This window comes from Camelus dromedarius, chromosome X (genome assembly GCF_036321535.1).
Source record: "Camelus dromedarius isolate mCamDro1 chromosome X, mCamDro1.pat, whole genome shotgun sequence".
Lineage (NCBI taxonomy): Eukaryota > Metazoa > Chordata > Mammalia > Artiodactyla > Camelidae > Camelus > Camelus dromedarius.
The window spans coordinates 57,812,416-57,956,594 of record NC_087472.1 but is presented as its reverse complement, the minus strand read 5'-3'; the positions used below and the strand labels follow the sequence as shown (position 1 = coordinate 57,956,594).

Below are 144,179 nucleotides of genomic sequence, written 5' to 3'. Positions count from 1 at the left end.
TACCTTCTTACCCTGCAAGAGTGATGTCAGAAAAAGCCAACTACAACAGAAAGTTTTAAATAATTTCCATAGTCTTTTAATATAATATGAAAATGTCCAGGTTTCAACTGAAAATCATTCCTCAAACCAAGAAACAGGAAGATCTCAAAGTTAATTTTAAAAAAGGATAATCAATAGATGCCAATATTTAGATGACAGAAATGTTAGAATTATCTGATAATTTTAAAGTAGCCATGATAAAAATGATAAACAGATCTGAAACATGTGAAACAATAGAAGTCTCAACAAAGAAATTTAAGACAACAGAAGGAAAAAATGGAAAATTCTACAAGTCAAAAAAAAAAATCCCACTAATTGAAATAAAGTGCTCAGTGAATGGACTCAACAGCACAATAGAGGAGCCAGAGAAAAGAATCAGTGAAGTAGAATATAGAACAATAGAAATTATCCAATCTGAACACCAGAGAGAAAACATACTGAAAAAAATGGAAAGAGCCTCAGGGACATGGGACTATGGAAAAAGACCTAACATTTGTGTCATCAGAGTCCCAAAAGGAGAGGAGAAAGATGGTGAGGCTGAACACTCAAAGAAATTATGGCTGAAAATCTTAAATTTGGTAGAGACATAAACCTACAGATTCAAGAATCAGAACAGACCCAAACAGGAAAACCCCAAAGCTATCCACACAAAGACACATGCTAAACAATCTTCTGAAAACTAAAAACAAAGAAAAAAATCTTGAAAGCAGCCAAATAAAAACCTTCTTACCTATGGTGGAAAAATCATTTGAGTGACAGTGGATTTCTCATCTGAAACTATGGAGATGAGAAGGAAATGACACACTATTTTGCAGGTGCTGAAGGAACTGTCAACCCAGAATCCTATACCCACTGAAAATATCCTTTTGGGATAAAGGAGAAATCAAGACTTTCTCAGATGAAGGAAAACTAAGGTAATTTGTCAATGGCAGATCTACTCTGAAGAATGTCTAAGAGAAATTCTCTAAACAGAAGGGAAACAATAAGGACGCTTGGAACATCAGAAAGGTAGAAAGAACCTGGAAAGCAAAAATATGAGTAAATACAATAAGGTTCTTTTCTCCTTCTGATTTTTCTAAATTATGTTTGATTGTTGAAACAAAATAGTACTACCTGATATTTTTCTAAATGTGTGTAGAGGAAGTATTTAGGCAAATATAAACAGGGCACAAGAAAAGGGACATTAAGGAAGGTATGATTTCTATACCTTACTCGAACTGGTAAAATGATGACAGCAGGAGACTGTGATAAGCTATGCATATGTAACATAATACTGAGAGCAACCACAAATAAAGTTATACAGATAAATGCACTTTAAAAGGCTATAAATACAAATGGAATTCTAAAAACTTTTCAGGGTACACACACGAAGGCAGGAAAAAGAAAACAGAAGGAAAATGAAAGAGACAAACAAAACAAAAAATAAAATAGCATACTTATATGCTAAGATAACAATAATTACAGAAAATATAAATGGTCTAAGTATACCAATTAAAAGACAGATAGGTAGAGTGGATTTAAAAACATTACTCAACTATATGCTAAAAGAAACTCACTTAAAATATGAATATACAGTCAAGTTGAAAGGAAAAGAATGGGAATGCTATATGTAATATATATAGCAAATATTAATCAAGGGGCTCCAAAGTGGCTATATTATCAGATGAAGTAGATTTCAGAGCAAAAAAACTTATCAAAGATAGGAACATTATATAATGATAAAAATCCATCAAAAAGATATAACAATCCTGAATGTTATGAACCCCATAACAGAGATGTAAATATGTGAAGTAAAAACTGGTAGAACTTGAACAAATACCTTACACATGTCCCCCTGCACTTCCACATGGCTGCTGGGCAGGACCAGTGGGACAGGGCTCAATATTAGAAGAAAGGCTGCAGTATTTAGTAGGGGAATTTGCCACCTAGAGCCTGTCTGGTCCATGCATGGGTGGGCCATGAGTGGTCTTACAGGCATAAAGGCTTTGAACCTCTCTTCAAGGGAAAAAAAGAGACTCCATATACCATTCTGGAGTACAAAAGATTTTTAGAGCAGTGAAAATACATATGACATTATAATGATGGATATCTATGTTCTTAGATTTTTTCCAAACTAAGGTGAACTGTGGACTTTGGTGATTATGATGTGTCAATGTATGTTCATCCTTAGTTAAAAAAAGTACCACTCTGGTAAATAAAAATAATGACCATGCATGTGCGTGGAGAGAGGGTATATGGGAAATTTCTATATCTTTCTGTCAATTTTGTTGTAAACCTAAAACTCTTAAAAAAATCTTAAAAACAAGAAAACTCAGTGTTAGGGTAGACATTTTTGGCAAAACTTTGGTTTCAGTTATATACATATATATGTGTGTATTTGTTGGATTGTGATGTAAAATGTATTTTTTAGGTCAAAAAAGTTCACAAGCCACTGTAAAGTTAAAATTATCCTCAAAAAAAAAAAAAAACTAATAGAATTAAAAGTAGAAATGTAAAAATCCACAATTTTGCTTGAGGATTTGAAACCTCCTCTCTAAACAACTGATAAATAACTAGACAGAAAATCAGTACAAATATACAAGAACTCAAAATACTATAAACCAAGATGATCTAATTGATATTTATAGAACAATCCACTCAAAAAGAACAGAATACACATTTATTGCAAGTGCCCATGGAATATATATCAAAATAGACCAGATCATGGGCCATAAGACAAACTTCAATAAATTTAAATAACTGAAATCATGCATGCCATGTTCTAAGAGCACAGTGGAATCAAACTGAAAATCAGTAACAGAAAATAAGAGGAAAATCTCCAAACACTTGAAAACTAGAAAACACAATTCTAAATAATCCATGGATCAAAGATGAAGTCTCAAGGGAAGTAAAAAATACATAGAACTGAATGAAAATGAAAACACAACATATCAAAGTTTGTAGAACACACCTAAGGTAATATCCAGAGGGAAATTTATAGCACTAAATGCATGGATTCATAAAGATGAAAAGTCTCAAATCAATAATCTAAGCTCTTCACGAGCCTAGGAAAAGGAGATCAAAATAAAACTGAAAACAAGCCAAAGAAGGAAATAATGAAGAGTTGAAACCAATGAAATTGAAAATAGGAAAACAATGAAGAAAATAAATGAAACAAAGAGCTGGTTCTTTGAACAGTTTAATAAAATTGGCAAACCTCTAGAAAGACCGACAAAGAAAAATAGAAGACACAAAATACCAGTGTCAGGAATAAAAGGGGATATCACTACATATACTCCAGACATCAAAAGGACAATAAAGGATTACTATGAACAACTCTACAGACATTAATTTGACGATTAACACAAAATGGATCAATTTCTTGAACAACCCAAACTATCATAACTCACACAATATGAAATAGATCATTTAAATAGCCTTATATTTATTAAGGAAATTGAATTCATAATTTAAAAACTCCTGAAAAAAGACATTTCCAGCCTAGATGTTTTTATGGGGGAATTCTACCAAATATTTGAAGAAGAATTAACACCAATTCTATAAAATCTTCCAGGAAAAAAAAAAAACATGTCTCAATTCATTTTATGAAACTAGTGTTACCCTGATACAAAAACCAGACAAAGACAGTACAAAAAAAGGACAGAACACTATCCCTCATGAATATCCTTAACAAAATATTAGCTAATAGAATTCAGTAATGTATAAAAAGAATTATACAGCACAACTAAATGGGGTTTATTCCAGGGATGTAAGGCAGGTTCAATATTTGAAAATCAATCAATGCAACCTACCACATTAAAAGACATAAGAAAAACCACAAGATCCTATCAATGGATAAAGAAAAGGCATTTGACAAAATTTACCTCATATATATAATAAAACTCCCAGAAAAATAGGAATAGAAAGCAACTCCCTCAATTGGATAAAGATTATGTATAAAAACCCTGAAGCTAACACTTTATTTAATGGAGAAATACTGAATATGTGCCCTTAAGATTGGGAGCATGGCAAGAATGTGTGCTCTCACCACTCTTATTGAACATAGTTTGGGAAGTTCTAGCCAGTATAATAAAGCAAGAAAAGGAAACAAAAGGCATTCAGATCAGAAAGAAAGAAATAAAACTTTGCCTATATGCAGATTACATGATTATAAATGCAGAAATCCCAAAGAATATACCCCAAAAGTCTAGAATTAAAAGTGAGTTCACCTAGCAACAATTTCTCTGGGATTCTAAATACATCATGAGGAGAAATACCAGGTCTTATTAACAGGAATGATCCTTCCAGAATTCCCCAGTAACTACCCAAAAGACAATATGCCCCCAAATCTTTGAGTTTATTTCTAATGCTTTTACTGTTACCAACCATACTTAATCTGTCACTAAATCTTTTTGACTATTCTTCTGTTGCATAACAGTCATTATTTTGACTCTGTTTCTACAAGCATCACCCAAACTAAATGTTTATCACCCTTACCTTACCATGGTGGTTTCCTGGCTAGCTTTCCAGTCTCTCATCTCTTCTGCTTTATTTGTCTTCTTAGAAACACAATTTTCAGCAATTCAACACCCCTTTCAAAACATTTCAATGCCTATTTACTAATTACGGTGAATCTTCTCAAAATGGCATTTAATAAAGCCCTCAGTCAACAAGTCTTAGCTAATTTATAAGGTATCAGTTCTTACAATTTCCCATTATAGTTGCCCACACATCAATCAATTTCCATTCTTCTTTTCACTTTGGACTTTTCTTATTAAATATAGTACAAACAGAAAACTACATATATAAACATACAGCTAAATCAACTATAAGATCAACTATAAGATGAACATCAGGGGACAGAATTATGTCAGCCACTGAAGAACCCATGTACCCCACTTCAATCACAGCATGCTTCAACCCCTTCCATTCCCCCACCCCAACCAAGAGAAACCACTATCTTGACTTTTATGGCAAACATATTTTTTTACTTTAATTTACTGTTTTATCACTGAAGTGTGCATACCTAAATGCAATAGTTGAAATTTACCCTTTTTTAATCTATAGGTTCCCACATTGTCTCTTTTTTCCTTAGAATTTGTTGAATTCATTGTGCTGTTGTATAGTTTCCCAAGGACTGGGTTTTGCTGATTACATTCCCAAATGTTGTTTGACTTTTTTTTTGTCTTTTGTATTTCCTGTACATCAGTAGTTGGGTGTAGACAGCTTCATCAGATTCAGGTTTGATTTTTTTGACAAGATTATTTCATAGGTGGTGGTGTATTCATAATACATGTATCATTTTCTTTCTCTTTGTGTTGTTATCAGCCACTAATACTCAGTGTCAAAATCTACTAAAAACATAATAAGTCATTGCAAAATGGTCATACTCCCAAAAATGGGTTCACCAAGTTTGTAAGATAAAAAATAAACAAAAATCTGTTGAATTTATATATAGTAACAATGGACATGTGGATACCAAAATTAAAAATACAGTGCCACTTACAATCACTCAAAAATGATACGATAAAGTATAAATCTAACAAAATACGTACAGTAATTGTATGTTGAAAACTACACAATGCTCATGAAAGAATTCAAAATCTAAATAAATGGAAATACAGACTGATACTGTGTTCATGAATTGGGAGACTCAGTATAATTTCAATTCTCTGAAAATTGATATACAGGTTTAATTCGATTCCTATCAAAGTCTCAGCAAGGTTTTCTGCAGTCATAAACAATTCTAAAATTTGTATAGTAAGCTAAAAGATCTAGAATAGATAAAACAATTTTGAGAAAGAAAAATAAAGTGGGAAGGAACATTCTACCCAATTTTAATACTTATTACCTAGCTACAATGATCAAGACTGTGTGATATTGGTGAAAAGATAGACACATAGATTAATGGAACAGAACAGAGAACTAAAAAATAGACCCACACTAATATTTCCAACTAAGTTTTGACAAAGTCGCAAAAGCAATTCAATGGAGGAAAGTAGGCCTTCCAACAAATGGTGCTGGAGCAGTTACACATCCATAGGCAAAAAATGAACCTCAACTTAAGTCTCAATTATGTAAAATGTAAAACTATAAAACTTAAAAAAAAAATAAAAGAAAATCTTTGGGACTTAGGCAAAGAGCTCTAAGACTTAACACCAAAAGCACAATCCAAAAAGGAAATGTTGATAAATTAAACATCAAAATTAAAAACATTTGCCCTGTGTAAAATCTTATGAAGAGTACGAAAATACAAGCTACAGAATGGTAGAAGATATTTACAAACCATATACCCAACAAAGTACTAGAATAGAATTTAGACTACATAAAGAACTCTCAAAACTCAAAAGTGAAAAATGAACAAAATCCAAACAATCCAAATAGAAAATGGGCAAGAGACCTGAAAAGACATTTCACTGAACAGCCTATACAGATGGCAAATAAGCACATGAAAATAAGTTCAAAATCATTAGCCATCAGAGAAGTGCATATTAAAAAAAAATGAGATAACACTATACCCCTGTCAGAATGGCTGAAAAAAAAAGAATGACAACATCAAATACTGGTAAGGATACAGAGAAATCATTCACACATTGCTGGTGGAAATATAAATGGGATGGTGAACTGTTTGGCAGTTTCTGAAAACAAAACAAAAAAAGAATTAAACATTCAACTACCATATCACTCAGCAAATGCACTCCTGGGCATTTATCTTAGAAAACCAAAGATTTATGTTCACACAAACCCCTGTACATGAATGTTTATAGCAATTCTATTAGTTTTAACACATTTATAGGTTCATGTAAAGATCACCATAACTATTTTTATCACTCCCCAAATCTCCTTCATGCTATCCTTTTAGAGTCACATTCTACCTCCTACTACAATCCCTGGAAACACTGATTGGTTATCCACCACTATAGTTTTGGTTTTTTTTTTTCCAAGAATGTCATATAAATGAAATAATGCAGTATGTAACTGTGAAGAGTAGATTTAAATTTTAATGAAGTATATATTTAATCAGTTTGTTCTTTTATGGGTTCTATTTTGGTGTGTTATTTAAGAAATCTTTGCCAAATACCAGGTCGCACAGTTTTTTCCCCTATTTCTTCTAGAAATTTTATAGGTTTAGATTAACATTTTGGTCTAGGTCCATTTTGTGTTGATTTTTATATATGTAGTATAAGCTATTATTGAAATTTATTTTCTGCATACGGATATCCAATTGATCCAGCAATATTTATTGAAAGGACTCTCCTTTCTCCAATGAGGTTGCCTTTGCAACCTTGTTACATGTTGGTTGTCCGTATATGTGTGTGTCTATTTCTGGACTCTCTATTCTATTCCATTCATCTGTTTGTCTACCTTTACACCAATATCTCATGGTCTTGATTAATGTAGTTTTATAATAAATCTTTAAATCTGTTAGTGTTTTGTACTGCAATTTTGTTCTTTTTCAAGTTTGTTTTGGTCATTCTAGGTCCTTTTTATTTTTATATGAATTTTGGAATCAGCCTTTCAATATACACAAAAAATCTTGCTGGGATTTTGATTGCTAGTTCATTGAATCTGTAGATCATTTTGAAAAAGAGCTGACATCTAACATTATTGATTTCTCTAAACTGTGAACATAGTATATCTCTCAACTTATTTAGGTCTTCCTTAATTTGTTTCAGCAATGTTTTATAGTTTTCAATGTACAGGTATTTCATGTCTTTTGTCAGATTTTTCTCCAGTTATTCAAAATTTTTGATGCTATGTTAAGTGGCATTGATTTTTAAATTTTTAATTTCTAATTGTATGTTGTTACCATATAGAAAAACAATTTATTATTGTATCTTGTAAGCTTACTAAAATTACATTAGTTCTACTAGTTTTTTTCTAGATTTCATCAGATTTTCTACATAGATCACCATATAACTTATTTTTTTAACTTTTTTTATTGATTTGTAATCATTTTACCATGTTGTGTCATATTCCAGTGTTCAGCACAATTTTCAGTTATACATGAACATATATATATTCATTGTCACATTTTTTTTCTCTGTGAGCTACCATAAGATCTTGTGTATATTTCCCTGTGCTATACAGTATAATCTTGTTTATCTATTCTACAATTTTGAAATCCCGTCTATCCCTTCCCACCCTCCACCCCCTTGGCAACCACAAGTTTGTATTCTATGTCTATGAGTCTATTTCTGTTTTGTATTTATGCTTTGTTTTTTTTTTGTTGTTGTTTTTGTTTTTGTTTTTGTTTTTTAGATTCCACATATGAGCGATCTCATATGGTATTTTTCTTTCTCTTTCTGGCTTACTTCACTTAGAATGACATTCTCCAGGAGCATCCATGTTGCTGCAAATGGCGTTATGTTGTCGGTTTTTATGGCTGAGTAGTATTCCATTGTATAAATATACCACTTCTTCTTTATCCAGTCACCTGTTGATGGACATTTAGGCTCTTTCCATGTTTTGGCTATTTTAAATAGTGCTGCTATGAACATTGGGGTGCAGGTGTCTTTTTGAAGTAGGGTTCCTTCTGGATATAAGCCCAGGAGTGGGATTCCTGGGTCATATGGTAAGTCTATTCCTAGTCTTTTGAGGAATCTCCACACTGTTTTCCATAGTGGCTGCACCAAACTGCATTCCCACCAGCACAGTAGGAGGGTTCCCCTTTCTCCACATATAACTGATGAATAAATGATGTTTTACTTCTTCCTCTCCAATCTGGGAGCCTTTTTTTCCTTTTCCTTGCCTGATTGTACTGGCTAAAACATCCAGTACCATACTGAATAAAAATGGTGAAAGCAGACATTCTTGCTTTATTTCTGATCTTAGGGGAAACATATTCAGTCTTTGACCATTAAATATGTTTGCTGCAGGTTTTTTATAGATGCCTTTTATCAGGTTGAGGAAAGTACCTTCAATTCTTACTTTGTTGAGTATTTTTATCTGGAATGGATGTTGGCCTTCTCAAATGATTTTTCTGTGTCTATTGAGATGGCCATATAGCTTTTCACTTTTAATCTGTTAACATGGTGACTTTCTATAATTGGGTTCCCAATGTTAAACCAACCTTGCATTCCTGGGATTTTCCCCAATTGATCATAATGTGTTATCCTTGTTATATGTTGTTGAATTTGATTTGCTAAAATTTCTTTTTAAAAAAATTCTGTCATTAAGTTCATGAAGGATATTGGTTTGTAGTTTTATTTAATGTCTTTGTTTTTGGTGTTTTTGTAAATCTGCCATCATAGAATGAATTGGGGAATATTTCCTCATTTTAATATTTGTTTGTTTAAAGATTTTAGTTTCCAGGGAAGATGCAGGTTTACAGGAAAATTGAGTGGAAGGTAGAGATGCCCTTCTCCTTCCCTCTCCTGCAGTTTCCCTTATTATTATCATCTTGCATTAGTGTAGTATATATGTTATAAGTAAATTAGCCAATATTGATAAATTATTATTAGTTAAGATCCATAGCTTATATAGGGGTTCAATATTACTTCATTCAAATTTTCCTTGACATTTGTTTAGGGTTGGTATTATTATTTTCTTAAACTATTGGTAGAATTCTCCAGTGAAGCCATCTAGGCCTGGAATTTACTTTGTGAGAAGGTTATTAACAAGTTCAATTTTTAAAATTAGATCTAAAGCCATTCAGTTTATCTATTTCTTCCTGGTTGGCTGTAATAGGCAGAATTCTAAGATAGTCCCTAAGATTTTTCTCCTTGGTATACATGCTTTGTATAATACCCTTCTCTTGAGTGTGGATTAGACTTGTGAATATGATGTGACAGCCACCATCTTGATTAGATTACATTATATGCCAGAGGTGATGGGACAGTCACTCTTGTGACAATATTGTGTCTTGGCAGACTGGAGAGAGATATTCTGCTGGTTTTGAAGAAATAAGGTGCCATGCTGTGCAAGAGCAATGTGACTGGAATGTAAAGTTAGCCTCTAGTTGCTGAGAGTGACCTACAGCCAAGAGCCAGCAAGAAGATGGGAATCTCAGTCCTACAACTGCAAAGAAATAAATTTTACCAACAACTAGTGAGCTTGGAGGAGGACCCCAAGCTCCAGGTGAGAGCAGAGTGAAATAATGAGCTTTGATTCTGTCTTTTGAGGAATTTGTTGGTTTCTTCTAAATTGTTGAATTTATTGTCATAAAATTGTTCACACTATTCCCTTTTAATCCTTTTAATACTTTAAAAATCTTTAGTGGGATCATCACTTTCATTCCTCTTTTTTCTTAAGCTATCACTTTTTTTTTAAATTGAAGTATAGTCAGTTACAATGTGTCAATTTCTGGTGTATAGCATAATGTCCCAGTCATGCATATATATACATATATTCATTTTCATATTCTCTTTCATTAAAGGTTATTACAAGATATTGAATATAGTTCCCTGTGCTATACAGAAGAAATTTGTTTTTTCTTAATTTTATTTTATTGAGTTATAGTCAGTTTACAATGTTGTGTCAATTTCCAGTGTAGAACACAATTTTTCAGTTGTACATGAACATACATATATTCATTGTCAAATACTTTTCACCGTGAGCTACCACAAGATCTGGTATAAATTTCTCTGTGCCATACAGTATAATCTTGTTTATCTATTCTATATATACCTGTCAGTATCTACAAATTTCAAACCCCCAGTCTGTCCCTTCCCACCCCCCTCCCCTCTGGCAACCACAAGTTTGTATTCTTTGTCTATGAGTCTGTTTCTGTTTTGTATTTATGTTCATTTGTCTCCTTTCTTTCTTTCTTTCTTTCTTTCTTTCTTTCTTTCTTTCTTTCTTTCTTTCTTTCTTTCTTTCTTTCTTTCTTTCTTTCTTTCTTTCTTTCGATTCCACATATGAGTGATCTCATATGGTATTTTTCTTTCTCTTTCTGGCTTACTTCACTTAGAATGATGATCTCCAGGTCCATCCATGTTGCTGCAAATGGCATTATTTTATTCCTTTTTTTATTGCTGAGTAGCATTCCATTGTATAAATATACCACAGCTTCTATATCCAGTCATCAGTTGATGGACATTTAGGTTGCTTCCATGTCTTGGCTATTGTAAATTGTGCTGCTATGAACATTGGGGTACATGTATCTTTTTGAATAAGGTTCCCTCTGGATATATGCCTAGGAATGGGATTGCTGGATCATATGGTAAGTCTATTTTTAGTCTTTTGAGGCATCTCCATACTGTTTCCCCTCATTCCTGATATTAGTAATTTGTGTCTTTTCTCATTTATCCTGTTCAAATTTTATCAATTATATTCATGTTCTCAAATAAAACCCTGCTTTTGTTTTCACTGATTTTCTCCATTGTTTTACTGTTTTCTGTTTCACTGATGCTCACTCAATTATTATTTCCTTTCTTTCACTTACTTTGGGTTTAATTTCCTCTTTCTTTCTATTTTCTTAAAGTGGAAACAAGTTATTGAATTAAGACCTTTCTTATTTTCTAATATAGACCTTTAGTGCTGTAAAATTTCCCCCAAGAAATACTGCTTTATGTCATCCCACAAATTTTGATATGTTGTATTTTTATTTTTATTCAGTATTAAATGCATTCTAATTTCCCTTTTGACTTCTTCTTTGATCATTGGGTTATTTGGAAATGTGTTATTTAGTTGCCAGATATTTGGAGATTTTACTAGAATCCTTTGTTATTTATTTCTAGTTTAATTCCATTGAGGTCAGAGGATATACTTTGTATGACTTGAATCTTTTTAAATTTATTGAGACTTGTTTTACTCATTCTGATACTTGCATAGTGATATTTCATTATAGGCTTAATTTGTATTTCACTGGTGGCTAGTAATGTTGAATATATTTTGTGTGCTTATTTGCTATCTATATATCTTCTTTGATTAAATGTCTCTTTTCCATTTTCTAATTGTGTTGTTTGCTTTTTTACTGCTGAGTGTTCTTTATGTAGTCTAGATATAGTCCTTTGTTGGATTTGTGGTTTGCAAATATTTTCTCCCAATCTGTAGCTTATCTCTTCATCATCTCAACAGAATCTTGCACAGAGCAAAAGTCTTACATTTGGATGAAGTACAATTTACTGACTTTTTTTCTTTTATAAATCATGTTTTTTATGTAAGTCTGTGAAGTTTTTTCCAGCTTTATTGAGATAGAATTGACACATTATGTTGTATGAGTTTAATGTGTACAATGTGATGATTTGATACACATATATTGTGAAATGATTACCACAGTGGGGTTAGTTAACACCTCCATTACCTCACATAATTGCTGTATTTTTTGTGGTGACAACATTTAAGATTTCTCTTAGCAACTTTCAAGTTGTTAAGAACATCCATAACAATATGAAAATGTCTAGTTTTTAATAAAAAATCACTCATCATACAGTGTCTTCATTAAATGGTGCTAGAAAAACTGTAGATCCATATGCAGAAGAATGAAATTGGACCCTTGCATAATAACAAAAATTAACTCAAGAACCTTTTAGTTTTTTTTTTTTTTTTTTTGGATGTGTACCCAAAAGTGGGATTGCTGGATCATGGATAATTCTATTTTTTTCCTATGGCAGCTACACCATTTTACTTTCCCACCAACAATGCATGAGGGTTACAATTTCTCCCCTTCCAAAACTTGTTATTTTTGTTTCTGGATAGTAATAATCCTAATGAGTGTGAGGTTGCATCTCATTGTGGTTTTGATTTGCATTTCCCTAATCACTAGTGATGCTAAGCAACTTTTCATGTACATATTGGCCATTTGTATGTTTTCTTTGGAAAAAAATATCTGTTCAGTTCATATACTATGTATTCAATTTGATGAGTTTGGACATATGCACACACCCATGAAACCATCACCATAATCAAGTAATACATATATTCATCATCTCCAAACATTTTCTTGTGCCTCTTCATTTTGTTTTGTTTGTGGTAAGAACATTTAACATGAGACTTACCCTCTTAAATTTTTAAATTCACAATACAGTATTTTTAATTATACACACTATGTTGTACAGCAGATTTCTAGAAGTTAGCCATCTTGCATAACTGAAACTTTATACTCATTTAACAACAACTCTATTTACTGTTCCTTCAGCCCCTAGAAACCACCATTTTATTCTCTGCTTCTATGAGTTTGACTATTTTATATATCTCATATTAGTGGAATCATGCCATATTTATATTTCTGTCTGGCTTATTTTACTTAGCGTAATGTCCTCCAGAGTCATCCATGTTATTGCAAATGGCAGGATTTCCTTCTTTTTAAAAGCTGAATATTCCATTTTGTGTGTGTGTGTGTGTGTGTGTGTGTGTGTGTGATGTTTCTTTATGCATTCACTTGATTATGGACATTTGGATTGTTTTCTCAAATGTTTTCTTCATTTCTATTACAGTGTTTTTTATTCCAAGCATTTCTTCTGATTCTTTCTTAGATTTTTCATCTCTTTGCTTATATTACCCATCTGTTCTTTCATGCTGTCTACGTTATCCATTAGCACCCTTAGCATATTTTATTTTAAATTCCTGGTCTGATAAATCCAACATCCTTGCCATGTCAGAGTCTGATTCTGATGCTTTCTCCATCTGAGTTCTCTTCAAAATTGTTTTTTATTTTTACTATGCCTTATAATTTGTTGTTCAAAACCAGACATGATGTACTGGGTAAAAGAAACTGGTGTAAATTGGCTTTTATTGATGTGGTGGTAAGGTGTGGGAGAGAAACATTCTGCAGGTCTATGATTAGGTCTCAGTCTTTTAGTGAGCTTGTGCTCCTGGGTTGTGACTTTTACAGTGCTTCTCAGTTTTTTCTTCTCCTTATGTGGATCAGAAAGGTAAGAGTGTGCTGGAATTGGGGTTTTCCCTTCCCCCAGGTTGGGTAGGCTCTGATAAAATCCCAGTAGTTTACTCTGATAAAATAGTTTAGTAGGCAGGGCCTCATTGTGAAGAACAGAATGCTCTGTGCATATTTCAAAATGGCTCCTTTTCTTATTCTTTGGTCACAAGGTTATTTTGCTCTTATCTTTGTTGTAGGAACCTAGTAGGGCCCCTAGAGGTAAAAGATCACAAAAGTATTGGGGCACTTCTGTGACTTAGATCCCTGGAGCTTTTAATTCTCAAACTTGTCCACACTGAGCCTCCAGCAATTTATCAGTTACAGTTTAAGTTTTCCTACCCCAGTATTGGATCCCATGGATGTTTCTGCTTTGGGTTTCTGTTCTGGGAAATGTAATTCTCTGTATCTGCCTGTCTGTCTTTCCAATTTGAGGTACATCAGTTTGTCCTGCATCCTCAATTCTCTGATGGATCTATGAAGAGTTGTTGATTTTTAACTTTTTCAGTTTTTTAGTTGTTTTTAGGATGGAGTGACAATTTCAAAGCTCCTTATATGCTGTACTGGAAAGTGGAAGTCTTTCCTTCATTTTAGAAGGTTAGTTTTGCTGGATATAGAATTCTTGCTTGATTCCCCCCCCCCCCAGTACTTTAAATATGTTATCTCACTGCCTTACGACCTCCATGGTTTCTGGTGAGAAATTGGCTGTTAATCTTATTGTGCATCACTTGGACATGTTCAGTCACTTCTCTCTTGCTGCATTTTTTTTTTTTTTTTGCTTTGGTCACCTTGAATATGATGTATCTCAGTGTGGATCTCTGTAAGTTTATACTACTTGGAGTTGGTTGAACTTCTTAGATGTATAGATTGATGTCTTTCCTTAAACTTGAGAAGTTTATGGTCATTATGTTTTCAAATATTCTTTCTGTCCTCTTTTTCTCTCCTCTCCTTCTGGGAATCCCATTATCTGCATATTAGTACTTCTGATGTTATCCCACAAATCTCTTAGGTTCTACTCATTTTTCTTCATTCTCTTTCTACTCCCAAGACTAGATAATCTCAACTGATCTATCATCACACTCACTGATTCTTTCTTCTGCCTGCTTAAATCTACTGTTGAACCCCTCTACTGAATTTTTCATCTCAATGATTGTACTTTTAGCTCTGGAATTTCTATTTGCTTCCTTTTTTTTTTTTATCATTTCTCTCTCTTTATTGATATTCCCTATTTGTTTAGATACCACTCTCCTGATTTCCTTTAATTGTTTGTTCATGGTTTCCTTTATTTTTTTAAAGCATACTCAAACCATACATGTAAAGTCTTTGTGTAGTAAGTCCAATGCCTGAACTTCTTCATGGACAATTTCTACTCATTTATTTTTATTTCCTGTGAATGGGCCATATTTTCCTGTTTCTTTGTATGCCTCTAATCTTTTTTATTGAAACTGAACATTTTGAATATTATAATGTGACAACTCTGGGAACCAGATTCTCCCTCCTCTTAGGATTTGTTTCTGCTGCCTATTGTGGATTGCTGTTTGCTTGTATAGTGACTTTTCTAAACTATCTTTATGAAGTCTATATTCTTCATTGTGTCCACTGAAGTCTGTGTTCTCTTAGCTTAATGGTCAGCTGGTGTTTTGACAGAGTTACCCTATATGCCTGGAGTCAAGAAATGCAAAAAAAATAAAGGAAGAAGAAGAAGAAGAAGAAGAAGAAGAAGAAGAAGAAGAAGAAGAAGAAGAAGAAGAAGGAGGAGGAGGAGGAGGAGGAGGAGGAGGAGGAGGAGGAGGAGGAGGAGGAGGAGGAGGAGGAGGAGGAGGAGGAGGAGGAGGAGGAGGAGGAGGAGGAGGAGGAGGAGGAGGAGGAGGAGGAGGAGGAGGAGGAGGAGGAGGAGGAGGAGGAGGAGGAAGGAGGAGAAGAGGAAGAAGAACAAATAAGGAAAAAAAAATACTCTCCCAGTCTCTGCCTATTAGTCCTGTGTTGAGGCACTCCTTCAATGTTTAGCTGGATCATTTACAACTCTGCCTTAGCTTCCACCTCTTACATGTATTGAGCTTGAAGACTAGCCAGAGAGGAAAGCTTAAGGTCTTTTCAGGACTTTTCAAGAATGTGCCCTTCCCTGGTTATGCACATAGATTTTTGGTTCCCCAGTATACATAAAAGTTTCTAATAGTCCCTATTCCCACACATTATCTCCTGCCCAGCCTATTCCTTTCCAGGCTTCTAGATCTGTCTATTGCTTGTCTCAATTGTTGTCCCTTGCCTCAGGCTGTTGTGGCCAATACCTTTGTCTTTAAATGCTTTTGGCAATAACTTCCCTGGAAGCCACCTGACCCCTGTGGACACTTTGAGTCAAGTAAAACAAAGAGAAACATTTGTGCCAGTTCTTGAAGGAGTCTCCAGGCAGGTTGAGACCCATAATACAGTTCTCTAAGAGTAAGGTCCCATGTTGCTCCCTTTTGCACTAGCTACTTGCACCAGTTGTGCCAGCTACTGTCCTCACAGCTGCTGCTGATCTGGGGTGTGGGGTATGGTATGTGAATGATTTAAAACACCAAAGCACTCTCTTACCACAAAGCAACATCTTCTTTCTTCACCAAATCTTGGTGTTATAAGTCCCCTTGTACTTTTTTTTTTTTAACTAGATTCCAGAGTTTTTCTAAAGCCAATTCTAACAGTTTTTCTAGCTCAGTAGTTGCTTTTTGGGAAAGTTGTATACCTGGAGTTCCCTAATCCATAATTTTCAGTGGCTGATCTACCCTAATTTAAAAAACACTATGTTCTGCTTGCCAGAATAAACAGTCATGAGTGCTACATGCAGTCAAGGGCTGAAGTGGCTTCAGAATTTCCAAATAGGCAGTTTTTAAGGATGGCAGAGGGGACTGGTTAGAGGAGGAGACTAGAGAATTTTTCTTTAAGCCATATTTGAAAAGCACATAGCATAAATTTGAGAAAACACCAGTTGTTAATATCATGGATGTGTGAGAACTGATGGAAATTATGGGATAAAATGTTAAATCCTTCCCAGGCCTCTCTTTGTGTTTGAAAAGTATCAAGTGGTTCTTTGATTGGGGAGCTGCTTCTAAGATTACATGTCAGGATGGGAAGATGGGCCTGATCAACCACCAATTGTCCCTTCTTGAGATGCACTTGAAAGTCAAGGAACTGGTCAGAATTTTGTGTTAGGCCCAGGGTTTGCTGAGTCTTTCCTATCATTCTGCTTTTGGGTTGAAGAAGGTATATAGCCTGGTCAGGTGTGATGGCCAGCGCTATAAAGACTTCTCAGGTTCATCCCCACTCTACCCGCCTCCCCCTAGTGCAATGTCTCTGAGGCTTATTGAGAACCACTGTGCTCTAGAACTATCTGCTCTGAATGGATGCCAATCCAGGCCAAGAGGAACTCTATTTATACACATTGATGCCTATCCTATGGCCACCAGGTGGCAGCTGGACTGTGGAGACTATTACCAGAACCACCAATATCCTCTCCCAAGACTAATTTTGAATGGCAGCTTCCAAATTTCTTCCCATAACTTTGCCCTGGAGCCTGAAGTGCACTGCAGGAAAGTGGGCAGCTTTTCAAATCATGTGACTCAGACAGAGTCATTAAATTACCCCTCAGGCCAGGATAACATCCAAGTCTGGGTGTTGTGATTTAGAATCTAAAGTCTTAGAATGTCAGCACAGGGGGACCCTTGGGGATTACCTAGGCCAGGATTTTGGGATTTGTTTTTGTTTTTTCTTTCTTCAAATTAAAGATGCAACTCTTGGTTAAAGGACAGTGATGATGGTTGACAATGGAAGGCCCTGGGCTCAACCTTGGCCTGAAGAGAGGCCTCAGAATTGTAGGGCAGTGTGGTCCAACTTTCAGTCCTACCCAGAGCACCTATAAAATGTTTACTATATCTATCAGCCAATGTGATAATATTTATTTAATATGTTTCTTTAAATTGATTTAATTTTTTCCAAATAAATTCAGCCTCATCCTATGCAATGTCATAGATTTAATGTTCTAGGCATATTTTTTCTAATTCATATTAAAATACACCCATGGCTATTGAAATTTAAGACTTGTTTCTGGTAGCACCTAAAATTGTCTCATGTCCTTGTATTGCACTTTGAGAAATGACAATTTATGGCACCAAAGAGCACAGTTGGGAAAGTAGCTATCCTAGTTCATTCTACTGTCAGGTAAAAACACTAAAACACCTTTCCTTTTACAGAGAAGGCAGGAAGGGTAGATGGATGTAAAGTGGGGAGATCAAGAACAGGACAGAACCTATAAATATGAGCTGGAGCCCACGAGTTTGGGCAGGAACCCATGAAGATGGGCAAGTATTGTGTTAGTTCTCCTTACCTCCAACCTTGATATATTGAGTGTTTGGCAGGAAAAGTTGGTGCTCTTGGTCATGAAGCTTAACACTCACCCAGTCTAGGAGTGAAAGGAGCAGAAGCATATCTGAAGGAAGATAGAGCAGCTTCCCCGCATCAATGAGATGAATCAGCGGATGAGTGAAAAGGCCTGTGAACTACAAAAGCACAGGCCTCAACCTCTAACAGTTGAAAAGCCTCAACTGCTGCTGCTTTTCTTCTACCCACCAAAACTCATGCAAAATGTCTCTTGTGGCCCAAACTAAGCAAAAACAGACAGGAAGGGAAATTCTGTGACAAGTAGTTCAGCCTAGCCATGCTGACACATGTCAGAGCCATCACATTTTCTCAACTGATGAAATTCTGGTATGGAATATAAATTTATCTATTGATTTTGAACAAAATGTAGCCAAAATTTAGAAGACTTGCATGGAGAAAAAAATTAAATAACAGGTCATGTAGGTTGATTAAGAAAAAAAAGGGACTTACCTAAGGTCACTCAGTGACAGTGACAGAACTGGGACTTAAACCCAAGTCTACTCACTCCCAGTCTTTTGTTCCTTTCACTGTACTATATTCCAAGGGCATTAGAAAGCCCCTCCATTATCCAGACTCTTCCATAGGAAAGAGGGAAAGAAGGAAGGAAAGGAGGGAGAAGAAATACACTATTTGCGTACTGAATTGGGACTGGTACAGAAACTGTGATTCAGAAGGGCCAAGGCAAGAGCTGGGTACAATGATTTCCCATGTTCCTCTGGGTCAAGTATTTGTGGGGTTCCATCTTCCAAAGCCTGGTCTCATTTGCTTATATGTGCAACATGATATTATAGAGCACTTATCATGAGCCTGAGGACAAAAAAAGAGCTTACATTCCAGCAGGTGAAACATTGCAGTAAACAGCTGATTAGTGCTGGGATGGGGAGCACAGGGTGCTGCATGAGCACAGAGAAAGGCTTGATGGGAGTGGGGAGAGGGAGGAGAGTGGGCACAAGCCCTGTCCTACACAAGTTCAGCAGCTCTAGTCCAAAGGTTTGATTTTCTCTTCTCTCAACCATGAGGACTGATAGCTGTTAAATACCTTTCAAAGTCTGGAGTTGGTAACCCACTGCCAGACAAAGGCCATGCCATAGAGTCTTTTGCTTTTTTTTTTTTCACCACTGACATTTGTTATCCATGTCCTTTCTTTTCCCCTACTCTTTTCATATCATTTGCAAAGACAGAACCCATCCTCTAAATGGGAATGAACAAATTGAATGTGGCCAGAAACTCAATTCTAAAACTACTGAGTGCTGGGCTATGGCTCCTTTCAATCTTTTCCCCTACCCAGACTTGTTCATGGGGCATTTCAAAAAGGACATATTGGAAATGGGTCTATAACTGATTAGTATTGTCTGATTCTGGTAGCTCTATTTGGCTTACTCTAGTTTGATGAGAAGCTGGAGGTCCACTCTCACCCCCTGCACACATGTGGTACTTCCCCAGAAATCTGGACATAGGGATTTTGTTGCTGATTGGCTAGCAAGGCCCTGAGGACTATTTTTACCATCATTTCTGCTCCCCCCAAATACCCCTCAAAGTCTCCAGACCCCTAAAACTAAATCTTCTAATAGGAAGAGGACCTGAAATACTGTTTCTTTCACAAGTACTCCCTGGATTAGACTCCTCACAGCCAGGAAAATTATCACACTGAGGAAGTTCTACTGATGTGGGTACCAGGCTTGGCCACCCTGCTAAAACTGGGGTGCCTGGGGCAATGAATAGGGAGAGGGACAGACCAGCTATAGCACCAGCCTCATCTTCAAGTGTCTCTCCCCACTTCTCTCTTCAGGATCCTTTTCCCTGTTTGTAGTTTTCTCCCTGGTTCCTTTTCACTCCATTCACATCCCCAGAGACTTCAAGTACCCCAGCCCTCACCAATCTGATAAATTCATTTGTGGTGGGAAAATTTCTGGATGAAGATAAGAAAACCTGGGTTCAAGTCTTGGCTTTTTCACTTACTAGTTCTGTAACTTGGAACAAAATGATTTCACCTCTCTGAGTATCAATTTCCCCTTCACAAAACGTGCATGATAATCCTTGAGCTGTATACCTCAGAAAATTGCTGTACAGATCAAAGGAGATACTGGACATAAAGTTACTTTGTGAAGAGCCAATCACAATGCACATGTGAAAGATTGAGTTAGTCACCTCTCTTTAGGGACTCCTATTTTGAAAGCATAAGTTGAAGGAAGTAGCCACTAATACAGCATTTTAAACATCAGGGCAGAATGGGTTAGAGGCTAGAGGTTCAAGATACTTTGCTGACTATATCATTCATTTGACAACCAATTATTAAATATCTACTATGTGTTAGGTACTCTTCTAGATACTAAAGATAAAAATCCCTGACCCCGTGGAGCTGACATTCAAGGAACATGGCAGGGACCTAAGAAAAATAGCCCCTCACCCTCTGGCCTAGGAAACTGTATCCAAGGTCTAGTTCTGAGCCTCAGGGCTATGGAAAAGCTTTCAGTGACTTGATTTAATCCTTTCTGTATAAAATCTATTTTAGCATTAATTCAACATTATCAATCATTTGCTGAAGCCCTGTGTAGATCCAGAGTAATGTATGTCATATATTCAACAGCATGCATTTAATTCAACAAATGTTTATTGAGTGCCTACTATGTGCTTGTCATCCTGTAAGTGTGGGGATAGTGAATGGAGGAGGGTGTACAGAATTAAACAAGGTGGAGTTTCTGTCCTTGAAAAGCTCCTAGCCTAGTAAGAGAGGTAATTACAAAGAGGTAGGCCCATAACACAAATCTGGAGTTGTTCTAACAAATAGTTTAACCCAGTAATGGGTGAAAATAGATGCCCCAAAAAGTGAAATACTATAATTGAGCGCAAATTGCTATGACAATTCTGAGGAAACATTTATAAGGCCTAGAATATGGGGAAAGCTTCATTAAAAAGGTAACATTTGAGCTGGATCTTGAAGGTAGAATATATTTTTGTAAGTAAAAATGGGAGCAAATCACCCACCAGAATGGTCACAAGTAAAAAGATGACAACTCCAATAGGAAAAATAAATATTTGATAAACATATTAAAAGGTACTCAACCTTTTCATCAGGGAAATGAAATAAAAAGCACAATGTCATTTACATCAGAATAAATAAAATGAAAAAGATAAACAATATCAAGTGTTGTTAAGGATGTGGAGCAACTACTAGTGAGAGTACATATTAAAATAATCACTCCAAAAAACTGTTTGGCAGCATCTACTAAAATGTAAAGCTCTGCATGCCTTATGACCTAATAGTTGCAGTTCCTAAATATACAACTAATAGAAATGCATACATATGTGCAACAAAGGACATGTTGCACAAACAAAGAACACAACATGGATAATTCTCATAAACATAATATTGAGAGAAAGAAGCCAGACACGAAAGAGTAAACAAAGTATGATTCCATTTATGTAAAGTATAAAAAAATAGGCAAAATTAATCTATGGTATTACACAGGATAGTGGTTACTGCTGCAGCAGAAGGAGAGATTGTAACTCTAAGTAGGCACATAAGGGGCTTCTGGAATGCTGGTAATGATATGGTTGCTAGGATATGGGGGCTGGTTAAATGGAAGTGTTCCATTTGTGAAAATTCAATGAGATTCCACACTCACTTTTCTAGATAAAAGAGCTAACAATAAAATGACAAGAAACCAAAGCAATCCAGTGGGGGAAATGGAAGTCTTTTCAAATGGTATAAGAATAATAAGATATCTATATGAAAAAAAAAGAACCTCAACTCTTACCTTACACCACACACAAAAATTAATTTGAGATGGATCATAAGTCTAAATGTAATATCTGAAATCATAAAGCTTTTAGAGGAAAACATAGAAGAATATGACTTGGAGGATAGGCAAAGATACCTTAAACAAATCACAGAAAGCAATATCCAAACAAGAAAAAAAAGACTAGATTAGGCTTTATTAAAATTTAAAATGTCTGCTCATCATAAAACATTGTCAAGAAAATCAATAGGCAAATCACAGACTGGGAGAAAAATTTGCAAAATATACATCTAACAAAGAACTGGTATCCAGTATATATAAAGAATTCCTACATCTCAATAATTAAAAAAAACAATTTAAAAATGCACAAAATATTTAAACAGACACTTCACAAAAGAAGATGTATGGGTGTTCAATAAAGACATGAAAAAAAAATACTCAACATCATTAGTCATCAGGAAACTGCAAGTTTAAAACCACTACACATCCACTAGAATGAGTAAAATAATTTTTAATGAAAATACCAAATATTGGTGAGGATATGGAATAACTCTTACATACTCTTACTGCTGGAAGCAGTATAAAATAGAATAACTTCTTCTGACACAGTTCTGGCAGTATTTTATATAGTTAAACACATACCTTACCCTATGACCTGACAGTTCCACTTCTAGGTATCCACTCAAAAGAAATGAAAGTATCTCCATGAAAAGACTTGTATACAAATGTTCATAGCAGCTTTATTCATAATAACCCCAAACTGGAGACAACCAAGATGCCCATCAACTGGTGAATACAATACAAATGCAACACCAGTACAATGGAATACTATCCAGCACAATATAACTGAATCTCAAAAGCATTATGCTGTGAAAGATGCCATGCTCAGAAGGCTACAAACTGTATTATTCTGTTTATATGAAGCTCTAGAAAAGGCACAACTAATCCTTGGTTCTCTCAAGGATGAGGTGAAGGTGAGTTTGACTGGGAAGGGGCATGAGGGAAGCTTCTGGGGTGATGGAAATGTATATCTCGATAGGGGTTTGGGTTACAGAGGTGCATGCATTTGTTAAAACTCAGCAAATGTTTCCTTAAGATGTATGTATTTCACTATATGTGAATTTTACCTCAAAAGAAAAAAACTGCAAGAAAATTGAACTCTAATTAATAATATACATGCAGAAGTATTGGGGGAAAGATGTGTACTGATGTCTTCAATTTACTCTGAATTACATTAAAAAATAACATGGATTGATAGATCAACAGAAAGTTAAATAGATGGACATATATGTGATATAGTCAATATAGTAAAATGTTAATGCTAGAATCCAGTGGTGAGTATACAGTTGTTTATGGTAAAATTATTTCAATTTTGGCAGAAGGAAGTTGAGAAAAAGGAGATAAGGGCATGTGGGGGAAAGGAAAGAGCTCTGTGTTGTTTGGGTTTAAATGTCATTGTGGGAAGTGGCCCAGGAACTATTTGAGGAGTTGAACAGAGCCCAGATACTAAGGAGCCCAATGTGGCAGCTCAGAGGTTTAGACTTTACCCTTTAGGCAGTGAGGAATCACCACAGATTTTTAAGCAGGTGGATGACATAATAGAAGATAGTGTGGTATGGAGAAATTTTCTGTGATTAGGAGCTAAGTGAGAAGGATTCTGGTCCCAGTCACAGCATGACCTTGGGCAAGTGCATTAATATCGGACAGGTCTCAGAACATTTCAACAAAATATACTTCTCCTTTTTTGTCCCCTCCCCCATCCAAAAGAGGCCCTGGGAAAACTGAGTTTAATCAGGCACAGAAGGAACTCTGTAAATATGTACTGAAGGAGAAAAATAAACTGCCTCTTCTTTGTCCTTCTTCTCCACCCAACTCCCTTGCCCCTGCCCCTTGTACCCTTGCCCCTGCTCCATTTGAATGATTTTTTCCTGCCCTTTAACTGGCTTTCTTTATCTGCAGGGTCAGCAAGTTGGACTTGAAACTTGGCCCCTGGGCCAGAGCATACAAGTCACTCTCCTCTAACTCAACTGCTGATACCTGATTCTGGCCCTAAGGCCCACCACTATTCATCCTTCTTTTTCTTTTCTTTCTTTCTTTTTGGTGGGGGGTAGGTAATTAGGTTTATTTATTTATTCTTAGAGGAGGTACTAGGGATTGAACTCAGGAGGACCTCGTGCATGCTAAGCATGTACTCTACCCCTTGAGCTATATCCTCCCTGCATCCTTCTTTCTCTTACTCTAGAAACTTCCTGTGTAAGGGCCTTGGGATTCCTAATGGCCTTGGGTCTGTGGCTATCTTGGAGTCTGAGAGGTCACCCCTAAAGAGGTGGACCAGGAAATGTCTGAGAATGCAGACAACCATGTATACTCCCAGCCTTCCCTCTGCTAACCTGAACCCTACCCCATCCCACCCCCAGGTCTCCCTCATCTGGCTCTTCTATGCTCTCTTCAGCAGTTGGTGCCTTTACCACTGACCTGGTGCTAGGGGAGTTAGCTTTCTGGATGTATATGACTTCTGTTTTTATCTAGACTGAATTCTTAGGAAGCCAAATGGGAGGGGAACAGTCAAAAGATATTGCAAGGCCAGAGCACTTCCTAAATTGAACAGAACAAAACAAACCAGAAACCTACCAAGTGCAATACCCCAAAGCCTTTACTGAAATAAGCCTCTCCACATGATGAGGAACTCCCAGATCTCATCATGTCTCTGACACTTCACTTTTCCCCTGAAGTTTCTCACTGATTGTTCTCCTGTAATGGTCTGACCCAAGCATGGCACAGAATTTTCTGCCCCATAGAACAGATGAGCCTAAGCTGAAATGTTCAACAAGACACTAGTTAAGGGAAGAACATAACAAAAGGGAAATAAACAACAACAGCACCACAGAGCTACATAATCTGCTTTCAAACATATGGCCTGCTCTTAAAGCTAACAAGTCCTGATTGTATAATAGTTGCTCAATAAATATTTGTGAATGAATGTCTATCCACAGTGGAAGTCAGACACTGTTCCTGTCCCCAAGGAGCTTAAAGTCTAGTGAAAAGACATGTAAAATGGGTCATTTTAATATAATTTCATAAGTGCTGTGACAGAGTATTGTTGTTAAAATCACAGACTCTGGAGCCAGACTGCCACAGTATGAATCATAGGTCCTTGAGCAAATGATTTAATCTTTCCCTGTGTTAGTTGTAAAATGATGCCCCTACTTTATATGTATGTGAGTCATATTGCTGTCCACAAGGATTTGAGGTAATTAAAAGGAAACGCTTAGTTAAATTAGATATCACCTTAAGTCTTTTTCCCTCTTTAGGTGTCCGTGTTCCCATCTGTGTAATGAGGAGATTGGATTTTGTGGAAGGTTCCTTCCAGCTCTGACATTCTATGTCCTAGATTTTGAAATTGAACCAATGCCAAAGAACATACTAGGTTGTTTTCTTCTTTTCCGGATGAAAGCAATCTGCAAACCATCTTGTAGTTAACATTTATCGATCACTCCTACTACATGCCAGGTTCTATGCTAGGTACTTTCCATATTTTATTTTTCATCTTCACAACAAATCTGAAAGATAAGCCTCACCTCTATTGTTTATGGGCTTTGTTACATGAAGCAGTTAAATAAATTTATTTATTTATTTATTTATAGAATCTTCTTTGTATCAAGCATTGTGTTAAATACTAAGGATACAAAAATAAAAAAAGCTGACCCTAGGCTCAAGGAGGTCATAGAGAAAGAACTGAGATATAACAAGAGCAAGGCCCATTCTTACACTGCATTGCAACCATACACCTGAGACACCTCTCTTCCAGCCCTACCATGGTTTCACTTCTCATGATAGGAAACTTCTTAGCCAGGGTTTCACACAATGTTTAGTACAGAGTAGGCTATCAATAAATATCTCTCGAGTAAATGGGAAAAATAATTAATTAAAGGCTTAAAAAAACCCATTCCATTTCTCCCTTGGATATAAACAAGAAACCAATCTGTTTCACCCTTTCTCTCACTTCAAGCTTTGCTGTTCTATACTAGCCCCCAGAGGGTTAAGTCCTATCCCGTTCTTTTCTTTAATGCTCCTGCTGCTTCTGTCATCTTTTCTCTTGTATGCTTGCTCTAATAATAGATCAAAAATTGAGCAGAATTGCTTCCTTGGCATTCAGGAAGCAGGCTCCATGTATATGGTCAATTGATTTGTTTTTAATGCACCTATTATTATGAATAGCCTGCTGGCTCAAACTAAAGTCAGGCTATATCAAATATCTTTTCCCTTCCATGCCTCCACTTTGGCTATCAGGAGGTGTCAACAGTCAAATTCCTTTCCCAGTAATCTGGGTTCCCATTAGCACTCTTTCCTGATTATGGACAATAAAACATAAGTCTTCTCTGCCTTTGGACTTCTTCTCTGTCACCACTACTTCTTTTGCCACCACTAGCATCCTGGCTCCTTTTCACAATCAATCCCACTGGCTCTTGGATCCAAGGTGATGCTGTGTCATCAGAAAGCCTCAGTTGCCCTCATAGAGATGAATAAAGAAAAGAGAGTGAAAGAGGGAAAGATTATGTACTCACCCTCTTGAGAAAGTTCTCAATACATCACCCATTGTGAAGTAGTTAGAATGATTTAGGCACAGAGCAGGGGGATAATGAGAATGGTCTATTGAGTTCCACTCTAGCCTGAAAATTCCATTGAAAAATAGGAGAGGCCCAAAGTAAGGAAGTACCTTTGGCCTAAAATAGAGAATATCAGGGATAGAAGGACTTTCAGGGGTCATCTGGTCTAGTGAATCCCAAGCACTAACCTGCAGACCCATGGTAGTTTGCGACATTTTCACCAGTCTGCTGACACATGAGAAAAATTGTTGCCAACTGACCCCTCTTGAGAAAGACTTTCCTTTCTACATTTTCTATATTTCCATGTTAAAACGTCGTTTCATTAATGATATGACAGTGATGATACATCTCACATGGCAACATTAAAAATTGACATCCTTATGTTGGTTCCCAAAGTTTGGGGAGAAATTTTAGAGAAATTGTACTAGCCTTTGAGATCCAAATTTTTGGTTATTATTGTTTTGGTCTAGTGGTTTCAAAACCTGGCAGTGCATCAGTAGTACTGGGAGCTTTGTTAAAACTATGTATTCCTGCCCCCAACCCAGACCCAGATATTCTAAATCAGCAAGTGTGGAATGAAGCCCAGGAGTCAGTACTTTTACAAAAGTCTCTAGGTGATTCTGATGTGTAACCAGGTTAGGGAACCACTGCTCTGCTTCTTAATCAGTATGAGTAATAAAGGGCCTAAGTAATTGGAATGATTCCATTGTGGGCTTATTTCTGTTAGGGACAGAAAGAAGGCACATTCTTTCACTTGCAGTGTAAACCAGAGACCTCCACTGGGGTTTTCTAAGGTCCACAGTCAGATTAGTAAAATAATTTAAAGGGCTTACAGGGGCCACACGTCACTTGTTGGGAGCATGAGCCAAACTGAATGAGTCTATACATAGTAGGCACTCTCTAAAGATTTGTTACTATTGATGATGTTTGTTGTACACGTTTGATTTAGAAATTTGTAGAGAAAAACTTCATTCATCTCAAGACTTTAGCCCTACTTCTACAACCTCATTCTCAACCTTGTCTCATCCTTTGCATCCTTCTCTTCCCTTTTCCTCAATCTCAGAACAGCTTCACTCAGTCTAGTGGAGTCAAATTCAATAAATGGTAGTTATCATTATTAATATTTTCCACTAGACTGTAAACTCCATGAAGACAAGGACCATTGTTTGTTTCCAGTGCCTGACATAGTGACTGGCACAAAATAGTTGCTCAGTAACAATCTATGAAATGAATGACTGAATGGTATGACAAAGGCAAGAGGCATGCCTCCCCAGTTCAGAATAATCCGCTATTTGCTTTGCTGAACACACCTGGGAGGCTTAGGAAAGGTATAGAATCTCAACTGAAGGATAGTGAGGAGAATGGGTGGTGAGGGATAAGAAACTAACAGGTGTCCATATGTCATGGAATGGTGAATAATCCAGTGTGTTTGGATCCTGGATGGATGGGAGAAAGGAAGGGGAGAAAATGTCAAAGAGTGGTGCTGGACAGGTTGAATATGAGTGCCTCAGAAACAGGTACCAGGTCTTTTTGTGTCCTTGGTATTTAGTACAGAGCCAGGCACATAGAGGCTCTCAGTAAATCTTTGTTGAATAAATGAGGGTGGTCCCAAACCATAAAGAACCTTTTATGCCTAGCTGAAGAATTTAAACTTAAGTGTCAAATGGAAAATCCCTGAAAGTTTTTAAAGCAGAGAAGTGTCATGATTAAAATTGTATGTTAGAGCTGTAATTGACAGAATTGTTTGAAAGCAGAAGGGTCAGAAAGTCACAGGCACCTTCAGACCTGATTTGGCTCCTAATTTCCAATCTTACACTAACACTATTACCATCCTCGCCTTCACACAAGCAAGAAATGTCAGCATCATTTTTGCTCCCCCCCCCTCACTACCAAATCTGTTTTGTCATCTCTACCACAACAATGGTTCACAGAGCCACCCCTTTGTCTTCATCCCGTCACTGCCCTGTTTTGGATCATAAACTTTTTTTTTTAACCTCGTTCATTGCTTGGCTTCCTTATCTCTAATCTTTCCAAGCCACAGTATCTTTCTACACTGTCACCAGTTGTTTTTTTCCTAAAATGCAGATCTAATATTAGTTATCTACTCAAAAGTCTTCAATGGCTCTCTTGTATATCCAAAATAAACCTATACTTCCCAGTATAGCATTTAATAACTCTGCGAAGGAGGTATTAACTACATTTTGCAGATCAAGAAATTGAAGCTCAGAAAGGGAAAACAACTTGCTTAGGCTCACACAGGTATGCAATGGTAGAACCACGATTAGAATCCAGGTGTCCTGATACCAGTGCTCTAGCCATTATAAAGTACCTTTTAAAGAGGGGATAAATGATAGGTACTGTACATGTTTCTAGAATGGTGGTTACATAATCCTGTCTTCTAAATGGGCACATACTTTGAAGCTCACAAAAATGAGTCAGGATCCCTGTTCTACATCCTGATGTCTTTGCAGACTTAAAAAACTGACTTAACCTCTCAGAGCTTCTGTTTCCTCACTTATAAGACAGGGACAAATCTCCCCAATCTTAAAAACTGTTATGAAGATTATGAGTTCATGTATGTAAAGGGTTAGCATAGTGCTAGGTTCACAAGAGATTCTCAGAGAGTGTCATCACTCCAGTGATCTAAAACACCATTCAAATGAGGAAACTAGAATTTAGGCAGTAGGAGTCTGAGATGGGCTGCAAGGCTCCAGGGTCTATACCTAGTTCTGGGGTTGGAAATAATCCTTTTCAGAGTCTTAATCAGGTTCCCTGCAAATGGAAGCCAAGGCTAATGCTCCCCTAGGACAACAGTTGGTCCTGTGTATGGTGAGACTGCTGACTAAAAAGCAAATCTTAAGCCCCAGTGCCCATAATGTCCATGATTTGTCACTCCTCATGACTGAAGCATTGTGGATTCTTATTAAAATGCAAACGTTTCCTAGGAGAGGCAGCATACATATTAACTTTTTGGCCTGATTAGTTTTCTTTCTACGAGTAGAGTCCTTCCATGCCTCTTCGTTTTGTCTCTCTTAGGTAGGGACATCCAACCCCCACTCCCAGCTGTTAAAATCCTTCTCAACATTCAAGATCCATCTAAGCCACTACATCCCCCAGAAGCCTACTGTATTAGCTCAGCCAGATCTTGCCTTTCCTTCTCCTGTCCCTCTCCCCGGAGCACCTAGCCCCAGCCACCTGTGGGGAAGCTCAGGGAGCGGGAGGCTTTGCTGTATGAAGACCTGCCTTGAATTCCAGCTTGTACTTGACTTGTCCCATGGCCTTAGGCTAATAAACACCTTGACTGCATTGAGCCTCAGGCTTCCTGCTTGCAAAAAGTAAGTGAATAATAAATGCTCACCTCCAGGCAATAAGCGACATGCTCTATTCCTCAAGCAGTACCTGCTTTGCTGACTGGCATAGCCCCCTGATTTGTGAATTTGGCCGATTCCTCTCACTGCATGGCAAGCTACTTGGGACAACTTTATCCTCCCGCCCAGCTCAGCCGACCCTCAGGTACTTAATGACTATGTTCCTAGGCATCTGGCGCAGCCCCCAGATGCATTTTCAACTGCCATGCAGTCTTTCCACCCAGCAAGAAGGTTAATGAGATGCTGGGTAGAAAGGGCTTGGCACTTGCCCGCCCGCTGGTGGGGAGCAAAGTAGCTTGGTAACCACACCACGAACTCATGATTAGTGCATTAGACGCGCGGGCCCTTAGGGGAGGCAGAGCTTCCCGGGATCGCGGGCCGGCCCCGAGAACTGAGGCTGGGAACAGCCGTGCACTCCGGCTGAGAGCCCGGCCGCCTGCAGGGCAGATCACCCCTCCCGCCTCTCGGGACCCGCGGAATCTTTAGCGAGCAAACTCTCCCTCGCCCTCGCAGGGCTAGGGCCTTAGTCTGGGACATTCAGCGGGACTCCGGTGTCTCTAAGCCGGAGGTGGGCGGAAGAGGGAGGTGGGTGCTGGGAAGACATCCCTCTGCTAGCGTCTCGGGCGAGTTCCCAGCGCCCGAAAAGTTGTGGCAGAGGCCCTAGAGACCAGCCTAGCCAGGATGTTGGGGGCCGGGTGGCCCTTGCCCAAACTGGCGGCTCGACCTGGCCCTGACTCCTAGTCCCCCAATGCGGGACAGAGAGCCGGGAGGAGCCTGAGCTGAGTTCCAGCTCCCGCCCCGCCTGGGCCCGGCCCCCTCCGGTGCCACTGCACCTCCCTCCCTTCCTGGCCCGGCCCCCGGCCCAGACCCGGCCCTCTACGGCTCCTCTAGGCTCCAGGTCGGCGCAAACAAAGCCCTGATTGACTGCCCGGAGGGGCGGGCCTCTCTGCCGAGCCGCCTCCTCCCATCCGTGCCCCGCCAGGGATTTGCCGGGAAGGGCGGGGGCGGAGGGGGAGAGACTGGGGAGGGGGGCTGTTGCGCAGGACTGTAGGGGACTGAGCCCCCGGGCTCGAGAGAGTGTCTACCCTCTGTCCGAAGCCTGAGCTGTCCCCTCCAAGTCTCCCTCAAGCCCAAGGTGGGGGAGGGGGGCATGGGGACTACCGAGGGCAGGGTGGGGTCTCTCATGGGCCATCTCTCGTCCTGAGGTCCCTGGGGTCACCCCGGTTCCAGGCTGCTTGTGAGGAAGGAGATAGTGGGAGCAAGGGACAGCCGGGGTCTGCCCCGTGGATTCTAGGTTGATCAATGCCCGTTTGGAGCCTGCGGGGAGGAGAGGGCAGGGGAGTAGGATAGTTTGTGCTCTCATTTTTTACATTTTAACTCTTACTCTACTGGGCATCTGGGCAAGGAGGACAGGATTCAGTAGTTTGGAAAGGGAGTTGAGGGAGGCAGCGGCAGCTAGAGTATGAGGAGGAGGAAGGGCTGGGGAGAAGAGCGAGGCTGTAGCGGCTGCCTGTTGAGGGAGGAAGAGGTGGGGGGGAGACGAGGAGGGGGAGGAGAGAGATGACATGGGGAGAGGAGGAGGGGGGTTGGACGGGAGAGGAGGAGGAGAGGGCTCGAGGGACCGTCTGTCGCGGGACAGGCTGGCCAGCTGGGGCGCGGAGCCGGGAGGAGGAGGCAGCGGCAGCAGCAGCAGCAGCAGCAGCAGCAGCAGCAGCAGCAGCAGCAGCAGCAGCAGCAGCAGCAGCAGAAACAAGTACCAGCCACACAGCGGCTCCTCCGGCCCGAGCAGCCACAGTCCCCCGGCCGCGATGGCGCTGCAAAGCCCGGCGAGCGAGGAAGCTAAGGGGCCCTGGCGGGAGGCAGAGCAGGAACAGCAGGAGCGGGTGGGTAACCCCGAGCCGGAGCCGGAGCCCGAGCCGGAGCCGGTACCAGTGCCCCAACCCGAGCCCCAGCCAGAGCCCCAACCAGAGCCCCAGCCTCTACCGGACCCTGCACCGCTGCCGGAGCTGGAGTTTGAGCCGGAGCCGGTGCATGAACCCGAGTCCACGCCCACGGTGGAGACCCGCGGCACCGCGCGCGGCTTCCAGCCCCCCGAAGGTGGCTTCGGCTGGATGGTGGTCTTCGCTGCCACCTGGTGCAACGGCTCCATCTTCGGCATCCAGAACTCCTTCGGGATTCTCTACTCCATGCTGCTGCAGGAGGAAAGAGAGAAAAATCGCCAAGTGGAGTTCCAAGCAGGTGAGCGGCCCTTCGCGCTCCACCTGGTATTCTAGGCAAGGGTGTGTGCTCCCGCCGCCGCCGACCCCATACCTCCCGGTCCGAGGCGCCCTTCTAGCGCGCCGCTCGGACTCCTCCCTCTTGCCCCTTGCCGGTGGCCCTGCTAGGGCGCGAGTTGTCGGGCTCCGGGCAGCCTTAGCTGTGAAGAAGAGGTGCAAGGTATCCCAGGGATGGGACCTGGGACATTCGTTGATCACGCGCAAGGAATAAACTTTCTTGCTCTGGGACTTATTCAGATGCACCTTTCGGGTTTACTTAAAGTACTCTTAGCGTGTGTACTGGGAGAAAATATTTGCAGAATGTTTTTTGGTGGTAGGGTAAGCAACGGAGAGAGGAGAGAGTTGGGAGGTTGGGAGGACTTTGAGAGAAACACTGTACTGCGGATCTCCGCAGCAACCCCTGTTCCTGTACAGGGAGCGGAGGGGTTTTCTGTCAAAGACACTTTAGGAATCTTGGTGACTGCGCGAAGAGTCAAACACATGGCAGGCGTGTGTGTCTGTATACAGGAGAGAGAGGAAGGGAGGGAGATAGTGCAAGTGGGGGTGTGAGCGCATCTCTTTGCCCGCCGTGGTTACAGCCCAACCGGGTCCGGCAGTCCTCTGCCACTCTGAGGGAGCGAGCGGATCTCCGTGCCCTCTGAGCTGAACCCCAAAGCAGGCAGGGAGGCAATCTCTCCGGTCTCCTGCCAGAGAGGCGTGAGGCGGTTGAAAGGCTGGGCCCTGCGGCTCATTTCGCGCCGCCCCCGACCTCAGCCTTGCGCTCCTTGGCGCCCTGAGCCTCTCCGCTATCCGCGGGGTGCCTCGTTCGTCCTCAGCCGGAATGCCGGCCTCCACCCCTCCCACCTTTGTGTGGTGCTGACTTGGTCTTCTTCCCCAAGACAAGCAGGGCTAGGGGCATAGCTCTCGCTCTTCAGGCCGGCGGCCGCGGGACCGCAGGCTTGTGCGCTCCTCCTGTTGAAGCCTGCCCGTGGGCTCGGAGAAGTCAGAGTAGCCATCCCGCTTTCTCAGCAAGCCACCAGCGAAGACCCTCAGCAGTTCCGATGAGGAGTCTCAGGAGCCCTGGGGCTTGGGATGCCCTCTTCCTCAAGGTTCACTCCCTCTTGTGGCTTTTCAGGACAGCTCCACTCGCGACCCGCCGCCAAGTTCGCAGCTCAGAATTCGTGGCTTTTTTTTTTTTTTAACACAGCTCAGAATAAGTGTTGCCCTGGGGCTGAAGTGCTCCCTCCTCTCGTTACCCCCAAACACGTACTTCTGCTGCTCTCTGAGGAGGTCAGGGGATTATTTAGTGAATAGAAATCTTGAATTCTGGAGGAGTCCACCTGTAGATTCCCTGGGCCCTTGGAGAGCCTCTCCTACTGCTCTCAACCAAGGACTCATTTTTTTTTTAAGTTTGCAACTTCACTGGGCTGTCCTTAAAGAGGTTTGGGGGCTCATGGTGCCTCTGACCTTGTGACCCATTGGCGCCGCAGTGTGCCTGCCCCACTTGAAAGTTCGAGTGTGTGTCAATGGCTGTCCAAGTCAGTCTCAGGACTGCCTAGGCAACATTGACGCCTGAGTGGAGGGGGTCCCTGACTGTGTGGAACAACTTCTGGGTGGAAGGTCACTGCCGCATTCACCCCTGGGACTGCATTTTCCCTGCTTTGATGCAGTTAAGGGGCTCTTGGGAAGGCAGCCAGGGTAAGGCCTCTGGCTGTTGCCTAGGTTACCTTGGAGAGCACCTGCTGAGCATTGCCCTGTGGTTAAAGGCAGGCTGTTGGCCTCCGGGATCAGTGGCAAAGTCTGGGTGAAACTTCATGGGAGGTAGTGGGGGATGGGCTGAAGCTAGGCCTTGGCATTCATGTGATGTGAGCAGGCCTAGAGCCGGGGCCTTAGGAGTGTGTCATAAAACTTGGAAAACCCACTATTTTTACCAGGAAGAGGTTCACTGCTGGGGAACAAACTTCAAAGCAGGTGATCATAGGGGACTCAGGGGGAGGGCTGGCTGGGACTTTCCGGTCAAGACCTCACAGCACAGCTGGGAAAGGGGGTGGCAGTGAGCTGTGCAGAGGTGTGGCTGGTGTGTACTCTGACACAGACTAGGTCCATTGAGGGGCTGGGGTTACTGGTTTAAATTAGGGTGAGTATAGGTCAGGAAAGGACAGAAAGGAATTTGTTATGTCCCCAGGGTCTCAGAGTACTTTGGCTTGGGTCCCTCCTGTGTGAGTCTTGAATTCATGAAAGTTATTTTTGATACAGGAGGCTCTCAAGAACACCTCCATTGTTATTTTTTTTTTAAAAAAGTCAGGAATACCCCACCACATTCCTGAGTTCCTAGAAAATCTCATCCTCACCACTACCTTTCTTGAGCCCCTCAGCTTTCCCAAGCAACCATTCAGATCCTGAGATTCCAAATGTGTCTCTGCCGCCACATATGTTTTGCAGTTTACAAGAAATTTCCCAGCCACCTGTACCACAGTGCTGATATCTCAAAGGGATAGAAGGAGCCAGCAGAAGCTGCACTCTTTGTTGGCCGGGATTTGCCCAATAGCCGTTCTGGGGAACACAGAATATACACTCCCACAGTCAAGGAGCATTGTTCATTTCTATTAATGTCCAAAATACCTTTCATCTCTAAAAAAATCTATGAATTTAATATTTGGAGGCTCCCTACAACCCAAATTCTCTTTGGCTAGGCCTAATATCTTTACAGCCCTAAAGCTGTGCTGATTGGCTTAATGAGTCTACAGTTCTGCAGATGATTGGGATTATTGTGAGGGAGCCACAGAGAAAGGTTGTTTTGATGTTTGGGGGCTAACTCCACATCCCAGGGGTCCCTGGGCATGGGAAAAGGCCACGAGGAGTGGAAGGGAAGTAGAATTCATGCCTTCTAAAGCATGCAATGTATAGTCTTTGTGGACTCTGTGATGTATACAGTTCTGTGGTGGCAGTATATCTTGTCACTTCTCTTCACCCACTTTGAAAAGGAAGCCAAATTTCCCTGAGTCTGAGGCCTGGGAGGACTGGCAGGCAAAAGATTCCTGAGGTGGAGGCAAATGACCAAAGTCTGATTTAGGGAAAAGGGGAAAAGGTCAAGAGAGAAATGAGACTATACATTTTGCAGAGCTTGTGGGAAGTTTGGGAGTCTCCCAACCTAGACCAAGCTGCAGACAGGACAGGAGCAAGCAGGCAATTTAGTGGAAAGTATATCATGTCTTCCTGGGATGAGAGAGGAGCCTTTTGTAGGAAAGAAAGAGCACTGTGGCATTGGTTGCAGGCCTTAGATCATTACTGGAACCCTAAATGAGTGGGAGCTGGGGCAGGGTTAGGGTTGGGGGTCCAGGGGACAAGGCAGAACAAGTCAAAGCTGTTAACACTGGCTCCAAGCTTAGGTCTTTTTGAACATGCTCCAGAGTAAACTCATTACCCTGAACTTTCCACCTTGACTGCCAGTCTAACACTGAACCATAAAATATGATGGGAGGCATCTCTTACTGGGAAGTTTATGAGCATGGCCCTTGTAGGCTCCCAGGTGGAGGGAGCAGGGATAGGTCTTCCACCACCCAGGGAAAGGGGTAATGGTCAGGAAGGTTCATTACTGGGTACCAGATAGTTAGGGCTCATGGGCCACTCTGATGGAGACAATATTCTAGGCATGGGATGAATGATACAATCTGCTTTTGGGCAAAGAGTCCCAAGAATAGGTGAGGCCTAGGGCAGTTTGAGCTATCTCTTACCCTTTTTAGGGGCTTTCATTGCTTGGTTCAGTGTCTCATTGGGCTGACCACTAAATTGCTGACTTTGGCAGCCAGGTATCTTTTGAGCAAATCTGCCAATGTCTTGCCTTTGGCTGAAGGTTTTTGCCTACTGTCCAGAGAAGCTAGATCAGATTGGCTCAAAGCCTGCTATGGAGTTTTGGGCCACAGGGCCATTGGCCAGGTATCTTTCAAGTCACTCCTCTGACTTCTCTCCAACCAAACCGGGTCCCAAACTGAGACCTTGACTCATACTGGAGGGGATGTTGAGGAGAGGTTGCGGTATTTGGAAGCCAACCAATGGGATCCTTATTTGAATTGGAGTAGCTGATTGAGGTTGGATCCCTGCTCACTGTTCAGAGGTCTCAAATCCTCATTCTAAGTCTAAATCTAGACCCCAAAGGGCTGGTGATCTCAGTAATACCAGTTAGGCAGTGACTAGGAACTAGACAGCTTGTGCCCCTGATTTGCTCTGTGACTTTAAGCAGGCACTTTACATCTCTGTACCTCAGTTTATCTGTCTGTAAAATGAAAGGATTTGACTAGATGAACTTATATTTTTAATTTTTTTATTGACATATAGTTGATTTACAATGCTGTGGTAGATTCTGATGTACAGCAAAGTGATTCAGTTATCTATCTGTCTATCTATCTATCTATCTATCTATCTATCTATCTATCTATCTATTCTTTTTCATAATGGTTTATTAAAGGGTATTGAATGTAGTTCCCTGTGCTATACAGTAGGACCTTATTGTTTATTTTATACATAGTAGTTTATATCTGCTGATCCCAAACTCTTAATTCATCCCTGACCCTCTTTTCCCCTTTGGTAACCATAAGTTTGTTTTCTATATCTGTGAGTCTGTTTCTGTTTTGTAACTAAGTTCATTTGTATCATCTTTTAAATTCCACATGTAAGTGATATCATGATATTTGTCTTTCTCTTTCTGACTTACTTCACTTAGTATGATGATCTCTAGGTCCATCCCTATTGCTGCAATGACAATACTTCATCCTTTTTCATGGCTGAGTAATATACCATTATATATAATATATTTTATACACAGACACACACATGCACACACACACACACACACATCTTCTTCATCCATCCATTCATCTGTCAATGGACATTTAGTTTGCTTCCATGTCTTGGCTATTATAATAGTGCTGCTATGAACATTGGGGTGCATGTATATTTTTGAATTAGAGTTTTCTTCAGACATATGCCCAGGAATGGGATTGCTAGACCATATGATAAGTCTATTTTTAGTTTTTTAAGGAACCTCCATACTCTCCTCCATAGTGGCTGCACCAATTTACATTCCCATCAACAGTGTAGGAGCACTGCTGGTGGGAATGCAGTTTGGTACAGCCACTATGGAAAACAGTGTGGAGATTCCTCAAAAGACTAGGATTAGACTTACCATATGACCCAGGAATCCCACTCCTGGGCTTATATCCAGAAGGAACCCTACTTCAAAAAGACACCTGCACCCCAATGTTCATAGCAGCACTATTTAAAATAGCCAAAACATGGAAAGAGCCTAAATGTCCATCAACAGGTGACTGGATAAAGAAGAAGTGGTATATTTATACAATGGAATACTACTCAGCCATAAAAACCAACAACATAACGCCATTTGCAGCAACATGGATGCTCCTGGAGAATGTCATTCTAAGCGAAGTAAGCCAGAAAGAGAAAGAAAAATACCATATGAGATCACTCATATGTGGAATCTAAAAAACAAAGAAACAAACAAACGAAAACAAAGCATAAATACAGGACAGAAATAGACTCATAGACAGAGAATACAGACTTGTGGTTGCCAGGGGGGCGGAGGGTGGGAAGGGATAGACTGGGATTTCAAAATTGTAGAATAGATAAACAAGAGTATACTGTATAGCACAGGGAAATTTACACAAAACGTTATGGTAACTAACGGAGAAAAAAACGTGACAATGAGTGTGTATATGTCCATGTATGACTGAAAAATTGTGCTGAACACTGGAATTTGACACAACATTATAAAATGATTATAAATCAATAAAAAATGTTAAAAAAAAAACAGTGTAGGAGGGTTCACTTTTCTCCACATCCTCTCTAGCATTTATTATTTGTAGACTTTTTAATGATGGCTATTCTGACTGGTGTGAGGTGCTGCCTCATTGTAGTTTTGATTTGCATCTCTCTAATAATTAGCAAAGTTGAGCTAGATGAACTTCTTAGTGCTGCCATTCTACTTTCTAGAATTATGTGATATATTATCCTTTACTATTCACCTGGCATAAATTTTGACTCATTCAGACAAATGGGAATGTATTAATCTGCCTGAATGAGGGTGCAGATGGGTTGGGAGGATATTGACAAAGCAATGAAAAGCCACATAGACGTCATTTTCCTATGTTGCGTGTACTAAAAGACTATAGGGCTACTTATACGTATCAATGTGGTTGAAAAGGCTCAGTTTTTTTTTTTAACCCAGTATGTAAAGGCAACTCCAGATGTACAACTGCTTCTCCCAAAATGTCTCACTCAGCACAGAACTGGGCTTCCAAGAGAATTCCTTCGACTTGGCCTGTTGCAAGCTAGCAGAGTGGTACCGTATGCTGCTATTTCCCAGCATTTGAGACTGTTCCTGAAAAGCATTAAACTGCAAGCATTCCCTTAAGCCTTAGTTTGGAGCCCTTTCCTGAAACGTAATTTTCCACAGCTCATTCTCATTTCTCAGAAATGCATGGTTAGTATGACCTTTGTTTGCTGTTATTCAGGATAGAAGTGTAAACCAAGATTCCTAAATGCAATACAATGATTTCCTTCAGGGGGCTTCAGACAGGGCAACTTTATAGCTCACTGAGGGATGCTGCCTGGTGGTGGGTGTGAGAGGGCTGCTGCTTGCGATCCTAGAAAAGACCATAATGAATATCCACAATTTCTGGTCAACTTCAGCTTCACTCACAGCTTAGCTGGGAGTGTGGCTACTGAAGTAGCGGGCACAGAGCTCTCTCTCCCTTTCCCTGAATTTATACATGCTTTGGAAATATTTCCTCCAATGTCATGAAGAGTAAACAAGCAGCTGGACTGTCAGCATTTGCAGAAATATATAAAAGATGTCATCTGGACTTTTTGAGCAGACCAGTTTCCTAGGAGGGTGTGCTGCTTTCCCCATCAGCATCTTTTTGTTTTGTTGCATTTTGAAAAAAAAAAAAAAGAATCATTTACTCTTTTCAGATTGTGTGAAAGATGGAGTGGGATTTCCTGTTTTGAAAGGAGCTAGCTCACCTGGGATTGAATGAGTAAACCTTAGAGAAAAGTCTTTATTGGTGAAACACACACACAGACAAACAGACACACACACACACATACACATAATCTACACTTCAAGCCATGGTTTATGAATCTTCTGTCTGAAAAAAGTGTTTTCTCTTCTGTTTATGGAATCAGGTTTAATGTAACAGAGGCTTCTGTAGGAGTTATGGGGGGCTAGTGCAAAGGGCCCGGACTAGGTAACTTGTTAGGTGAGAGTGATGGAGAGAATATGGCCAGCCTGGATTGTACTTCTTAGCATGAACCCATTTGCAACTCCCCAACAGTGGGACTTGGAAACATTTATTGCAAATTTATTCATTTATTTTTTAAAAATTGAAGTATAGTCAGTTTACAATGTGTTAATTTCTGGTGTACAGCATAGTGATTCAGTTATACATACATATTCCTTTTCATATTTTTTTCATTATAAGCTATTACAAGGTATTGAATATAGTTCCCCTTGCTATACAGTAGGACCTTGTTTATCTATTTTATATATAGTAGTTACTATCTGCAAATCTGAAACTCTCAGTTTATCCCTCCACCTCCTCATCTATTTTCCCGCTGGTAACCACAGGTTGGTTTTCTATGTCTGTGTGTCTGTTTCTGTTTTGTAAATAAGTTCATTTGTCTCATTTTTTAGATTCCACATATAAGTGATACCATATGGTATTTTTCTTTCTCTTTCTGGCTTATTTCACATAATACGATAATCTCCAGGTCCACCCATGTTGCTGCAAATGGCATTATTTTATTCTTTTTATGACTGAGTAGTATTCCATTGTATAAATATACCACAACTTCTTTATCCAGTCATCTGTTGATGAACATTTAGGTTGCTTCCATGTCTCAGCTATTGTATATAGTGCTGCTATGAACATTGGGGTGCATGTATCTTTTCCAATTAAAGTTCCCTCTGAATATATGCCCACTAGTGGGATTGCTGGATTATATGGTAAGTCTGTTTTCACCAAAACTACATTCCCATCAGCAGCGTAGGAGGTTTCCCTTTTCTCCACACCCTCTCCAGCATTTATCATTTGTGGACTTTTTAATGATGATCATTCTGACTGGTGTGAGGTGATACCTCACTGTAGTTTTGATTTTATTGCAAATTTCTTTCTGCTTCCATCCTCCCCTTATCCTGCATCCCTTTTAGTATTCAAAGGTTATTCAGAGCAGGGTTTAGGATATTCCAGCCCTCTCCCATTTTAGGAGTGACAGGGGACTAAGCCTAGTGATGTTTAATCACCTGCCTTGAAATCAAGATACTGTGATTACTAGTGTGAGATCACTTGGGCTCCTATTTGTGGGTGGGGAATGTGGCCTTTCTGGGTGACTTGAGGAAGTATATTCTTCTTCACCCTGGTAGTCTTGCCCTGTTGCATTCTCTTTGCTTGTTTCTGGGATTGGTAGGAGAAGAAGGGATAAAACTTGTCCCAACCGTATATTTTCTTGGCTCCACCTATTTTCACAGTGCATTTGTAAAACCTCTGCTAGATATGCCACCCCCTTTCCTCCCAGTATTCTTTTCTCTTCTCCTTCTTTCCCTTGCTCAATTAGAGGAACAACTGGGGTTTTGGAATTTCTACAGGCCTAACTCCAGATTAGCTCTCAGGCTCATTCCTTCACATTCTGTGGAGGTATCCTTTCCTTTTCCCCCTTTCTCCTCCCTCTTACTCTCCATTTTCTGGGGGAAGGGTGACTTTCTCTCAAGCACTCAAGAGTGTGGAAGCCATCACCTTCTGGATTTTTGCAGTAAGATAGCTGCTATGAACCCCGTTTTGTCATTTCCACACCTCATTTTTTTCACACTCCCAGGACCCCAGTCGAAGAGATAGTATTGTAACAGGTCTTACTCAATAGTATTCAATAAATGTCCTGGTCAGTTGAACCCTTTCCCTTCAAATCCTCACTATCATTGTCCCCCCAGCTCTTGGGCCAACTGAACCTCCAGAGATTTCAGATTGGTTTTCAGTAACTTCAGGGATTCTGGATAGTATAGAAATCTTCATCCTATTTTGAGCCTCTATCATCCCTCTTCTTGCCAAAAAAAAAAAAAAATACTGCAGAGTTGATTGTAGAGGAGTCAGAGGAGGAAGGAGACAGACACCAAAGTCCTAACTAAAGTCAAGAGTGCTTTCAGTGAGGGTGGACAGGTAAGAAGTGAAACTCCCAGGTTAGTTGCTTCCCTGCTTCTATGCAGCTAAAGGGGAAAGGAAATGTCACTAAACAAGCAGTCCCCACACAGTCTCTTTGTCTAACTTATCCTGTGGATCTGTTTGCCCACCCTATTACCTAGGCTGGAAGGGTATGTGCGTGCACCCGTGTGTCCAGACCTGTGCATAGCTGGGTGTATGATATCTGTCTAGGCCAATTAGCACAGTTGCTTAGAACATGGTGCCTATGAGACTGGGGTCACAGGTTTAGTCAGTTGTTTAAGTCACTGAGCTTCTCACAAAGAAAAGAATTCTTCTGTTCACCACCCAAGCCCCTCATATGAGGTTGCCACTCATCCCAAGGGGACTGCGTAGAAGTATGGAGATGACTCCCTATAAGCTTTCCCTGTTACTGGGGAAAAGACAAGAAGGACACAGCCCAGTGATGGCTGCTCTTCCACAGTGCAATTTCTTTGGCATTTAGCTTCTTACTTCTGTCAAGCACCTAATAATAATAATAACAACAACAACTAACATTTATTTAGCATTTAGCAGTTAATTCTGTGCTGGGCATTATATTAAGCACTTTGCATGTATGAACTCATTTTAATTCTGAACAACCCTATGAGGTAGGTACTATTATTTCCTCCATTTCACAGATAAAGAGACAGACATACAGAAATTAAGTAGCTTGCTTAAGCTCATATAGTAAATAATGGCAGAGCCAAGACCCAGAGAGTCTGAGTCCAGAACTCCTGCTTTTAGATTTCACCTATTACATAGCAAAGATGGGTGGTGTATGCAGCTACCAAGGGGGATTTCTGCAGAGATTTTCATTCCTGTAGCCTCAGGGAATCCTTATGACTAAGGGATAAAAAGAGATGACCAAGAAAGGGTTTAGTAAACAAGTCCGACAGTCTTGTGATCCATGATATACTCCTCTAACCACCCATCTCATTCGACCAAGAAAGGGTTTAGTAAACAAGTCCGACAGTCTTGTGATCCATGATATACTCCTTTAACCACCCATCTCATTCTACCCAGAATCATGATCCTTAGGTCCAAAAAGGGCCAGAGAAACTGTCTCTTCTTAGGTGGTTAGCCTGAACAAGTCACATAATCTTTCAAGTTTTCAAGGGTGTCATCTTCATAATAGTATTAACAGTATTTAATTTTCTAGGACTATGAAGGTTCAAATGAGATTGTGTATGTGAAAGATCTTTGTGAATTGTGAAGGGGTTGGCATTATTATTATTATTATTATCCAATAGCCTTTTCCAGCTCCTAGAAATTGAGTTGCTACACCTTTCTCTAAATACTTCTGGAAGAGGAGTCAACCCCTCCTCCCCATCTTCCGCCTCCCCACTCCATCTCTTCCCCATCTCCCCTCTGTATTCTTCTGCAATTTGACCCGGTTGTCCTTTAGCTAAGGACTGGCTGTGCTTTCTTTGTTCCTCAGTTCTCTAGGAGTCCAGGGAGAGGAGGGGCCAGATCCCAAGTCATATACATTCAAGGAAACAAGGCATGTTGAAATATTTACAGCTCTTGGCAGGAGCTCACAAACCTCCCTAGGAGTCAAGAACTGAGTTTTTTTAAAATAGGAATTGCTAAGCATTGGGGGCAGATGGTGGGTGGAGTTAGGGTGTCACTTCCTCCCAAGGGTCTCTCACAGAGCCTCTGTTCTCCTGTAGGTAGTGAGGAAGAAGGAAAGGGATATTTAGGGTCAGAAGGTCTGGGCCAGAGGACATTAAGCAAAGAAGGGGCCTTGCTCCTTTGTATTCAGTTTTGGAGTGGGCCAATTTCCTTATGTTCTAAACAGGATAGCTCTAGAGAACAGAGGCCACAGAAGGGCAGAGGCCTGGAGGAGGACTGCAATAGCAGTTTTGAGCAGCCTCCATTAAGTCCATTGGGTAGGCAAATGTTTCTATCATTTCACAGCGTAAATGTGAAACAGCAAAACACAATCCCCAAGCCCTTCTTTGAGACTAAGATTTCAGACACACTAGGACTTACCATCTTGACTTTCAGTTATTTAAATGTCTGAGCTGGAAGGCATTTTAGAGACTACCTAATCCTACCCCATCTAGGTCCCATTTTACAGGTAGAGAACTGAGATCTGGAAAGATGTCATCTGAATCAGCATTATGGGCAGATGATTGGGTGGAGGTTGGTTTACAAGAGGAGATGGGGATAAAATAGATAAACAACAAGGTCCTATGGTGTAGCACAGGGAACTATAATCAATACCTTGTAATAACCTATTATGAAAAAGAATATGTGTATATGTACATGTATATATATGGCTGAATCATTATGCTGTACACCAGAAACTAACACAACGTTGTAAATCAACTATACTTCAATTTAAAAAAAAAATGGGATTGGGAAATGAGCTCAAGGGATGGGGCTTCTGGCACCTTGGGATTTCCCCAGTTCAATCACTGGGATACTTTCCCCTTCATCTCTTCCTGAACTTTTCTAAAGTCTGTGCCCAGGCACTACTCTGTGGAAAGAGATTGTATTGTGTTGTAATAAGTGTAATTTTATTTATTTAATATAAGACAAAATTCAAGAGGTATGATGATGAAAATTCTCTCTCCTAAACTATCTCCCAGCTACTCTGTTCCCTGTCCTAGAGGCCGCCAGTGTTATCTGGTGTGTTCTTCCATAGATATTCTGTATATGTACAAGCAATTGTATGTGTGTCTGTGTGTGTGTATGTGTATACCCTATTTTAAAAACACAGTGGTAGACTATAATTCACATTATCCTCTACCTTGCCTTTTATACTTCAAAATATATATTGGATATTATTACACATTAAGTCCACAAAGTCATCACTCTTTTTAAATAACTGCACAGTATTCCATTATATAGGTATATCATAATTTATTTACTCAGTGCTTTGCTAAGAGGCATTCAAGTTGTAACCGATCTTTGAATATGGGCTTTGGAATCAAACAGCACTAGATTCAAATACTTACCATATAGCTGGCCTTGACAAAGGTTTTAGCTTCTTGAATTCTGAGTTTTCTCATTTGTAAAACAGGGATAATAATAACATCTGTCATTACTGATGTGGAGATTAAATGAAAGAAGACATATAAAACATCTAGCATACAGCCTTGCACACACTAAGTGTTCAATAAATGTTAATTCTCTCCCTGCTCACAAGTCTTCTGCATACTCTCCACCTTCAATTCAATTAATGTTGGTTCAATTCAAGTCAATATGTGTTTAATTATGTGCTAGACTGGACGTTGGATGAACCAGAGAAGGAAAAGTGTCCCTCAAGTTTATAATTTCTGTGAGAAGCCATAACATACCAAACAACTACAGATCACTGCTAGGTCACAAAAAATATATACATATAAAATTGGATGCAGTTTTGGTGTGGTGATGTGGAAAAGAGAGATGAGTATGAGGGACAGAAGAATCAAAGAAGTTTTGTTGGTAGAGTTGTAACTTGAAAAGGGATTTAGCTAAGTGGAGAGGAGCCTATGAATTGAGCAGTGGTGAAAATTGGACAGTTCAGTTGTTGCTCAGGGTCTGGGAGTCCAGTAGGTCACTGTTTCCCATTAGGCTGTGACCCAGAAGGTAGAGTGGAGTGAAAGGGAAGGAGGAGAGGAAAATACTGAGGACATTTGGAGAAAAGGGCAAGGGCCAGGGGATGTCTGGGCACTGGGCCACAGAACAAGTTACCTGCAAGTGGTTTGTAGCATAGCCTGCCCAGCCTACACCACCTGCCCTTACATGTCAGCAGCCAGGCACTTTTTCTAAGAGGTCTGAGAAGAGGGATAAAGGACCTGAGACCAGAACTTCTCAGCCCCTCAACCTGAGTCCCAAACAGGTCCAGATGTTGTGAGCCCCAAGAGAGGGGGAGATACTGAGTGATAATAATCTCCTCAGTGTGTGGTACACTGTAGTTTACATCTTAATTGATGCTTTATGCTTGCAACAGAGACAGTTATGAAATAAAATATTCAGTTGAATCTCATTACATGCCAACATCTTTGATCACAAGTGCTATGTTGAGGGGTTCTGGAAAATGAAAAGTCAACATGGTTTGTATTAGTTAGGGAAAAGTACAGGGCAGGGAAGGGTTGTGTAGAGAGTCACATTCCCATTTTATAGTTGCAGAAAAATGGAGGGCAGATTGAGGCACTTAGTGATGCTTAGAACCAATATAAACCAAAGAGGCCTTGGGTACTTTTTGTTAAAGGGTTGAAGGTGATAGGGAATGGTGAAGTAGTGAGTATAAAAGAACAACTTCTTTGATGAACATTGAAAATAGATCCTCCCGGATTTGAGAAAAGATGAGTTTTGGAAAGGGAAGCTGTCCCATGGTCTCTATCCTATCTCTTTGAAGAATGCCATCCAAGAGAGAGCATTTGTGCACAAGCAAGTACCTCAGTGTGAAATTTGGTGGGACAGATTATGGTATGCTGAGTCAACATGCCTGGAAATCTCTCCTGAATATTCTCTACTTTAAGATCACTTTTCTAAGATCTTAGCTTTATTTTTTAAAAGGGAGTTTGTGTTTTATGGGCTAAGTACCATTGAGAGTTTTCCTTTCTTGGAGCCTTCATGAATGAGCACTGACCCTGGAGCCAAACTGCCTGGGTAGGTCCTGGCTCCACCAGTTACTAGCTGAAAGTGTCTGGTTTTTTTTTTTTTTTAAGAGTATATTTTCGTTTCTTTTTTAATGGAGGTACTGGGGATTGAACCTAGGACCTCATGCATGCTAAGTGTGCCCTCTATCACTGAGCTGTACCCTCCACCCCCTACTAGCCATGTGTCTTTAGGCAAGGCACTTAACATCTCTGTGCGACTATTTTCTCATGTGTAAGAGGGGGATAACAAAAGTGCTTACCAATAGGGTTGTTAAATTTTATGTATATCTTAGAACAGTGTCTAGTACATGTTAAGTGCTGTATAAACATTTGCTGTTCTTATGATCCCTCTGGTAAGCTAGGGTAACCCCAGGTGAGCCCAAAGGAGTTTAGCATTACTCAGGAATTCTGGGGATAAATGTATCTTGTCAAGGCACCATCTGGGCTGCTCAGATGTTGATCATGCTCAGGCCTAGATTAAGACCTTTAGAGGCCCTAAGTACTGTTTTTTCAACTGCCAAATTCTGAAACAATTAAATTTATGCTTTTCTCATTTTAGGGTGCTCTTGCTTCACTGATGCCCTAAACTCATATTTAGTCTACCTGTTGGGTAATCCTTCACTGACCACATCAGCCTATAAGCCCCTCCCTAAATTCTGGAGGGAACCAATGACTGTGGGTGATCTACACATTCGTACACAACAATTTTGAACCTGAACATTTCCATCTATAACAAAGTGCTCTGTGTCCCACCTCCTAAGAGATTATCCTGCCAAGATCCTTGACCTCATTGACCATTGGGACCTCCCATCCTGTTACTTAGAGGGAGGGTTTATCTTCTGGGGCAGGGGGAGGGGAGAACATATGCTGGGACGTCACAGTAAGAGCCCCCTGACAAAGGATCTGAACATTAACAAGTTAAAAATCTGGTGACCAGTTGGGATGACCGAGTACAGTCATAGTTGAGAAGGGGGATGGTGAGGATCTCTAGCCACCAAATGACTAGGAGACCATCCCTGCTTCCCTGAGCCCTGACTCCTTCAAGGACTTTAAATTAGTGATCCTGAAGCTTTGGAATCTCTATCATTATCTCTACTACTCTTGACCAGATTCTAACCTTCCAAATGGTGAACAACAGGAAAGTTTTGTGTTCCAAGAGCCACAGTGTTTTTTTTTTTTTTTTTTTTTTTGCTTTGACCTAGATTTTGCATATGGAAAGACTAGCCAAAAGCAAGTTTTCTTTAGATCTGCTGGTCAACCAACTGGAAGGACCTGGTGGCCAAGGTAAGGGAGGTTAGCAGGGCCCCAAACAGGTTCATTTGCTGCCTTGCCCTGGGATGGCACCACTTACATTCAAGCCTAGCCAAGCCTGTGCTCCCTGCCCTCCTCACAGTATGTCTTAAACATTGAAGGTTCAGTGGAACCGGTCAGACCAGATGTTGAGAGCCTGCAGCTTTTAGGAAGAGAAAGACAGACAGCCAGAGGAGAGAAAAGGGAAGGAACAGACCTATTGTCCCAGTTCCTAACCCTAGGAAGCTTCCCCTTGGGCTCCAGTATATCACCAGTGAACACCTGCTCAAGGAGGCCATGGCTTATCTGTGTCCCATAAGTGGATTTGGGCAGTGTCTCCAGGCAGGACCAGCAACCTGAAAGCCACTCTCTAGATCACAGCTCAACAGAGAATAGCACAGGCCCTGGGGGCCTCTTCCTTTTCATAGAATTTGTTTCGGTACTAACAGAAGAGATGGCCTCAAAGTGGAAGGTTATAAAGAAGATCCCAAAGTTCAAGCCCCCTTTGCCTCATTTCTCCCTGGGCTGTGTGGTATAGGGTAAGGATCTGACATCACATAGACCAGCATTAGAATCCTGGCATTGCCATTTACCTAATCTGCAACCACGGCCTAGTCACTTGGCTTCTTTGAGCCTCACCCCTATCTGTAAAATGGGAGAGTGGGGAGAGAATGATAATCTCTATCTCACAGCCTTGTGATGAAATTCAAATGAGAAGATGGATGTGACAGTCCTTTGAAAATGGATTTGAGCCTTATGTATGAGTTATTATCATGGCTGCCAGGTACGTAAATTTATCTGTAGATTTGCACATGTACTTATGCATGTATAGCTGGATTGAGGCATTACCAATGATGCATATCTGTATAGGCAACCACTTGTGTGTACAAAAGTATGTACATAATCTGACCTTAAGCCTGAACTCATGACATAAGCAATAAAAGCAAATACCCATAGGCATACAGATACAGTTACCTGTATTGATAGCCTCTCTCTTTCTCACACATATATCCACAGACAGACAGATGTATATGTGTCTGTGTATGTTTGCAGATGCATGTGTACATATATGTACAGAGCCATAGCTGTATAGGTGAGCATACCATACCTTCCGGTTTCTCCCCAGACTATTCAGTATCCTAAGAGTCTGAAATGGGCCCTGTTTGTTAATCCCCCCCACTTCATCCTGACAATGTCTTTTTTGCCCTTGCTGAGGCCTCTTCCCTGCTTCCATTTTGTTTGCAGATTAGCATAGCTGCTGCCACAATTCAAGCAGCAGTATGTGGTATCCACATATCTGGAGAACATGGATCCTTGTCCAGTTGCTCTGTGAATGGCATTACAGTTCTAGTAGTTTGATATCCATGTTTGACAGCTTTTTCAGATTCTTTTCAAAATACAGTTAATCCCATGACGAAAATAGTCACTGGCCCACACGTCCTGAAGCTAAAGGAAATTAGGCAGCAAGCCTAATGAAAATTAGTCGCAGAGCCTAAATGAGGTTGAATCAACCAGTCTCTCCTGTCCTCTCCTCTTCTCTTTCCCCTTCCCCTCCTCCTCCTCCTCCTCCTTACTCCTCCTCCTTACTCCTCCTCCTCTTCTTCTTCTTCTCCTTCTCCTCCTCCTCTCTTTCTCTCTCTCCCTTTGCCACTCCTTTTTATTCCAAGTATCTCTAAGCCTACGGTGTGGTGGGGTGGATGGCATGATGTCATGGACTGTATTGGCTTCAGAGAGAGCCTGAGACCATCAGGCTCTCCTTTTTGGGAAGAAGGAAGAGGAAAAACAGGAGGGAAAAAATTACAATTTCTGGGATTATATGCAGGGAGAACATAGCTGGGGAATTAACAGGGTGACATCAAAAGGAGGAGGGTTTCCGCCTACTTTGAGGCCAACTAGGATGGGAAGGCACACCAACATCCCCTTAACCACTGGGATGTGGGCCAGTAAACTGGTTTGCTAATAAGCAAGATGGGAACTCTTGAAAGAATGCCTAGTGATGGAATTGAAAAGTTAACCTTGGTTAAAGAGCAACATGATTTCCCAGGAAGAGAGCAGGCCCAGGCCGGATGTGATGGGCTCCATTCCAGGTGGCCTAGCCATGGCCTGGGGTGAGGAGAGGTTTAGGTAGGGCCATCAGATAATTTATTTTCCAAACTAGGATACTTTTAAGACTGAAAGAGGACACTATTCATATTATGCTGGGACAACATGCCTAAACTAGATTGTCCCAGGCAGACCAAGATGCATTTTCATTCTAGATTTAGGCCATATTGCTCCAGCTTGCCAGGAAAGGACAAACTATAAGGACTCACAGGATGACTTGAAAACTGTGCGTGGGGGGGTGGTTGGGTAATGGAGACCAGGGCAGGGACATTCTACTTTGACACCAGGGATTATTACTCTGAATATGAATTCCTCTTCTTATTGTTGTCCATACATATGTAATGGAACTCTTTCCCTAGTATGTTTATTTTCTGGTCAGTTTCAGAAGAGGAGAAACTGTATGTGTGTGTATACAATTTTGTATTTGTGTCAAAATTTTGAAAGTGAGTGTGAGTGTGAACATGAGTATACGTAACTATGGGTAACTATGGGCTCTATGTGTGTATGGACATGTGAGTGTATGAATATGGATGTATTGAGGATAAATGAGGGTGTGTGTGCATGCACACAGTGGTTCATTAAGTTGTGGACTTTTTAACTTTCAGGGAGCAATAACATAGACCACCACCTCATTGTACATGTGAGGAAACTGAGGCAAATGTAATGAGACCTACTTTTACTATTTTCTTGGCAGTGGTTGAGGGTAAAGTAGTTTCTGAAAACAACAGGTGCTTGGCAAGTGTGGGAACAAGCTGCTTCAGAGTAAGCTTGATGTGCCTGTAAGCTTAGATTTGAGTGCATGGGGAAGATTTGACAGATGGCTAGTTCCCCTAAGCCTGCCTCCCTGAAGGACCCTGTCAAGTAATGGAAACTTTCCAGTGTCTTGAACATCACACAAAAGCCCTCCACTTTAAACCCGCAACCTACAGATGAGGTTTCCTTGGAGACAAACCTGGAGAGTAAAGATACACTAGAAGCCTTCACAGGATGCAGACCAGACATAAGCAGAAAGTGTCCCCAGACCGAGCAATAAGACTGGAAAGACTCTCCCCTTCTAATCTCTGACCTCTCTGCACCTGCCCTCATCACTTTGGGCTCTGGGCAAAGGGAATGGCTAGAGAGGCCCCAGGAGTGTTAGGATTGGTGGTTGGAATGGGAATTTGTGCCCCCAGGAGAAGGGTGCGTGACTATATCACGAATCCTGGCCTGTTCTATCTGTGGCTGAGGAGTTAGATGTGCAAGTGAGCAAGTACAAGCTGTGTATTAGCCCAGTGCTGATGAAGCCAAACCCCAAACTATGGTTCAGTCCTCACCTGAACAGATTCAGCTTGCTTGGGCCTCTGTTCAGGCTGTATCCATTTGCCTGACAAGTTACACAATGGATAGGCAAAAGAGTATGGGGTGCTGCAGCACAACTATGAGAAAACAACTCAGATCTCATGTCATATGTCAGTTTACACTCAGCCAATATTTATTAAGCATTTACTATGTGCCTAGCACCATGCTAGACTTTTACATGTATTAATGACTGTGTTGAACCCTCACAACAGCCCTGTGAAGCAGGATTCATCTCACTAACAACTCCAAGAGGTAAAGTGGCTTCCTCAAAGTAAAACAGCTAGTAATGGGGGAATCAGAATTCAATCACAACTATGCTTGATTAATGATACTAAATCTATTTACATTTAAAATATTATTGAGAGCTTGCTGTGCACCAAGCACTATGCTTTTTCCATGGATTCTCTCACTTAATCCTCAAAATAGCCCTATGAGAGGATATGCTTCCTCCTTTTTATTAAACAGATAAGGATATTAAGGAACAGAAATGCTATGTAACATATCCAAGGTCTAGTGCTAGTATAGCACTAGTATAGTCTGTTGATTCCCAAGCATAAGGTGTCTTCCCTAATCCACTGTGGATATCAGATTCCTCATCTAGATGATTCCTAAAGCCCCTTCCAACTTTGACATTCAGCAACTCTGTAGCAAACCTTCCCCATGAACTCCAGCAGCTTTGAGTCACTTGGCTGTGGTCCCTTGTCATGCTCCTCTTCCCACTAGGGAAGAGTGAGCAAGTGATCCCCAATCAGCTTAGTCTGAGTTGGCCTGGGGCTCTAGCTCAGCTCCCCCACTGCTGGCCCCAGGTAACAGGTGAGGTGTTTTCTGTAACCACCTCCAGAAGCTGCTCTGTTCTCTAAACCTGGGCCCTGTAATTATTTCCCTCTGTGAAAAACAGGAGGATCTCCTTAAATTGGCAAATGAGAAAATCCTGCAAAAGGGGCCCAGGGAAGGTGACTTTATGCTTTAGATGACTGTGCCCATGTCTGTGTGCATATTTCTCTGGGTGCATGGTATAGCCAGGAGTTGCAGACAGGTCAACCTTTACATTTTTTTAAATTGAGATATATTTGATGTACAGAATTATGTAAGTTTTAAGTGTACAATGTAGTGATTCACAATTTTTAAAGGTTATACTCTATTTACAGTTCTTATAAAATATTGGCTATATTCCCAGTGCTGTACAATATATCCTTGTAGCTTATTTATTTTATAATAGTAGTTTGTACCTCTTAATGCCCTATCCCCATCTTGTCCCTCCCCCCCTTCCATCTGCCCACTGGTAACCACTAGTTTGTTCTCTATATCTGTGAGTCTGTTTCTTTTTTGTTATATTCACTAGTTTGCTTTATTTTTCAGATTCCACATATAATATATATCATACAGTGTTTGTCTTTCTCTGTCTGACTTATTTCACGAAGCGTAATACCCTCCAATTCCATCCATATTGTAAATGGCAAAATTTCATTCTTTTTGATGGCTGAATAGTATTCCATTGTATACATATACCACATCTTTATTCATTCATCTCTTGATGGACACAGCTTGCTTCCATATCTTGGCTACTGTAAATAATGCTGCTATGAACATTTGGGTGCATCTATCTTTTCGAATTAGTGTTTTTGTTTTTTTCAGATGTATATCTAGATGTGGAATTGCTGGGTCATATGGTAGTTCTATTTTTAGTTTTTTGATAAACCTCTATGTTGTTTTCCACCGTGGCTGCACCAATTTACATTCCCACCAACAATGTACAAGGGTTCCTTTTTCTCCACATCCTCACCAGCATTTGTTATTTGTATTCTTTTTGATGATGGCCATTCTGACTGATGAGAGGTGATATTTTGCTATCATTTTGGTTTGTATTTCTCTGATGGTTAATGATGTTGAGTATCTTTTCATGTACCATCTGTATGTCTTCTTTGGAAAAATGTCTATTCAAGTCTTCTGCCTATCTTTCATCAGGTTGTTTGTTTTTTGATGTTTAGTTGTATGAGCTGTTTATATATTTTAGATATTAACCCAGACAGAGGTCAACCTTGATTCTGCATTGTCTGCAGCCCTCTTTGGTAGGCTGAGATGAATATTTCCTTCCTTGCCTACTCCATCAGAACTTTTCCTCTTGGAAGCTGCTGATGAATTTTCCATCCCTTTCTGAACTTTGACCAGAAGAAGGCAGTTTGGCTCATACAGTAATATTAGTCACAGTCTGGTGGTATTGATCTACCCTACCCCATCAGAGGACTACCCAGATGTACCTGGTGACCAGGGTCTGGGATAAGCCAAGTTGTCTGTGGAGGCAACATTTGGGGAGGGGACTTTCCTTAGGAGGGTCCTGAGCAGCACTTAGGAAATTACTGTGGATGGAGGGGCCGTGGTTCAGATACCTTCTCATTCCCCTTCACCTTCTTTCACCTGTCTTCCTTCTCTATACTGCCTCCCTCTTCAAACCTATTGTCCCAGCACCATATCCTGCCCCGACTCCTCCATCATTGTTATTTAGTACAAGGGAACGAGCACTCTGCAAGGGATCAGAAAACATGGGTTCTACCATTATCTGCAAATTTCACTACCATCTCCCTGTGTGACTTTGAACAGATAGATACGTTATTACTATCAGCGAACTATCAGTGAACCTCAGCTCCCTCATTTGTAGAACAGACAAAAACCAGACTGTTTTTAAAGATTTGACTCAGGATTTAAAAGAAAAAAATGTTTGCACAAGCATCTAGGACATTTATGTTCCTTGTTTTGAGGATCAAATGAGGGAATAAACTGGAAATATTTGGTGATCCCTAAAGTGCTGTTCACACAGGAGGAGTTGCTATTGTTAACACCCCCTATTCACTGACTGCCTTACCATACAGGCAATAATTCAAAGTTACCCAGCCTGGCTAATGTCCTGTTCCCCTCTGGTGTTTGCTCTGAAGATGAGGTAGTCATCCGTTCCTGGAATCTCTATGTTTATGGTGGAGAATCACAAGGTTCCCACAGGGTCTTCTTTCTTCTCCCACGGACAAACTTAGCTGGGCTTTTATGCACAGAAAGGCTTTCTCATCTCAGCCAGAAGAGCAGTGGCAATCTCAAGTCAATGCAAACCAGTAGGAGAAATCTATTTGGGAAGATTCGGCTTGTCTCAGGATGTTATTATTAGCCCATTATTGCAGATGAGGAAACTGAAGCTCAGAGAACTGAAGTGAAGGGCATGTAGATAATAAGTGGCAGGTTCTAAGTTGTGTATGTGTGTGTATTGAGGTGGGTAGGAAATTCATCTGGAAGCATATAAGAGGTGAGAAATCTGGATTAGCTATTAAGATAACCATCGGTCTTCAGGAGTCAAATAAAACCAGACAGCAAGCCTAATAAAAATTAGGCAGTGCACCAAAAAGATACTGACTGTGCACTACCTTTTCATCTCTTCTCTCTTGGCCTGGATTTCTAACAAGAGGATTTATTTTATTTCACTACATGTAGCACATTTTTCTAGGTGCTATGATCAGAGGGTCAAGGGGAGATAGAGAACTAAGTTTTATATTTCATGTCTGTATGCACAGACATAGACTTGGGTACAGTGATTTTTAAGGAATGAGGTAGTGATTCTAGTGACTAACACAATACACTACGTATAGTAAGTGTGTGATAAATGTCTACTGAAAGAAATGAGGGCCAAATGTAGGAGAACATGGGCAGGTTTTGGGAAAGGTTAATGCACTGTGGGCAAAAAGGCCTAAGTGTTTCATGCTTCTCACTCCAGGATCCACTGCTGACATCTCAGGCCTTATTTGTAAGGCTGCTTTAAAGGTGTGATGTGTTTGGATTTGTTTTCCAAGTCATTGTTCTTAACAGCCCAGGGTCAGAGTTTCTGGCTTTTTATTTGACTGCTGATCATGCCCCTCTGCCTAAGAAATCCCACAGGAAGCCCACAGCCTTCACCTTGCTCCTGGACTCTTGGCAAATGACTCTCTCATTTCCTTGCCCTATCTATGGATTCTGATTTTAGTTGTGAGTGCCAAGATTCTGCCCCCACCACCACCTTAATACTTCCCCTGGGACCAATCAGGTTTCTCAATTCTAGAGTAGAGTCACACTCTCACCCATCCTCTGGCTGAGTCTGGAATTCCCAAAACATGGTCTGCCTTGTCTGCACTCCAGGTGCAGCTAGACAGGGTAAATTTCCCAGACATCTGCTGTGTTCTTCCATGGGCAGCCTAGCCCCCCACAACCGCAGTTTCCAGACTCAACCTAAGTCAATTCTCTGCCTTCTTTCCCCTTTATGAGAAAAGCTGGTGTGTGGGGTGGGTGGGGAACAGGCTTCTCTCTTGCCAGCTCAGTGACGCCATTGAATGGAGCAAGCAGATTGCATTCCAGGTTCAAGTGGATTCTGACATATAATTTATCTAGGGATGGGTCATTTAAGCTTGCCTACCTCTCATACAAAGCCCAGAGTACTGGTGAGGTAAACTTGCAGCTGAAAAAAATTAATTGAGAAGAGAGAAATTCTCAACTTTGAGAATTCTAAGACATTGTTACAGATACAGTTCTCCCTAATGCCTTGGATTCAGTCTCCTGCCTCCAGTTGTGCCAGAGAGATGAAAATCTCTGTCTATTTTCTTAGTGTTAGAAGTTCAGATTTTGGCCTGGGGCCCGGATGAAGATGAGGATGACAGAATGACAGAGTTACCTAACTGCAACAGAGAATGCATTCCTCCCCACCCGGTCCTGCCCCAACATGTAATTGAATACCTCTCCCTTTGCCACCCCTCAATAAGCTTTTGCCCTTCTCTTTCTAAATAAGGTTATTAAGTTATTGAATTACTTATTCAAATAAATGGTTCAATGTTCAAGAGCCCATAGGTATTTCCTTTGGGTCTGAACCTGTGGTCAATTTCAATCTTTGTGAGTTTTCAGAGACACCCACAAACTCCCTATGTGAAATGCCCAGACCTGAGTCATGTGAAGGTAGTTGCATGATAAAGGATTTTTCAATGGTGACATTGATAATTATGATAACGTACTTGGTCCAAACTTGACTTAGATTCATAGAAGTTCAGGGCTAGAAGGTCTTCAGCAGTCATCTAGTCCAGTGGTTCCTGACCCTGGCTGACCATCAAAATCATCTAAGGAGTGTGTTAAAAAAAACATCTTCTCTGGGGCCTGTGGTAAATCTACTGAATCAGAGCTTCTGAAGTGGGGTCCCAAACACTGTATTGTATTAATCTCATCAGGTGATTCTGATAATAGGCCAGGTATAGGAACTACTTGGTTGAATCCTTTGATTTTTGTTTTTAGATGAGGGAATTCAGACTCAGAGGGGCAGTGGCCTGTAGCAAAGTGGCCAGGCAGGAAAATAAGGGCAGAGCCCTTCTGCCTTGGTTCTTACCACCCCCTCTCTGCATGGATCACCCACATTACTCTCCCGAGTCCTGCCATTACTTATTTTCCCATGTCTCCAGAATTATGGCTACTTTGATGATGGGACCATGTTAGGTCCATCTCTGAGGACTCCAAGTCCTTGAGTTTGATACTTGAAGCCAGGCTCCCAAATTGCTGCACACTCTTAGCCTCTGTACCTTTGTTTTTCCAGGGATGAAAGGTCGGGGCAGGAGCCACAGTGCCCCCTTTCCTTCAAAAAGCAAGGCCGGCTGCGAAGTTTCAAGTGTGTGTGCTCCCAGAAATCTGTCCAAAGCTGTGGGGTAGCTGGGAGCCCAGTTCTTGTGCTGAGTGAGGGAGCTGGAATGTCTAGTGGCAGCAGGTTACCTAAATCTTGGGCTGGGGCTGAGTGTCTGTTTGCTTATCTCGGGGAATTTTGGCCTTGTTCCCATCACACTATTGCCGGCGGCAGCCTTAAGTGCAAGGGTAATGACATGCTTTGAAAAATGCCTCAAACGTCAATTACCCAGCATTGAGACAACCCCTGGGAGTTGTTCCTTCATGTCCACATCTTAAGCTGTGCTTATCACTCTCACAGCGCTGTGTTTCACCCTGCCTAAGTTTGCAAGGCTGTCCATAGCTTTGGCCTGCTGTTCTTCAGGGCCAGGGTTAGAAGTAGAATGGAAAGATGGCTGGTGGGAGGCAAGGCAAGGTTGACCTGTAGTTTGCATTTTTGTGCATTGAGATGCACTCAGTGCCAAGCTAGGGGGAGTATGCTAGGAGCACTGACTGTCATTAGACCTAAGTTCTAGCCTTACCACTGCTATGTTCACTGGCTGTGTGACTGTGGAGTAGACCTTCACCCCTCTAAGCCTAATGTTCCCCACCCACACAATGAGGAGGCTGGACTCAGAGCCTTTCCCTTCTTATTGAATGGTGCTAGTTTAAGAGCTGAGCTGGAGGGCCACAGAGAGGGCATCTAATGTGTGATGCCCATTCCCTGACCTCATGGTGCCCTATTCACTCCACATCTTGAGTTCATTCTTGGAGAAGATGTGTTATTACCCCAGGCTCAGGATAAGACCTCCAAAGCCATTTGCATAATATGTTCACACCCGACTGTGCTGGATTCAGTAGGACTCAGCTGGGCAATATCTCAGTGCAGACTGGCTCCACTGCACTCTGGATATTTCAGCTTCTTGAAGGCAGCCAGGTGCAACAGAAAACTGCTTTTCCACACTGGATGTGAGATCCTGAGGATATAGCTAACTCTGTTTTTCAGGATCCCTTCCCTAGTTCTCTTTTGCCTGATCTGCAGCATCTGTGGGGCTTTTTAATACATTGACTCTCTTAGCCACACACCCCTCTAACTAGGTCACCTGCTGGCACTGACTCAGTGCCAGCAGCCTGTGGTTTCTCTTACTGGAAAGGCCTTGATTCATCCTGTTGTGGGGAACTCTTCTGTTTGGCAGTTTTACTCAGGATTTCTCCTCTGCCTAACCCTTCTCCCAATAACCCTCCCTCTCTCCTCCTCCTCCCCACTCTCTACCCTAATCACCTATGGATGATGGGATGGTCTCTGTCTTGGAACAGAGCACTATGGTCTACCAGGAAGGCCCACCCTTCCAACCACCAGTGACAGTAACAAGGGCTAGCTTGGGAAACTTTAGCATCTCCCAAAGCTATGACTAATACGTGGATAATCTAAACAAAACTCATGCACTTGCTATGCAAGCAAACATCAAGAAAAGTCCTCTAGTCACCTCTTTTCAACCAAATTGCTTTCCTTATGCCCTTCCTATTGAGAAATTATGGACACCGCATTATATGCCCCAGGGCCTAGCACAAGGCATGGCTGGCACATAATAGATACTCAATAAATATTTGTTGAATGAATAATGGCTGAACAAATGAAGACTAAACAGACCTAAAAGCCAAAGGAAATAGTACTAGCTGAGTCAGGAGACCTGAATCACCCACTAACCCATCTTTTAACCTTGGGCATATTCCTTCCTCTCTGTGGGTGTAAGTCTCTCTGTAGAATTGGATGCTGAACTCAGTGGTCCCTTAGGAATCATCTTTTTCTGGCAGTTTATGACTCTGTGATCTGAACTCCTGTACAAAACACCCCCCCTCCCACACAAAGACCACCAAGAAGTGAAATAAACCTCCATCTAGTTATCAGATAGTATTTGGATTATGTTGATGGGAAAAAAGAACTAAACTCTGGATTCTGGACCAAACCAATTTCAGAGAATCTACTGCTTCTCACCCTGACAATGGAGATTGCTGATTAGGTCTCACTTCTGTAAGTGAAAGGCACAAAATTCAAGGTCCCCACTTTTTGTCCCTTCTACGATATCTTTGACATCCCATGAGAAGTATATTGCATAAATGATGTCTCCTGGGCTCTAGTGGTGGTTGGGATGGACAGATTCCTGGAGATCTGGGAGTCCTGGTCATGGCAGAACAAAATCTTTGCCTTGATTTTGAAAGTCTCATCCAACCACAAAAATATATACAGGCCTACCTGCCTGGAATTAAAGGAAACCAGGCAGAAAACCAGGAAAGGTACAACTCTCTTAGCCTTTGTCTTTCTCATTCTTCTAGATTGGGTTTCCATAGGGCTCTTTGGGTGAAGCACATGAACTTTAAGGATGCTTATTAAGGATAACCTTTAGGAGAACTTCCAATCCCTGAAATCTATGATTCTGATTCCAAATATATAATGAATAGGAAGGTGGTTTATTTTGTGCATGTTCTTTGAGTGTGGTGAGTCAGGCTGAAGTTGGAGTAAGCCAGTGAGTATGTGGGTACATGATGAGCTTCAGAGGGGAGATACAGGTTTCTTTCTGAAGAAAGGCAACACATGTTCATCAGATGATGAATGTATGCAGCCTAAAATGTGTAATCAATAAATTGAAAAACTTGTCACTCATACCTCCTACCCTCCCTCATATATACAGTTAGGCTCCATTATCAAACATCAGCTTTAGGCTACACAATATGTGAGGTATGTTCCAGTTCTGCTGTTCATTCTGTGACTCTATGAGATTATTCAGACTTGCAATGCAATTTGTCAGTGACACCTCTATGGTTATTTTCAATGCTTTATTCCAGGCAAGGAACAAATGACCATGTTACATGGCTAGAACTTGGTAGGCTTGGCTATAAAGTGACATGGAAGGTTGATGGCTAGTGATGGGGTGGGTAAGCTATGAGGCAAAGAGAACTCTGGATCCTCAGGGCCCAGTAGCTCAAGAAGGAATTATAGAGGTAGTGTGTGAGTGTGTATGAGGGGGATTTCTCATAGTGATAAGCCTATTTGCATTGACATGTCACCCCCCAGGGGGTCCCCACTTGTCATGGAACAAATGTCTCATAGAAGAATGTGATAATTAAATATGCCACGCTGATCAAATGCTTTTGGTGTACTTGAACCTCCCTGGTGTTATAAATAGGAGGGAATGAGCCCAAATTCAAGTATATCATGTTCTGTCAGAAAGAGAATGGATGTATTACCATTAGTAAGGGGCTTGGAGGATCCCATAGTTGGGAAAAGGGCCAAAGGAGGTCTACTATTTGAAGAAGGGAAAAATTCAATGTCCTTGTCCACTGTTAGAGCACAATTTGAGCTAAATGACTAGCAGCAGGTTGTTCTTTGACCCTCTTGGATCATGGTAAAATGGCTATAATAGAGTTGGAAAGCCCCCTAGGCACCCTCCAGAGGACATGCATTGAGACTGGGCCAGCCACTTCCCACCACCCTTCCAACTGCCAGTCAGATCTCTTCCCTGAAGCATTACCACCACTACTCTCAGCAGAGTGGATCTGACTACTAGCCCGGAAGGGAGTAGGCCTTTCCTTTTGCCCTGCTAGGGGCAGTCTTATCAGCTCCTTTTCTAGGAAAGAAGAGCAGGGACATGCTCATAATTCAGGTACCAGTTTGAATTAGGGAGCAAGCAATGAGCAACACAGAGGAGTGGAGATCTAGAGCATGTGGGGACCTCAAGATTTGTCTGGTACAGTGTTTTGCAAAAAGTTCATTACATTCCATTAGTGGGTCATGAAATTGATTTAGTGGGTCACATTCTGCATTAAAAAAATACAGTGCATTAGAAAATGTCAGAGTTTGTCACACAGAGTAGGGGTAATTACTGTTTTCTGAAATTTATTTAAGATGTATATAAATATTTCACATATAACTTTAAATATGTATTAGTTATCTATACATTTTACAACATGACATAAGTGTGGCATATATATATGTATAGGTATGTGTAATACATATACATATTTGCACATATAAATATGCATGGATATATAAATATACATGGATATATAAATATACACAGATCTTCTTTCACTAATGCTCATATGATATAATTTCAATTGTCCTCAGTCTACAGTCCACTCTCTTCCAGACACATTCCACTTGATTTTAGAGTGTGGGGCCCTGGAACTGCAGCAGCCCTCCAAGTGTAGTTTACCCAGAGCAGAGGAAAGCACAACTATCTCCTTTGTTCTGATTGGTACATTTTGGACAACTTAGTTCAAGATCTCCAATAAAGCAGCACATCACAACTTTGATATCTATTGAACTTGTTTTGTCTAAAACCCCTAGGTATCTCTCACATATGTCTCTACTAAATCATAGCTCCTTCATTCTATAATTGTGCAGGTTTATTTTTAATACAAGTATATTAAGCATTACCTGTGTTAGTTTACCTTTCACCTTGACTCACCTTTTTTTAAATCCACTTACATATATCACCCATGATCATCTTCATGCATATATAAATCTGGTTTCATTGGCTCAGAGAGAGCTTTATTTAAACCCCATAGTGGTGGGGAGGAGAGTATAGCTCACTAGAGGTCCTGGGTTCAATCCCTAGTACTTCCATTAAATAAATAAATAAATGAATGAATAAACAAACAAACAAACAAACAAACCCAATTACCCCCCCAAAAAAACAAAAATAAATAAAAGTATTAAAAATATTAAAAAATAAACCCCACATCCCACATAGCACTTCTTCAGCAAGTCATGTTTATTTTTTCCAGACCATTCCTTTTACTGTTCTTCTATTCTTTCTCTGTCTGGCTACCATGATGCCCCAACTCCAGCCAACTTGTTGTCCTCATTGTTTTCCCCCCTATACCTCAGACATACTTCTGCCTCTAGGCTTTTGACTATACTAAGCCCTCATCTTATGATGTCTTCTTTGCTCTAACTCATCTTTCATGACCCAACAAATTGAATCACTACATCTTCCATGATGCCGTATTCAACAGCTGTAGATCACATTCATCTGTCCTCTGAATTTCTACACTTTCTATTGCACTTCCTGTATATTTGCTTCACACTTAATGTTATATAAGAATATATATGTATGTATACATATTTGTGTGTATATAAATGTATATTTAAATCAATATCTTGTTGCCTGCATTGGAGGTGTATTACTAAGTCATACAAGTAGGCCTTCCAAAGCTAGACCGCCTAGATTCAAATCCAGTTCTACAATTTGCTAGTTGTATGTCCCTATGCAAATTAATCTCTCTATGTGTTTCAGTTTCCTCAAAATCAGGACAATAATTGTATAGGGTTGCTTGGTGGTTTAAGTTAATTTGTATATATGAAGTACTTAGAACAGTGCCTGGCAATCTCCTCAATAAATATTGACTATCACTACAATTAAGTACTATATGCCTTCCATATTTTATCTCATTTGATCTCAGAGGAGGTTAGAGTAAGGATTGTCACCTCCATTTTACAGATTAGTAACTAAAGTTTGAGAGGTTAAATGACTTGTTGAAGGTCATACAACAAGTGATCTGTCTTAGGGTTATTGGGAGATTAACTCTAAAGTAAAGTAGAAAATGCTAAGGGCCATGAGAGAGGGGAGCAAAAGGCCTTTAGGAATTTAAAAGTTCTTCTGCTTGGGTGAGTAGAAAAGGCTTACTGATGGCAATAATAAGGCAATGAGAAAGGGATAGGATGGTAATGGCCTTGGTAAGAGTCTGTCAGGCAGAGAGGGCCCAGTGAGGTGGGGGTAGTGAAGGAGGTGGGGTGTTGCTCCTCCTACATTATACTTCTGGTATAGAGGACCTGGGTCAGGAGGAGAATGAACCTGAAGAGGAGACACCAGGAGGTGGCAGCCATGAGGGGACCAGGCAGGAGTAGGTCTGTGGCATGGGTAACACACTGTGGGAGAGGGACAAGGAGAAGCTGCAGTGGCAAGCCGAAGCTTTGGACTTATATTCCAAAATACCTACTCACAAAATCCATGAATATCTGGCTACTGCACTGGACTCTTACAATCCTAGATTGATTAGCCCTGGCAACTTTATCATATGAGCCAACTGGTCTCTTGTGAAAGGCATGAACTGACTGCTCAGTTCTGTATTAAACTGTAGAGGACTGAGGAGAAAGAGGAAGCAAGATCTCTTTCCCAAGAAGCTTCAAGCCTAAGTAATTGACTTATTTGTGAGCTGTGGTTGTTGCATGGTGAAATTGTTATTTAATGTATTGTGTTTTGTAGTTCATTAGTAGGGCTGTCGGAGGAGAGGCAAGAAATGGATGAAGAAACTGACAGGAAGCATGAGGATAACTGGCTGCAAAAAGAGGTGCAGAGAAGGGAGGTTAGCAGTTGAATTGAATGTGGAAGAAGACACTTTGCTCCCTTCCCAGCTGGGCAGCAAGCCATTCTTAAAGTCCAATGTGTGGGCAGAGAATCTTGGCCAGGCTTAAGCTTGGAAAACAGTGACTTGAAATATGAATTACCATGTACACTTCTACTTCAGTTCCCTGGGCCTTCGTCTCCCCAGCAGGGAGATAATAGGAAGGAAGAAGAGAATTCAATTGAAGTGGTTTCAGCTCGTTGGGATGCTCCTACAGACACATTTGAGCTGCCATTATTACGGGATGGGAAATCTGGTGTCAAGTTAAGATCATTATCACTACTACTATTACTGCAAATAATAATATTAATATAGGTGTATGTGTGTTATACCATCAGCGGGAGCCTGCACTTGAGCACTGCCCCTAACTATTGGGCTCACAATTGAGGAGTACCTGAGGACAGTTTCCATGCCTTCTAATTTGAAATCTGGGTAGGCCGTTCCCTGATACCAGCCCTTCCCAGTGGGCTGGATTAGCTATGCTCTTTTGCATCCCCTGCAGACCAAGCCTAGACCACAGAGAGCAGCAAAGCCTCCCCGACTCCCTCTCCTGCCTGGTAAATTCCTAGAAGGTTGAAGAAGTTGGAAGGATGCTTAGAGGCCATGAAATCCAACTCCCTCATTAAACTGGTGGAGATATGGTGGTATGTGGAGGGCCTAGAAGTCTGAAAGTCTCAGTTTCAGAGTCATTGATGCTGTCCTGAGCCCCACTGATCCTCTTGTCATCACCTTTCCCCTCATTCTAGATCAGAAGTATTTAGTTCTAGCCTTCTTACTCTTTCTTTACCTATAACAAAGGCCTATGAAAAGACCGCCTGCCTCCAGTGAGGAGCCCACAGTTTGCCCCAGTTTCTGACTTTTCTCCCACACAAGGCATGTTTCTTCTCTGGCTCCCTCCAAGTGGTTTGCACTGTCTTAAGTATCCTTCAGCTTCCATCCCATCTACTTGCAGTTCTCACTCATAGAGCCTGCTTCCTAAGCACCAGAGCTTCGGGGAGAGTCAGCACAGAGGAGGGAGAAGGGCGACACTGGGCACCCGGAGTCCTGAAGCCTGTTCATCTCTGACTGCTGTCTTGCTGGCTCTGGGCCCACAGTTGTGTGTAAGCTTGACTTGCCCAAGGATAAGAGGGTAGATGTGTGTCTCATTTCCCACACCACTGAGTTGTCTTTCTTTTTTCAAGAAAGTAAGATTTATTGAAATATTCTACTAGTAAAACTAAATATTAATAATACTGAAGAAACAGAACATTCTCTTCCTATTACTACATACAACTATCTTCAAATAATCAAGCTGGAAGGGATTATCGATAATTGTTTGACAACATACGCACTTTGCTATGTTGTGGTCTTTTAATGTCCTCCCTTGGTCAGATTTCTGTTCCTTCTTTTACCTCCTACCACCTATGGCTCAGAGCCCAAGAATGTGCTTGTTAAATCTCTTGGACTTGTGTTCTGTGGGCTTTTTAAATGTAAAATCAAAGCTAGAGCAATAAAGAAATCCCTTTGGGCCAATGTTGTGGGAGAATAGTTTATTCTGTTCACTGCAGTGGGTGGTGGGTGGAATGGGATACCCAGAAATCCCAGCTAAGCTCTCATCCCTGCCTCACTAGAGCCCTGCCTAGATCCTCTCAAGCCAGTTACAGACCTCTTCTCTGGCCTCTACCTGTAACTGAGGCCTGACCTGGATCTTAACCCAGGGTATCCCATGCCTCCTATCAAGGCCAGAAGCTGAGAGGTATCCTGGGAAAGAAACACTGAGGTACTTACTACCCCAGTAGCTGGAGCTGAATTGAAGGCATGACAGTTACTAGGCAGAAATGCAGATTAGTGGTGGCTTCCAGTGGAAGCACCTTGCAGAGAGGGCTGCAACCCTGCCAATCCCTGGGGTTCTGAAAGAGGAAAAACTCACCAAAGGTCATATTTTGGGTCCTCTCCCACCAAGGTTCTGGTTCATTGTAAGTTTAGGAGCTCTGCCACTTAGTGTTGTGTGGCAAGTAGCTTACATGTATCCTCAGTTTTCTTATCCAATAAGGAGGTACACTAATACCTACCAGTGCAGGTATATATAGGAGTACTGCAGGTTAAGTACATTTGGGGGCCAAAATTTTGGCCTGGTACCAATTGTCACACTCACTATTGGAAAAAACACTTATATGTGACACTCTCTCCAACTCTCGCCCCACCTTCTTGGCCATTCTTTGTTTTGCTTTGTGTTCTCCAGACCCAGGTGATTAAGAGGCTAGAGAAAGGAAGGATAGGAAATGTGTCTGGAGCAAGAAAGGGTCTGTACATTCAGGATACTTGAAAGGGCTACTAGAATTGAATGGTTTTGATGGACAACTAGCATGGGTAGTATGAACATGTTAGCCCATGACAGAGGGCAGGGCCATGGAAGAAAAGAGCCACTGTTCAAAGTGGGTCTGACCTCGGGGCTTCAGGTAGAGACTTTCTGGTCCATGCCCTCTTCTGTTCTTCCTCTCTAGAGACTTGTGGTCCTAGCTGGGCCTGTGAGTATGGGGAAAGCAGATACATCTGGGCAAAGAAGAGGTACAGTAGAAGCTAGAGTGGAATTCTATGGTACTCAAGAAAATGTGTCTTGCAGACTTTTAACTACAAGAAGCATAAGTGACCAAGGGCCTTGATTGGCTGCTGTGCTCTGAAATCCATCCCAGCATTTACACTGAGGCACCTGCTACATGGCAGAGATACTAAGGTAGACATACAACTCCTCTGACTGCCTACTGATATTGGCCACATGAATCCCTGATGGCGTTGCCAAACCTTCCTTAGAGTATAGGGCAGACTGGGACAATTCCACCCAATCTTCCCTTGCTTTCTCTCTCAGAGTCAGACTTACATTACAGTCTCCTGGCTCTCCAAGACTTCGCAGGTCCCCCTCTCCATGCTCTCATTTCTCTTAGTAAATCCTTGAACATTTAATCCCATTTTATTCTCTGATTCTCTCTCTCTCTCACACACACACACATCACACTCTTTTTCCAATACATTGCTGTCCTTTAGAAGAACTTAAACACCATGATTGAGATAAGCCCCAGACTAACACAAGTTCTGAGCAATGTAAAACAAAATGTATTGGCCTGGAGTCTGGACCTATACCCAGGGTCCTATGTAATGAGAAGCCATGGGCCATCCCCAGAAAATAGTCAGCAGGTTTATAAACATTGGGGAAGGATCCCTAGGGTTTAGAGAGACTTCATGAGTGATCCAAATTTGTTGCCTTAATTTACTCCAAATCAGTATCTCATATGGATCAGTTTCTTTTTTTTTTTCAGTGTTCCAACTCAGTGTCTTATATGCCTTCTTATGGAGGATGACCTTTCTTTTTTTTACTGAGGCACAATTGACATAACATTATATTAGTTTCAAATATACAATGTAATGATTCAATATTTGTATATATTGCATACTGATTATCATAATAAGTCCAGTTAACATTCATCACCAAAACATCGTTACAAATTCTTTTCTTATGATGAGAACTCTCAAGATCCACTCTCTTGGCTACTTTCAAATATGCAATACAGTATTAACTGTTGTCACTATGCTGTACATCACATCTCCATGACTTACCCATTTTATAATTGGAAACTTGTAACTTTTGACCCCCTTCACCCACCCCTCACCCCCTGCCTCAGGCAACCACCAATCTGTTCTCTATATCGATGAGCTCTGCTTTTTTTTGTTTGTTTGTTTTGGGGGTTTGGTTTTGTTTTTAAATTCCACATGTAAGTAAGATCATACGGTATTTTTCTTTTTCCATCTGACTTATTTCACTTAGTATAATGCCCTCAAGGTCCATCCATGTTGTTGCAAATGGCAAGATTTCATAGGAAGATCTTTCTTTCGTCTGGCTATACAATATTGCCTAAGAAGTGCTAATTTCATCTTGATCTCCATTTTGGATTGGCAGTCAGGGAAATCTATCTCCAGGCTTTCCCTAACACACCATGTCACCTTGGACAAGTCCCTACATCCTCTGTGACCTTCCCTGTTTGGGCCTCAGCTTTAATTTTTTGTGACTACCACTTTTTCTTTTTTTTTTTTAATCTTTTTTTTTTTTATCTCAATCATGGTGTTTAAGTTCTTCTAAAGGACAGCAATGTATTGGAAAGAGAGTGTGATGTGTGTGTGTGTGTGAGAGAGAGAGAGAGAGGGAAAGAAAGAAAGAAAAGAAAGAAGAAAGAAAGAAAGGAAGGGAGAGAGAGAGAGAGAGAAAGAAAGGAAAGAAAGAAAGAAAGAAAGAAAGAAAGAAAGAAAGAAAGAAAGAAAGAAAGAAAGAAAGAGAAAGAAAGAAAGAAAGAAAGAAAGAAAGAAAGAAAGAAAGAAAGAGAAAGAAAGAAAGAAAGAAAGAAAGAAAGAAAGAAAGAAAGAAAGAAAGAGAAAGAAAGAAAGAAAGAGAAAGAAAGAGAGAAAGAAAGAAAGAAAGAAAGAAAGAAAGAAAGAAAGAAAGAAAGAAAGAAAGAAAGAAAGAAAGAAAGAAAGAAAGAAAGAAAGAAAGAAAGAAAGAAAGAAAGAAAGAAAGAAAGAAAGAAAGAAAGAAAGAGGAAGCAAGCAAGACATCCCCTCTGTGCAGCTTGTTTCCAGCTTTGCTTGGCGGTTCCCTCACACGCAGTGCTAGGCAACACACATGGTGACCTACTTTTGCAAGAAGGCTCTTTCTGGAGTTACAATCTTCTTTACCTTGCTCATTTGCCTGGGAAGGATCTGCCACTAAACGACAGACACAGATATGTGGAACAGAGGGTCTACAGCTCTGGTATCATTACTAAATTACAGAAATTATAAGGTTGAAAGGCATTCTAGCTCTTAGCTTTATGTTGCCGGAAACCACTCCAGAGATTTGAAACTTAATCACTTCCAACTCCTCCTAGGAGAGATTCAGCCTTAATCCCATCTCCAGCCCCATATAGAGAGGCCAGGGTGCTTTGTTCCAAGCTCTTGATTTCTCTAAATCTAACCCTGTGCCCTGCAGTGGCCTTCACTCTCTCCTACCCTCAGTAGAGGGTGTCTTCCTGAGGCCTTCAGCCCAGGCCAGGCCAGTTCCTTTCATAGCTGCCCCTCCCCCTGAACTCCCTCTTCCTGTCTCCTCTTCTCCCTAGTGGCGGAAACCCCACCTCTGTTGATCCAGCATCTTTGAAGAGGGTCCGGAGCTGCCTCTTTGAGTTTGGGTGGAGCCCCTTGTAGGCATCCAGAGAATGGTTAGGAATCAAGGTTGTTTGTGCTTTCTGGTTCCCAGGCTCCTTTGGGGCTTGAGGTTCTCTTCATTTAAAGTGGTACTTGTACTGAGGTATTTGTTTCCTGGTTAGCCTCCTGACTGCTAGTGTTTCACCCAGAGCTTTTGGTTCCAGTTTGTTGTTCTTGTCCCAGCATATCACAACTTTGCTGTCAAGCCTGCTGCAGATCCATGGAGAATGGGCTTCTCCAGAAGGGAGGAGGAAGGTTACCAGGCCTGGAAGACCATGACCAAAGAAAAATAGCACTGAGCAGGGGACAAAGAAGTAGTTGTGCTTAGGACTAATGTAGCAGGAATTCATTAGAGGTTCAAGACACCGGTGAAGAAACGAAAGAGAAAATCCCATCAAAATAAAAGCCCTTCAGAAATACCACCCACATGCCCAATACAACAGTCTAGCCTGGGACTCCCAAAACACACGGGCCACCAACTTCTGCTTCTGTCTTGTGAGACCATGTGCAGATCCCTTCACTTCTTCATGGTTCAATTTCCCTACCTAGAAAACGAGTGGACTAGACTGTCATCTTTTAGGACAGATAGTGAGATAGTAGCTAGCCTGGGAAAAAGGAGATCTATACAACTCCAGAGATAATTCACAACCCCTCAGGGACTACAACAGAGAGAGAGAGAGAGAGGATGAGGAGGAAGTAAATGAGAAAAAAAATGAGTGGAGTTTTCTAGTGTCCTGACAGGCACCCCCATAACACTACTGCAGCCTTGCTTTTATATGATTTACACGATGTGCTTCAGTGTAAGATTGCAATTGGAAAAGAAAAGGGATTCCATGGATTTAGAAAGATTTTAAACTTTTAGCTGTGAGTCTGGAAAAGTAAGCATTTAGCTTTTGTAGCTTCTGTACTGGTGACAGAAATAGAGAAGAGAATTGAAATGGATATTGAGTTAGCCCAACAGCATCTGCTACAACTAAATATAATTACTTTTTCTTTTACACCTTATGAAGGGAAAATTGATGTACAATAAACTGCACACATTTAAAGTTTATAATTTGGTAAATTTTGGCAAATGTGTGCACCCATGAAATCATTGCAATAATCTGAATAATGAACATATCATCCCCAAAAGTTTCTTCATGCCTTTGTTCAGTACATCTCTCTCTCTTCCATTATCCCCAAATAACCACTGATCTGTTTTCTGTCAGTGTAGATTAGCTAGCATTTTAAAAAATTTTATATAAATGGACTCATATAGTATGTCTAGAAATTCTTTCACTCAGCACAATTTTGAGATTGAAAATAATATGTGTATCAATATTTTTCCTTTTTATTCCTAAGTAGTATCCCATTATATAGATATAACACACTTCTCCATTCACTTGTTGATAGATATTTTGGTTGTTTCCAGTTTGGGACTATTACAAATAAAGCTGTTATGAACATTTATGTTTGAGTCATTTACAAGTACTTTTTAATTTAACTGATGACTTCCGTTTTCAAAATGTTTTTAGCAGAAGCTGACTTGGCAAATGTTGCATTTGTATTTCTCTTTTGTACTCAAGACTATTTTGGGCAGTTTTTGTTGTTGTTGATATTTTACATCCTTTTGATGTTATTACAGATTGTTGACCCTGAAGTAAGCACTTCCCTAAGTATGGGGAATGGGTTTCTGAAAATCCATGTAGGAAGAATTTCAGTTGAAAAACTTAAGACTTTTTTATAAAAAGTTGTCTTGGGCAGTGGGACATGAGAGGCAAAGCCCTTGTAAATATTATATATTTACTAAAACAAACCAATAAATATAATACCATAAAAATATAGGATTATTTTCTTTTCAAACCCACTGGCCTAGACAAAGACTAAGATCTTCAGTTAGGAGAGACTAGAAGTCTCTAGAAGACTAGAAGAGTCTAGAGACTAGAAGGAGAATCTAGAGACTAGAAGGAGAGACTAGAAGTCTGGAAGTGGGACAGGGGACACAATCCTAAAATAGTCAGTTACAGACCTATTGCTCTGCCACTGAACCAGGGAAAATGGCAACGTAGAGGAATCTGGCCTTCTGGGCTGGGCTGGCCCATGGCCAGCAAACAGCTGTTGTTTCAGGAAAGGGGATCAGGGAGAGATTGCATGGTGTGCATCTGTTAATAGAACTGCTAATAGAATGGGATATGAGATCTATCTCATGTCTTCCTTCCAGAACTCCCCAAGGAAATGGCCATACTTTTATTTCATTCTTATTTTATTTTACTTTCTATTTCCCTAACAAAATTTAAAATAGCCCCATGGGACTATTTGGAAACCAAGGGTGACTCTCAGTTGAGAAGAGAGTGTGCTTTGAGGAGATTTTGTCACAGTGTGAGAGGGACAGCCTGGAATGGGGAATGCAAGCACGAAAACTTTGCCCTGAACTCTGGAGTCCCTGGATGTGTCCCTGAGAATGAATTATTAAAGAGAAAGGCAGGAGCAGAATCCTTCAGAAATCACTGACTCATTAGCTACTGTAAACCGTCCAGGTTCTTACTGCCCTTGCCCACACTTCAGACTCTTCCTCTGGGCCTTGAGGCCACTCAGACCAGCTTGAATAGTATTTTTTGCTATGCTGGACTGCCAGGGAGGCTGGGGGTGGGGCTCAGCCCATCTTGTAGGTTGGAGACAGTATTTGTGCACCAGAGCAGCACCCACTGACAGGCAGGAAAGGGCTAGAGAGAGTTGGAGAGAAGCCTAGCAAGGAGAGCACTGCAGTTTTCTTCCTCAGCCAACCCCCATACTGGAGTGACAATTCCAGGGAGGTGGGATGCATTGTTCTTGGCTTGCTGCAAGTCTCTGGGCAATGAACAAAGCAGTCCACAGGCTGTGTGAGGGGATAAATATGAGGAGGGAACTAAACAGGAGGTGGCGGAGGATATCTGGACCAGGAGCCCCTGATCTGTGTACAAACATTAGAACTTCCCCTCTCCGGCCTTCCCAGACCCCAGGGAATGCAGACTGTTTTGCTTTCCTAGGTCAGGAAAAAACGTGATGTTCTTATCTGGTGGTAGAGGGCTGGTCAATATCACCTCTGAGGAAAGATGAGAAGGGAACCAGGAGAGCTGCAAACCCAGCAGGCGACACTGTTGAGGGAAGCCTAGGTAGAAGGGTGCAGACTCCATCCAAGGCCCCAGGGTTCTAGGAGTCCGGATGGGCGGTGGACACAGACTCCATACTCTCTCACCACTGCTTCAAAGCCTTGGTGCTTGGGGCTGGTGTGAACTTTTTACTTCAATTGTCTTTATGAGCTTCTTCTAGACCTGACTCCTAAAAAGCCACAAAAGCCCAACAGCTGCTCAGGCAACAGCATTTTCTATTCCCTTCTCTGACTCCCTACTCACCATTCCCCTCACCTGAATGTATGTTTTCTGGGATCTGCTGCAGCCCCTTGCCCCTTCTAGGACTTTCATTCTATATGCCTCTCCTCGCTCCAAAGAAGTTGACCTAAGATGCCTAGTGAAAACAAAGTTGCCCTTCCCTGAGTTATTTTACCAAGCTGCAACCCAGTCACAGCCACTCTGAGCACCAGTTCAGTGACATTGGGAGCACAATAAAACACTCCCCAGGTAACGGGGGATCTGGGAGTTCTGCTGGAACTTGTGGTTTGGGTTGAGACCATGAGGTCCTGATCTAAGTTAGGGTTGCCATGGGTCTAGCATGGTTCAGAAGTCCATGGTTTTGTAACAACACTTAGTACTTTGTGATATGGCCTTAGAGAAGTTTTAGACTTTTTAGCTTAGGTTCCAGTTTTTTGGGCCCAATTCTGCCAACCCAGATCACTTTACAACCATGGAACCAATCAAGCCAGATGCTTTCCTGGCAAAACTCAGATTTTGTTCAATTCAATAAAACCTTCCTGAGCACCTGCTTTATTGTGGAGGAACAAGCAGTCCTGGAGTGGGGAAGAGTAGAGGAAACAGGGTTCTGGCTGGTTAAGAGATCTGGGCTCCAAATCTGACAGGGCCACTCACTATGTGACTTCAGACAAGTTTCCTCTCTTCCTTGGGTCTCAGTTTTCTCATGAGTAATATTAAATGTCTGGATTCCATAAGAGGTTCCCAAATTTTTCACCCTTAAAAATTTCCCCTCCTGGGCCATGTATTTTGCAAGTTTTTTTTAGCAACAAATATATTGATTACATGATAATTTATTTCTTCATCTTATTAGCCTAAGTCATAACTGCCAACCAGAATTTCTGACCAGTAAAGATAATGAGTGTTATGGCCAAAAAGAAACTTTACACTTCAGTGAGTTTGTGCTACATGTCACCTTATCCTAGGTCAACCTAGAATTTCTTTGAGGATTTGGGATTCATTCAAAGACTTCTCTCCTTCCCTCCATTCCTTCTTTACTACCTTCTACCACTCTTGGTTAGAAGCTGCTGGAATAGATGGTCAGTAAGCTTCCATCAGCCTTTTAGGTGCCCCAGGGAATCAGTCCCTACTCCCTTTGTCAGCTCCACCCCAACTTGCTACCTCCAAACCTGGCTCACCAGTTTCTGTGATACTGCCATACTCTGACTCCTTTGTAGAGTGGTAGGCTTTCTTCTCTTTGTTCTTTCTCCCCAGTTGTAAGTCCTCTGGGAAGGATGGGCAGGAACCTAGAAACCACTGAAAGAATCCAGAAACCCCTTTAAAAACAGGCTAGAGGGATGAGGACAAAGATCCTTACTACAGTTAAGCCAAGCTCAGACTCCAAGTTTCTTTTGGTCTCCCTGCTGTTGTTCAGTGGACTGGTCAGGTTGTTAATGAAGGGTATGCTTCTTATAGGTTCCTACCTTACCCCAAACAATATGCTCTCCTGAGATCTGGTGACACAGAGAGCATTGGAAAATATGGAGTACATTTTGAATATGAAAGTGGAACACTCCCAAGGGGTAAATACCAGGTTGAGGGGAGCATGTTTGTATTAGGGACAGTCCCTACCCTTCCCAGGCTGAACCAGGTCACCATAATCCCAGATAGCTCTTAGCCAGAAAAAGAGGTCTAGGGCTCTCTGAGGACTTGCCCCTCTTCTCTATCTTCCTGCCTTTCTCTATCTGTCCCTCCTCTACCTACTCAGACTTACCTCCATTTAAAGAAAGCTAAGCTAGAAAGTGATAAGGGCCATTAGAGAAAATATTTTCAGAATCCTTCATGATATAGACAGAGAAACAAAGATCCAGAACAATAAGGAACTTGACTTAGGCCACACAGCAGATTAGTGGCAGAGCTGAGAACTAGAGTCTAGGGCTAAGACATGAAGGGAAGCTTCTAAAACAAAGAGAATATCCTAAGTTAAGTGTGTGTGGGGCATGCAGAAAGCAGATCAAGACCCATACCCTGGACTTTGTGGCCACATCGAGGGTTGGTTTGCTGTTTACCTGGTTGTCTACTGGCACTGGCACCAAAGTATCTCTCAGAAACAGAGATACTATCTCTGAGTAATTCTTTTGGAGTTTGAAGATTGTGCATGTTTAATTTTCCAAAAACGAAATCTTAGTATAGTTGAGATCCAATGGGAACAAGGCTCAGGGGAGGTCCAGAGGGAGGCAGCTCAGGGAAGACAATTGAGAAAGTTCCCAGGGATAGCCTTTGTAGACTACACAGTTTACAAAAGCCTAACTGATATTCCTACCTCCACCCATGTATTCTACAGGCTGACAGTTGTCAGGGCATGCTCCATAAAATAAAAATCTGACTTTGTCAATTCTCAGCCCAGAAACCACTCATGAGTCCCCATTGAATTGGTGAGATTAGATCCAAACTCCTGAGCAGGCCATTCAAGTTCCCAGGCTGCTTTTCAAAGGCTCATATTCTTCCACCCAACACCTGCCTAAAGCACCCACACGTACCTTCTCCATTCACACCATATCATTCATATTTCAAATCTCCAAACCATTTTTCATGCTGTTCCATCAGCTTGAAATACCTTCCTTTACTTTATGATTATTTGATTATCCTTCAGGGCACAATTCAAAGAACACCTTCTGTTATGTTACACTTTAAAAAAAAATAACAACTTTATTGAGGCAAAATTGATATGCTGTACAATCAACACATTTAAAGTGTACAATTCAATGGTTTTTAGTATAGTCACAGAATTGTGTAACTATTGCCACAATTGTAGAACATTGTCATCTTCCAAAGAGAAGCCTATACCCTTTAGCTATCACCCCCCAGTTTCCCCATTTCCCCAACTCAGCCCTAGGTAAGCATTAATTTACTTTCTGTCTACATGTTTTTTCACATTCTTGACACTTCATATAAATGGAATTATCAATATGTGGTCCTTTTTGACTGACTTCTTTCACCTAGCACAATGTTTTCAGGGTTCTTCTATGTTGTGGCATGTATTATTAATTTATTCACTTTTATGGATGAATAATATTCCATTGCATAGATATATCACATTTTGTTTATCCACTCATCAATTCATGCATATTTGTGTTGTTCCCATTTTTGGATATTATAAATAATGCTATGAATATTTGTGTTCAAGTTTTTTTGTAGGCATAGATTTTCATTTGTTTTGGGTATATACCTAGAAATAGAATTGTTGGATTATATGGTAACTCTATGTTTAACATTTTAAGGAACTGCCAAAATGTTTTCCAAAGCAACTGAATAATTTTACATCTCCAACAGCAATGCATGAGAATTTCATTTTCTCCACATCCTTACCAATATTTGTTATTTTCCTTTTTAATTATTTTAATTATTATTATTATAACCATCCTTGTGAGTGTTAAATGGCATCTCATTTTGATTTTTATCTGCAATTCCCTAATGATACTGGGCATCTTTTCATATTATTATTGTTGTTGAGCATCTTTTCATATGTATATTGGCCATTCATATATCTTCTTTGGAGAAATGTCTACCCAAAATTTTTTGCTTGATTTTTTAAAAGACTGTATATATTTTAGAGCAGTTTTAGGCTTACAGCAAAAGTGAGTGGAAGGTACAGAGATTTCTCATATATCCTCTGTCCCAACATATGCCCACCTCCCCCACTATTAATATCCAAACCAGAGTGATACATTTGTTACAATGAATGTACCTACATTGATACATCATCAGTGCCCAAAGTCCATAGTTTAAGTTGGTTCACTCTTGGTGTCAGTACATTCCATGACCTCTGACAAATGTCAAACTCCCCCATTACAGTATTGTACAGAATCGTTTCACAGCCCCCAAATCTTCTGTGCTCTTCTATTCCTCTCCCCCTCCTCCTGAACCCCTGGCAACCACTGATCCATTTACTGTCTCCATAGTTTTCCCTTTTCCAGATTGTCATATAGTTGGAATTGTATGGAATATAGCCTTTTCAGATTGGCTTCTTTCACCTGGTAATATGCATTTAGAATTTCTCCATGTCTTTTTATGTCTTGATAGCTCATTTCTTTTTAGCATTGAATAATATTCCATTGCCTGGATGAACCACAGTGAATGGGTACTGAAGGACATCTTGATTGTTTCCAAATTTAGACAATTATGAACAAAGCTGCTATAAACAGTCAGGTGCAGATTTTTGCGAGGACATAGGTTTTTTAATTTATTTCCTTAAATACCAAGGAGCACAATTGCTAGAGCATATGGTAAGAGTATGTTTAGTTTTATAGGAAACTACCAAACTGACTTACAAAGTGGCTGTACCATTTTGCATTCTCACCAGCAGTGAATGACAGCTTCTGTTGCTCCACATCCTTGGCAGCATTTTGTGTTGTCAGTGGTTTGGATTTTGTCCATTCTTATAGGGGTGTAGTGGTTATCTCCTTGTTTTCTTTTGCAATTCCCTGACACATATCTTTTCATATGCTTGTTTGCCACCTATGTATCTTTTTTGGTGAGGTGTCTAAGATCTTTTGCCCTTTTAAAAAAATTGGGTTGTTCATTTTCTTATTGCTGAATTTTAAGAGTTCTTTGTATATTTTGGATAACAGTCCTTTATCAGATACGTCCTCTGCAAATATTTTCTCCCAGTCTGTGGCTTATTTTTTCATTCTCTTGACAGTGTCTTTTGCAGAGCAAACGTTTTTAATTTTAATGAAGTCCAGTTTCTTTCTTTTATAGATCATATCCAAAAAGTCATTGCCATACCTGGGGTTAGCTAGATTTTCTCCTGTATTATTTTCCAGGATTTTCAGAGTTTTGCATTTTACATTTAGGTCTATGGTTAATTTTGAGTTAATTTTTGTGAAGAATATAAGGTCTGCGTCTAGATTCATTTTCTTATTTTGCATATGGATGTACAGTTGTTCTACACCATTTGTTGAAAACACTCTTTGCTACATTGTATTGCCTTTGTTTCTTTGTCAAAGATCAATTGACTATAATTATGTGGATCTATTTCTGGGCTCTCTATCCTGTTTTGTTAATCTATTTGCCTATTCTTTCACCAATACCACACTGTCTTGATGGCTGTAGTTTTATAGAACATCCTGAAAGTCAGGTAGTGTCACTCCTCCAACTTTGTTTTCTCCATCAATATTGTTTTTAGAGGAGAAAGAAAACAATTTTATTATTGAATAATCATTAATGAGACCGTGATGTGCATCACAGACAATCCACTAAGAGATGGCAAGGCAGAAAGAAATCTCACCTTTTTATATAGCCAAGCAGATACAACTTATTAAATACATGTTCTCAAGATAAACAATAACTAGACCTCAGGTAAGAAGACTTGACAGCACCATTTGTCATACATAGTTCTTCCTAAATTTACTTGATAATTGAGGTATTCTTCCCCAATATTGTGTTGGCTAATTTGGGTCTTTTGCCTCTCCATATAAACTCTAGAATCAGTTTGTTAACATCCATAAAATAACATGCTGAGATTTTAATTAGGATTTCATTAACCAAATTGGGAAAAACTGACATGTTGACAATATTGAGTCTTCCTATCCATAAACATGGACTATCTCTCCATTTATTTAGTTCCTTTGATTTCTTTCATCAGAGTTTTATAGTTCTTATATAGATACTATGCATATTTTGTTAGAGTTATACCTAAAGGTTTCATTTTGAGGGGTACTAATGTAATGGTGTGCTTTTTAATTTCAAATTCCACTTGTTCATTGTTGGTATATACAAAAATGATCGAATTATGTATATTAACCTTGTATCCTTGTGTGAATTTTGGCAGATTATGTCTTTCAATAAACTGGTCCATTTCATCTAGGTTATCAAATTTGTGGCATAGAATTGCTCATAATATTCCTTTATTATCCTTTTAATGTCCATGGGATCTGTAATGATGTCCCTCTTTCATTTCTTTTTTTTCAACTTTGTATTCTTTTTTTTATTGAAGTATATAGTCAGTTTACAATGTTGTGTCAATTTCTGGTGTACAGCATGTTTCAGTCATACATATACATACATATGTTCATTTTCATATCTTTTTCATTATAGGTTACTATGAGATATTGAATATAATTCCATGTGCTATATATACAATAGAAACTTGTTTATCTATTTTATATATAGTAGTTAGTATCTGCAAATCTTTCATTTCTGATACTAGTAATTTATATCTTCTCTCTTTTTTTCTTGGTTAGTATGGCTAGAGCCTTATCAATTTTATGGATATTTTCAAAGATCAGCTTTTAGTTTTGTTGATTTTCTCAATTGATTTCCTGTTTTCAATTTCAATGATTTCTGCTCTAATTTTTATTATTTTTCTTCTGCTTACTTTAATTTGCTCTTCTTTTCCTAGCTTCCAAAGGTGGTAGATTAGGTGATTGATTTTAGATCTTTCTTCTTTTCTTTTTTTTTTTTTTAACATTTTTTATTGATTTATAATCATTTTACACTGTTGTGTCAAATTCCAGTGTAGAACACAATTTTTCAGTTATACATGAACATATATATATTCATTGTCACATTTTTTTCTCTGTGAGCTGCCATAAGATCTTGTGTATATTTCCCTGTGCTATACAGTATAATCTTGTTTATCAATTTCTACAATTTTGAAATCCCAGTCTATCTCTTCCCACCCCCAGCCCCCTTGGCAACCACAAGTTTGTATTCTATGTCTATGAGTCTGTTTCTGTTTTGTATTTATGTTTTGTTTGTTTGTTTGCGTTTTTTTTAAATTTTAGATTCCACATATGAGTGATCTCATATGGTATTTTTCTTTCTCTTTCTGGCTTACTTCACTTAGAATAACATTCTCCAGGAGCATCAATGTTGCTGCAAATGGTGTTATGTTGTGGGTTTTTATGGCTGAATAATATTCCATTGTATAAATACACCACTTTCTCTTTATCCAGTCATCTGTTGATGGGCATTTAGGCTGTTTCCATGTCTTGGCTATTGTAAATAATGCTTCTATGAACAGTGGGGTGCAGGTGTCATCCTGAAGTAGGGTTCTTTCTGGATATATGCCCAGGAGCAGGATTCCTGGGTCATATGGTAAGTCTATTCCTAGTCTTTTGAGGAATCTCCATACTGTTTTCCACAGTGGCTACACCAAACTACATTCCCGCCATCGGTGTAGGAGGGTTCCCTTTTCTCCAAGCCTCTCCAGCATCTCCAGCATTTGTCATTTGTGGATTTTTGAATGATGGCCATTCTGACTGGTGTGAGGTGATACCTCATTATAGCTTTGATTTGCATTTCTCTAATAATTAGTGATATTGAGAATTCTTCTTTTCTAATAGAGGCATATGATGCTATGAATTTCCCTCTCAGAATTGCCTTCACTGCATTTCACAAATTTTGATAAATTGTACTTTCATCTTTATTTAATTCAAAATTTAAAATTTCTCTTGATTTTTTTGACCCATATGTTATTTAGAAGTATGTTGTTTAATCTCCAAATATTTTGGTATTTTCCACTTATCTTTTTTTTTTTATTGATTTCTAGTTTAATCCCATTGTGTTCTGAGAGTAGATATTGTATGATTTCTATTTTTTTAAATTTGTTAAAGTATGTTTTGTAGCCCAGAATATGGTCTATCTTGGTGAATGTTCCTTGTGAGCTGGAGAAGAATGTTTACTCTCTTGTTACTGGATGAAGTAGTCTATAGATGTCATTAGACCCATTTGATTGATGGTGCTTTTCAGTTCAGCTATGCTCTTACTGATTTTCTGCACTGGATCTGTCCATTTCCGACAGAGGGATATTAAAGCCTCCAACTAAGATAGTGGATTTATCTATTTCTCTTTGCAGTTCTATCAGTTTTTGCTTTGCATATTTTGGCACCCTGTTGTTAGGCATATACACATTAAGGATTGCTATGTCTTCCTTGAGAATTGACCCCTTTACCATTATGTTGTGCTCTTCTTTATCCCTGATATGTCTTGCTCTGAAGCCTACTCTGTCTGAAATTAATTTAGCTATTTCAGCTTTCTTTTGATTATTGTTAGCATGGTATATCTTTCTCCATCCCTTTACTTTTAATCTGTATGAGTGTTTGTATTAAGAGTGGGTTCCCTGTAGACAACACATAGTTGGGTCTTATTTTTTTTGATCCTCTCTTTAGACCATTGACGTTTAAAGTGATAGTTGGATTGTTTGCCATATTTGTCACTGTTTTCTATTTGTTGCCCTTTTTCTTTGTTTTAATTTTTGTCTATCATTCTTTTCCTGCCTTTTGTGGTTTTAACTGAGCTTTTTATATGATTCTATTTTCTCTCTTTTCATAGCATATCAATTATACTTTTTTTTTTTACTTTTTTTAGTGGTTTCCCTACAGTTTACAATATGCATTTATAACTAATATATATATTTATAACTTATATATATATAACTAATGTATATAATTATAATCCAAGTCCACTTTTAAATAACACTATACTGCCTCATGAATAGTGCAAGTATCTTATAAAAACAAAATAATCCTAATTCTTCCCTTCTGTCCCTTGTATCATTGCTGTCATTTATTTCACTATAATATATGTATACATAATTGAATATATTATTGCTATTATTATTTTTGAGCAAAAAGTTGATCTGTTAGATAAGTTAAAAATAAGAAAAATAAAAGTTTTAATCTTACTTTAACTTATTCCTTCTTCAGTGCTCTTCCTTTCTTTATGTAGATCAGAAGTTTCTGACCTATATTATTTTCCTTCTCACTGAAGAACTTCTTTTCATATTTTTTGCATGGCAGATTCACTGGCAACAAATTCCCTCAATATTTTGTTTGTTTGAGAAAGTATTTCTCCTTTACTTTTGGCAGTTAATTTCCCACAGTACAAAATTCCAGGTTGGTGGGTTTTTTTCTCTCAACATTTTAGATATTTCACTCCACTCTCTTCTTGCTTACATGACTTCTGAGGACAAGTCAGATGTAATTCTTATCTTTACTTCTCTTTAGGTAAGACAATTTCTTTCAAGATTTTTTCTTTATCTTTTATTTTCTGCAGTTTGAATATGATATACCTAGATGTTGTTTTGGGGCTTTTATTTTGCTTGGAGTTCTCTGAGTTTCCTGGATCTGTAATTTATTGTCCAACATTAATTGGGGAAATTCTTGGTCATTATTGTTTCAGATATTTTTTCTGTCCCTTTCTTTCTTTTGTCTCCTTCTGGTATTTCCATTATGCATATGTTATGTCTTTTGTAACTGTCCCACAGTTCTTGGATATTCTGTTCCATTTTTTCCAGTCTCTTTTTCTTTGCTTTTCCATTTTGGAAGTTTCTATTGACATATCCTCAGTCTCACTGACTTTCCTCAACCATGTCCAATCTACTAATGAGCCTATCAAAGGCATTCTTTATTTCTGTTACACTGTTTTTTATCTCTAGCATTTCTTTTTGATTCTTTCTTAGACTGTCCTTATCTCTGCTTACATTGCCCATCTGTTCTTGCATGTTGTCTACTTTATTCATTAGAGCCTTTACCATATTAATCATAGTTGTTTTAAATTCCCAGTCTGATAATTCCAACAACCCAGCCATATCTTGTCTGGTTCTGATGCTCACTCTGTCTTGTCAGACTGTGTTTTCAGCTTTTTAGTATAATTTACTTGTGATCTTTTGTTGAAAGTCAGACATGATGTACTAGGTAAAAGGAACTCTGGTAAATAGGCCCTTAGTGATGGTATGATGTGGTAGGAGTGGGGTAGAGAAAGTGTTTTATAGTCCTATGATTAGGTCTCTGTCTCTTAGTGAGCTTGTGCTTCTGGATTGTGAACATCAAAAGTACTTCTCAGTACTTTTTCCCCCTTAGGTGGGACAAGATGGCTAGGAGGGGCTGAGTTGGGTACTTCTCTTCCCCCAGGTCAGTTAGGCTCTGATAAAACTCCAACAGTTTAGGCTCTGGTAAAGTAGTTTCTCCTCAGGACAGGCCTTATTAAGAAGAACAGAATGCTCTGATATATTTTGAAATGTCCATGTTTTGTGTCACCTTGAAAGAAACATGAAAGGATTTTTCTCCATTCTTCACTATGAGACTCTAGTAGAGTTCTTGAGGCAAAACTCACAAAAGCGTTGCCCCCAAATCCCCACCATGATAGGCTTGCTGGAGTTTTTACTTTTTTTTATTGAAGTATAGTCAGTTTACAATGTTATGTCAATTTTTGGTTTACAACACAATGCTTCAGTCATACATGAATATACATATATTCATTTTTGTATTCTTTTTCACTGTAAGCTACTACAAGATATCAAATATAGTTCCCTATGTATGCAGTATAAACTTGTTTATCTATTTTATATATACCAGTCAGTATCTGCAAATCTCAAACTCCCAATTTATCCCTTCCCACCCCCTTCCCCCCTGGTAACCATAAGTTTGCTGGAGATTTTAAATCTCACACTTGTCCACACTAAGCCTCTTGCAATTTGTCAGTTACAGTTTAGATTTTCCTACCCTGATGCTTGCTCCACAGAGGTTCCTGCACCATAAAGTTGGGATTCTCTGTATTCAACAGTCTATCTTTATAATTTTTAGTACAGTACTTTGCCCTGTGACCTCACTTCTCTAATGGATCTAAGAAGAGTTGCTGAATTTTCAGTTTGTTCAGCTTTTTATTTGTTAGGATAGAGTGATGACTTCCAAGCTCCTTACATGCAAAGTTATAAAATCTTTGCCCTTTTAAAAATGTCTTTTCATTGTTGAATTATGAGTGTTCTTTGTATATTCTAGATATTCAACCCTTTTCAGGTAAATGATATGCAAATATTTTATCCCATTTCGTTGGTTGTCTTTTTACTTACTTGCTGGTGTCCTTAGAAGGAAAACATTTTTAATATTTTATCATAGTAAAATATACATCACAAAATTTACCATTTTAACCATACATTTCAGTAGTATTAAGTACATCCACATTATTGTGCAATCACCACCACACCCATATCCAGAACTTTTTCATCTTCCCAAACTGAAACTCTGTACCCATTAAATAATAACTCTCCATTTCCTCCTCCTCTGAACCCCTAGCAACCAACATTTTACTTTCTGTGTCTATGCATTTGATTACTCTATGTACCTCTTTATAAGTAAAATCATACAATATTTTCCTCTTATAACTGGTTTGTTTCACTTAGCATAACATCTTCAAGGTTCATTCATGTTGTAGCATGTGTCAAAATTTCTTTACTTTTTAAAGTTGAATAATATTCCATTGTATGTATATATCACATTTTGTTTATCCGTTCATCCCTTGATGGATGTTTGGGTTGTTTCCACTTTTTGGCAATTGTTAATAATGCTGCTATGAGCATGGATATATCTGTTCAAGTTCCTGCTTTCAATTGTTTTGGGCATATAACCCCAAATTATTCTTAATTTTCCTGAAGTCCTATTTATCTATTGTTTTCTTTTGTTGCTTATGCTTTTGTTGTCATATCTAAGAAACCATTGCCTAATCTAAGGTCATGAAGATTTACTTCTATGCTTTCTTCAAAGAGTTTTATAGTTTTAGTTCTTACATTTGGGAATATGCTTCATTTTGAGGTAATTTGTATATATTAGCAAGATGTAGGGGTCTAAGTTAAATGTTTTACATGTGGATATCCAACTGACTCATCACCATTTATTGAAGACACTACTTTTTCTACACTGAATTATCTTGGCACATTTGTAAGAAATAAATTCACGATAAGTGTAATTTTTTCTGGACTTTCAATTTTATGTCATTAATAGATGTGTCTATACTTACGCCAGTACTACACTGTCTTGATTACTGTAGATTTGTAGTAAATGTTAAATTAGGAAGTGTGAGCCCTCAAATTTTTCAGTTTTGTTCTGGCCATCTGGGTCTCTTAAATTTCCATACAAATTTTAGGATCAATTTGTAAATTTCTGCAAAAACAATACAGCTGGGATTTTGATAGGGATTGTGTTGAACCTGTAGATCAACTTAGAGAGGGTGCCATCTTAACAATATTAAATCTTTGTACCTATGAAGATGGGATGTATTTCCACTTATTTAGATTTTCTTTAACTTCCTTCAACAATGTTTTATAGTTTTCAGAATATAAGTTTTATATTTTTTGTTTAATTTATTCCTAAATAATTTGTGGTTTTGATGCTATTGTTAATGGAATTGTTTTCAGATTGTTTGTGGCTAGTATACAGTACAATTGATCTTTTTATATTGATCTTGTATCCTGTAACTTTGATGAGCTAATTTATTTGTTCAAATAGGGTTTGTTTGTTTTTTTTGTAGATTCCTTAGGATTTTCTATATACAAGATTGTGTTATCTGCAAATAGAGATAGTTTTATTTCTTCCTTTCCAATCTGGATGCCTTTTATTTAGTTTTCTTGCCTAATTGGCCTAGCTCGAACCTCAAGTTCAAAGCTGAGTAGACACGATGATAGCAGATATCCTTGTCTTGTTTATCATCTTAGGGGGAAAGTAATCAGTCTTTCACCAATACGTATGCTATTAGTGTTGGGTTTTTCATAGATTTCCTTTATCAGGCCAAGGAAGTTTCCTTCTGTTCCTAGTTTGTTGAATGCTTTTGTCATGAAGGAATTGTTGTGTTTTTTCAGATGCTTTTTCTGCATCCAAGAGATAATAATGTGGGTTTTGTCTTTCATGCTATTGATACAGTGTATTACATTAGTTGATTTTCAGATTTTAAGTCAATCTTGCATTCCTGAGATAAACCTTACTTGGTCATGATGTATAATCTTCTTTTAAACGTTACTCTATTCAATTTGCTAGTGTTTTGTTGGGGATTTTCACATCAATGTTCGTAAGAGGTATTCGTCTGTATTTTTCTTCTCTTGTGATGACTTTGGCTGGCTTTGGTATCAGGTAACACTGGCCTCTTAGAATGAATTGGGAAATGTTCCCTCCTGTTTAGGGAGAGTTTGTGAAGATTGGTATTAATTCTTTTTTAAATGTTTGGTATAGTTCATTAGTAAAGGCATTTGGCTTGGTTTTTATTTTTTTTTGAGGGGGGAGGAGTGTTTTAATTACGAATTTAATCTTTTGTTATATCTCTTTTCAGGTGTTCTGTTTCTTCTTGCATCAATTTTGGTAGTTTGTGATTTTGTATGAATTTGTCCATTTCATCCAAGTTATTTAATTTAGTGGCATACAATTGTTCATAGTATCCCTTTATACTTCTTTATTTACGTAAGGTCATAGTGATAGCCCCTCTTTGTACTTAATCTTATTAATTTGAGTCCTCTCTCTCTCTTTTTTTTTTTTTGGTCTTGGTCAACTTGATTAAAGATTTGCCAATTTTGTAGATCTTTTCAAAGAACTAACTTGTGGTTTCATTGATTTTGCCCATTGTTTTTATTCTCTATTTTATTTATTTCTGTTCTGGTCTTAATTATTGCCTTCCTTCTACATGCTATGGGTTTAGTTGGCTTTTCTTTTTCTAGTTTCTTTAGCTGGAAAATTAGGTTAGTGTTTTGTGGTCTTTATTTTTACAATTTTTTATTGAGATAAAAATTCACATACCATAACATTTGCCCTTTTAAAGTGTATAATTTGGTGTTTTTTGTATACTTCCAATGCTTTCCAATCATTACCACTCTATAATTTTTGAACATTTCAATCACTCCAAGGAGATTGTACCTAGTAGCAGTCTCTTCCCTACCTCATCATCCCTCAGCCCCTGGAGACTTTCTGCCTCTATGGATTTGCCTATTTTGGACATTCTATGGAAGATATTTTTGGTTGAGAGGTTTTACCTTTCACCACTTAGATATGTCATCCAACTGCCTAGTGATCTCTATTATTTTTGGTAGAAGTCAGCCGTTAATATTAAGGAGTTTTTCTGGTCCATGATGAATCATTTTTCTCTCGCTACTTTCAAGATTTCCCTTTGTTTTTGGCTTTCAGCATTTTGACTATGGTGTGTCTGGGATGTCTCTCCTTGTGTTTATCCTATTGTTATTTGTAGAGCTTCTTAGGTGTGTAGATTAATGTTTTCTTCTTCTTTTTTTTTTTTGAATATCCTTTCTTTCTGGAATCACACTGCATGTATATTGGTGGGCTTAATGGTGTCCCAAATTTCTTTGAGTTTCTGTTTATTTTTCTTCATTCTATGTTCTCAATCTTTTTCAATTTGCATAACATATTGATCTACCTTCAAATTTGCTGATTTCTTTCTTCTCAAATCTACTGTTGAGCTCCTCTATTGAATTTTTAATTTCACTTATAGTACTTTTCAACTCCATAATTTCCCTTTGGTTCCTTTTAAAAATTTGTCTCTTTATTGGTATTCTGTTTGTGATGAGACACTGTCATTATGCATCCTTTTGATTCTTTAAGCATGATTTCCTTCATTTCTTTGAAAATATTTATAATAGCTTCTTTGTCTCCTAAGTCTACCATTTGGTCCCCTCAAGAAGGTTTCTATTGCCTGATTTTAATTCCTGTTTATGGGTTACACTTTCCTGTTTCTTTGCATATTTCATAATTTTTTGTTGAAAACTAGATATATCAGATAATATATTGTAGCAACTCAACATACTGTTACTAACTTTTCTGGACTAAGTTGGTGAAGTCTATCCCCTGCAGTATACAACCTCTGTGTCTCTCCTCAAAAGTCACAGCCATGGGCATGTACACAGAATAACTACTACCAGTGATTACTGTGGTTTCAAATTGGATCTCTGTTTATTTCACTGAGATCACCATTTAGCTTCTGGCTGATCTATCTCTAGCGGTATCACACTCAGCTATTAACCTCTACTAATTGCTTCTTAATTTCAGTATTGTTTTTTTAATGATGCCTGTGGGCATAAATTGTTCCACAATCTGATTAAACTTGCTGCTCCTTTGCAGGGAAAGGGTGCTATCAGTCTTGGAGGCTTGCTAAGACCCTAGAATAGTTCTTCTTAGTTCTTTCCCAAGTTCTCTTTGTTAAACTTCTACCTGCCCTACCATTCTACAGTTGCTAATAAAATCATGATGCTCCCAGTCCCCTCTTAAATGCTCACCACCAAGAGCTTCATTGTTTCTGATAATACTCTTAGGAAAGAACCGCTCTCTTTTCTAAATAAAATTAGTCCTTTTAGGAAGAGCTAAGGAGCTCTCCAATCTTAAAAGACTGCTTTTCCTCTGGTGGAATGAGTTGGGTGGAACTTGAGCTGGAGGTGGGGACAGTATCCCATATCTCCTAGAGTGACATCACTGCTGTATGAACAGGGTGCTAGGCAAGATGGTAGCTACTGCTTTTCTTGACTTGTCTTTACTAGCATGTAACCTCCACCCTATGAATGAATTGAGGAAGAGGTTATCAGAGACAATATTCTTAGCCCGCCATGCCTGGATCATACCAGTAGGAGCTGGGTGGTAGAAAGTGTCCCCAGTCATCTTGGTCCTTCTTGTCTGATGCAAAGCTTCTGCAACAAAGAGCTGGGGAAGGGATGAGAGATTCCTGCAACTTATCCTTCGAGGAATTAAACTGTAGCCCAGTACTAGGAGCTAGAGGAAGACAGAGCCCCCTATTTTTGGCCACACTCACCTAGAATAGAGCTTATATCACACTGAACTAGAGAAGGCAGGGATGGGAGCAAGTCATGGCTCAAATGTCATAGATACTTGCTGTTCTCACCAAGATTTATTAGAATATCTTGAATATATGTTGCTCCATTTGCTGTATGACATTAGAACAAATATTTAATAAGTTTAATAAATTACACCAACTATGGTTGTTTCACTAGAAAATGGGTCCACAAGGCTCATAACATCCCTGTCCCAGAACTGGAACTCTCTCTGTTAAGTTTGTAAACACCTTTCACATAGGCTTCATCTTTCTCTCTGAACCAAGATCCCATCAGAGCAGGGTTGTAGGAGAAGCCTGGACATGAGCAGGAATTGGGTCCAGGACCTCTTGTAAATTTGTGAATCATAGTGGCTTGCCCCTTAAGGAATCTAAAGACCAGGCTGGGGGTGGGGAATCAGAAGGCACCATGTCATGGTGAGGCTCCCATCTATTCTGAGTAGTGGCAAGAGGCAAGAGGTGGGGGAGGGAGGCTGCACAGAAGAGAGACTCTACAGGTCCCAACAGCAAGGCAGATGGGACTCCCTTGGCCCCTGAGGCGCCTTCTAGGGGGAAGGTAAGAGAGGGCTGTTGCAGGAGGAATTGAGCTCCCTGTCATCCCGGGGTTGTTATCTAAGCAGAGAGCAGAGGGCAGCACGTTGAGGGGCCTTTATCATTCAACAAGAGGTTGGACCCCAGGACTCTTGGTGGCCCGTGGACCCTAAAATGCTCTAATCGTCCCATCTTTGGAGGACAAACCTTGCCCAGTCCTGTCTGGCCTGGTCAGGTGGCTCAGGAACACCCCAGGGACTGCAGGCCTTTTCTGGGGTTTCAGAAAGGAGCAGCATTAGTATTCATTAGTGCTCTAATTGGCATCTTAATTGCCAGTCTCACTCTGGTCTTTTGGTCTTGATAATGAATACCTGGTGCATAGCCCTCTCCCAGTCCCCCCTCTCCTCCCTAGGGATCAGCTCCCAGCTGCACCTCACCTGCCCTTCACCTCCACCTGCATCTGCCAACAAAGGTTGGAGGCAAGGATGAGCTTCCTCAGGGCATCTGCATTGCACCTTCTCTCCCTCCCCCTTCCAGTGAGCTCAGGAAATTGGTTTTAATCCACCAGGCTCCAGTTGCTTAGCAACGGAAGAGCCTGCTCCTAGCAACTAGAAGCCACAAAGATGCTGCAGAAAAGGGGGGGCTGTCTGGGCCCTGCTCTTGCTCAGCTCCTGACTGCTGGCCTCCCTGATGTTTTTCTCATGGAGCACACACAGCCTTCCTGTCTCAGATGCTGGGTCTTGAAAGGCTTATCTCTGGGGCAGCTGCCTGACCTCACCCCCATCCTGCCTTCCTGGAGCCCCTCTGAATCCACCCCCTAGGCCAGCAGGAGGTGGTTCATGATCACAGCAGGGTAGCTCTAGGAAGTGCCCTCCCTCTGTCTCTCAGAGGTCACTGGCTCTGTTGGTTCCTCCAGTCTGGCCCTGTGGGTGGGAGTAGGGTGGGCCAGGCTCCTTTGGCCCTGGGTGAGAGCAATTCCTGCCCAGGGGTGGGGGTGGGGGCACATTGTAATCCCAGCCCGCCTGAGCTGAAGGGATGCAAGGTAATACAAGGTAACTCCCTGGGCTTCCAGAGATCAGGACATTGAGAGTCAGAGGTGGGCTCAGGCCCATACAGCCTTTCAGTGATAGCTGGGTCTGAACCACTGCCAGAACAGAGTTCCTCAACACCGTCAGCATCCATGAGACTGCCAGGCCACTGCGCAGCACCAGAGGGTTCTGCCTTCCTTCCCCAAAGGACAGCGAGGACAGGTTTCTCCACCCCGAAGAAGAAGCTTCCTGCCCTCCTGCCTTTTGGGTTGGCCCCAACTCAGGGTGATCACCAGTACAGGTTTCGCATTTGACGAGCTCCTTTCCTAGATTTTTTTTAAAACCCAGTAAGAGTTCAGGAGCATCGGCGAGGAGCGGTCTGTCTGGAATTCTGACTCTGAATGGATGCTAACGGTGTCTTACTTAATCACAGACCTCGCTGGTCTTTGCAGGAGGTGCACCTGCCTGCATAGCCCCCTACTCCTTCTGTGCGGCCTCAAGCTCTGACAATGAGGGTCCCCCGAGGAACAGACTGAGGAAAGTGGGGGCTGAGGGAGACCAGCATCCAGCAAGGGGCCCCCACCTCCCTTCTTTCCCCTGGGCCGGGCCCCTCGGCAGGGACAAGCCTTCCTCCCGAGCAGCTTCTTTCTGCCTTCTCCCTCCTTGCTTCTCTCCCTCCCTTTCCCCCTTTCTCCCTCCCAAGAAAAGGGCTTCTGGCTTCTGGCTTCCATTGCCTGGCAACCAAACTGGGCTGCCACAGGCTGAGAAGAGCAGCACAGATGCTGCCTAATGAGGGGGCTGAAATGAGGGGGCGAAATCACTGTCTCCAGTCATATGCCACTGTTGCTCTCAAAACAGATATCAGCCTTTCCTTGAATTTGTGATTTCTTGTTCCCTATAATAAGTCTTCCAAAGGCAGACAAGCCACATTTGGGTAAACACCTCCTCGATCCACCTTTTTCTACTTCATATGTTAAACTTTTTGTTATGGAAAACTTCGAGCCTATATCCAAGTAGAATAGCATAATAAGCCTCCTGTGGACGTCACCCAGCATCAGCAATTATCAACTGCCAGCCAGGTATCACATCATTGTATCTGCATTTCAGTATGGAATTCTGAACCACAAGAACTCTCTTTTTAATAGAACTGCAGTGCCACTATAACACCTCAAATACTTAACAATTATTCCATAATAGCATCAAATACCTAGGCAGTGTTCAAACTTCAAATGCCTTATCAGTGTCATGAAGTGCTGACTGGTTTTTTTTTTTTTTTTCAGTTTATTTGACTCAAGATATAAAGTCCACACATTAACCTATAGGTTCCCCTTTCTGAATATTCTAGGGAAAGAAAGTTTCCTTCTACTCTCTTAGGTTCAGTGCCTGGGGCCTGCAAATCAAACCAATAAAAGACAGTCCAACAGGAGGAAAAAGCCCAGAGTTTATTTATCTGCACAACCTCCATATACACAGAAGAACTCAGTGATGATGACTCAAAGGAGTGGTTGGAATTTGGGGTATATATACCATCTTAATAGGTGAAGTGGGCGGGGGGAAAGCACTTGCCTGGTATATAAAGGACTTTTTGGAAAGACACATGGATTTTCAGAAGAACAAATACTTGATAAGAGAGCTTGTAATGTTTGTCTATACAGATGTGAGAGTGGCCTTTCTGTCTTCTTCAGGACCACAAAACTCACTTGGAGAAAAGATCTGGGGTCGGTTTTATTCACAGTCTACCTTCTGGGAGTAGACCCACCCTGAGAAGGAATTTTTGGCAGCCTCATTTCCCAGAAGTTGCTGTTTTTAGTCAGATAAGGGAAGCTCCAAGAAGGCTGTTTTCCTCGTTGTCTGTTGAATCTCAAATGTCTTCAGTTAAAATAATCTTTATACCAACTCTGGGTCCCAGGTAGGTCCCCACAGTATACTGAAATAACATGGGACCGGAGCGATCCTGGAAACCACAGACCCCCGGGCTCTTCCTGAGACCTCTTGTGAGCTCTGCCTTGAGTTACATGAGACATTATTAATTCCCAAATTTTGAGATGAGGAGACAGATTCAAAGCGGTGAAATGAAGAGCTCAAGGTCGCCAAGCTACTGAGGCACTGGGCCAGGCCGGGAACTCATGTCTGAAATCTAAACTCTGAATTGTGTGTGTTCTGACAACCATCTTCTGCCACCTCCACCTGTCCTGCCTCCAGAAAGCTGAGGGAAGGCTTTAAGAAAGAGGCAGGGAAGGGCTCCACCCTGTCCCCACCTTCTAGTCCAGGTCCTACCCAGCATCTGTCAAAGACCCCTGCGATCCCACCCCCTCTAACCTCCCAAGGCCCATTTCTCCCTTCCCAAGTGTCTGCCCTTGGGTGCATGTACCTCAGTCTTCCCTCACCCAGAAGTTCTCACCCAGAAGTTCCCCAAGTGCAGGGACCTTGGTTCTGGATGCCTGTGACCCGCCCCAGCTGAGCCTCACCCAGAGCACTTTTGGATGGTGCTCCCCAAAGGGTGGCTCACTGACTGACTGACTGACTGACTGAGTGGCCTTCTGGAGGGTGAATGGGCTGGATGTATAAGGGAATCTTTGAGGAGAGATCCTGGACCCCAGGCAGGAGCAGCCATCGGACACTCCAGAGTGACAGTGATCTCTCTGGCCCCCAGAGAGAGGCAAGGGCGTGTCCAGGGAGCAGCCTGGGTTTGGGTGTCCTGAGGACAGGGGCCTCTGGCCTCACCCCTCCCTCCCACAGGCCATTTACCTTCTGAGGACCTCAGAGAGTCTTCATCTGGGCAGGGAAGACGCTCCAGAGAATCGCCCAGGTTGTCCTGTGGTTGAAGGCGGCCTATCAGCTTGGAGTAATGGAATCTGCTCTGGCCGGAGAGCCCTGGTGGCAGGTTTGGGTCTGTGCTCTTCCGTTATGCTGCTCTGTGGCCCGGGCGGGCTACTTCCTCCCTGTGGGTCTCAGTTTCCTCATCTATACAATGAGGGGCTACACTAGTTGATCTCCAGGGGTCCATTAGCTTCCATGTTTCTGTGATCTCCAGGAAAGGAAGACCCACAACACTCCTTGGTAAGTGCTGGCTGCTTTTAATGATCTTTACAGTCAGGAGGGTCTTCCTGCCTGCGTCCTACCCTCTTCTAAGCCTTGTTTCCTCTGGCTGAGGCTGAGTCTGGATAAGCTTCTTGGTTGATCCTGAAGGACCTGGGGGAGTGACAGCCGTTTTCGTCACCACAATTCAAGTCACAACGGTGGGAGAGTGGGGCCTGCAGCCCTCACGTCCCTGCTGCAATCCCCGAGGTGTTCAAGAGATAACAGTGCTCAGAAACCATGTAGATGAGCAACTGCGGCTCCGTGCCCTCCGTGGAGCCCAATGTTTCCACTTTCCAGACTAGGAAACAGGGACTCGTCCAAGGTCACACCGAGCTGGGACAGGGAGGAGCTTGGGGCAGGAAAGAGCTGGGGACCTCCTCAGGCAGGATCCTTCCCGGGTAGGGCAGGTGATGGCGAGGAGTCCTCAAAAGGAGCAGAGTTGATGTGAATGAAAATCCACCCTCAGGGAGCTCCTGGGATCTCCGGGGGGAACACAGGACACGTGCTTGCACCTGCACACACACACATGCGTATGTGCGGACTCACATGTGCACACAGGCCACAGGAGAAGACATCACAAGCACGTCTCCTACCAAGTGCCTGAGCTGGGACTCTATCTTGTCCACCCCACCGGGAGACACTGCGTATCCCAGCTACTTCATTTATTCAGCAGATAGTGACTCAGGGACTGGGAACTGAGCAGTGAACAAGTGGGACGTGGTCCCTGACCTTGCAGAGCTGGCAGCCTAGCTAGACAGGCCAGTGATTGAGAGGAAAGTCCAACCCATGGCGCTACCCCCAGGCTGAAGGAAGCCGGGGGCTGTGGAACCCAGCAGAGCCCACCTCATGGACTCAGGGACAGTCCTGTCCTGCAGGCACTTTCCTGGCTGCCTGTGCCTATTTCTGGAGGAGTTGGTTCTGGTTGGCTGGGAAGGCAGCCTTGGGGAGCAATTGGCCTTCCCTCTTCAGGGCAGGCAACTGTGGCCATGGGTGTGGCTGACCCTCTGGAACTTTTTGTCAGGCCAGTAAGAATTGGGTCATTTCTGGGGCTTGGAGAAGAGGTGAGGCTCCCCTTTGTCAGGGGTTCTCAAAGTAGTGGTCGGGACCCCAAAACTCCCTGTTGAGTCTCTAGGGGCTCTTCTGAGCAGAAGTTGCCTATGAGCTGGGTGCCCTCACTCTTGCTGGTTGGGTGATGAAAAGTGTGGAGTGTGAGGTCTCAAAAGATCAATAACAGTTCGATTGTTCTGAAAAACAGTTTTCTTTTTTCCCACACTCATGCAGAGGGCCAAGACATTTCTTTCTTTAAACCTGTGTTTGTGATTTTGCTTCCTTTGACCTTGGCAATTAACATAAAGGGCACTGAGCAAGTCTGCCCCTTTTCTCCATCCATCCCTGGGTGTGTGTTAAGGGGGGAGGTGTGTGACACAGAAAAGAAGGGGGGTAAGCATGGGGAAACTTGTGGATTCTTTAGTTACTGAGTTCAGTGACACACGGAGATGTTTAAGTGGAACGTTCAGGGGAAAAGTAAGGAAATGCCTTATTTTAGCTACCTGGTCATTTCTGTTGTTTAGTTTCTGAGTTTTCTGGTTTCCAGGCTGTTTCATAAGTACTGAGCTATTGAGGAACTGTTTGTTTTCTTGGAAAAGAAACAGAAGGGCCCTGGGGCATCTCTCCCTCCGACTCTCTGTCCATATGGTCTCTCTTTGCCACTGGCCCTCGTTTGGGGCCTGTGCCCATGAAAAACAGTGATCCCAGTGGGCTTCTGTTCCTTTGGGGCTGACACTTCCTTCTCTCTGCCATGCTGTGCCCCACCCCTATCTGACTTGAGACAGAAAGCACAGGGGTGATGGCATCCAGCCTCTTCCTTCTCAGAGCTGGGAACTGAGACCCAGAGAACACAGGGATCTTGCCCTTATTGCGAAGATCCGAAAGTTGGAAATCTGTATTTTACTCAGTTATTAGTAATTTAAAGCCATGCTTATTACAGGGTTATATTCTGGAGTAAAATGCAGAATCCTGATGAATTGCTAAGAAATAGTTTTCAAACTCAACGCATTTCTGAGCCTACTCCTGTTCCCTATTTACTCTACCTCATAGATAGACAGACTGCATTTCAAATAAAGGAGGGAGTTTGCTCAGTGTTATGTAGCTATCATTTGCAGGATGGAAACTCAAGTTTCTTAATAATAGGTAACCTGTATAAATAGAATAACTATATGTATCAGTTTATGAATATTGTCCCATTCTAATTTTTTAAAAATTTATTTTGTTTTGGAGGGTAAAGGCAATTGGTTTTATTTATTTATTTTTAATGGCAGTACTGGGGATTGAACCCAGGACCTCATGCATGCTAGGCAGGTACTCTACCACTGAGCTATACCCCACCATTCTAATTATTGAAATGGAAATGCACCCTCAAAACTGGCATGATTGGGGTGATAAATCAAGTGCTCTCCTTCCTTACATGCCACTCATTTTCCTTCAGATGCATTATTTTATACAGTCCTTCCTTATAATAACTATATAATGTGACTACTACTACCCCCATTTTACAGAATAGAAAAATTAGTTTGAAGGGGTTAATTGCTTGAAGTTATATAGAAGGTAAATGATGAAGCTAGAGCTGGGCATTTAATTGTCAGACTATGCTGAAATGTCTCTCACCAGAGAGGCCTGGGATGTGTACAGAACAGCTGCTTGGCTTCCACTTGTGCCCTGTTGGAGATATCATTTACCTGGGTTGGGCAGACAATGCAGAGAGAAAGCAATGCAGGATGGGAGGGGACAGAGGGCTACTATCTCCAGGTTGGTGGTGAAGAGCCTTTTTAGTGGCAGTTGTTGACAACAGCACAAGCCAGTTTAGTAGGAAGGTTGGAGAGGATACAACTGTAGTCCCTTGGGCAAAAATGGCAAGGGGGAAGATCTCAGTGCAGCTGCTGCCATCTCTGGTGGGTGCCATCTCTGTTCCAGCTCCCTTCTGTTTCAGTTCCTTGTAAAACCAACTTTGTAAAACTGTTTTCTCCCTAGATACACATCACCTCCTAGCCAGAGGAGACTGCTGATGGGTACCGGAGAGACTCACTTCCCATCTTGCCCTCTCATGTTCCCTGGCTGCAGCCTACCACTGCAGATGGCAAAAGTTCATCCTGAATAGAGCCAGTTCTCTCCTACTAAACCCCAAACTCCAAACCCATAATTAGTCTTTTATGTACAATATTTATTTCTGAAGGAGTTTGTCTTGGCATGGAGGCCACCTCCTCCAAAGAGCACATGTCTCAACAAATAGCTTCTGCTCCTTTCACCTTGGTGCTAGCTAGCTCTTTCACCCTGCCCCCACCCTGGCCCTTGGGAAATGCCACCCACATAGAAGAATGGAACAGGCTGCAGTAGGACCTGGGCAGCCTGGCTTTTACTGATACCTGCTGCTCCACCAAAACCCACCAGGTGGGCATCCTCACCCAGGGCCCAGACCAGCCCCTGACCCACTACATGGCAAGAGCCCCTGGGGGTAGGACCTCAGCCACTTTCTTTGAAGTGTTTCCTGAAATCCTGTTTATCTTCCACAGGGTGGGAGGGTCCTGGGTTCAAGAACTATCTGGGATGCATGTACATACTTGAAACGTTGGAGTCCTCCTCAGTTCTCTCCTCCCCCCTCTCCAGAAAGAGTCCTGTCACTTTTTAACATCTTAAGTCTTTGTGTACTAGAAATATATAACATATTAGTTTAGGCTCTGGCACTAAAAGATTAGTGACTTCTTTGGGCGATACATTTAATCTTTCTGGGCCTCACTTTCTCCATGCATAGAATGAGAAGGTTGGTTTAGATAAGCAGTGTTGTTATGCCAAACTCTTGTGTTATGTGGTTCAGTCTTTTTTTTACCCCCAATCAACACAGCTTTTATTGTATCCTTAAGATATCACAAATGAATCTGAAGAGTCATCTGGCATCTTGCTCTTTCTGTACCCGTCTTGCTCTTTCTGTACCTGGACAACTTAGGTATTATTCATCAGCCTGCTGAACTGTTCCTTTTTCAGAAACATAGATACTATCCAAAATTTTTCTGATATCCTTGTTTTTAACTGTCGTAGCTTGCAGAATCAAAGCAGCTGAATTTGATACCAGTTCAATGTGGTTTCCCTCAAGAACTAACTCATCTTTCTGAGCTTGAGATACTGAACAAGCAACACCTGGCCTCATCCGAACCCTGCATATGTATTTTTCACCCAAGAAATTTCAGATTTCAACAAGCAAACCATTCTCCTGAATAATGACGTTGATGGGGAAGTGAGCGTACACAAACCTCATCTTCTAACAGGAGACCAGTGTAATATCCTTGATTATGTTCTGTATGTGACTACAGATAGTGCGAACAGTAGCCATTCTATTCTATTTCCCCACCACTTGTCAACCCAGAGCCTATTCTTTTTCTGTCCAAGGAGACTGAGTTCTACGTTGATGTGATTGAAGTCCCTCTGCAGGGTGCCTCTGGGGCCCTTCACAATAACTGTGAGTCCCTTCAAAGTGATGTCGACATTTTCTGGAAATTTCTGATTGCTGAGAATGGTCTTCATTCTCACAATAGATGCGGCAAAGAGGTGTGGTTCAGTCTTAAGTCTGCACCCATGGCAAGTCCCTAGTTCAGTTTACCTCCTACGCTCCCTAAAAATTTCTGACACTGGCCTCCTCAGTGGTGGTTTCTAACTCTGCCTCCAAACTTACAGACACAATGATCACAGTTATATTTTTAACATTCCATATAAACATATGAAGAGTGTAGTCTCTTCCAGTGCCTGAAGATCCAGGTCCTTTTTCTGACCCTGTCACTCAAAGCTTCCCCACACTCAGAGTTGGAGAAAGGCTCAAGACATACCCATTTTGTGAGGTTCTCTGGAAACTTTTAAATAAAGAAGTGCCAAAATATGCTGTCAAAAACTGTGGTATTTTTGAAATATTTACCTTTAGCAACTAATCATTTTAACACACATCACATAAATACGGCACAATCAATATATGTCATTCATGAGATAATTACCAGATTAATGAGGTCTACATTGGAGACCTTTTCTGAATGAGAGCTCCAGCCAAATGGTCCTTCTGACCTCCTCCTCCTGCTCTCCCTACTCTCCACCATTGTCCCTGACAATGAACAATACTAGTTGAGCCAATCCAGAGCCTCCCAAACTTGGCAGTGCCTTTGAATTACCTAGGTGGTACAGGTGCAACCAAACAAGCATGGTCCCCAGGCTGGCATTTGGAATCACCGGACAAGCTCCCTTTACGTGTGTGTTAGCTTTTTACTTGGACTGGCCAGACCTCAGTCCCTGGGACCATAGCCTCCCCAGTCTCTGGTACCAGTCCATAATCCTGGCAGGTTTTTAGTCAGTGCTGGTTTCATGGCTGAAGACCAAAGTAGAAATGTATTTACAACTCTGCCTGTGTTTCTGTTCTCTCCTCACCCAGTTTGAGGACACCACAAAGCCTCTACAAAAAGACATTCCAAGCCTTCAAGAGCCTAACATTTCCTTCCCTCTACCTCTACCCAAATTATATGATTTTTCAAACCTCTCTTTTCCTATCCTTGCAAACCCCTGACATTCTCTTCAGCCATCTCACTTCTGTGTCAGCTCCCTTTGTCCCAGCCCTGAGGGCTCCACAGATCCAATTAAAAGGAGACAGGGAGTATACTGGGTTTCTTTTGTCTTATTTTCTTTTGACCCACACTGCTTTCTTTGCTGCCTTGTGGGCACACACATAGGTATTCAAGTGAAACAAGCCCAGACTTGAGAGTTAATAACTTCGAGGAATTTCTCTGCTCCTGGCACAGTGGGAAACCTGGGGTAAGCTGTTTACCTTCTTTTCACCTTGGTTACTTCATCTATAGAGCAAGTATCATAAAATAATGAAAGATTAAATTCTGACTTTGCTGGTAGGTGACATGTTTACCTGATCTCTGGTAATCCAAGTACATGGTGCCTGGAAAGTAGTACCAATGGCCAGAAAAACATGCCAGTGATGGTGTGGGATACAATTGGGAATAAGGGAATGAACACTAGACTGAAGTCAGAAGGCCCCAAGTTAGGCCTCCTTCTGTTACTAGCTTGCTTTGTGTCCTTGGGCGAGCCACTCAAACTCTCTAGCTCCATTTTCTTCCTTTGCAAAATAGGGTATATATAGCAGAGTAGCTATGATTAGCTAAGGGTTTTAAAGTCAGAAAGACCTGGGTTGATGTTCTAGCTTTACCACTTACTAGCCATGTGACCTAGTCTAGTCACCAAATTCCTCTTGGCCTGTTTACTTACTTGAGAGAAAGTAAATGGGAATGCTAACAGTATTTACTTTATGAGGTTGTCATGAGGATTAAATGACATTACATAGCTAATATACATAAGGAATTGAACATAGTACCTGCCACATAGTAAGCACTATACAAGTGTCAGCTATTACTGCTACTACTACTATGAAGAAAGAAGAGTTAGAGGAGGACATTTGCTGGCCTATTTTATACAGTTGCTATGAGGATGTAATAAGATAAATGCAGAAAAAGGGTTTGGAAGATAAAAGGACTTTTCAAAGGTAAGGTGGTATTGAAATTAAAACATAAAGGTGCTGGAACCTTCTCCCTTGCTGCCAAAAGGTTTATCTTGACTATGAGCTCTGGCTTGCTCAGTGCTGGCATGAGTGGCTATTTCCTTCCCCTTTTACCTACCCATCCTTGCCATCATGGTGATTTACTCCTCCTGGTAGATTGAATTGGAAGAGGGGATTTGAAACCTTGACCTCCATCCCTCTGTCAACTCTGCCACTCCCACACTTCCTGCAGAGTCACCTCTTAAATAAGTAACCAGTGCCCAGCCCAGGCCCAAACCCAGACTGCACTTCGCATTTGCTCTGGTCAGGATTTGGCTCTTAGATGCCAGTGGTCAGGCTTCCTGCTGCTGCATTTCAGGTTTTGGGGTGTGCTGGAGCCCACAGGGAGCCATGAAGGCTCACTGCTCTGAGCAGTCATTAACTTCTGCACACAAAGACACAGTTGCATAATGACCATTTAACAAACCTGGACCAGCTAAAGGAGGGGTATGTGTGTGTGGATGTGGGTTTCCCTTCAGGAGCAGCTTGAGAGGAGTGACTGTCTTCATCTGCTCTCTCCAGAACATTAGTTAATATCTACATGCCAGGTCTCTTATATGACCTCACTTAATCTTCACAAAACAAAACATTTAGTTGGCACTTTTATAATATCCATTTTCCAGATGAGGAAACTGAGACTTAGAGATATGAAGTAAGTTGCTCAAGGTCAAACAGCAAGTAAGTAGATCTTGTTCTTAGACCCCTGTCTGTCTGACTTTAGAGCCTGCACTCTTAACCTATACATTATAGAAAGACTAATCCATCCCAGAGCCTTCCTTATAGTGGTACAGGTCCCAGCCTGGTTCCAGGATGGCCAAGCTGAGGCTTAAGGAAATTTTCCAGTTGGAAAGCAGGTTGCCAACCATTGTAATATCCTCTGGCTTGCAGGGACTTGATGTTCTTCCTCTACTTTGTCCCTCATTTTCTCCACCTTCTCAGAAAAGACTTAACAGAAAGGGTCAGTATCCCTGGAAAAGGCATTTTACATTGAAAAATGGGCTCTGCCCATGTTTTCTCAGTCCCTCCCTCTACCATCTTTTCCCTACCTCCATCCCTCTGTTCTAACAAGGAATCCAAAGATGCTACGGATTGTCAACAGATTTCTGCTCAGAGGCAGGAACATGGCCTAATCTCAAAGTGAGATTTCCTCTGGCTTTGATACTTCATAAGGCCATAGCAGGAGGCCCCCAACTGTGAAGCTAATATGAGTGTTTATCTCAGCTCTGAGGATCAAAGCCCTATTGATCCTGGCAGCCAGTCTTCCCTGGATTGATTACCTTGTCTTCTGTCTCAGGCCGATCATCCAGTTTCCTTCCTAATGCTGGACTACAGGTGTGGGGAGAGCTGCTTCCGGAGACAGAGTGATCACCTGTCTCCTTGGAGTGCCTACTCAACTGCCCAAATTGGCTACCTTCTTAGCGCAAGTGTTCTCAAAGCTGAGGGTGTGGGAGGAAGGGACTCATCATTTAGGCATTTGTTTTTAGTTCTGGCTCTGCAAAGGCCCTGATGCTTCCTGAAAGCAGAGCTTAGAAAATCAGCATCTGACCCCTGCTGCTCTTCCCTGGTGGTTGGATAGATCATTGGAGGCCTGTCAGACATCATGGAACACTGGAAGGAACACTAGATTAAGAGTCCAAAAATGGAGATTTTAGTCCTGGCTCAGCAATGGACCTGCTGTGTCTCCTTGAGTAGTTTGTGTCCTCTCTGCGCCTCAATTTCCTCATCAATAGTTTTTTTAAAGCTTTATTAAGGAACAATTAATATACAATAGACAGCATGTATTTCAAGTATACAGTTTGATGGGTTTTGACATATGTACACACTCATGAAACCATCACTACGATCAAAGTAATGGACATATCCATCACCCCCAAAAGTTTTCTCATGTGTCTTTATATTCCTTTTTCCCACCCCACTCCTTGCCCCTCCCCACCTCTAGGCAACTACTAATATGCTTTCTTGTCATTATAGATTAGTTTGTATTTTTCTAGAGTTTTACATAGCTGAAGACATACAGTATGTATTTTTTGGCAGGCTCTAGCTTCTTTCACTCAACATAATTATTTTGAGATTCACCCACGTTGTTGCATGTATCAATTGTTTGCTCATTCTCCTTCCTTCCCACCTTCTTTCCTTCCTTCTTTCCTTCCTCCCTCCCTCCCTTTCTTCCATTCTTTCTTTAGGGGAAGTGGTATTGAATTTTATTAACATGGAAAGGTATCTAAAACTTGAGTAAATTTTTAAAAGCAGATTGTAAGTGATATGTACTGTATATGCTGTCTTGAACAAAACTATACAGATATATGTATAGAAAAACCTGGAGAAAGACATATCAAGGTAAAAATACTTGTCTCCGAGTGATTGGAATTGTGGAAAAAGATTTTTTGCACCTTGCTTCTTTGTTTTTCTAATTTTTCAGTTGTGGAAATACACAGCTTTTTTAAAAAGTAGGAAAATGTTACTGTATTTTTAAACAGCTTTATTGAGATATAATTGATATACAATGAACAGCTCATATTTAACCTACATAGTGTGATAAGTTTTAATATATGTATGTATCATGAAGCCATTACTATATTCAAAGTAAGGAGCATATCTATCATCATCTTCCAAAGTCCTTGTCCTCCTATCCATAGGCAACCGTTGCTCTTCTTTCTGTCACTACAGATTACTTTGCATTTTATAGACGTTTATATAAATGGAACAAAAAGTAGGTATTTTTAAAATCTGGCTTCTTTTACTCACCACAGTTGTTTTGAGATTCATCCAAGTTGTTTCATATATCAATAGTTCATTTCTTTTTATTGCTGAATACCATTTCTTGCTATAGATGTACCGCAATGTGTTTATCCATTTACATATTGATGGATACTTGGGTTGTTTCTAGTTTTTTACTATTGTAAATATAATTGCTATAAATATTCACGTAGAAGTCTTGATGTGGACAATATACTTTCATTTTGGGTCCGGGGGTGGGGTTGCTGGGTCATTGTAACTCTATGTTTAACCATTTGAGGGACTTCTAAACTGTTTTCCAAAATGATTGCATCATTTTACATTCCCAGCAGCTATGCAACTGGAACTCAGAGCTCCAGTTGTTCCAAATCCTCATCAACACTTGGTATGGTCAGTTTAAAAAAATGTTAGATGATTTAATGGATGTATATTGGCATCTCATTGGGTTTTAACTTGCATTTTCCTAATGGTTAATGATGTTGAGCATTTTATCATGTATTTCTTTACCGCTCATATATCTTCTTTGGTCAAGTGTCAGTTCAAATCTTTTGCTTGTTTTCAACTGGGTTTTTAGCTTCTTATTTTTGAAAATAAGAAATCATTCTCGTATACTCTGGATATGAGTCCTCCTTTATCAGATATATGATTGGCAAATATTTTCTCCCAGTCTGTTGCTTGTGTTTTAATTATTTAAAAAGTATATTGAAAACTAAATTTTTAAATTTTGATGAAGTCAATTTTATATATTTTTATTCTTGGTGCTTTAATTAAGAAATCTTTGCCTAACCCAAGTTCACTATGATTTTCTCTTATGTTTTCTAGAAGTTTTATAGTTTTCATTTTTACATTTAGGTCTACAAAGCAGTCTGAGTTAATTTTAGAGTACGGTGCAAGATAGTAGTTCAACTTCATTGTTTTCGATGTGGATATCCCATTTACCCAGCACCATTTGTTGAAAAATATTATCCTTTTTCTATTGAATTGTTTTGACATTTTTTTTTTTTTTTGTTGAAAATCAACTAGCCATATATGTGTGCACCCATTTATGGACTCTTTATTTTGTTTTATTAATCTATATGTCTATCTTTATGCCAATACCACAATGTCTTGATTGCTGGAATTTTATAGTATGTCTTGAAATCAGGTTATAATAAGTCCTCTAACTTTGTTCTTCAATGTAAATGTTATTTTTGCAATTCTATATATCCTTTACATTTACATGTAAGTTTGAAAATCAGCTTGCCAAATTCTATGAAAAAATCTTTGCTGGGATTCTGATTGGGATTTAATTATATCTATAAAACAATTTGGGGACATATTCACAATATTGAGTCTTCTGACCTGTGAACAAGATACATCCCTCCATTTATTTAGGTCTTCTTTAATGTCTCTCATCAACATTTTGTAATTTTCAGTGTATAGGTCTTGCACATATTTTTATCAAGTTTATCTATAAGTATTTCAAATTTCTGATGTAATTTGTAAATGTTAATTTTATTTCAATTTTTAATTATTAATTACTAGTATATAGAAATCCAATTGGTTTTTGAATGCTGACTTGCACCCTGTGAGCTTGTTTACCTCATGTATTAGTTCTAAGTAGCTTTTTTGTAGTCTTTGGAATTTTCTAGATAGACAATCATGTTGTCTGTAAATAGAGATAGTTGTAAAACTATAAGTAATTCTTATTTTAATCTGTATGTCTTTTATTTCTTCTTCTTGTCTTATTGCACTGGCAAGAACTTCCAATGCAATATTAAATAAAAGTAGCAAGAGCAGACATCCTTGCCTTACTCTTCATCTTAGGGTGAAAGATTTTAGTCTTTTGTTATCAAGTATGATGTTAACTATAATTTTTCAATAGTTGCCCTTTATCAGGTTGAGGAAGTCCCCATCTGTTACTGGCTTGCTGAGAGCTTTTATCTTGAATGGGTATTGAATTTTGTCAAATGTTTTTTCTGTTTCTATTGAGATAATCATATGGGATTTAAAAAATTTGTAGCCATTATAATCACATACTGCATTGACTGATTTTTTTTAATCATAAAGAAAACTCTTCCTTGACCTGTGTGCCATTTGTTTATTTTCCTTTGATTTTTGGTTATTGAACTAATCTTGTATTTCTGGGATAAATAATACTTACTTGGTCATGATGGTTACCCTTTTAATATATTGTTGGATTCAATTTGCTAAAATGTTGTTAAGGGTTTTGCAACTGTGTTTATGAGGGGCATTCATCTATAGTTTTCTTTTCTTGTAATGTCTTTATCTGGTTTTGATAGTAGGTTAATACTGGACTCATAGAATGAGTTGGAAAGTGTTAACCTCCTGTTCTATATTTTAAGAGTTTATGTTGGATTATTATTATTTCTTCCTTAAATGTTTGTTATTCACCAGTGAAGACATCTTGGTTACCCCTCTGTGATTCTTGAGGACCCTTTCATTTTTAACACTTTGCAGTTCTAATAAGATATTTATCATCAATTTTTCCATTTTAGATGTGTGTATCTCTCCTTCTATCTCCTTATTTCTTGTCAGTCTCTGTCTCCTGCCTTTTTCCCATAGTCTCTGTCAGGTGAGTGTCTGACAGAGTCTGTAGTTGCTGGCCAGCCATTTCACAGAAAGCTGAGGAAACTGTTTCAATTTGTAGTTTCTCCAAAGCACTGATGGTTGTAATATACCTTAGTCACTAGAGTAGATAACTGACCATTGTCCTAAACCAGTGGTTGTCAAATCAGTGGGCAATAAGCCAGTAAGTAAAACCCAGTCACCTGTGAAGGACTGAGGCAGGAGTTAGAAGGACTGCATTTTCAGACTTGACATGGATACTTCTAAGTATGAGTCTCTCTGGGCCTCAGTCTGACTACCTGTAAAATTAGGAACTGGATCTCTAGATCTGAATCTCTAGATTCCAAAAATGAAAGTAAATAAACAATAGCAGCACAGAGAAGGAGGCCAAATAAAGTAATAAGGTGCTAATAAGACAACTTATGTTTTCAGTGATTATTTGACTTTACAAGTTTTGACCCTCAAAATAGGTAGCCTGTTAAAGTTGGCATGTTTTGAGACAAAGTGTGGAAGGTTAAACATGGGATTTGTTTAGATGTTGAATGCTTGGAAAAGAATGTTTTCCAGTATTGCTGTGCCAACCCAGAAAAACACCACTACATTCTAATGAAGAAAAGAAATAAAACATTGGCAGGATTAAATGCCAGGATAAATATGAAAACACTTCTAGAATTTTTAAATAAAGGCTTGCTACAAATCTGGAGTAGAGTTCTAGACACAATGGGTGGTGAGTAGCTACCAAAGTAAATGGAGTTAGAGAGGCTGAGAACTGGAAGAAAGAGCTTCTCAACGTGGTGTTTAATTAGAAAATAGAAAAAGCTTTGAAATTAGCTTCCCTGAACAAGAGCATTTCATTTACTCATTGGAAAAAATAACTATCTAGCAGTTAACTCTAGGTCCTGCACAAGGCTAGAGAAATAGTTAATAAATGAAGCTCAGCTGTAGGTCACTCTCCAGTCAGACACAGAGAGAATGAAGAGCAGGGATCCTGCCATCTCAGTCCCCAAGGAAGGCCAGGGTGTTGCATTTCTTTCCTCTGGAGCTCCCCAACTAACCCCTGAAGTGCCCTTACTTGCCTCCTTTTAAGTGTTTTCCACCAATGCTTTCAGTTGTCTTACTAATATTTGCTGGCAACCCAGCCAGGTGTGCCAGCATACAATTGGCACAATCCTGAGCTACCTGCCACCAACCCTACATGGCCTCCATGCCCTACTTATGCCATTCTGACCATGCTCATTTATCCCAATCAGGTTTAGTATCTTTACTATGTTCTGGGGACTCTGAAGAAGGGTGGAGATGGGGCAGAAACAGGGGGATATTTCTGGCAACAGAGACTCCAATTCATAGTGACATGTTCTCCACTTAGTGTTGGGTACAACAGTTGGATAGCAAGCCTCAGAACATGGCCTCCTAATCCTATTTGTTAGTTTGTCATTATGTTCACCTTGCCAGGAAGCCTGGGCTCTTGAATAGAGCCATCTCTGCCCCTTCACCTCTCTCTCTCATCTACCTCTTCCCCAGCTTTGCCCCTTCTTTGGCTTTGTTCCTTCTTTGGCTTTGCTCCATCATTCCCTCATTTGAGCTTTTATTAGTTCCCCACAACAACAGGAATTTGTGAAAGCCTGTAATTTATTTGGAGACTTTGGCTCTTGGAGTACCCTCTCCCCCATTTTCAACTCAGAGGGAGAGCTCAGAGAGGTTGGCTTTTGGCAGCCAAGGAATGAAGAATCTGGTCTCGCATTTGAGTTCTTTTCTGAGCAGTCTCCCTGTACTTCAAAGACATTAGCCTGTGAGCCTGGGTAAGGAGCCAGGGCACTAATTGGGCACTTGAGTGAAAAGACTTTGAATATAAGGAAACTTGAGGGCCAATAGGTCCAGGATGGAGCTGGAAAGGCCAGAGTTCTGCTTTTGTACTGCCCAGGCTCAACAGAAGCTCAGCTGGCTATGGGTGCTTAGAGGAAAGAAGGGGGGGATGCCTGGTAAATACAGACATTGTGTTCACTTCAGGTACAGGCCTTTTGGGGCCAACTTTCTGGGAGTACTTAACTCACCTGAGGGTAGTGGTTGAGGCTGAAGAGAAGTCTGAGAATCACTGGATGAAAGCTGTGGATGGTGCATTGGACAGAAAGTTTATTAGTCAGAAATTAGATGCTTGCTTAGCACTTAGCACAGCTGTACATTGAAAATAATGCTCTCAGCCTGATGGAGTTGTGGCATGCCATCCCTGATTTTGCCAAGTTTGTTTATAAAGATGACCCTCTATATCTCCTGTTAAAATCTACTTTTCACCCTTCCGAACTCTCCCATATCTCAGCTGCTTCATTAAATTCTCTTTGTCTGCCTCATATGAGAGCAAGGGTAATATGGGAAACAACAAAAACTCCCTAGTTTTGAATCCAAGGACTGTTGAGGGCTCTAGAAATGAGTATCTATGCCTTATATTTTCCAAAAAAAGGAAACTGAGTAAAAGAAAGTTAAAGGGTAACCAATAGCATTCATTTATTATCAATATGATTATAATTATCATTATTATTATTATCACTATTGGTTCTTCTTTCTTAAATATAGTCATCTCTTGATAATTTTTCTGTTACTGAATTTCCTCTGACAACCTTTCATGCTAACAACCCTTTAAATATTTGTTATACCATGCTATTCTTCTTCAGTCAATAATGTAGCTATTAAATTACCTTTTTTTCCCTTAACATAGTGATTTTTCTTTCACTTGGAATGGCTGACTTCTCTAAAACTCTTTAAGTAGAAACTTTTACTCTGGTCTTGAACCATGGGATTTTTACATTTTATTGCCCTATTTTAAGAAAAGCGTTCCTTATTCTACTATGAGATCCTTAATGGCAAGGACCATATGTCACTCATTTAGCATCCTCAGTGCCTTTGGGATAGCCATGTTTTTGGGCCAGAGAGGACATTAAATAACTGTTGAATAAATGAATATCATATGTAGATGGCTTCATTTTTTTAATGTAGATTTAACATTAAAAACTATATCAAGGTAACTTTCCCCTATTCCTTCTATGAAGTATGGCTAAAAACACTGGCCATTATATATAAAACAAATATAAGAAGGCTGAAAGGTAGAGAGAAGAAAGCTGATGTACTAGGTACCTCAGAACCCAAGGAACAACAAAGTGATGAATTACCTGGGTTTTCTTTTTGCCTCATGTATCTTAGACCTGGAGCTGAAAAAGCACACAATCCAGACATGCCAACAGGAACAGATAAAATGAGCCCTAAGAAAAGACTGATTTCTCTGTCCAAATGACCAGGAAAGGGGCAGCCTTGCACGACAGAAATCTTTTAGACAATAACCACTCCACTTCAGCCAAACACCATGGGAAAAAAATGCATCCCCTCTGACCTTTACCAACAAAGGCCTAGTGAGGAACTTTGACTTCTACAATCACCCAGTCTGTCCCCCTACCATTCCAAGGTAATGTCAGAGAAAAACTGAGTAGAGAGCCAGGAATGTCATCCTCAGTGGTAACAAGACCTATTCCTCCTCTGAATTATTTCCCAAATAAGTGAAAAACTCAAATCCATACAAAAATTTGCACATGCATATTTTAGTACCTTTATTCATAGCTGCCAAAAATGTGGAAGCAACCAAGATGTCCTTTGGTAGGTGAACTGATAAATAAACTGTGGTACATCCAGACAATGGAATATTATTCAGCGCTTAAAAAAAAAGAGCTATCCAGTCATGAAAAGACATGGGGAAAGCTTAAATGCATATAACTAAAGAAACCAATCTGAAAAGGCTACACACTGTATGATTCCAACTATATAACATTCTAGAAAAGGCAAAACTACGGAGACAGTAGAAAGATCAGTGGTTGCCAGAGGTCAGGAGGGGAGGAGGGATGAATAGGCAGAGCATGGTATTTTTAGGGCAGTGAAAATATTCTGTATGATACCATAATGATGAATACATGTCATTAACATAAAAAGCTATATCAAATATAATTCAAACTTTCTTTGACTGTACAAAAGATACTTTCAAGCCAAATCATCAGTTTTCATTGTATTGTAGATGTTCAGAAGGGCCAAATAATGGTGAGTTGTAGTTAATAAAATGCCAGTAAGATAATTTACTGAAAATTTAAGTATTTTTTTCATTTTTGACAATACACTCAAACTAATTTTTTTAAGAAATATACATACATCATAACTGAGATATTCTACCAGCACTTTCTGGTTCCCTGCACCTTCTCATTTTTAATATAATACCAGATTTATTGAGGTATAATTTACATATGGTAATATTCACCCTTTTTGTATGCTCAGTTCTATGAATTTTGACCAAAAGATACCACCATTATAGTCAAGGTATATAATATTTCATTACTCCAAAAATTTCCTTCATGGTCCTCTATAATGAATCCTCTCTCCCAACATTTCCTCCTGGTATCCACTGATCTGTTTGACCCCATAGTTCTGCCTTTTCAGAATTAAATATAAATGAAATAATTTGTGTCTAGCTTCTTTTCACTTAGCATAATGCCTTTGAGAATTGTCCAAGTTGTTGTGTGTACCAATAGTTCATTCCTGTTTATTGCAGAGTTGTATTCCCCTGTATTAATGTATATCCACTTGTTTGTCCATTCACCAGCTGAAGTACATTTTGAGTTATTGCCAGGCTTTAGCAGTTATGAAAAATCTGCAAAAAAATCTAGGTACATGTTTTATGTAAATATAAGTTTTCATTTATCTTGGGTAAATACCCAGGAGTGTGATTTCAGGGTCATATGGTAATTGTATGTTTAACTTTTTTTGAATATGTAAATGTATTACTTTATTATTTTTAAATTTTATTTTATTGAGTTATAGTCAGTTTACAATGTTGTGTCAATTTCCAGTGTAAAGCACAATTTTTCAGTTATGCATGAGCAGACATATATTCATTGTCAAATTCTTTTTCACCATGAGCTACCACAAGATCTTGTATATATTTCCCTGTGCTATACAGTAAAATCTTGTTTATCTATTCTACATATGCCTGTCAATATCTACAAATTTCAAACTCCCAGTCTGTCCCTTCCCACCCGCCTCATCCCTGGTAACTACAAGTTTGTATTCTGTCTATGAGTCTGTTTCTGTTTTGTATTTATGTTCATTTTTTTTTAGATTTCACATATGAGCAATCTCATATGGTAATTTTCTTTCTCTTTCTGGCTTACTTTATTCAGAATGACATTCTCCAAGGACATCCATGTTGCTGCAAATGGCATTATGTTGTCATTTTTTATGGCTGAATAGTATGCCATTGTATAAATATACTACTTCTTTATCCAATCATCTGTCAATGGACATTTAGGCTGTTTCCATGTCTTGGTTATTGTACGTAGTGCTGCTATGCACATTGATATAAAAGCAGCTCATATGATTTAATAAGGAAAAAAACAAACAACCTAATCCAAAAATGGGCAGAAGACCTAAACAAGCAATTCTCCAAGGAAGAAATACAAATGATCAATAGGCACATGAAAAAAATGCTCAATATCACTAATTATCAGAGAAATGCAAATCAAAACTACAATGAGCTATCACCTCACACCAGCCAGAATGGCCATCATTCAAAAGTCCACAAATGACAAATGCTGGAGAGGCAATAGAGAAAAATGGAACCCTCCTACACTGCTGGTGGGAATGCAGTTTGGTGCAGCCACTATGGAAAACTGTGGAGATTCCTCAAAAGACTAGGATTAGATTTACCATGTGACTCAGTCATCCCGCTCCTGGGCATATATCCAGAAGGAACCCTACTTCAAAAAGACACCTGCACCTCTATAGCAGCACTATTTACAATAGCCAAGACACGGAAACAGCCTAAATGTCCATCAACAGATGACTGGATAAAGAAGAAGTGATATATCTATACACTGGAATACTATTCAGCCATAAGAACTGACAACATAACGCCATTTGCAGCAACATGGATGTTCCTGGGGAATGTCATTCTAAGTGAAGTAAGCCAGAAAGAGAAAGAAAAATACCATATGAGATTGCTCATATGTGGAATCTAAAAAAAAAAGAGCATAAATACAAAACAGAAAAAGACTCATAGACATAGAATACAAACTTTTGGTTGCCAAGGGGGTGGGAATGGACAGACTGGGAGTTCAAAATTTGTACATACTGACAAGTATATGCAGAACAGATAAACAAGATTATACTGTATAGCACAGGGAAATATATACAAGATCTTGTGGTAGCTCACAGTGGAAAAAAATGTGACAATGAATATATGTATGCTCATGTATACTGAAAAATTGTGCTCTACACTGGACTTTGACATAACATTGTAAAATGACTATAACTCAATAAAAAAAGTTAAAATAAATAAATAAATAAAAATACTTTTTAGTGGTTTTATAGGGGTATCTCTTGTGGTTTTAATATGCATTTCTTGAATAATTAATTATATTGAGCATCTTTCTATGTGCCTAATTGCCATTCACATTGTGTGTTTGTATGTATGTGAAATGTCTATCCAAATCTTTTACGTATGTTTTCTAAAATATATTTTTATTGAAATATAGTCAGTTTACAATGTGTCAATTTCTGGTGTATAGCACAATGCTTCAGTCATACATGAATATATATATATTTATTTTTTATATTATTTTTCACCATAAGTTACTACAAGATATTGAATATAGTTCCCTGTGCTATACAGTATAAACTTGTTTCTTTTACCCATGTTTTAAACTGGATTGTTTGCTTCCTTCATATTGAATTGTGAAAGTCAACTCACATTTGTACTCTGAATACCAGTCTTTTATCATATGTGTATGTTGTAAATATTTTTTCCCAGTCTGTGTCTTGCCCTTTCATTTTCATATTATAACGGTATTTTTCAAAGAGCAAAAATTCTACATTTTGATGAAGTTTAATGTATCAATTTTTAAATGGATCATACTTTCTGTAAATATCTAGGAAATCTTTGCCTAACTAAAGGTCAGAAAGATTTTCTCCTAGACTTTCTTCTAGATGTTTTAAGCTTAACATGTGAGTCTATGATCCATTTGTATTAATTTTTGTATCTGGTGTGACTTTTGGTAGTTATAAAGCTCTCATACATATGATCACATCTGATCATCATTAGACAAAAAAACTTTGAGGAAGGCACATGGGAATTTTAATCCCCATTTTACAGATGAGAATACTGAGGATTAGAGAAGTGCTGTGTGACTTGCTCAAGGTCCCATAGCTGATAAGAGGTCAAGTTGCAAGGTATGAGGTAAAATTGTGATGAGAGTTCAGTTCTCTTGCTGTCTCAGGCCAGTACTTTTGGAGCCAGCCAGCTAGGACTCAAGATGACACCCTCAGCAAGGCAAAGATTCCCAGTGGAGATCTGAGCAATGTGTTATGCTCTGAGGTAAGAGACACAGACAGTGGACTAGTCTAACCTCAGCTGTACTCCTCTGGCCCATTAGGGGCTCTACAATTGAAGAAAGCCAGAAGTTGGCTTGGCACCCTGCTCAGGTGACACTCAATGAGTACTTTTTGATGATGATGACGCAGCGCTCGACTGGTGTTCAGAGGAGAGCTCTCAAAGTAATTACAGAGTTAGAAATTAAAGCTAAGAGGAAAAGTTAAGGAAACTAAGATTGTTTAGCCTAGAAAAGAGAGGCCCAAGATGAAACTTGATAACAGCCTTCAAACAAACAAAAAAATAGCTTAGGCTTTCCGAGGGCTGAGCAAGGGGAAATGGGCTGGAAGAATCTAAGTAAAAGGGCAAATTTCTTCCTCCCTGTTGAGCATTGTTACAGACACTTAAGAGCCTTTATAAACAGAATAAACTCTTGTTTGAGTTTGGAGTCAGGGATTTGCCAAACATGGGCTCTGATGAAGGATTTCCACATGAGGGTTGCATGACCCTCTTGCACAGTGTCCTTATCAATCTTTGGGTGGCTTCCGAACCTGTCCTATGTTCTCACGCATTTCCAGGACGTTTTCTGTGGCCTTCCCTACTCCTTAGTCTTAGCATCTTCACAGGACTCTTCCAATGACAAGACAAGCCTTACCTTAGCTTCTGAATGCTTAATTAACTCCCATGCTCCTTGACCCTGAAACAAAGTAGCCCAGTGCCTAAAGCTATAAATCTGCCTTAGAATCCCAGGAAGTTAGCCTGAAATGTTGGCTAGTCCAAATCTGACCCGAATGCTTGAATCCTCTGCTTTATATCTAGCCTCTGCTTGCATACCTCCAATGATGGGAAGCTTCATTCATCCCAATAGGAGATAATACAATGAACATTGGACTAGAAATAAGAAGAGTTAGGTTTGAGTCCCACCTCTGCCACTGACTTGCTGTATGATCTTGCTGTGTGAAAGTAAATCCCTTCACATTTCTGGACCTGTTTCTTTATCAGTAAAATGGTAGTGGAAAATCTCTTTGTTTCAGTTTGTGTTGATTTAACTGCTGTAACAAATGGCCCTAAGAAATTTGGTGGTTTAAAGGACAAGAAGTTTATTTCTTATGTAATATTCAGGGCAGGGGTTCCAGATTGGAGAGGGAGGGGGAACTTTGCTCCATATAGTTATTCAGGGACTGAAACAGAACTAATGGCAGTTCTGCCAGTCTTAATACATGGCTTCCTAGGTCACTCTGCAGTTATATAGCCCACAAGAAATTAGAAACATCATGGATTCTTTTTATGGTCCAGGCCTAGAAGTGCTGTGTGTCACTTTTACCCACATCCTATTGGTCAGAATTCAGTCACATGGTCATACCAAACAGCCCAATAGGCTGATAAATATAGTGCAGCTATGTGGTGGCTAGCTAGAAGACTCCATCATAGACTTGATCTCTAAAGGCCCCCTGCCCCAACTTTGATGTTCTGGGTGTGTTTATGAACTAGACTCCTGGTTCTCACATTGCCTTGCTATAGGCACTTTGAAAATTGCCTAACCTCCTTGGCCATTAGGGACTGGCAGGCTGGCAGTGCAGGTTAATGCAACACGCTCTGGGAAAGGCCAGAGAAGAACTGAGATATCAGCCACACCACCAGATACCACATTAAACTAAGGTGTCTTTGTTCTTCTTTTCTCTGCAGCATGGGTAGGAGCCCTCTCAATGGGCATGATCTTCTTCTGTTCTCCCATTGTGAGTATATTCACTGATCGTTTGGGCTGTCGAATCACAGCAACTGCAGGGGCTGCTGTCGCTTTCATCGGCCTCCATACCAGCTCCTTCACCAGGTAAGGATAGGTGTTGCTAGCCATTTGCCCAAGGCTGAGGTTTGGCTTATTTCTGAGCTTCAGCTAGAGACCTTCTTCTCATTGCAGAATCCCCTATGGCTCTTTCCATGAAGGGTCCTTAAAGGCCCTGCTCCCAAGAATTATTGTCTAATGGGATTCATCTAGGGTGGGTCCCCATTACACATTGGTAGGGAATATACCCCAAAAGGACCCAAGAGTTCCAAAATGGTGGGAGGAGTCCAAACTTGGGAGTTAATACAGGTAGGCTCAAGTCCAGTTTTGGCAACCAAATGGCAATGGAACAATTGATGAATACCATTCCCCTCTCTGGGCCTCAATTTTTGTATCTGTAACATGAGGAGATTAGATCAGGTCTTTTCAGGTGTCTTCCAACTCTGCCATTCCATTTCTCTTCAGTGTGCTACGCATCTTGCACATCTCATGACCTCAACTGCCCTCTTGGGAATGAACTTCTAGAGTAAGCCCATGTGAACACCTACCATTACAGTATTCCTCAGGGAATCTTATGCTGAAAAAGAGGTCAGCTGAGCCCAAGGCTGTTTAGCATTTCTGGTCTTTTCCCAGGTATTTCTGGATGCCAATGTATGGACGGACAGATAAAGATTCATGTCTTGAGCATGAGAAGGGATGTTTAGCAGCATCCCTCACTGAGCTACAGACCAAGAACCGAGCTACCCCCCCCCCCCCCCCCCCCCCCCCCCCCCCTAGCTAAGCCTAAGCTGGGTAAAATCAAACTCTAGTCCCATTGGTCTCACTGGTGGAACTTGGTGGTATCAGGCAAGGAGCAGGCTACAAGTTCACTTTCTGCTTTCTTTCTACCAGCTCTGCAGAAGCATGTCTGTAAGGGAGGGGAGAAATAAAAACCCTCTACCACTGCCTGAGGAATAAGGGATTCCTAAAGAACTCCGTTGACTTTCTGCCAAAGACACTTTGGAAGTTATGGTACCTCCTACTTCCAATCTGCCTGGGTTGGTGTAGGAGAATGCCTGCCTGGAGACACAGCTAACTTGTCAGAGACTTGCTTTCTGAGCTTGGCTCCCCAGAGAAGCACCATGGTTCTGTTCTCTAGGCCTAAGGTTCTACTCACAGCAGAGAATGATAATTGTGTTCTGCTGCAATTGGGCCCTGTGAGTTTGAGCCAGCTTTCTTTATGATTTGAGCATTTCCGGCTGCCCAGCCTAGCCTCCAGCAGAGCTTGGATCTGGCCTGCAATGGTTTCTTGGCTTGGTACCATCCAACTGGGACAGAGGCAGGGAAAACCATGTCCTTTCTGTAATCCATTCAGCACCCCCAGGGCAGCAGCTCCAAACCCTTTCAGGACCCTTCTGGTGGTCGGCCTCATTTGCCCTCAGCAAGCTGGTGCCTGGCTCCTTGTGGGAAGGAGCTAGGCCTCAGAAGCGGCTCCAGTCTCAGCACTACATAGCAGAGGCCTGTTTTTTAAAGCCAAGCAGAGCAAAGTGTAAACAAATTAGCAACATACGGATCCCATTTTCCTTCCAATCTACATGAGCTCAGTTACAGCAGGGGAAGGAGCTCAGATGTGCTTTCTTCTGGCACTCTTCTTTAGGCACATTGGAGTAGGCGTTCTGTTCTCCAGCCCCTAGGATCCTCCCCCACCCACTTTGCCCTTTCTGTAAGAACATCTTCAGAGCCAAGAAACTTTCTGGATGGTTTCACGTCTAGTGGAAGAATGGTTCTGCTTGTGGCTAGAATTCCAGGTCATCCTTCCTGTTCTCTGAATCAGGGCTCTGAGTTCCTTTGGATGGTGTGAGGTGGGGCAAAGTTCAGGCAGAGCTGGGGAGGCCTTGGCAAGCCTACTCAGGGACCTCCTGCCATGGGGCCCAGCTAGAAATAGATTCACCACACAGCATCCTGAACTGAATCCCATGTTTGCTCCCTCTGACCCTCCTCCCTGAAGGTCTCCCTTAGACTTTCCTAACTCCTCTCCCTTAGACGAGGCCCCCAGCCCAGGTTAGTGCCAAAGGGTATCTAGACCCTAATGGGATGAGGCCCCAAAGAATCTGACATAAGAGGAGCAATTGACTTAGCCATGTGTTCTAACTAGAAGCAACCCTTTTGGCACCAAAGCCCTTGCTCATATCCAATGAATGCAGGCAGATTGAAAGCAATGATGATGATAGCTATCTTAGAATCATGAGTACTAGCACCACTTCATCTCTGTGGCATAAGTCCAGTCCTTTAGTATGAGGACTGGGTCTACCTATGGAGAGGAACTGCCTGACCATGGAGAGTATTAGGTTATTAAAAGGTCAGATAAGAACTATTGCAAAATATGTAGAGGCATCAAAAAGAAGACAAAATTCTTCACTAGGTTGTGCTAATATTGTCTGAGTGCAGATGGCTGGCCGAGCTGACCTTCCCATGGCCTTTTCCCTCTGACACTTTGCCTTCTGTTAATAGGAGCTTATGGCCAAGGCAGGGCCCAAGAATTTTAGCGAGAAATGTCTTACTTGGCCAGGCCCACAACTTCTTTGAGGCACTACTTCCCATCAAGCAGCCAAACTACTCTGGAAAGCTAGTCTATATCATGTCCAGCAACAGAAGCCAGGCTCTGGAAGTTACAGGGACTCCTTACCTAAGGATCTCCATGACTATTATCTAAGGCCTACAGTAAAGGGTCTTAGGATATCCAGACCTTGGGCATGGTTGGGGAGGGGTGTCTCTCAGGATACCACCAACCATTCTCTGAAATATTAAGGGCCCTGAGCATGGAGGAAGACACTGAAGAGTCCTATGGAGGGTCTCAACCTTCCAGGACCTTGGCTCCTTGCAGAACTTTCTTGTTACTTGGGATAAATCTTCGGTATCAGCCTCCCCCTGGCATCTAGGTGAGCAGTAGGTGGAACTATTTTCTTTAAGGCACTGACTTACTCCTTGTAGGCCCTCATCCAGACTTTGCATAGGCTAGCTGTGACTTTTGAACAATCCTCTCTGATGAGATGCTAGGATTCAGACTAGAGTCACACAGACCTAGAGTCAAGCGCAAGCTTTGCTGATCCCCAGTTATGCTACTTTGGGTAAATCACTTCACTTCTCTGGGCCTCTGTCTCCCCATCTACAAAATGGGGATCAGAAGGTCCTGTTCCTTGTCTGCTCTGAGGGTCAGTAATAAGTGGGCTGTAGGTTAAGGATGGGGGGAATTAAGGTCTCAGGAGGGTGGGAGGAGAAGGGCAGGTGGCTTGCTGGTCAGGCTTCTGAATGATAGCTCTTGGTGTCTCTTCCACAGCTCGCTAAGCCTGCGTTACTTCACCTATGGGATTCTCTTTGGTTGTGGCTGCTCCTTCGCCTTTCAGCCATCTCTCGTCATCCTGGGCCACTACTTCCAACGTCGCCTGGGTCTGGCCAATGGTGTGGTGTCTGCTGGGAGTAGCATCTTCTCCATATCCTTCCCCCTCCTCATCAAAACGCTGGGGGCTAAGATCCAGCTCGCCCAAACCTTCCAGGTGCTGAGTACCTTTATGTTTATTCTTACGCTGCTTTCACTCACCTACCGGCCCCTCCTGCCTAGCTCCCAGGACACCCCAAGCAAGAGAGGTGTTCACACCCTGTGCCAACGCTTTCTGGCTCAGCTCAGGAAGTACTTCAACATGCGAGTGTTCCGCCAACGTACTTACCGCATCTGGGCCTTCGGGATTGCTGCTGCTGCCCTTGGCTACTTCGTTCCCTATGTACACTTGGTGAGGAATACCAGGGTGGGTCTACCCTACCTGGCCCCAAGAAGCTGCCCTTAACCTGCCTGAAATCCAGAGGATAGGAGCAAAGGACACTGAAAGGGCAGAGCTGGGACCTTTAGAAAAAGACATAACAGTGGTTGGAAAGACCCAGAGTAGGAAAGAGCATAGCCTGAGGGAAGACCTCAATGGGAAATGGGGGAAGTTCCTTAGGGGAAGGCCTATGCCTATGGTTGCCCCCACTGATAAAGCTAGATAGATTTTCAGGAGAAGATAAGCATCACTGGGATACAGGAGACTGCCCTAGGGGACCCAAAGATAGGGTTTTCTAAGAGTGTGTTTTATGGAATGCTGGTCTTTGTGGTCAGCTAATTTTGTTTAGGAAATAACTAGATCTCTCTAGCTTCATAATGTGTATCAATCTTTTAAAGATACCAAAAAGCCTGCAGTAATCAATTCAGCTTTCTTTAACCAGCATCCACCCAACTTATATGGTCACAGAACTGTTGATTTTAGTCCAGCTGTTATCTTCCACAGATCTTGTGTTTCTTAAAACACACTTTGGAATATTATCTGGAGGTTGGTGGATCTTTCTACCCTCATGACCTGCTGTTTCCCCAGGCTATCAGTTCTGGGTCTGAGAATGGGGAGATTATATGGGAACCCTTGGATTTTTTCAGTTGTGAAGGCTGTATTCTGTCCTGCCAGAACTTGGAAGGGGCTTGGAGATACTCACTGCCCTCAGCTATTGCTCAGAAGCCCAGAATCCAGACAGCTAAGGGATAAGCAACTTACTAAGCTGTTAGAAGCAGCCAGAGAGCTTGTCCTGGCACGAGGGCTACAGGGGAGGAGGCTACAGGAGAAGGCACTTCTGCCATAGTCCAAGGGAATAAGCAGTAGAGGGTTCTGGGTATGCCAACAGTCAACCACTCAGCTCCTCTTCTTCTTCATATCCTGTGGGGCCTGGTGCTATGCTTTTCAGATGAAGTATGTGGAAGAGGAGTTCTTGGAAATCAAGCAGACCTGGGTGCTCTTGGTGTGTATTGGGGCTACCTCAGGCCTTGGGCGCCTTGTGTCAGGCCGTGTCAGTGACTCCATTCCTGGCCTTAAGAAGATCTACTTGCAGGTGAGTGTGACCACCCTGTCTACTGTGGGGAGAACAGCCTGCCACAGGTGCTATGTTATCCTATCCCCAACCTTTGGGACAGAATGGTAGGGTGTGTAACTGCTGTGCCCTAGGCCCTAGCTCTGACATCAGCTTGTTGTGTGACATGGGCAAGTTGATCAAATTCTCTAAGCCTCAGTTTCCTTTGCTTTTAAGTGAAGGCCATCATCCTTGTTCTGCTTCCTTCAAGTGAGTATCCAGTGAGAGCAGTGTAAATGGAACCTCTAAAAGCACTTTCAAAGAAAATGTTTATTAATGAAGGCTCTCTCACCTGAAAGAGGGAAACTGAAGCCAGGAGTTAAATGCCGCCCCCAGTAAGGACTGATCTCATTGCTACCTTATACTCTCTTGGAGGGTCTTGGGCTTCTGTAGTGCTCTGTGGCCCAATGTCTCTCTCCTCCAGGCCTAGGCCCAGGTCATCACTTCTAATACTTCCAGAGCTACTTGGCACTAAACACTGGCTCTCAAATGCCATCCTCTTGATGGATGCAAAAAAAGTGCCAGAAAAGCCCAGACCTCACTTCCCCCTCTCTAGGCCTCACTTTCCTCCTTTGTGCACTAAGAATAATTTTTGCCTTTCCTATCTCACCTCGTAGGTGAGGATCAAAATAAGTATAGGTGTGACCTGGCTTTGAGAAGTAAAAAATGTTATAGCCATACAAAGCCATACAAATCCTTCTCACACTGACACAGGTGGCCTCATATTATGGGATGCCTGGGAGGCCATTTTCTGTGTAAACTGGGCTCTAGTCCAGCTTGAATACAAACTACCAGTCAAGCTGTCTGTCTTTGTGTACCTGGCAACAATATAGCCTTCTGAACTGGCTCATGCTTTTGGCTCATGCAGCTGGGTTTACCAGAAGGTGCCCAAGTGTGGAACCCTGTGGAGGGGCAATGGCAGCCCCAGAAAACATGTGGTCATAAATAATCCATCAGGAAGGTGGTTGAGTTCTGACTCCCTGGAGAAGCCCTAAAAGCACTTCCAACGGGCCCTGACTGTACTCACAGCAGGGATTTCTCTGTCTTCTGACAGCCCCAAGTGTTTTCCTAAATACCCTTATATGTCTTGGATGAGGATATGATTAAGGTTTCTTGTTGTGTTTAACTTTGTGTTAGATTTGCAAGAGCTAGTGAATCTGCTTTGTCAGAACTAGGGGTTCCATTATGGTCCATCCAGTCCAATCTCTCATTACACTGATGGAGAAACTGAAGGGAAGACTTAGACAGCAGTGGCAGAGCTGAACTGCTATGTAGCACTCTTCCCATATTCCACTTTACCCTAAGTGATGGATGGCAGAGCCAAGTCCCAGCCATGATAAGTGACTTGACCAAGGTCAAACCAAAAGCCTGTGATTGAGATAAACCAATTATGACATTTTTAGTTCCTGTGAAAATATCAGCAAATCCCTTACCTGAGTGGCTTTTTGCATAGGACTATATATGTGGCTTTCCCAGCCTCTTGCATACCATGCCTGTGGATCTTCCCTGTCAGTATCAGCAGTTCCAAGATGCCAAATGGTGCTGGAAATCAGGATAAGCTAGCATTGGGCCATGGCTTTATCTTCAGGAAAGGCAACAGCCCTTGCCTAGCCATATAGCTCATTTCTCACCATAGCCTCTAGGAGAGACGTAGGGCCAAAGCAGCTTTTGCTTTCTATTGTGCAGAGGGAGTTCCAAGGGAGGCAGAGACATTAGCTAATCAGAAGCAGAGCTAGGCTTAAGGCCCAGTGCTTCTGTTTATTACTTCCCCTACCCACCCATCATTCTCTCCCCTTTTCCACTCTTATTTAAACCCCACTTTACCATTTAGAATAATTAAAAATAATCTGAGAACTTTATAGCTGAAACGTATCTTCATCAACTTGTAGTCTAACTCCCTCATTTTACAAACTGAGGAACTAAGGCCCAGAGAGGGAAAGTGATTTGTCTAAAGTCTTTGTGCTGGTAAGTGTCTCAGGCTGAGAGCACAAGACAATGAATGAACTTCTTTCTCTTGAGCTACTCAAGATTATCCATCGCAGGAATTTGCCTCCTTTTTTCCCTGGGTCAGGTGCAAGAATGAGGGTCTGGGAGAGGAAAGTAGGTACACAGAGCTTCAGGTTCTGAAGAGCCATCCACTAGACCCTGTGGTTCCTACTATTGATGAAGACAGGCACATCTGTCTGGTGTCAAGCCCCTAGACAGTCTGTTGGAAAGGAAATGATGACAACCTGCAGGACAACCACACTTTGGGCCAATTCTTGAGGCCTGATTCTCAGTTCCAAGAGGGATTTTTAAATTCCAAATCTTGGCAAGACGTCATGGAAGATGTTAAGAGGCAGTTAGACACAATAGGTAGTAATTAGAGCAAATTGAAATCAGTTAATGGGGTCCTTTGTATTATATGATGATATTAACTCTTAATTGCCATACTATTATAGCTTGGTTGATATAGCTTGGTTTCATCTTACAGTTGTGCATGAATACCTAGAGAAGAAACTAAGATATATAAGTCTTTATTCCTAGATTCTGAGTAGCTATTCCAAGACAGCCTTGGCAAAGTTCAAAAGTCCCTCAACAAAGAGATTTCCTCAGACGGCATGACCAGGACATTTCTTATCCTCTCTAAAAACCAACCAGTTAGCCTAACAAACCCACTGCCAGCAACAAAACAGGAAATCTTTAGGGCTTGAGACATCCTTGACCTTCCTACCCACCTTCCATGTGGTGATAATGGTGACATATCCTTATCATGCAGTGACTTACCCTTCCTGGGTAAGGCAGTCTGCTTATGTGAACTACTGGAAAATCCTAGGTCCTGTCAAGGCATTGGTAAACAGGTCAGGTCTTAGCCCTGACCCTGGGACAACCTGACTCCACTGGCTACAAGTGGGTGGGGGAAAGAGCTCCTTTCTCTACCCACAGCCCAGCTCTTCAGTCTGGCTCACTGACATAGGTTGCAGATGACCTCAATCAAAAGGCCAGTTGTGTTTTCAGTGGCCCTTCTCTCTATTGAGATGGGAAAAACAGCCTCTGGAAAGGCAGCTTCTTTACTTCAGAGTCATTTTTCTCAGCCCAAAGAAAGCCCAGTGGCTAGTTAGTGCCCTTGGGCTGGCTTCAGTTTCCCTAGACCTCCTCCTAGTGTCTTGGTTCTCCTTAAAGACCCTTTTGTTGCCTTTGCAGGGTGCCCAGACAAGCCTAGAAGCCCCCAGAGCCACCCTAAGATATCTGTGATGGGTAATGTGTCCCATGCCCTAAAGCCTAAGGAACCTGGGTGAACCTCCCAATGGTCTTCACACCAAGATGTTTTCTAAAAGCAGTCTCCCACAGAAATGGGCACTGGCTCCTTTCCCATTTTAGGAAGCTGTGCCTTCCATTCATGCATCCAATCATTATTCAAGTCATCCTCACTTCCTCCCCTTCCTTTTCCCATACCTAACTTGGATCTAAGAACACCAGCGTGGTCTGATCCCAGACCCTGATGCCTGGGGCAGACAAACACAAGAATCAGAAAGTAGAAACAGCAATTTTGTTTATCTTAGAGTCCAGTGAAAAGACAACTTCTTGAAGACAGGGACCATGCCCTTTACCTTTTAAAAAATCTTGACAGAATCAAAGTTAAATAAGGGATCTCTTAAGAACTTTGAATCCTAAGTCCCTCTAAGCAGGACTTAGAAGGGGCCTAAGTAACTATTTAGTCCAACTAGTCTTTCTGTTGACATCCTTTTGCCCCATTTTACAGATGGTATAAATGAGGCCCTAAGGAAAGAGATGTGATTTATTATGTGGTCTTGGCGGGCAAGCACAACATGACCTCAGTCTATTGCTCCTCTAGGTCATCTCCTTCCTGCTCCTGGGCCTGATGTCCATGATGATTCCCCTATGCCGGGGCTTCGGGGGCCTCATCGTCGTCTGCCTCTTCCTGGGCCTGTGTGATGGCTTCTTTATCACCATCATGGCTCCCATCGCATTTGAGCTGGTGGGCCCCATGCAGGCCTCACAGGCCATTGGCTACCTCCTGGGCATGATGGCCCTGCCAATGATTGCTGGACCCCCCATTGCAGGTGAGGATGATATATAGGGAGGGTATGAGTGGGGGAGTCCTGTCTTCCTTGGGATCTAGCTCTCCTAAGAATTTCTGGTTGAAGTCCCTTTTCTTCTCATTCTCTATTTATGCAGCCTTGTCAGAGTGCACGAAACCCCTTAGCACTATTGGTGAAAGGGACTAAGCACAGTATATGTGCATGGATTCACATTGGGAAATGGGCTTTTCATGGCTGTATATCTGCTTCAGTGGAGTCTTACTGTAGACATTCCAGGAGGGTAGAGAGAGAAATGGGTTTGGCCTTCTTGGCCATTCTATTGGTCCAGAATCTTCTCTTTCTTCATAGGCAAGTCATTATTAGAAAGATAGTTGAGCAGGAAGAGAAGAGAAAGTGGGCCATGGTCTTACTAAGACTTAGAGACATCCCCCTTCTCCTCTACTGGCTTCTGAATTGAACTGTAGAGAAGATTTGATTAAGACCACAACTCAGGACTGGACCAATGAGGCTCACTTGCAGCAGGCAGCAGGCAGCAGGCAAAAGTTCTGGCTTGCTATCTTTCAGCACTCTCTCCACTTTCAAGAAAGGCATTGTTGGTGCTCCAGGGAACATAGGAAACAAGAAAAACTAATAAGAAGAGAACATTTTCTCTCTTTAGGATTTATTGCAAATATTGATTCATGGGCTAGCCTCTCCTAGTCTGGCCAACTGAGCTAACTCAAAAAACATTCCTTGAACATCAGTTCTGCACAAAGTGTTGTGAGAGCACTGGTCAGGCTGTGTTATAGTGACAAAACCTTCTACTCAGGCCCTTGTACAACAGCCATACTGCCAACTGAGGGAGGGCAGCCTCTACCTGCTCTGACCCCAAGGGTGGATGCCAGAATCTATATTTGTTCATTTTGCTTACCTCCTAAACAGCCTCCAGGCTGACTTACTTTTCCTCAGTAGTGTTTCTGGGCCCATCCTCCCTATGAGGTGGCCCACATTAGCTTCTGGAGGTGAGCAGGGGAGGCCCTGTGTTCCATGCCAAACACATCCACAACTTAGAGGAACCCAGAAGAGCCAAACATATCTGCAGCTGGAAGGAAAGAGACACATCCAGCCTCCTCTTAGGGCAAGCAGGCACTTCAGAGAAAGGGAAAATGAGAACTTGGCTGAATTGTTCCACAAGAACATTCTAGCCCAAGTTAGGGTGTAGGCAGGTATATCACTGTGAAGCCAGACAAGGCTTGGCCATCTTCTGTAGAGTTCTTTTAACCTAGCTTCCTTCCTAACTCCATACCTAGGAGTGACTAGAAGTTAGCTGTAGCTTCATGAAAGTCAAAAATGGAGATCTTTGAGAAGCTTCATTAGCTTATTTTATAATGAGCATTACCCTCACGAACCTGTAGCCCCAGTGCCTCAAGGAAAGGCCACTTGCCTTTATAATAGAGGTTTTGTTTCTTCCATCCAGGCATATTTAAACTGAGAGGGGCTTCTAGGTCAAGGCTGTACAGTCCAAGATTCTCTGGATAGGCATTGTTAATGGCCCCTAGAAGGGGCAGAGAGCACTTTTGGGCAGTAGGGCAAAGCTGAGCTTGACTTGTCTCTGTTGACTGTTTCAGGCCTCCTCCGCAACTGTTTTGGGGACTATCATGTGGCCTTCTACTTTGCCGGTGTGCCCCCTATCATCGGGGCTGTAATCCTCTTGTTCGTCCCTCTGATGCATCAAAGGATGTTCAAGAAAGAGCAAAGGGATTCCAGCAAGGATAAGATGTTGGCCCCTGACCCAGATCCCAACGGGGAGCTGCTGCCGGGCTCCCCCAACCCTGAAGAACAAATCTAATGCCTCTTCTTTGCCATTGTGTGCTCTTCCCCAAACCTTTCCCTTCACCCTGCCCTGCTCAGCATTTACATTTTTGCCACCAGCACACTTGTTCCCAAACCTGCACACACAGCATTTCAGCCACCTGACCATCCCTTGGAGCCAAAGCTCCAGGTGTTCCAAACTCATTAATCAAATTCTCCCCATGAATGCCTTTAAACTTGCCAGGGTTCTCTTCTCCCAGGATCTAGCAAAGCTTGGGTTCATCCCCTGGCCTTTGGAACCTCTCCATATACTTTTCAACTCTTGGGGGATGGGAACTCCTGGCCCAGCTTATTAGTCACTCACTAAAAGCAACTGCCAAAGGTGCTACTGTGTCCCCAGAAGCCTGGTGGGAAGATCCAAGCCCCTGTGTGCAGAGGAGTTCCTTGCCATCTGTCCTTTGGAACTGTTTGGGGGCATGGGGGGAAGGGCATAGAGGTAAAATGAGACAAGGAGCCTTGTTTATCCTCAAAGTCTGTAAGAGCTATGGCTTCCCAAGAGCTGTGGCTGACATCATTTTACAAGTGTACAGACAGTTTCCACATCATATGGTTGGTCCTTCTTCCCTTCCTCCTTTCTTTCCCTCTACTGCCTCTTCTCCCTTCTCTTTCCCCTCTATTTCTTTTTATTACTGTCATAGACTTATGGGTGCTTGAAGAAAGGAGGGACCCAGGGCTTGGGCCAATCAACCTAACCTTGGCTTAGCCCACCTGTAACACTAGAATCAATCCCACTCATCTCAGGCTGAACCACATCTCACTTTTTGGCTCAAGCTGCTATAATCATAGACTGGAAAAGTAGAATATCACATAGGGAAGAAACCTTACATGCCATAAAGTTCCACTCACTGATTTTTACATATTTCCCAGGCCAGTGCATTAACCTGCAGGCTCTCCTAGCTCCCCATCCTTGAATCCACCTGTCAAAATGTGAAGAAATTCCTTTCATCTCAGCAGGCAGAGGAAGACTGATGACAGGGCATAGTGGGGGGAAGGGCCAATAGTTATTGACCGGTGAAGGACCAACTCCTCCATCTCTCATTATTCATTACAGGTCAACATTTCCACCTGGGCCAGGCCAGAAAATGAGCTGTTTTAGGGAAAAATCCCATCTCCAACCTGGATCCTTCAAAAGGTAGAGATGGAAATGCACATTGTTGGACAGTTTCTTCTAGGAAAGGGAAACCATCCTAGCCTTTACCACCCAATGTGTCCCCATGCTGGGCATCCTTGACCACTCTACTTAGTGGGCATTAAAGTTGCCAGAAAAGGTAGACTCTGGACCATTTTTATCCCTCTGAAATAGGTGCCAGATACTTCCCTATGCCTAGGCTCTGGGCAGCACTCCTACTGAAGAGCATTTCCATCCAGGCTGTGTCCAGCCAGCACAACTCACCTCATTAGGAGCTCAGCCTTTTTCCTCACTTTGCCTCTGTGTCTCTCCCTATTCTGGGTCTTTGTCTATTGTGTTCTTGTTACCCTCACCTTTCGTCATCTTCTTGCCAGGCATCCTTGGCGGTCACTTAGAGTTAACAGTGACTTGCCACCCCAAGCCAGGGCCATTCCAGGGCCAGGAGTATGAGGTTGCCCCTGAGGGGCTCCAAAGAAGACAGTGGTCCCTACCCATGAGTTTTTCCGTTACAAACAGGCAGCTGGGGCGTGGCTGGCCTCTGATGGCTTCATTCAAGGCCAAAGTCCTGAGCCCTCTACATTGGTCCCAGTCCAGCTCTTATCAACTCCCCAAAGGAAAACCCATTGGTTTTTAGCTCGTGAATAGGAAGGGGCTTGCCTAATTGCTATCCTGTTATCTCAAACAGCACTGAAATAGGAGAAGCTGGGCCCCAGGAGCACTTTAACTCCCAGGAGAGACCACTGAGAATACTGGAGCAACAAAGCCCCTGCTCCCATTCCTCCCTGCCCGACCCCCACCAAGTCACCTGAGGGCACTTCTGCAGGGCCTCCTTTGTTGCTCAAAGTGTGGATCGCTCTTAAGAATTAGGCTGCCACCCACTTCTCTCCAGATGAGGGAAAACATTCACAGGTCTCAAATCTGCCCTATCAGGTATTACATAACATGGCATGGCCGGGTGTCAATTTACTTCTCCCAAACATGTGTATGTACATGTGTGTGCTTATGCACTTTTGGAGAGAATGTTGGTTGGTGAAAGCAGCACAGTATTAATACTTAGGGAAAGATGCAGCCTCTTTTGCACCACAGTTAAATCTAGGAGAACGAACAAAATTTGGGAGCTTGAGATCTGGGACATGTAAATCCTCAAAAGGTTTGGAACAAAATAAACAGATCTAAAAATCTAGCTTTGGTTTGTATGTTGCCTCCAAGGGTGAAATAATCTTAACCTGGTTAACAGCAGGAGGTTTAGCTTCAGAACTGAACTCTCATTTCAAGTCAAATTTCTGCCAAGATATATAATCTTCTCTGAGAGCAGAAAGTGGAAAAGGAGTTTAGAGCTGGATGAACTATTCAGGATTGGATTTTTTTTTAGGGAGCTCTGAAGTAGAAAAGTGGTTACTTCACAAAATGAGAATATGATTAGTGACTGAGTTGGAGTGGAGGCCCCACCAAGGCCACCACCTTGCTACAAGCATGCCATGTTGAAAATTGGCAAAGACCTTAGCAATAATCCATTTAAAGCCCTTTTCTTCTCCCTTGTTATTGATGGGGGAACCTGAAGGGACTAATGTAGCTGGGTTAAACAGCCAGGCAGCAACACAGCCTGCAATTGAGGGTGATGCAAAAGAGAGGCCTGTGACAGTGACAAAGCTAGGAGTAACTGTAGAGTCTCCCTTGTTCATATTCTGCCTTGAATTGAAGTGGAGAAACTGAAACCTGTTTAATAAAAAGGGTCTGTTGCTGGTTCACACACTTCAACAGCAACAGAGCAGGCTGGAATTTGAGCTCTGATAATTAACTTCCAGTCCAGTCCAAATCCTTCCTTTTACAAATGAGGAAGCCAACACAAGGAGGGGAAAATGACTTGCCCACTTCATTCAACAACTATACAGTGAGCCTATTTCCAAAAGGCTGTCAGCAGGACCAGCTCTGAGCAAAAATTGAGTCTGAACAAAGTCTGACTTTTAACATAGCCCATCTTTTCACTATTACTTTCACTTGCAACCAACCTATACTTCTGGTATTCTCTCTTCCCAAGTTCTCCAGACCTTCATGTAGCCTTGGCCTTGGAGAGCTGATCCCACCTACTGTCCTTCCACCCCCAGCAACCCAAGAGGTACAAGTCTATCTCCCTGTGACCATACACTGGGCAGGGGAGGGGTGGAGGAGACTGGTTTCCTTTGCGAGAGGGTGGTTTACCACCCTGCTCTTGGCTCTTGTCGTTTCTCCCCTGACTCAATGCAGACATCCTCAAGCTGCCAGCCTCCTCATCTCTTCCCACTGAGACTAATTACTCTGTCCTGCTGACTGGCCCCAGGCTCTCCCACCCAAGATCTGCTGCCCCCTCAGTCCCTTCCCTAGTAGCCCCAAGGCTCTAGTCTGTTTTGATCACTGGGGATCATTAGATTTCAAAGCTATGGAATCCCATAATTTTTATGAGCATATGCTCTCCTCCAGGGCCTTTTCATGTCTGAAGAGGCAGCCAGCAGTACCCTGCCATTTCATAGCAGCAGAGCAGGCCAGCTGACAGGAATTACAGGTGCCCCCAGCAAATCCCTGGTATCCAACAGCTGGTGCCTAGATAGGGTGGGTGCTAGTTTGAGCCAGAGTTTTTGAAGCAAGTTTTGAATTCTAATAAGCTGAAATGTCAAGGAGACTCCAGAGGCACAAGGAAAGGGATTAGATAGGAGGCTCAACTTTAGAAGGCATTTCAATTCCTGACTTTCAGCTCTCTCTAGTGGTCACCAGAAGCAGAGTTCCATGCCTAGTTTTCAAGTCATTTCAGCAAAATTTTCTAGGGACCTGCTTTGTGTCAGGCACTTTGCTAGAACCCAGGAATTTCAGAAATGAAAGGAACAGAGGTGGAGGTAACAAAGAGAAGAAATGCAAGAGGGAATACATACTATCTTCTTTCCAAAATAATTTTTCCTTTTCTGGACCCCAGGGCCCAGATCTTACAGATCTCAGAGCCTTTGGGACAGGACAGGGGCCACCATGCCCTTTCTGGGACAGAGGACTCAGCTTCTCCCCCTCTTCACCGCCCTGCGACTGGCCTCCCCTGACTAGAGCCTCCTGGAAGAACTACGAGTTCCTCAGTGTTGGTTTCCTGCTGAGCTAGAGCAGGATCAAATTAGCCTATTGCTCACATCTAACTAGTGTAAGATCCAGGTCCAGATGAAGGGAGGGGAGGGCAAACCTGACCCATCAGCCCTCCTGCTGGGCCAGTCGACACATGGATTGACCTATCCAGCACCCCCGGCCCAGGACCTCCTGGCTCTCCTGGCCTCCCTGCCCTAGGGATGGAGGGCTAGAACCAGGTGGGGCAAGATATACCCTCCTTTCCCACCACACACCCACACTATACTCCCCTTGCAAAGACTGGACCCTGAGATTCAGGGATAGAGGTGCTACCTGGTACCATTTCCCACCATATTCCCACACCCACCCCACACTCAGGGAGGGCTGGGGATGGAGATGGGGCTGGGAGGTCTCAGGGGCCCTGGCGGCTGCTCCTCGTCCTGCTGCTGGCCTCGGGCCACCTTGAGCAGAGAAGAAGGTGGTTCCTGCCCCTCCGTGGCCCTCTATCCACTTCCCAGTCTGCAATGATGGGTAAGAACCCAGGAGACGTGCCAATGGAGATGCATCTGCCCTTGCTACTCAGACAGGAATCACGCCTGCCCAGGACAACCAAGCCTTCCCTCCCTGAGGAAGGGAGTGGGAACGAAGGCGGGAGAGCCCAGCCCCAGGCCCTGCTAACTGTCTGGGAAGCCAGATGGATAGACAGCAGCTGCGCGCTTCCTGAGCTCAGCTCCTGCTCGGTCCCCCACCCCCACTGCCCTGCCCACATCACTGCCACCATCACCAGAGATTGCAGCATCACAGAACCCATCGAGCTCTGGGTCCCGAGCCCTGGAGGTGATACTGGCTGGGCTGTCCAACAATCCCTTGTCACTAGAGGCCCCCTCTTCTCTTCCCCCTACCAGATCTGTCTCCAAGGCCCCACCAGCTGGGGTCCATCCACAACTAGCAAGGACCTAAGTGATTCCAGGCAGGAGGCCCACCAGGATGAGGGGACTGGGAACGAGAACTGCCTCCAGGAAAGGCCTCACTCTGGTCCAGAGCAGCCATCTCCTCCACCCTCCTCTCCAACCTCCAACCCTGGGATGGCTGGCTGGCCCCACAACACCTTTGCTAGAACTCCCAAAGGCAACCACAGCTCGCTGGTGGGAGCTCTCAGCTCAGGCCTGCTCTCCTATCACACAGTCCCCAGATCCCACCCAAGGTGAAGGTAAGCCCCCACCAGCTGCCCTAGAGTCATAGAGGGGAACCAGCAGGATTTCCTAGGCTTGAGAGCCCTCCTCCAAACCCGGACAGAGCCCCAGGAATGGACCAGGTTAACTCTAAGACCTGCCCTCCTCCATTTGCTCTCCACCCTGCTCTCCGTCAACCCGCTTCCTCCAGCCACTTGCCTAAGTGTGGGTAAAGGGGGGCCAGGGCAGCCCTCTGCACTCCCCTCCCACACGCACCCACATACCTCCTTCCTCCCCCAGGGTGGAGTCTTCTGAGGATCCCAGCCTTGCAGATCCTTCTGCCTTAAAGCCTGCAAAGGCCAGATTTTCCGCCTGTCAGTCCAAGATCTTCCAGCTACCTGCCTCCTCATTCACCTCCTCTCCCCCATACACGTGCACAGAGACACTCCCTTCCTTCAGCTCCAAGAACACAAGGGCCTCCCTCCCCCATATTTGGACACAGAGGCCCCCTTCCATGACAACAGGTTGCCTTCACCTGAGGGTGGGCACTTTACGGTTCACAGGTGCTCCCATATCCCTCATCATGCTTGATCCTCCCTCCAACCCTGGGAGCAGCTGCTCTTGTGTCTGTTTTACAAACGGGGAAAGGAAGCTCCAGAGGGGAGCTGAATGCCAGTTTTCAAACTCCTTCTCCAAGGCTCCTTCCACCCCACCTCACAGAAAGTGGGGGAGTAAGCAAATCTCTTTTCCCCTGACTTCTCGGAAAGCCTGCTTGCAGCTCCAGGCCCACTCTGCCCCCCAACGAGGGCTCTGGGTGTGAGTGGTACCACAGGCCCAAAATGGAAGCATGGGAGGCAGCAGAAGCTGAGCCAGGATGGGCCCCCCACCCACCACCCCAGCCTCTCCTATGGAGGGAGAGGGATGGGGAGGGGAGTGAGGAAGAACAAGTAAGAGTCTCTGATCTGCCTTTCTCTGGGAGTACACAACACTGTCTTCTGGGTTCCTCTCTGCCTCAAAATGGGTATAAAACTGCAAAATGAGCTCTCCTGTGCCTTTCTTCCTTAGTGCTTCTCTCATTATTCAATAAAATTATCATTACTGATTTCCAGGGATAATTTCCAGGACCTTTTTTATTGCCCACAGACCCCCCAGAGGACCTTTTGTCTGGTCTAATTATGTCAAAAGAGGAGGCAAGGAACTGAGGAACTGTTCCTGGGAGGCCCTGCTTTCATGGGACAGGATTCATGTGTCTAAGTGGCCAACACAGCTATAACTCAGAGGCTTCCTCTCTTCTAAGCTTCCTGCACTCTGTTGAGCTACAGAGAGGGGTGGGTTGAGGAGTAGTAAATATCATGCAATTAAAGGAAGGTTAGCTCCCAAGATAGCACCCAGGGAAAGGAAAAGTGGAGAACATGCTAAGACGCCTGACCACACACTGCTGTTAGGTGGACTTGTCCTGAATATGCCTCTCAGTAACTGCGGCCATTACCCTCCTCTTCATTTCCCCTGCCCCCGGCTAAGGGAGTCCCTATATCTGCAGGGGAGCTTGATGTCATCTAGCAATCCACACCCCTCGCTACCACATTTTTTTGATGGGCTCTAAATTCCCAGATCCCAAAAAATCTTACCCTAAGCCATTTCTTCAGGGTGAACAGCTTCAAGCATCCAAGCCAGGACCCTCCAAGTTTATGACTCACCTGTAAAATACAATGGCTGGGCCTGGAAAGCAGGGAGAAGCAACTTTCAAGGAAAGTCAAGTTCTAGGCAAAGCTAGTTCCAGTTCAGTAGCTGTGTACATAGTTGTAACTAGTGAACTTTAGGAGTACTTTAAACATTATATTGACAGAACACAGGGGCTACAAACAAACTTACCTCAATTCCCTTCTTCTAGTCAAATAGGTTCTTTTTTCATAATCCTTGGTCAATACAATTAAGAGCTGTCCTACCCGGAGGAAGTCAAAGAACAAAAAAAGGTCAGAGTTGAAATGGTTGAGAGCTTCAGATCCAGTAATTTTCATACTGCACTCTCTATTACTCTTTGGGGGATTTATATAGGTACCTCAAAGTCCACTAAAATTTCTGTGACTGATTTTCCCTATTCCTCCAATGAAGAACAGCTTAAATGCTGGATATTATATACAAAACACACCAAAGAAGACACTGAATGTTGGAGAGAAGAAGACAGAACAGCTAGGGACCTCAGAACCTGAAGAGTGATTCACTTGAGGTGAATGAATGCTCTAGGTTTCCTTTTTGCCTTACATATCCCAGTCTTGGTGATAGAGAAGCCAGAAACCCAGAAATGCCAATGGGCATTGACATAAAAAGCCCAAGGAAATCTTTTTTTTTTTTTTCTCTTTAGACAAAGAATCCGGAAAGGGAGAGTCTAGAAAGAGAAAACTTTTATACAATAACTGTACTACTCCAGTCAGACACCATGGAAAAATTGTGGCCCCACCTCCACCCCAGCAGGCAAAGGCAAAGTGCAGAGCCCAGATTTCCACCTTCACCATGCTTTAACAAATCACCTCTCCCTGCCATCACCATGGTGGTATCACAGGCCAGCCAAATTTAGAGCCCAGACTCATCCCAGCCAGGCAGCAAAATGTGAGGAATAGTAACGACGGATCTCTGTCCCTTACAACCCTGGTGGTATGAGAGGAAGCCTAGTGGGGTGCTTGTACTCCCACCCCCACGAAGCAGTAATGAGGAGTCCTTCACCACCTGGGTGCCAAGGGAGGACCAGTGGGGAACCTGGACTTCTACCTTGACAGTAATGAGGTAGTGCACCCTTTCTCTCACTGGCACATGGTCAGAGGAAGTCTGCTAAAACTACAACAAAGATCTAATATTCATATAATCAGAGTCCCAGAAGGAGAAGAGAAAGTAGATGAGGTTGAAAAAGTATTCAAAGAAATAATGACTGAAACTCCCCCAACTGATGATCTGGCAATCCCACTCCTGGGAATCTATCTGGAGGGAACTCTAATTCTAAAATACACACGAACCCCAATGTTCATAGCAACACTATTTACAATAGCCAAGACATGGAAACAACCTAAATGCCCATAGACAGATAAGAAAGAAGTTGTGGTATATATTTATGTATATAGAATGGAATACTACTCAGTCTTAAAAATAATGCCATTTGCAACAACATGGATGGACCTGGAGATCATCGTTCTAAGTGAACTAAGCCAGAAAGAGAAAGAAAAATACCATATGATATCAGTCATATGTGGAATCTGAAAAAAGAAAAAAGATGACACTAATGAACTTATCTACAAAACAAAAACAGACTCACAGACATAGAAAACAAACTTATGGTTACCAGGGGGGAAAGAGGGTGGGAAGCAATAAATTGGGAATTTGAGATTTGCAGATACTAACTAGTATATATAAATAGATAAACAACAAGGTTCTACTGTATAGCACAGGGAACTGTATTCTGTATCTTGTAGTAACCTATAATGGAAAAGAATATGAAAAGGAATATGTGTATGTATGTGTATGACTGAAACATTGTGCTGTATGCCAGAAATTGACACAACATTGTAAACTGAGTATGCCTCAATCTAAAAATGTGAAAAAAGAAAACTCTCCCCATTGGGCAAAAGACATATTCCTATGGGTTCAAGAAACTGAGCAAATCCCAAACAGGAGGAACTAAAAACAATCTATGCTAAAACACATCATATAAAATGTGAAAACTAAACACAAACAAACAAAGAAAGATCTTGAAAGCTGTCAGAGAAATGACACCTTAATTATAGGGGGAAAGCAATTAGGATAACAGTAGATTTCTCATCAGAAACCACAGAGGGGGGTTGGAAGAAGTCATACATTTTTCAAGTACCAAAAGAAAAGAACTCTCAAACCAGAATTGTAAATCCAGCAAAAAATCCTTGAGGAATTAAGGGAAAATCAAGATATTCTCAGATGACGGTAAACTAGAATTTGTTGCAAGCAAATCAACCCTAAAAGAATGGCTAAAGGAGGTTCTCCAAACAAAAAAGAAGTGACAAGGGTAATCTTGGAACTTCATGAGGCAAGAAAATACAATGAATAGAGTAAGAATATGAGTAAATATAACAGGTTTTTCTTATCCTCTTGGGTTTTCTAAATTATGTTTAACAATTGAAACAAAAATTATAACAATGTCTGATGTGGATCTCAATGTATGTAGAGAAATTATTTAAGACAATATTATAAATGGAGGAAAGTGAAAAGACACAAAAAAGAGGTAAGGTTTCTACACATCACTGAAACTGGTAAAATATCAACACCAATAGACTGTGATAAGTTATGTGCATACAATGTAATACTTAGATCAACCACTAAAGAAGCTATTCAAAGAAATACCCTCAGAAATTAAATAGAATTCTTTAAAAAAAAGTTTAAAATAACCCACAGAAAGGCAGGAATAAAAGCCATAAATGAAAACAGAGGGAAAAACAAAAAACAAATAAAATGTCAGACTTAAGCACTAACATATCAAGTATTACATTAAATGTAAATAGTATAGATACATCAACTATAGAGATGAGCAGGGTGGATTTAAAAAATGACACAACTATATGTTGTCTACAGGAAATTCTGAAATATATAACAATAGGTTGAAAGTAAAAGGATGGGAAAAGATATGCCAAATATACATATATATATATATATATATATACACACACACACACATATGTGTATCTATAATATATATATATATTCACTAATAAAAAGGAAGTGAGAGTAGTTGTATCAATTTTGATACAGTAGGTGTCAGAGCAAATAAAACTGCCAAAAGATAAAATGACAAAACATAATGATAAAAAGGTTAGCTTACCAAGAAGATACAGCAATCCTAAACAGTGCTGCAAAACACTTGAAGCAAAAAACAGAAAGCAAAGGGATATAGACAATATAGTTGCAGACACCAATACTATATCTCAAAAATTAGAAAAACTAGACAGAAAAATCAGTAAGGACATAGAAGAACTAAAAACACCATCAACCAGGAAGATCTAATCAACTTTTAGGAAGCACTATACCTCACAACAGCAGAATATACATTCTTTTCAAGCACCCATGGAACATATACCAAGATAGACCATATCCTGAGTTATAACATCAACTTCAACAAATTTCAAATAATTGAAATCATACATAATGTGTTTTTTCTCTGTATAATGGGATCAAAGTAGACATAAAAACCAGGAAGACAACAGGAAAATCTCTAAAACAGGTGGAAATTAAACGACATACTTCTTAACAATGCATAGATCAAAGAGGAAGTATCAAAAGATTTTTTAAAAAAATACAGACATCTGAATGAAAATTAAAATACAACATATCAAAATATGTGGGACAGAGCTAAAGAAGTACTGAGAGGGAAGCTTATAGCACAGAATACTTACATTATAAATTAGGAATGGTCTCAAATCAATAATCTAAGTTCCTACCTCAAGAAACTAGAAAAAGAAGATCAAAATAAAAGCAAGCAGAAGAAAGGAAATACAAGGCAGAAATCAATTAAATTGAAAATAGGAAAACAATAGAGAAAATTAATAAAACAAAAAGCCCTTTGAAAAAAATCTGTTTATCAACCTCTAGTAAGACTGAATAAAAAGAGATGATCCAAATCACCAATACCTGGAATGAAACAGGATAACATTACAGATCCTGGAGCCATTAAAAGGATAATAAGAGAATACTATGAACAACTTTCCACTCATAACATCAATAACTAGAAGAATTAGATAAATCCCCCCAAACCCACAAACTATAAGAATGCAATCAAGAGGAAATATATTACCTGAATAGTCCTACAACTACCAAAGAAGTTGAATTTTTAATTTAAAAGTTCCCCTAAAAGCAAAGCATATATGGATTCACTGGAAAATTTTACAAAATATCCAAATAAGAATTAACAGCATTTTACACACTCTCTTCCAGGAAACTTAAGATGAAAAAACACTTCCCAAATGATTTTATGAGATAAGCATTAACCTGATATTAAAACCAAAAACAAAAAATAGAAAACTATAAACCAATATCCCTTATGAATAAAGATGTAAAATTCAGCAACAAAATATTAGCAAACCAAATCCAATAATATAATTATGCACCATGCCCAAATGGGATTTATTCCATGTATATAATGTTATTTCCATATTTGAAATTTAATCAATGTATTGTTCCATATCAACAACTTAGGGATGAAAAATCATATGATACTATCAATTGGTGCAGAAAAAGTATTTGACAAAATCCAACACTCACTTATGATTAAAAACTCTCAGCAAGTTAAGAATGGAGGGGAATTACTTCGATTTGATAAAGAGCATTTGGGCCAACATTATCCCTTATGGGGAAGTATTCGATATTTTCCTGCTAATGTCAGGAACAAGGCAAATATGCCCATTCTCACCACTGTCATTTAACATAGTACTGGAAAACCTAGCCACTGCAATAAGACAAGGAAAAGAAATAAAATGTATATAGATTGGAAAGGAAGAAATAAAACTGTATTTGCAGATGACAGGATTGTTTATGTAAAAAATCTCAAGGAATCTACAAAAACTTTATGGAATTAATAAGTGGTTCAGCAACATCACAGTAAACAAGATCAACAGACAAAAATAAATCACATTTCTATGTAGTATCAATGAATATGTAGACACTGAAGTTGAAAACACACCAACATTTACAATCATTACAAAGAAAATGAAATGCATAAGTATACACTTAGCAAAACATGTACTGGATCTGTATGCTGAAATTTTCAAAATACTGATGAAAGAAATTAAGGAAAACTAAATAAATCAAAAGACATACTATGTTCATGGATTGGAAGGCTCAACATAATAAAGATGTCTATTTTTCCTAAACTGATAGTTTTAACTAAATTCCTATCAAAAGCCTAACAATTATTTTTGTATAAATGGTCAATATTATTCTAGAATTTACATGGAAAGATAAAGGAATTATAATATCTTCTTTGAAAAAGAATATAAATTGAGAAGAATCAGTCTATCTGATTTCAAGATCCATTATATAGTAATCACGACTATGTGATATTGGTAGAGGGCTAGATATATAGAACAATGGAACAGAATAGAAAACCTTGACACAGCCCCACACAAGTATGATCAACTGATTTTGACCCAGGTACAAAAGCAATTTAAAAAAATTTTTTTAACAAATGGGGCTGGAGCAATTGGATATCCATATGCCAAAACAAAAACAAAAAGAAAAAAAAAAAAGAAAAAAAGAACATTGACCTACTAAACATCATGCCTTATACAAACATAAACTCAAATTGATCATAAACTTAAAAGTGAAATGCAAAACCATAACACTTTTAGAAGAAAACAGGAGAATATATTCATAACCTAGGGCTTGGAGAGGCATTTCTTGGGCACAATACCAAAAACATAATCCATAGGAAAAAAATCTATAAATCAGATTTTATCAAAAGTAAAAACTTTCCCCAGCAGAACACTGTTAAGAGGATGAAAGGACAAGCTACACATTGGGAAAAAAATATTTACAAACCACAAACCTAACGAAGGACTCATATCTAGAATATATAAATAAAACTCAATAAAAAATAAACAATTCAATTAGAAAACAGGCAAAAGATATGAAGAGATATTTCACCAAAGAGGGTGTATGTATGGCACATAGTCACAGGAAAAGATGTTTAACATCCTTGCATTAGGGAAATGCAAACTAAGATCATGATGAAATATCTTTATATATTTATGAAAACAACTAAAATAATGAACAATGACAACACCAAATGATGGCAAGGATGTGGAGAAACTGAATCTCTCATACATTGCTGTGGGAATGTAAAATGTTACAGCCACTCTAGAAAACAGGTTGGCAGTTCCTTAAAAAGTTAATTATACATTTACCGTGAAACTCAACAACTGTACTCCTGGGCACTTATCCCTGAGAAGTGAAAACTTATGTCCACACAAAGCCTCCACACAATTATTCATAGTATTATTTGTATTAGCCAAAATCTGGACATAATCAAAATGTTCTATAATAGATGGGTAGTTAAACTGTGGTACATCCACATAATGAAATACTACCCAGCAATAAAAAGGAACAAGCTACCTGATACATGGAACAACTTGGATGGACCTCAAGAGTATTATACTGAATGACAAAAAGCCAGTCCTCAAAGTTCCCATACTATATGATTCCATTTATATAACATTCTTGGGATGATTAAATTATACAGAGGGAGAAGAGATTAGTAATTGCCAGGGGTTAAAGTTGGTGGCAATGGAGAGCAGGTGTGAGTGTGAATATAAATTGGTAGCATGAGGGAGATCTTTGGGGTGATGGAATAGTTTCATATCTTGATAGTTGTGTTGGTTTTATGACTCTACATATGTGATAAATGGCATAGAACTATTCATGCATATTATACCAATATCAATTTCCTGGTTTTGATTCCTGGTTTTGTGTTATAGTTACCTAAGATGTAGTTAATGAGGGAAACTGGGTAAAGAGCATAGAGTACCTCTCTCTACTATCTTTCCAATTTCCTGTGAATTTATACTTATTTCAAAATAAGAAATTTGGGGTTGAGCCAAGATGGCTGAGTAGAGAGACTCACAGCTCACCCTCTCCCACAAATACACCTAGAATTACATCTACAAACCCACTGAATCTCACAGAACACCTACTGAACTATAGCAGATTGTCTCTCACTTTGAATACAGGAGGATTCTCACAAAATCTGGTAAGAAAAAAAAAAGAAGAAAAATCAGTGCAGGACCAGTACTGCAGGGAGGGAGGGACATTGGAAGAAACGCACCCTCATGCAGGGATGCCCCTTCTCCAGCCAGAAGGTCAGTGGAGACAGAAGCAGAGCTTCTGAGGCTCGGAGGAGAAAGTGGCAACTGCTTGGCAGACAGAACTAAGGGAAACTGACATGGTGGGTCCCTGTGATCCCCGGCCTCAGATGTGAGCCAAAAGGGACATGCTGGGACTGGCTTTTGGAAATGGGTGAGGAGCCTAGGCAGAGGGCTGGGACCCACTGCATAGAGGCAACCTCAGGGGACTGGAGGGTGGTGTGTGAGCTCTGGTTGGGGGTGTGTATAGAACAGAACAGCCTGGGACCCCCATAAAAAAGCACCACTGTTGTGGTGTAGGGGGGGATAGGTGAAACACAGCCATGCCATAGCCACTTTCTCCACTTGACTCCATTGTTGGTGTGTTCTTGCAAGAAGAGAGGTGGGGCCTGGTCATAGCCATCACTGCTGTGTGGAGGCGGGGCTGAAAGCTGAATCCATACCCCAAGGCCCTGCAACTTCATAGGTGGGACTGACATTTGTGTACAGTGCCAGGCAGAGGGGGCAGATATGCTCTCTCTGGATAATTTGTGGACCTGTGCCTTTGGAACGAATAGGCAGTGAGTGGAGTTCTGGGACTATGGGTATTTACAATAGGCCAGGGTACCATACAGTACATGGAGGCAGGGCTGGGGTCTGTACTGACCCTGTGGCGCACAACAAATTCAGGTGTGTGACTGCACACTTGCTATGGTGGGTCCTGGTGCCTGACATTGTCGGATCTGCAGTGGTGGTCCCTGGGGTCCAGAACCTGGGGGACACTAGAGTGGGTAGCTGACATTCTGGTAGCTAAGTTGGGGATAAAGGCAGTGTCAACAAAGAGTACTTTGAAAGACTGCATAACAATTGACAACACCACAGAGGGCACATCCCAGTGGACATCTCTTTCCTACTCTTCTTTCCAGCTGAAGCACTCCAACCCTGCCTACTACACACAACAGCTCAGGAATGGGTCTAGAAGCCTCTATCCCAGCAACAGGGGAGCAGACTAGGCCTCTGTCAAGGCTGTGACAACCACAGGAAAAAAAGGAGGCCCTGTTCAACAACAGCAATCAGGGCAGGCTCAGATCACCAGTACACAAAACACACCCCAAATCAAAGGGATAACAGCCAATGCTTATAGAATAAAGATGTAGCAAGCACTGTACCAAGAACAGCCATCACAACAAAACTATTAGATGAATACAGTCTACACAGGAATGCTCCCACTTTAAATAAAAACAAACAAAAAATAAAACAGCCCTTGAAGACCACGGGAGATAACTGATACTCCTAAATACATAGAAGAAACATAAGTAAATGAAGAAGCAGAAGAACCATTCCAAATTAAAAAAGGAGAAATCCCATGAAAGAATGATCAATAAAATAGACCTCAAAAGTCTACTAGATCATGATTTCAAAAAGAGAATGATCAATGCAATAAAGGAACTAAAGGAGACTATGAATAGAGACAGAGAATACTTTAAAAAGGAAACTGAAACTATAAAGAAGAGCCAATTAAAAACAGAAAATTCAATGGCTGAGATAAGAGCCGAACTAAAGGCAGTCAAAAGCAGACTAGATAATGCAGAGGAACAAATAAGTACTCAGAAGACAGGATAACAGAAGTCACCCAATCAGAAGAGCAGACAGAAAAGTAAGTAAAAACCAATGAAAACAATATAAGGTCCTATGGGATGATATAAAACATGCCAACCTATGCATAATAGGGGTCCCAGAAGGAGAAGAAAGAGAAAAGGGGATTGAAAAGGTATTTGAAGAAATCACAACTGAAAACTTCCCAAACCTAAAGAAGAAACAGATATCTAAGTACAGGAGGCACAGAAGGTCCCAAACAAGAAGAACCCAAACAGACTTACACCAAGACATATTATAATTAAGATGGCCAAAATTAAAGATAAAGAAAGGATTCTAAAGGCAGCAAGGGAAAAACAAAGAGTTAGTTACAAAGGAACCCCCATAAGGCTTTCATCTGATTTCTCTACACAAACACTGCTAGCCAGAAGGGAGTGGCAAGATATATTCAGTCCTGAATGAGAAAAAGCTGCAACCTAGGATACTCTATTCAGCAGGATTACCCTTTAGACTAGAAAGAGAGAAAAAGAATTTCACAGACAAGCAAAAACTAAAAGAATTCAGAATACTAAACCTATGATAAAAGAAATATGGAAAGATTAACTCTAAATAGAAAAGAAACAGGAAACTACAGAAATGAGAAAACCATAATTGGAAATGCAATAACTACAGTGAATTGAAAGAGAATAAACATGAAGATGTAAATAAATAAATAAATAAATAAATAAATAAATAAAATCAAAATCATAAAAGGTGGGAGAAAAGAACATGGAAATATAGATTTTTTTCCCTCTCTCTGTTCTTTTTTTCTTTATTCTTTTTAGGATGCATTTGGGCCTACATGACTATCAGTCTAAACCAAACAGATACAGTAAGGAATTAGCATGCTTGAAAAAGAGGGTAACCACAAATCAAAAGTATACAATAGAGTCATAAAAAACAAAAAGAAATGAAGGTAATACAAAAGAAAATTATCAAACCACAAAAAGAAGAAGGAAAAGAAAGGAACAAAGAAGAAATGCCAAATCAACTGGAAAACAAAATTCAAAGCAGCTATAAACACACATCTATCAAAAATTACTATCAATATTCAAGGGATTGAATGCTCCAATCAAAAGACATAGAGTGGTAGGTTGGATAATGAAACAAAAGCCTACAATATGCTGCCTACAAGAGACCCACTTTAGAGTGAAGGACACACATAGATTGAAAGTGAGAGGATGGAAAAAGATACTTCATGCAAATGGAAATGACAAGAAACCTGGAGTAGCAATACTCATATCAGACAAAGTATACTTTAAAACAAAGGCCACAAAGAGAGATAAGGACACTTATATAATGATCAAAGGAGCAATGCAAGATGAAGATATTAAACTTGTTAACATGTATGCACCCAATATAGGAGCACCTAAATATATAAAACAAATACTAACAGACATAAAGGGAGAAATTGGTGGGAATACAATAAAAGTAGGAGACTTTAACACCCCACTAACATCATTGGACAGGTCTTCCAGACAGAAAATCAATATGGCAAAGGAGATACTAAATGACACAATAGAAAAGTTGGACTGGGTTGATGTCTTTAGGATGTTACATCCCCCCAAAAAACAGAATATACATTCTTTTCAAGTGCTCATGGACCATTCTCTAGGATAGACCACATACTCAGACACAAAAGAAGCTTCAGCAAATTTAAGAGGATAGAAATTATTTCAAGCGTCTTCTATGATCACAATGCAGTGAAACTAGAAATCAACCATAGAAAAACAAATGAGAAAAAAAATGACAGCATGGAAACTAAACAACATGCTACTAAAAAACCGATGGGTCAAAGATGAAATCAGAGAAGGAATTGAAAAATACCTTGAGACGAACAACAATGAAAACACAACCATACAAAATCTATGGGATGCAGCAAAAGCAGTCCTAAGAGGGAAGTTCATAGTGATTCAGGCCTTCCTCAGAAAAGAAGAACAGTCTCAAATAAACAACCTAACCTACGACCTAAAAGAACTAGAAAAAGAAGAACAAACAAAACCCAAAGTCAGCAGAAGGAAATAAATAATAAAGATCAGGGAGGAAATAAATAAGATAGATTTAAAAAACAATAGAAAAAATCAATCAAACCAAGAGCTGATTTTTTGAAAGAGTAAACACAATTGACAAACCTCAGGCCAGGCTCACCAAGAATTAAAGAGAGAGGACACAAATAAACAAAATAAGGAAAGAAAATGGAAAGATTACAACCAACATCACAGAAATACAAAAAATCATAAGAGAATACTATGAACAAGTATATGGCAATAAATTGGACAACTTAGAAGCAATGGACAAGTTTCTAGAAACATACAGTCCACCAAAACTGAATCAAGAACAAATAGATCACTTGAACAGACCAATCACTAGAAGTGAAATAGAATCAGCAATAAAAAACCTCCCTGCTAACAAAAGTCCAGGACCCAACAGCTTCACTGGGGAATTCTATTAAACATACAAAAAAGAGCTCATGCCAATCCTTTGACAAAGGAGGCAAGAATATACAGTGGAATAAAGACAGTCTCTTCAGCAAATGGTGTTGGGAAAACTGGACAGCTGCACGTAAATCAATGAAGTTGGAATATTCCCTCACATCATACACAAAAATAAACTCAAAATGGCTTAAAGAGTTAAACATAAGACAAGACACAATAAATATCCTAGAAGAAAACATAAGTAAAACCTTATCTGACATACATCTCAGCAATGTTGTCCTAGGGCAGTCTACCCAAGCAACAGAAATAAAAGCGATAACTTTCACCATTGTACTTTCCAGTGTTGACTTGCCCACAGTTTCATCATTCTCTCATGTCAAAGTTCTAGGTTTTCTTGCAGGTCAGATTTCCCTTAAGAGTCTTCCTCCCTACTGGCTTTTCCTCCTGTAGATGGCTTGACCTTTTTTTAGAAGCCATACACTTAAATATTTATTGCTAAGTTGGGTTTTTTAACCCTCACTCCTAACTCTTTACACTAAGCCTTAAGATCTGGCTCAGTCATGTTCAAGATTTCTTAGAAGCTTCTTGCCTATTTCATGATCTCCTCTGTTGAATGGCCCACTCATTAGCTAGGTCTAGTAGTTCAAATCTACTACCCTTCACTACATGGTACTACCTACTGAAATAGGGAAGGATATTCCATGTAAAATTAGTACTTTTAAAATATTCAGGTTGAGATGTCTGGCAAACAACTGGGGGACTGGGAGGCATGGAAAGAGTGTCTAAAGTTCTAAGAGGTCAGACCTTAGGAGATATAGATTGATGAGTCATCAGAGTATGGAGAATAGTCAAAACCATGGGGAAATTTCTTCTGTAATAAGATAACAAATTCTTACATAAAGGAACAATACCACAGTGGTATGTAAAGTCAAACAGTGTTAGAGAAGAACAAAGGGTCTAACAGTGCTTTTTTCTTTGAGCTATGATCTCTGATGGTTGAAGCCTTGAACTGTCCCAAGCACATTCAGGAAAAGTAGCAGGGCTTTGTGTGATGGATGGGGTAATGCAAGGAGAAGTTCCCTCTGGGTGAATTGTCTCTGCAATTTTTTTTTTTTTTTTTTTTTGCAGCCTGTCTCTGACCTAGGGAGTAGCTTCACTCCTTTTAGATGAACAAAGGAAAATCTTAGTTCAGCTCAGACCTGGGTATGCTGATTACAAATAGAAGGCTGCTAGATACAATGTGTAAAAGGTTGCTAACTGATACCTGAGGGTTGCTGTTTCTAGTGAAGAGGACCCATAAATTATAGGAGAAGGGGAAACAGGAGAAATTCCAAGCAAGATTTTTGGAGTCACTGGTTTCTGACAAAAGTTTTGCTGGGCCTAAGATCCACACTTCTCACACTTTTCCCCCTTTTCAATCTTTTTCGAATGTATAAAAGATTTCCTCTTTTTAGCGTGTGTGGAATCCTTGTTGAGCCACATGTAAAGTTTTAAAAGAAGCATGCAAGTTTTGCCACTTATCCTATTTTACTAGCAGATTTTGGGGGGTTGTTTTTAGATTGCGCAGGTTTTTTTTTTTTTTTGCACCTGGTATATCTAATTATCTCCTTACCCAGACCTTGTTGTAGCCTCTAAATAGTGGCTAGATGCTGAATAAGCAAAAAAAAAAAAAAAAAAAAGTTGCCATAGCAACAAATCTTTAGCCATTGATTTCTTGCTTCACAGGCAATTAGGTGTAATCTTAGTTTACCTGGCAAAGCAGGGACATATTACATGGGCTTTTGGTTTTTCTCCTACTTCTTTCTACTTCGTCTTATTCTAGAACAACTGTGTCTGTCGCCTGCTTGTCTTCTTCACACACATCTAATAGGCTTCCTTGAGCGTCAAAAGAACACTGGGCAAATGCATTCCTCTTTTCTAAAGCTGCTTCCCAGATATTTTTAAAATATCTCAAAATTAGATGTACAGACTTCACAGCCATTAGAGGTTGGTTCAGCCACCTTCTCCCATGCTGGGAAATACTGCTTGTTAACCTTGTTAATAGCTCAATAGAACGTCTCTCCCATTAAAGTGCTAGGGAATTTAACTTTATGATTGCTAAGCTTCCCAACAAAGTAGACATCACTATCCCTGCATTGCAGAAAGGAAAATTGAGACTCAAAGAAGGTAAGTGTCATCCAAAACCACACAGCCTGTAAGAGGCATATGAATCTAAGTCTGGCTGGCTCTTACACCTGTGTTATTTTCACTGCATCTTTAGGTCCCCAAATTACCTCTCCCATGGGCTGTTTGCTCAATCAGATCATTACTGCTCATTAGTGGTAAAGGCCTAAACCCTTATATTGCCTCCTATAG

The 144,179-nt window shown here is 41.1% G+C and overlaps 1 protein-coding gene and 1 pseudogene across 1 annotated transcript; one reads left to right on the top strand and one right to left on the bottom strand.

Annotated features, from left to right (window-relative positions):
• Positions 1 to 31,019: 31,019 nt before the first annotated feature.
• Positions 31,020 to 125,841, top strand: SLC16A2 (solute carrier family 16 member 2). The gene is made up of 6 exons (XM_031446348.2): positions 31,020 to 32,200; positions 112,634 to 112,778; positions 116,047 to 116,497; positions 117,474 to 117,617; positions 121,471 to 121,699; positions 123,286 to 125,841. The coding sequence occupies exons 1-6, from the start codon at positions 31,528 to 31,530 to the stop codon at positions 123,504 to 123,506; spliced, it is 1,863 nt and encodes a 620-aa protein (XP_031302208.2). The 5' UTR covers positions 31,020 to 31,527; the 3' UTR covers positions 123,507 to 125,841.
• Positions 95,509 to 96,194, bottom strand: LOC105090679 (large ribosomal subunit protein uL6-like; annotated as a pseudogene).
• Positions 125,842 to 144,179: the final 18,338 nt, after the last annotated feature.

What these genes read in the sequence shown, in the direction of transcription:
- SLC16A2 (XM_031446348.2), top strand. Translation starts at nt 31,528, where the DNA reads ATGGGGAGAGGAGGAGGGGGGTTGGACGGGAGAGGAGGAGGAGAGGGC. An exon ending in CCAAGTGGAGTTCCAAGCAG is followed by an intron (nt 32,201 to 112,633) that starts GTGAGCGGCCCT and finishes TTTTCTCTGCAG; the next exon opens with CATGGGTAGGAGCCCTCTCA. An exon ending in TGCTGGACCCCCCATTGCAG is followed by an intron (nt 121,700 to 123,285) that starts GTGAGGATGATA and finishes TGACTGTTTCAG; the next exon opens with GCCTCCTCCGCAACTGTTTT.